General features: G+C 54.5%; 15 protein-coding genes across 15 annotated transcripts; 8 read left to right on the forward strand and 7 right to left on the reverse strand.

Annotated features, from left to right (window-relative positions):
• Positions 1–11,015: 11,015 nt before the first annotated feature.
• On the reverse strand, positions 11,016–12,279 carry HRG_02110 (uncharacterized protein; the record flags this gene model as incomplete). Its single annotated transcript, XM_044860581.1, has 3 exons — positions 11,016–11,100; positions 11,511–11,807; positions 11,831–12,279. 3 exons carry the CDS (start codon positions 12,277–12,279, stop codon positions 11,016–11,018), a joined length of 831 nt encoding a protein of 276 aa, XP_044724214.1.
• Positions 12,280–32,340: 20,061 nt separating this feature from the next.
• HRG_02111 (geminivirus rep catalytic domain-containing protein) lies at positions 32,341–32,856 on the reverse strand (the record flags this gene model as incomplete). Its single annotated transcript, XM_044860582.1, has 1 exon — positions 32,341–32,856. The coding sequence occupies one exon, from the start codon at positions 32,854–32,856 to the stop codon at positions 32,341–32,343; it is 516 nt and encodes a 171-aa protein (XP_044724215.1).
• Positions 32,857–34,259: 1,403 nt separating this feature from the next.
• HRG_02112 (uncharacterized protein) lies at positions 34,260–34,870 on the reverse strand (the record flags this gene model as incomplete). The annotated part of the gene is made up of 3 exons (XM_044860583.1): positions 34,260–34,372; positions 34,432–34,571; positions 34,638–34,870. The coding sequence occupies 3 exons, from the start codon at positions 34,868–34,870 to the stop codon at positions 34,260–34,262; spliced, it is 486 nt and encodes a 161-aa protein (XP_044724216.1).
• Positions 34,871–52,189: 17,319 nt separating this feature from the next.
• HRG_02113 (uncharacterized protein) lies at positions 52,190–52,650 on the reverse strand (the record flags this gene model as incomplete). The annotated part of the gene is made up of 3 exons (XM_044860584.1): positions 52,190–52,302; positions 52,355–52,494; positions 52,556–52,650. 3 exons carry the CDS (start codon positions 52,648–52,650, stop codon positions 52,190–52,192), a joined length of 348 nt encoding a protein of 115 aa, XP_044724217.1.
• Positions 52,651–57,852: 5,202 nt separating this feature from the next.
• HRG_02114 (uncharacterized protein) lies at positions 57,853–58,605 on the reverse strand (the record flags this gene model as incomplete). The annotated part of the gene is made up of 1 exon (XM_044860585.1): positions 57,853–58,605. One exon carries the CDS (start codon positions 58,603–58,605, stop codon positions 57,853–57,855), a length of 753 nt encoding a protein of 250 aa, XP_044724218.1.
• A 20,359-nt stretch (positions 58,606–78,964) lies between these two features.
• HRG_02115 (uncharacterized protein) lies at positions 78,965–79,438 on the forward strand (the record flags this gene model as incomplete). The annotated part of the gene is made up of 1 exon (XM_044860586.1): positions 78,965–79,438. The coding sequence occupies one exon, from the start codon at positions 78,965–78,967 to the stop codon at positions 79,436–79,438; it is 474 nt and encodes a 157-aa protein (XP_044724219.1).
• A 4,978-nt stretch (positions 79,439–84,416) lies between these two features.
• HRG_02116 (uncharacterized protein) lies at positions 84,417–85,104 on the forward strand (the record flags this gene model as incomplete). Its single annotated transcript, XM_044860587.1, has 2 exons — positions 84,417–84,944; positions 85,003–85,104. 2 exons carry the CDS (start codon positions 84,417–84,419, stop codon positions 85,102–85,104), a joined length of 630 nt encoding a protein of 209 aa, XP_044724220.1.
• Positions 85,105–86,654: 1,550 nt separating this feature from the next.
• Positions 86,655–87,787, forward strand: HRG_02117 (uncharacterized protein; the record flags this gene model as incomplete). The annotated part of the gene is made up of 3 exons (XM_044860588.1): positions 86,655–86,858; positions 86,954–87,259; positions 87,377–87,787. 3 exons carry the CDS (start codon positions 86,655–86,657, stop codon positions 87,785–87,787), a joined length of 921 nt encoding a protein of 306 aa, XP_044724221.1.
• Positions 87,788–88,854: 1,067 nt separating this feature from the next.
• On the forward strand, positions 88,855–89,697 carry HRG_02118 (geminivirus rep protein central domain-containing protein; the record flags this gene model as incomplete). Its single annotated transcript, XM_044860589.1, has 1 exon — positions 88,855–89,697. The coding sequence occupies one exon, from the start codon at positions 88,855–88,857 to the stop codon at positions 89,695–89,697; it is 843 nt and encodes a 280-aa protein (XP_044724222.1).
• An 8,755-nt stretch (positions 89,698–98,452) lies between these two features.
• Positions 98,453–99,016, forward strand: HRG_02119 (uncharacterized protein; the record flags this gene model as incomplete). Its single annotated transcript, XM_044860590.1, has 1 exon — positions 98,453–99,016. One exon carries the CDS (start codon positions 98,453–98,455, stop codon positions 99,014–99,016), a length of 564 nt encoding a protein of 187 aa, XP_044724223.1.
• A 3,040-nt stretch (positions 99,017–102,056) lies between these two features.
• HRG_02120 (uncharacterized protein) lies at positions 102,057–102,652 on the forward strand (the record flags this gene model as incomplete). Its single annotated transcript, XM_044860591.1, has 3 exons — positions 102,057–102,283; positions 102,341–102,480; positions 102,540–102,652. The coding sequence occupies 3 exons, from the start codon at positions 102,057–102,059 to the stop codon at positions 102,650–102,652; spliced, it is 480 nt and encodes a 159-aa protein (XP_044724224.1).
• A 4,824-nt stretch (positions 102,653–107,476) lies between these two features.
• On the reverse strand, positions 107,477–108,372 carry HRG_02121 (uncharacterized protein; the record flags this gene model as incomplete). Its single annotated transcript, XM_044860592.1, has 2 exons — positions 107,477–107,673; positions 107,832–108,372. 2 exons carry the CDS (start codon positions 108,370–108,372, stop codon positions 107,477–107,479), a joined length of 738 nt encoding a protein of 245 aa, XP_044724225.1.
• A 1,183-nt stretch (positions 108,373–109,555) lies between these two features.
• HRG_02122 (uncharacterized protein) lies at positions 109,556–110,129 on the reverse strand (the record flags this gene model as incomplete). Its single annotated transcript, XM_044860593.1, has 3 exons — positions 109,556–109,617; positions 109,713–109,831; positions 109,888–110,129. 3 exons carry the CDS (start codon positions 110,127–110,129, stop codon positions 109,556–109,558), a joined length of 423 nt encoding a protein of 140 aa, XP_044724226.1.
• Positions 110,130–117,235: 7,106 nt separating this feature from the next.
• On the forward strand, positions 117,236–117,775 carry HRG_02123 (rad52/22 family double-strand break repair protein; the record flags this gene model as incomplete). The annotated part of the gene is made up of 1 exon (XM_044860594.1): positions 117,236–117,775. One exon carries the CDS (start codon positions 117,236–117,238, stop codon positions 117,773–117,775), a length of 540 nt encoding a protein of 179 aa, XP_044724227.1.
• An 18,714-nt stretch (positions 117,776–136,489) lies between these two features.
• On the forward strand, positions 136,490–137,383 carry HRG_02124 (MULE transposase domain-containing protein; the record flags this gene model as incomplete). Its single annotated transcript, XM_044860595.1, has 3 exons — positions 136,490–136,977; positions 137,044–137,168; positions 137,229–137,383. The coding sequence occupies 3 exons, from the start codon at positions 136,490–136,492 to the stop codon at positions 137,381–137,383; spliced, it is 768 nt and encodes a 255-aa protein (XP_044724228.1).
• Positions 137,384–140,788: the final 3,405 nt, after the last annotated feature.

Genomic DNA, 140,788 nt, shown 5'->3' on the forward strand with positions numbered 1-140,788 from the left:
GCCCAACGGTGTAGCGTTTGGGTGTGTTGTGTATGGCGTGGTGACTTGTGTCTGGCGCGGTGACTTCGGTCTGTTGGGTGGATTTGTCTCGTCCGCTTGCTCGTTGCACTCGCGCGTCCTCCGTCCCGTCGGGTGTTAAGCTGTCTTGTAAACGATGTGATCGGTTGAAGATGTCGAGTGTGGCTCTTCACGTGTCGACCTTCGGCCTCCCCGCACCCCCTGCGGGGGATTGCCTCCATAGCTCTGAAGTGCCCTACGGGGTTTATCCTCGAGATGGTAGCCAGGGGAGTATCATGCTCTTGTAAACGGTGTATTCACTTGTAAACGTTGCTATGTCTACGATTGCATTCTGTCAGGGTCAACCGTCCGTCATGGTTAGACTACAATGACAATGAAAAAACGTCTTTCAGGACGACTGTCTGCAGTCACGAGAGGTCCCGAGGATCTGCCGCTCCACCTTTGATTGCGCGCTCCACAAGCTCCTGTCCGTCCAAACCCAGGAAGCAACGTGCCCGGCGTAGCCAGCCATGACCGCTAAAGTCTGTAGCGTGCACCAAAAAGCAAACGCCTGCAGCTGAGACTCGTTAAGGCCCTCGACGATGCCGAAGACACGCTTCTCTCCAATGGCGTCTAGACGGTCCAGGGCAGCGGGAAAGGAAGCGGCGAGATTCCCGCGTAACTCCGAACGGAGCTGACCCGACCTGCCAACCGTGCTCATCACAAGGGCCAAGTACATGATGTCTAAGAAGGCTGACTCCCCAGCCAACCACTCTGGGATCGACAGTAACGAGCCGGTACGCTGACGCAGGCACGACTCGAAGCCCAGCCAAACAAAGGGATACCGGTACACCTTGTCTCCGGCCATCTCTTGGCCGACAGCGCCTGCAATCCCGGAGAGCTCCCGCTCTCTGTCTCCAAGGGTCGGGAGGGCATCGAACGTATCAGTCTGCGGCCATGTCACGCCGCTCAAAAGTGCCCTAACGCCTTCTGGCGACACCACGAAACTGAGCAAGCTCACTACCGCACCTCTCGGGAGCCCTGTGTCGCAAGGTTTCTGAAATTTTCCTCCTCCAGGAAGATCATCGTGACCCGGATGGGACAGGATACACATGACAACAGGACCACCTGAAAGGTCAGGCTCGCCCTGCTCGCACACTGTCGGTTCCGGCTTCGCCATACTGTTCAGCCAGTGCTCACCTTGTGCCTTCTAGGCAATGGCCTTCTGTAATGTCCTTGGTAAGTGACAAACCCAATGCACTTCGTTTATCGCGTCGAGTGAAACCACTCGATGACAGCAAATGTTGCTGACAGAAATCCACTCCGAGTACTTGTTGGCCAATCAACCCCCAGTTGGATGAAGAGTCAATGGAACGACCCGCTCAGGTCCTGATCCTCAAAGGGTAGACAGAGCCCGCCACTTATATCTCTCTCGAGTGTTGTGCCAAAAAAGACGGTTTGTCCTCCCAAAACCGAACGTGTGGCTTCGTCGAAGGGTAAAACCCGCCTGGGTTATGAGAGAAGGAGGGGGACATCCCCCTCTATTTATATTCCTCCGGTACGGTACTCCTACCAACGTCCGGGTCTTCTCGCCCCTTCCAGATCTGAACCTGGATATGCAAGCTGTGCAGCAAGCTATCCAATCAAAACGGCCGGCTCCCCTCCAGTACGTCAGGCTCTTATGACTCACTTCTTCCCGTCCCGTCCATCCGTGCTAGTACCACACTCAATCACGTGCGTGAAAGGTGTCTATGGGCTGGGCCGTTGTGCCATGGCCCCCTATAAACCAAACTTAAGTAATAGGGGGCCGAAGCACAGAGTGACCTCCCGTCACATACAACCTTCGCCTCCTGCTCCGGTACCTCTTCACCTCCATCCTGTCGGTTTTCTCGCTCCGCTCAGACAAGGCTCCTTCCAGTCGCGGCCCAGCATGTACAGTTTGTATTGACAGTGTACGTGCCTGGTACATCGTGTTCTCTTCCTCGTTGCACTCGGTCGGTCAAGACTCTGTCTTGTTCATTCTATTGACTGCCCGTCGTATGCCCCTTCGGGACACTCACTCCTCCTGTTCCTGCGTGGAGTATCTTGTGAACGTGTTTACCCAATCGAAGATGTCAAGTGTGGCTCCTCACGCCCAAACCTTCGGCTTGGTCGCACCCCCCTACGGGGGGATTGCTTTCGTAGTGATGAAGGAGCCCTCCGGGGGTTATCCTCAGTGTAGTGTCTCTTAGAGTGAAGTGTTCTTGTAAACGGGTTGAAATGTCTGGTGCTGGTGGTTTTTATCCATAGCCGGGTGATTGGGAAGAATGCAGTTATGGTCACATCAGGTCATTAACAAGTGTCACAGTGTTTTAGTGCTCGTCAATTTGTTGTCACTCTCTGTGATTAAATACAATACACGAGGTGACGATGAAGGCATCACGATGTCTGGATGCGGTACTTCCCCCCTTAAACGCCGACGCCACGGCGAACCGGGATGACTGAGGCAACAGACAGGAAAGGAAGAAAGTGAGAATGGACTACACGATCCGTGTTGTTACACCGAAAGCTAATTTGAGGCGCCTCCTCCTGACGTCAACGCGACCATCGGACGGTTCGTCCAGGTGTCTCAACAGCCGGTCGACTTCTCCCGCTATCACCAGCCGTGGTCAGACCAAAGCCGCAGGAAATTCGGTCTAATGTGGTGCTTACCCTGTAGCGACTCCAGATCTTGGACAGTAGACGGACAACCCTGTAGCAACTCTCCCGTCTCGAAACTGAAAAGGGGCGCCAGTCGGCTATCCGGCTGCACAGCGGACTGGTTCAATGCGCGAACCCCCGCATTTCGATTCCTAGAGAGTAAAATGGTCAGTCACAACATTTTCCCAAACAGGGATCACGCCAAGTTGCCGCGACTCACGAGACCCTTAGGCGACGATCGAAGCCGTCCACTTTCCTCTCCAAGACGGCAAACCGATCAAGCAGCGTCTGCATCATGCCTACCAGACGATCACCGCCGTCCACTGCGGGGAGGTTCTCACACCTCTCCAACTGCTCTGCGACGTTCCTCAAGCTGTCCGCTGCAAGAGGAAATCGGGCTGAGCTCGCTGTAGCCGCGCTGGCTCCATCACTTAAAAAGAGATAGAAGGTCTCCGCCAAAGGTCTCCGAGGACGAATAATCGATCCAGAGATCAGATCAATCACTCTGTATGTCCGCAGGGGAAAAAGCAAACCCCACTTTGCCGAGGTGACGTCTCCCCTTGACGTGTACGTGTTGGCCAAACAACACAAAAGATGCGCGTGGTCAGCTGACCTGCTCCGTTGCTTTCGTAAGCACGCAAACATGGATGGATCCCTTGTGCAGGGTAGGTAAAAGTGTGAGGTGCCTCGCACGACGCGGCGATAAAATGTCCTCGTCCACTCGAGACCGTGCTTCCTGGCCTTCACTCCGCTGCATAAAGAAGATTCAAGTCTTCCCGACGGAACGCTCTGCTCGGGGGGGTGTCCTCCCCTTTATATGGCTTTGTCCCAAGCCGCGTGTGTTGGATCCGTCCGGGCTCTGCGCCCGTCCAGTTGTGGAGTCATGCAACCACTGCGTGGAAGCTGACTGTGAGGCGTGCCGTCTCCCCCCCCGGTCGCCAGGCTCTTAGTACTACCTTCTCTCCGTCCCGTCCCTTTCGGTCTAAAACTGCAGCGTATCTACTTTGTAGTAACACACTGCTCTAGTACGTTGGGCCATGGAGCAGAGGCCCCCTATAAACCAAACTTAAGTAATAGGGGGCCTGGGTGTCCGAGTGACTCCGTCCCTCTCACAATCCTCGCCTCCAGCTGCGGTACCTTTGACTCCCTCCAGTCGTGCAAAGACTCGCTCCGCTCAGACATGCTCCGTCCCGTCGCGGGCCCAGTGTGTGATTGGTTGTTGAGGTTGTATGGTGTTCACGTGCGCGGGTGTGACTGAGTGACTGGGTGGAGTTGTCTGTTGTGTGTCGTTCGTCATTCAGTGTGTTGTGCTTCGTGAACGTGGATGTGCTTGTAAACGGGCTGTGTTGGTTGGAGAGAGTCAGTGTGGCTTCTCACGCCCGAACCTTCGAGACGACCGGAGGGAGGAACTGCCCTTGAGTGGAACGAAAGGGTACACGCCTGGAGGGCGGGTGGACTGTGTGACGGGAGGTCACTTGTCAGAAAGGCCCCCTATTACTTAAGTTTGGTTTATAGGGGGCCATGGCACAACGGCCCAGCCCATAGAGCAGCTTGAACGCACGTGATTGCATGCAGTCATAGAGCGAAAGTGACCAGCGGGAGGGAAGCTAGTACTAAGAGGCAGGGGGAGGGGACCGACCACGCCGCGTCCAATCACAGACAGTTTGCTGGCACAGCTTACATGGATGGATCCACTACTGGCCGGGTTGAGCACCGGACACTCACACATACACGGAGTATAAAGAGGGTGGCGCCCCGTCCAAATGAGTCCAGTGGACTTCACCTTTTCTCTGCTTTATGCAGATGTGGAGCTCACCGCGAAGGGAGTTTGTCGTTACTTACTCAGACGCAGGAGCGTTGTCTATCAATTCGGTGGATATCTCTAGCCAAGTACGAAGTCGACGGCTTGGCCTTGGCACAGAGTACCTTGGCCCTTCTTCGCATCAAGTGGTGCACTCAACTCGATTCCAGCAGAACGAGAACCTTCTCTTCTTTCGAAAATCCTTGAAGCCTGCGCAGTCATGTCGCAGTCGGCAGGCCGCCTCTCAGATCAGAACGTGGACGTCATTCGGGGATGAAGACCGGTGGTCGTCTATGTGTTGTGGATGGACGTTTACCCCGAGCAGTGGGTACGCATCCAAGGTTGCCTCGACTTTACTAAAGCGGGGGCTGGAAGATGACCGGAACCGTTTAATGCTGTCGGATGACATGACCCGCCCGTTTGGCCAGCTCGAGAGAGAGCTGCACGAGGTACTGTGCACTGCCCTCTGTTGCTTTCCGGAGGAGGTACCCGTCTGGCCCTGGCTCATGGCATTACCGCACCAGCTGCGGCGGTTTTGTAGCCCCTACCCGAACGAGGCGGATCACAGCCTGGGCTGTTTGATTTCTGCGTACTGCCGGCATTACTCGAGTGACGCGGGGGAAGAGGGTCGAGAGCGTCGCCTCGTTGTCGACCAGGCCTTGAGTCGTGTCCGGGCGTGTCTTCTACAAGGCTATGCGCCGGAACAAGGAATTGTTCGTCGATGCTGTGATCATGCTCGGTGCATGAATCGTCTAGGGTTGACGAGTGTCACTGTTGAGCAGGCCGAGGGTTTATTGTGCGTGTATACCCACTGCACTTCTGCGGTCTTCGCCGCGGTGGTTGGTAGCACCGATGCACTGGAGTTGGTTCGAATTCGGTTTGACCGCCTTTGGGAGCGAGTGCACCATCTGCTGTTTACGGGGGAGGATGACCCTACTCTTGGTGCTGGCATCGCGACTAGACAATCTGCGTAGAGCACCACTTGACATCTTGTATCGCTGAGACGCTAGCCCTTTTGGGTGTTGGCGAAACCCTCATTCGTTTACGGAGACATTGGTATGGACTCAATAGACTCAATAGACTGAACGGGGTTTCATCTCTCTATACCACCGTGAATTGTTCCTGTACTCATACTTGTCCACGTAGGTTTCACCCACATAAAGCGTTTACAAGAACACCCAACACGTTCACAAGGCGATACCCCTTCCCGGCTACCACCCCTTTCTTCCAATCCCTTCATGGATACGAACACAACCCCGAAGAAGGTGCAGACGCGCCGAAGGGGCGGCTGTGGAAGCCACGCTCACATCTCTTCAACCGAGCACATCGTTTACAAGCACACATGCACAGTCACGGGACGGAGGACCTGCGACCGAAGGGAGCAAAGGGACGAGACACGCACGCACCAGAACAACCAAGTACCACTTCCACCCAACCCACATACAGACACTACCCGTTGGGCCACCCGACCGGAGGGAGGTGCTTGAGCGGAGCGAGATCTGACGACTGGAGGGAAGTCAGAGGTACCGAGCAGGCGGCGAGGGACTAGTAAAGGGACGGAGTCACTTCTACTCTTGGGCCCCCTATATCCTTAAGTTTGGTTTATAGGGGGCCATGGCACAACGGCCCAGCCCCAGTCCTAGAGAACGGATGTCCTGCAGAGGGCAAGAGTGATGTGATAGGCGGAAGTGGAGGGGAACGGAACGGAGCAGTGCTAGCAGCCAATGAGACGGAGGGGAATGGCGGGTTACAGGTGTGGGGCTTCCAATGTAGTGGTTGCCACACAACCAGAAAGGGAAGGGTCGAGAAGAACCCGGACGGCAGTGGGGACACACACACCAGAGGGCATATAAAGGTCCAGCGACCGCCCACACAGACAGACAGAACCTGTGGTGGTTCTCTTCTTTTTTTGCTTCACTCTTGAAGAAAACACGGAGTGGTGGAAACAGTTGACAGAGGGACGAAAGGACGGACTGACGGCATCCGGTAAGGACATGAGGACGAACTGATACAAGAGACAAAGAAGGTGAAGGGGACGAACAGACAGGAATAAACCCAGGAAGGAAATTACTCTGACGGAGCAAGAACTGCAAGGACGAGAGGACGATCTGACAAGAAGACAGAAAGCGCGAGTGAGACGAGCACGGACAGACTTGTACTTACTGTCCATCGTTTCCCCGGCCTGCCAGGGACAGGTTGTTCCTGCTGTCTATCCTCTGAACTGTGTTCACTGTTTCCTGTGAATCCCCTTGCCTGAGGCTCGCCTTAGCCAGAGAAGCACATCGAGAGGACAGACTTGTCCACTCGTTCCCGCTGCAGCCCTCGCCCGGGCTTGCTCTCCACTTGCTCCCGTCGAAGGGACTAAGTTGGTATCCGCATCCGTGAGGACAAAGGTTTGTATCCAGTGCGCTCGCCCCCACTGGCCTTACCTATAGCCCTTGACGGGTTTCAAAGGGATTATGATGCCGCGCTTGACGCGCTGCCTTGACACCGACGCGTGGCCAGCACAGACAGCACCGGGTAGGTGTGGACTCAACTCGTTTGATGAGGGAAAGGGAAACGGGAAAACCCGTTGCCGAGAGGCACTAAACAGACACGCACCGGAGAAATGGTAATCCCGGCTAGGGATACGCGCGACCCGACCAGCGGCAAACTGGAGGTGGTAGACACACCAAGCAGTCAGCCCCTCCTTCCTCAAAGGGTAGTCACGATGGCCTCCCACGGCACGTACACTGCAGGCCGCAGTTGCCGGTCGAGGGACCACGGAGGAGAGAGTGACCTGTTCCGTAGATGCCCACAGGAGAGGCGAGGAGACGAAGACGTACACACAGACTGGTCGAAAGACCTAAAGAAGCGCTGCACCCGAATAGCAGCCGTCGTAGGGGAGCGTCATCCCACCCTCAAAAGAACGGGGCGGGAGCGGGTAGATAGATTGAGTGACGGGAGGAGCAGCACAAATCAAGTGACTGCGTTCTCAAGACAGGACTTGCAAGCCTTGAGTGAGAGCATCCACTGCCCCGACCACTACTTGAGAATCACAAACGTCATAGGCTCGTCCCGTTTACAAGGTAGCCCATTCATTCACTCTGTACTGAATCATCACCTCCGGAGGACCATTCCATCACTTCGAAAGCAATCCCCCAAAGGGGGTGCGACCAGGCCGCAGGACTGGGCGTGGAGAGCCACGCTCACGACTCCTCGACCAAGTAATACGTTTACAAGAAATCACACACAAGCATAAGAGGAGCCAGTGTCCGAAGGGCATGCGACGGACTAAACACGATACACTACACAGTCCACGCACAAAGAACACTCACCCAAGTCACTCACCCATACAATCCACACCCAAACAATACCCGTTGGGCCATCCGCGGGCGGAATGTATGTTCAGGGTCAAGTGGACGGAATTTGCCATCTACGGTCTACATGCCAAGTGAGGGCATCGTCATGTCCGGGAAGGGAAGGCGGGGCTGTCCCCTTGGTGTCTCACTACTTGTCTTCTGACATTCCCAGTCTTGTTCCTCCCGTCATTGCTTCTCACGGATGTGTCTATCCTTGGCTTCCTGGCAAGGGGTCTTACGATTCGCTTCACTCACCCGATGAGCGGGAAGCCACCACTCTCACCATGTCGCTGAAGGCCTGGGCCGCGATGACGCTCGTGGTGAAACGCCCGTCAGGGCTGTTGAACGCAGTCTAAGTCCCATCACGGGAACAAGCGGCAGCGCGTGGACTAGTCAGTCGGGACCAGATGCTCTCACACAACCGAGTCCCGCAGCGGGAACAGAGCGGATCGGAGCCCGTCCAGGGCGCAGAGGGTGTTGTGGACCTGTCAGTCCACTCAGGGTGCTTCTCTTCTCATCGCTCCTCACGTCCTTTCAGTCTGTGTGTCCTCCGACCACTTCTTCTCGAAGACTGATCCTGTGTGTCGGTTTGTTCCTCTCGTCACTTACTCTGTTCCTTTTGCTCCACACGTGTCGCCTTTTTCTCTCCATGTCCCTTCGGTCCTGCTGTCAGCCCTCTTGTCCTTCTGTTCCCTGCTCAGGTAAAGAGGCAGAGTCAACCTGCTCCAGTCTCTCGACCAGTCAGTGTGTGAATTCGTCCTCTTGTCCTTACCATGCGTTGTTCGTGGTGCGTGCTCATCTCTTCGCTTGGGTGGCTGGTGTATTGTCGTGGCGCAGCCACTCCGTCCCCTCTTCAGAAATGAAAGAATGAGAAGAAGAGGAGAACCATCCTAGGTTCAGTGGTGTGTTGGAGGGGGGGCACCCCCCTCTATATATTCCTCTCGTATGTAAGTGTCCGGGTGCTGCCTGACCCGCCACTGTCCGGGTGCGTGCATGGAAACTGATCGTAACCTGCACTCTGTGTGACCGACCTGATCCCCCCCGGCTCATTGGTCGTTATGACCAAGTCACTTTCCTCCTAGTCAGTGCCTGCTAGTACATCACTTCTGCCCCTTGCGGGACTTTCCGTTCCTATGGGCTGGGCCGTTGTGCCATGGCCCCCTATAAACCAAACTTAAGGATATAGGGGGCCCGGGGGTGACAGTGACTTCCCGTCACCGTCTGCACACTCCTTCCAGTCGCGTACCTTTGACCTCCATCCTGTCGTTCAAAACTCCCTCCGGTCGCACAAAGCTCCTTCCAGTCGCGGGCCCAACGGTGTAGTGTCTGTAGTGTGTTTGTATGGCGGAGTGACTTGAATGGGGTTTGTGTGTGTGTCTTGTTAGTGTCCGTCGCCCTTCGGTTGCTCCTCCTGTGGTGTATCTACTGGCTTGTAAACGTGCTACTCAATCGAAGATGGTTGAGCGCGGCTCCTCACGCCTGAACCTTCGGCTCAGTCGCACCCCCTACGGGGGTAGATTCCATAGTCTAGATATGCCCTCCGGGGGTGATCATTCCGAGTAGAGTACTTGGGATCAAGTGTTCTTGTGAACGAGTGGGATCTACTTGTAAACGCGGGGTGGTGTATAAGAACCATCTTTCCGACATCAATCTGTAATTCATGTGACCATTACCATGTTAAAGAGAATCATGTTAACGCATTGAGACCGATGGGAAGTGGAGTAATTGATTCATTATCGCGAATTGTATTTAAGCACGGCCGGTTCCATTGATATTTCGGCGTGCCTGAGAGTCTAGTCTTGCTCAAGTACGCATCTAAGGCCTAAACCAAGCAGATCCAAAGTAAAAACGGTCCACCATATCAGCATTCCAAAGAAACAGTATGACGATCAATCTCCGCAGTGAAAGCAAAAAGATGCCAACGCCGCCACGGGCTCAGCCGCTTTGACAGCCGCAACCTATCGCGTGGGAAACAACTCACGTCTCCTTCATCTCCTCCTGTCCTGAAATGGAATACCCGTTAGCAGACAAAACTGAACAGTTCAAAAAACGAGGTTACTTGCATCGCCATCGTTGATGACAATCGCCATCCCCGACTCGGGGTCTATGCCCCAGCCACGTCCTCTCCGAAGCACCTCGAGAAAAAAAGGTCGATACCACGGATGATCGAGCATGGCAACTGGACACTGCGTTTTCCATGTCCAGATAAAACGGTTCTCACCATAGGCTTCAAGCCACGTGACGCAACAAAGACACCCTTCCGGCTTGTCTGAGGACTGAGAGGCCGTCCCTGGATCAGCTGCAGGTGCTAATGCACCCGTCGTCTCCGACATAGAGTCACAAAATGGAACCCTGTCCGCCGAGTCCTGCGTGTTAGAACGCACACCTGGCTGTGCAAGTGGTCAGCCACTGGCCGTTCGCAAAGACGGAAGACGAAGAGACTCGCGTACCCGGTCTCCAAAGCACTTGAGGTCTCCGAGACAGGGGTGAGCACCACCGCCCACTGCAACCACGAGCGGGATAGGGCGCAGCAAGGCCCCCGTGAACAGCCTCCAACTCTCAAGATGTAGGTGTAACCCCAGGCCACACTCTGCGTGAGTGAGAAGCGCCGCAGTGTTTGCAGTGACAAAAGCAAAGTTCTCTCAAACGCAAACGGAGTCCCTATTACCCTCACGGGAAAACGAGCAATGCTACAATGCTGCACGATATCGCAACCCGGCGAAAGCGAGTTGAGACAAAAAAGGCGAGGCCAACAAGCCACTACATGGCCTTCTTGTACGGCCGCCCAAGCGGGCCTAACACACCATAAAAGAATAGAAAAGAGGGGCACCGCCCTCCTAAGCTGCGCTTCCACCAATGGAAGGCTGTCTCCGATGGTGCTCCCCACTTGTGTCCGGGCTGCTACGCCCTCCCAATAAGGGCCGGTGTGCATGCAAACTACGTAAGCTGCATCTTGACCCGCCATTCCCCTCCGTGTCATTGGCTGCTATGACCCACTTCTTTCCTGCTTGTCAATTCGTGCTAAAAACTGCAGCGTATCTACTTTGTAGTAACACACTGCTCTAGAACGTTGGGCCATGGAGCAGAGGCCCCCTATAAACCAAACTTAAGTAATAGGGGGCCCAAGAGTAGAAGTGACTCCGTCCCTTTACTAGTCCCTCGCCGCCTGCTCGGTACCTCTGACTTCCCTCCAGTCGTCAGATCTCGCTCCGCTCAAGCACCTCCCTCCGGTCGGGGTGGCCCAACGGGTACTGTTTGTATGTGTTTCGGGTGTTGGCGTGACTTTGTTCAAGACTGTCAGTGTCTGGTGTGTTGTGTTTAGTCCGTCGCATGCCCTGTCGGACATTCGCTCCTCTTGTCGAGGTGGATTCCCTTGTGAACGCGTCACTCAATTGAAGATTGCAAGTGTGACTCTCCACGCCCAGTCCTACGGCCTGTCCGCACCCCTTCGGGGTATTTTCCATAGTCCTGCCTGGGTCCTCCGGAGGTGATCTTCGAGGCTGTCCCTTGTAAACGTTGTGGGTACGCCATCTTTTACAATATTCTTGTATACGCATCGTGATGGTCTACGTGGAGGGTGAGGCGGTGTCACGTTACGTGTGCATTCAATTGGACGAAGAAATAATACGTGCTCGTCTTGTACAGTGTCGCTACATGTTTACAAGTGAGGGCATCGTAACGGCTAAACAGACCCAAGCGAAGAATGATCTGATGTTGCCACGTAGATCGTCCCTCTTGTTCCATCCGAGTCTACAAGCATGGGGGCAAAGCCACCGCATATGATGCCATCCTCCTCGTCGGATATTTGTTTGGCAAGTGCCATCTCCGTTACCAGGGGCTCGGACGCGGAGCCGAACTGGAACCTCAAGACCGCCAAGATGCCGCCATAGCCGAAGACGCCTCGCTTCAGTCCATGCTCTGAAGCACCCTTCCCGGCGGCGTTGATGAATGCAATGCGGGCCTGCACCCACGAAGCTATCACCGAAAATCTCAAGCCTGTGTGCTCCGACACATGGGGGCAAGGGTGACGGTGGCTGCGTGCGCCATCTGCAGGCCGATCAGCTTCTGCACGCCGTTGCGAATGACTTCCACTCCGTGGGAGGCACAGCCAACAAGGATCACGAGGCAGGAGTGCACCATCTCACGGCCGTACTCTAGCACGCGGAGATGATCCTCGCGACAACCATAATACCACGAGTCAGGAGGAAAGGCCAGGCCGATATCGTCAATGACACGATCCGCCCGACGCAGATCCAAGTCTGCAAAGACGACGGTGAACCAGAGACTTCCAACAAGGCCGCGAGCATTCCCACCGGGAAAGGAAAGAGGAGAAGAGGGAGAGAAGCCCTCTAGGCCTGTCTCTAGGCCTGTCAAGAAAGCGGGGTTTCCACACCAGCATGCACTCGCTTCCACCTGCACATCTCGCAAGGAGAGGCTCTCGCCATCAACAGTATACGCCATGCTTGCACCATCCAAGCCAGGTGACTTGTCATTGTCGACCTTTCGAGCGAAACACCCGCAGGGGTTGTTGAACGCATCTGATTCCCTTCGACGGGAACAAGTGGAGCGTAGCCCGGCCAAGGGCTGCGGCGGGAACGCGTGGACTAGTCAGTCGGCACAGTCACTGTATCGAGCCGCAGGCGAGGGGTGAAAAGGGCCGTCCGCAGGACATTGTAGGTGCGCAGCACCATTTGAAGAAAGAAGAGAAGAAAAGAGAAGAACCATTCCCAGGTTCAGGAAGGTGGGCACCTTGCCCGCTTTATAGTCCTCCGTATGTTAAGGTCCCCCATTTCCGTCCGGGACTCTTGCCCGGCCAGTAGTGGATCCATCCATGTAAGCTGTGCCAGCAAACTGTCTGTGATTGGACGCGGCGTGTTCAGTCCCCTCCACTGCCTCTTAGTACTAGCTTCCCTCCCGCTGGTCACTTTCGCTCTATGACTGCATGCAATCACGTGCGTTCAAGCTGCTCTATGTGCTGGGCCGTTGTGCCATGGCCCCCTATAAACCAAACTTAAGTAATAGGGGGCCTTTGGGGTAAGTGACCTCCCGTCACATACAATCCTCGCCTCCAGCTCGGTTCCTTTGACTCGTTCCACTCGTGCAAAACTCCCTCCGGTCGATCAAGTCGCTCCGCTCCTGGGCCCAACGGGTACTGTTTGGGTGTGGGTTGTATGACCGAGTGACTTGGGGTGTTGTGTGCTTGTGTTGGTATGCGTCACTCGGTCAATATCCACGATTGTTCTTTGGTGTGACTGTGATGTGGTGTCCGTCGCACTTCGTTTTGCTCCTCCTGTTGTACGTTTACTCCTTGTAAACGTCGTGACTGAATCGAGGATTCTTGAGTGTGGCTTCCCACAGCCGAACCTCCGGCTCGTCTGCACCTCCTTCGGAGGTAATGACCGTAACGATGAAATGCCCTGCGGGGCTTATGCTCAGGGTGTTGTACTTGAAGCTCATGATCTTGTAAACGGACTTTAAGTACTTGTAAACGCTTTTGAGCCTACGATGCTTGTGGTTTTCATGTGGTGGCCGGGGCGGTGGGTGTTTCTATTCAGCGGCATAGGTTCAGTCTGTCCCTTGTGAACGTAGTCACTCTGTCTATTCTACTTCTCCCGTCACTTGGTCAGTCTACCCGCTCCCCCTGTCGCTCTTTCTGTTCTACCGGGCTGCTGTGAGGCTCCCGTGCGGTCGCTGCCCCTCGCATGTAATTCCTTTGCCTTCCTCCGAGTGCGTTCCTTGGTCACACGGTCTTCCGCGGGCGGAATGTATGTTCAGGGTCAAGTGGACGGAATTTGCCATCTACGGTCTACATGCCAAGTGAGGGCATCGTCATGTCCGGGAAGGGAAGGCGGGCTGTCCCCTTGGTGTCTCACTACTTGTCTTCTGACATTCCCAGTCTTGTTCCTCCCGTCATTGCTTCTCACGGATGTGTCTATCCTTGGCTTCCTGGCAAGGGGTCTTACGATTCGCTTCACTCACCCGATGAGCGGGAAGCCACCACTCTCACCATGTCGCTGAAGGCCTGGGCCGCGATGACGCTCGTGGTGAAACGCCCGTCAGGGCTGTTGAACGCAGTCTAAGTCCCATCACGGGAACAAGCGGCAGCGCGTGGACTAGTCAGTCGGGACCAGATGCTCTCACACAACCGAGTCCCGCAGCGGGAACAGAGCGGATCGGAGCCCGTCCAGGGCGCAGAGGGAGTGTTGTGGACCTGTCAGTCCACTCAGGGTGCTTCTCTTCTCATCGCTCCTCACGTCCTTTCAGTCTGTGTGTCCTCCGACCACTTCTTCTCGAAGACTGATCCTGTGTGTCGGTTTGTTCCTCTCGTCACTTACTCTGTTCCTTTTGCTCCACACGTGTCGCCTTTTTCTCTCCATGTCCCTTCGGTCCTGCTGTCAGCCCTCTTGTCCTTCTGTTCCCTGCTCAGGTAAAGAGGCAGAGTCAACCTGCTCCAGTCTCTCGACCAGTCAGTGTGTGAATTCGTCCTCTTGTCCTTACCATGCGTTGTTCGTGGTGCGTGCTCATCTCTTCGCTTGGGTGGCTGGTGTAAGTCCCTGCACATAGAAATGGGCACCCCCCTGTTTTGGGCACCCCAAAAAAATCACGACCATTTTCAACACCATTAATTCAATCCCTTCTCACTGCCCACCACCGTGCACTACGATACAATCGTCACCTATTTCTGAAACCTCAGCTTCGGTTTCATCAGATTCTTCATTCTCAGCTGCGTTCACCTCCTCCTGCGCCCGTCGTATTGCCTCAATATTGGCGAACCTCGAATTCGGGCTCGTGACCACCCTCTTCCTTTTTCGGCTTGACGGCCGCCAATTGTGTTTCCAGTGCCTGAATCTGCAATTGAGCTTTTGCTAAAGGCCATCCTTCTCGTCAAACCCTTTTGTGATCTTCCTGAACAGCAATCTCTTCGTGGGCACGTCGTCGTCTAGCTGGTTGAATTGAACTACCTGAACCTTCAGATCTTGCGAGCGCCTCGGGGTCGACCACGCAATCTGGGATGTGTCTGATTGCCAGTCACTGGTGGGTAAGTGGCTATTGAATGCATTGGCCACATTTTCGCGTTCTTTTGCGTCTGTTGCTGTTCTCCAGCAGAAGAGGGCTCAAAAGTGGCTTCGCCATCGACACCGGCCACAAACCCGTCGCTTTCCAGCCACCCTTGATGTTTGACACAGTGAGCGCTTGCTCGCGTGCTTTCTGGTAGCAGGAAAGAAAGTTTTGCTTGCCGACTGGGCTTGAATCGGTCAGGAGGCTGAGAAATCCGACCTGTTTGCGGTAGTAGTGCTTAAGATCGGAAGACAGACAAATCGAGCGGTTGCAGCACATGAGAGGTATGGGAGGTAAGAAAGAAGGTGAATCTGATGCTGGTAGCATAGATACATGAAGTCAACCGTCTCGTGACTTCCGTGGCCGTCCAATACTAGCAGTCTTCGCTCCGAAGGGTCGGGTGGCTGGGTTCTTGGAATGAACACCTTTTCGAGCCACTCCACCGCAGTTTGGTCCGAAGTCCAGCCGTTCTTTGTCGCAGTGAATTGCCAGTCACTAAAAGTACTGAGATCTTCTGGGAACCACTGTTGCTGGACCGATTTGCCCTTGAAAATGACGGGTGGAGGAGGAAGGTGCCGGCAGCGGACACGCACTCGATGAACGACGTCCAGACCCGAGAACCAGGCGTCTTCTTTTGTACAGATCGTTTTCAGCACTGCCAACGACCAGGCCATTCTCCCCAAGTCCTTCCATGATGCCTGCTTCATCCATGTTGTACCTGTTCTCCGGCTTAATAGCCAGAATCTCGGGAAGGAAGAAATTGTTGAACCAAGGCCGAATTACCTCGGTAGAAGCGCCGTTGACACGCGCAGAGTCTCTGTGATGGCACTTCTGGGTCCGAACTGCAGGATTTCGTCTTAAAAATGCTTGCATCCAGTGTTTTCCGAGCGGTGTGTGGTCTCCTTTGACGGCGAGCATGCGCTGCGCGAACTGCCTGATCTGCGAGTGAGTGGGAGGAAGGCCCAAGGCGTCCTGAATGAGAATCCATTCGGTAAGTTGCTTTTCCTGTGTCTGAGAAAGCCTCTGAAGAGCAGAAAATGCATCCTTTCTGCATTCGTGACCATGCATGCGATTGTAAAGAGTTGCCCTCGGACGCCCCAATCGCGAGCAGCCTTCTTGGCGGATCCGCCATTGGCGATTGCCTCAAGGGCGCTGTGAATGTCAGACTCTGTATATTTCATCAGTAGTGGCTTGAAGACACATGCGTCAATTTTTAGCAGATTGGATGCGTTTCCGCGGTGAAATTTGCTGTTGAAGTTGACGCAGCCGTTTAGGTTGGGCACCCATCTTGGGTGCCCAAAACAGGGGGGTGCCCATTTCTATGTGCAGGGACTTATTGTCGTGGCGCAGCCACTCCGTCCCCTCTTCAGAAATGAAAGAATGAGAAGAAGAGGAGAACCATCCTAGGTTCAGTGGTGTGTTGGAGGGGGGGCACCCCCCTCTATATATTCCTCTCGTATGTAAGTGTCCGGGTGCTGCCTGACCCGCCACTGTCCGGGTGCGTGCATGAAACTGATCGTAACCTGCACTCTGTGTGACCGACCTGATCCCCGGCTCATTGGTCGTTATGACCAAGTCACTTTCCTCCTAGTCAGTGCCTGCTAGTACATCACTTCTGCCCCTTGCGGGACTTTCCGTTCCTATGGGCTGGGCCGTTGTGCCATGGCCCCCTATAAACCAAACTTAAGTAATAGGGGGCCTGGGTGTCCGAGTGACTCCCTCACTCTACCGTCCCTCCGCCTCCAGCTGCGGTACCTTTGACTCCCTCCAGTCGTGCAAAGACTCGCTCCGCTCAGACAGGCTCCGTCCCGTCGCGGGCCCAGTGTGTATTTTGTCCGTGTGCTTGTGCGGTGAAGTGACTTGCGTTTGTGTCAGTGTCAGTTGTATGCCCGTCGCGTGCCCTCCCGGCCACTGGCTCCTCTTGTGGTGTTGAGCTGTCTTGTGAACGCGTTGACTCAATCGAAGAATCGTGAGCGTGGCTCTTCACACGTCGACCTTCGGCCTCCGTGCACCTCCTTCGGAGGTAACTTCCATAGTCGTGAAGGAGTCCTCCGGAGGTGATAATTACGATGTGGATTACTTGCAGTAGGTGTTCTTGTAAACGGGGTAGGGTATAGTATCTTGAGTGATGTTCTTGTAAACGCTTTGCGTATCTACGGTTTTGTTTCCTCCCTTGTCGACGTGGAGTGGCAATGAGCAGAAGAGCGTCAAATCATGCGTGCATTCATTTGGGTAAGAGGCGTGTCCTTGTTCTTGTTCTACAGCTGGGTGAAGCCCTCGGAACCAAGTTGAAACTTGTGTAGTGTAGTGCACGTCGGGGGGGTTGTGTTCGTATCTCGGAAGGGATTGTTGATGAGAGGTGGTAGCCCTTGCAGTAAATAACCTTGTAAACGAGTCGGGAATACTTGTAAACGCTTTAAAGCCTACGTATTGTGAGTCCTACGATCTGCCAGGTGTTTGTCTGTAGCCTGGCGGTATATCTACGCGCATGTGAAGACGACTTAAGTTCACTTTGCTAATACGGCGAGTCACCGATGCGTACGATCAGCGTGTTGCAAAGTGAGGCCATCGCGAGTCCTGAATAAAAGCATCCCGCACATCAAGGCTACACCAGGCAGTCCCCCGGCCACAAGGGCAAGACAACGGGACAAACTACAAAACTGGATGCGTGACGCCACAAGCGAGCAATAACCTACGCCTTCGCCGCTTCAGACTCCCATCTGTGTCGAGCTTCAACTCCACCAGGATACGATTGACTTGGGCAGCTGCACCGTGCACATCAGTATGTATGTCAGGACTACCCTCGCGTCCCTTGGTAAACACCAGTGAGGACTCACACGAGAGACTGGCCACATCCTCCGCCCGGGACGGGAAATGCTCGATCACCTCGCCCGTGGAAAGGCTCAGCAAGGGCCTGAGATAGCCGTCACCCTGGGCAAGAAGGCTGTTCTCCGAGGAAGTCTGCTTGTTCCGATCCCTGTCTCCCCGTCAGGATCAGCAAAAAAAGGTCGAGAGGACACATTCTCAATAGAGCGCTTCGCTTGCCTCGCGTCGGTCTCCCGGAGAAGGACATCGAGTGCCGACCGAAACGGTGCAGAGCCCTGTGGATTCTCCCGCTGGGCCTTATCCAATCGCGTCATGGCGCGCTCTGAAGCCTGTAAAAGACGGCAGCGTCCAGATTCCTGTGCGGACAGGCAATACACGAAGCGTCAGACCCCGCAGGTGTGACATTGACGATTGGGGTGGAGGAACAGAAAGTCTGATTCATCGCTGCCAGCGACGAGGAAAGGCGTCCAATCCCGTGAGACAAGCCGCGTCACCCATCACTGGTTGGGGCTTTCCGGCTGACGCCAAATCACCTGACAACGCGACCCCAGATCCACCTTCGGTGACCTCAACGGAAAGAATCCTATTACCCTGCAGACCACTCACTCAGTGGCTGCACTCTGTACGGAGAACCGCCCGGTGTCAATGTGGAAAAGAGCCATTCTCTCAAGCGAAGAGATCAACATGATGCTTCCCCGTGGAACCATGAACCCCAAAAGAAAGACCAGGTCTGGGTGATCCCCCGACCATCGCTCCGCTGCAGGAATCCTCAAGAACTCTGTCCCAGGTTTGAAAGGGAGCGGGCATCAAGCCCTTCTTATAACTCCGTTGTGATGGATGTGTCCGGGTGCACCACCCGGTCAGTAGTGGGGTCAGTGAAACTGTACGTAACCTGACCAATGGACGTAGCCACCTCCCTCCGTCGGTACCTTCTTATGACGCAGTCTCTTCCGTCCCGTGTGAAACTGTTATGAACTACACTCTGATGCTCGAGTGTCTAGAGCTGGGCCATGGAGCAGAGGCCCCCTATAAACCAAACTTAAGTAATAGGGGGCACATGCAGTGAGTGACCTCCCGTCACCCACAACCTTCGCCGCCTGCTCAGGTACCTTTTCCCTCCGGTCAAGGTCAGTTCCTCCCTCCGGTCGTCTCGGCTCCTTCCAGTCGCGGCCCAGCATGTACAGTTTGTATTGACAGTGTACGTGCCTGGTACATCGTGTTCTCTTCCTCGTTGCACTCGGTCGGTCAAGACTCTGTCTTGTTCTGTGTTCATTCTATTGACTGCCCGTCGTATGCCCCTTCGGGACATTCACTCCTCCTGTTCTGTGTGGTCATCTTGTAACGGTGTGTTCGATTGAAGAGTCGTGAGTGTGGCTTCTCACACCCGCACCTACGGCGCGTGCGCACCCCCCTTCGGGGGGGTTGTGTTCGTATCTCGGAAGGGATTGTTGATGAGAGGTGGTAGCCCTTGCAGTAAATAACCTTGTAAACGAGTCGGGAATACTTGTAAACGCTTTAAAGCCTACGTATTGTGAGTCCTACGATCTGCCAGGTGTTTGTCTGTAGCCTGGCGGTATATCTACGCGCATGTGAAGACGACTTAAGTTCACTTTGCTAATACGGCGAGTCACCGATGCGTACGATCAGCGTGTTGCAAAGTGAGGCCATCGCGAGTCCTGAATAAAAGCATCCCGCACATCAAGGCTACACCAGGCAGTCCCCCGGCCACAAGGGCAAGACAACGGGACAAACTACAAAACTGGATGCGTGACGCCACAAGCGAGCAATAACCTACGCCTTCGCCGCTTCAGACTCCCATCTGTGTCGAGCTTCAACTCCACCAGGATACGATTGACTTGGGCAGCTGCACCGTGCACATCAGTATGTATGTCAGGACTACCCTCGCGTCCCTTGGTAAACACCAGTGAGGGGACTCACACGAGAGACTGGCCACATCCTCCGCCCGGGACGGGAAATGCTCGATCACCTCGCCCGTGGAAAGGCTCAGCAAGGGCCTGAGATAGCCGTCACCCTGGGCAAGAAGGCTGTTCTCCGAGGAAGTCTGCTTGTTCCGATCCCTCTCCCCGTCAGGATCAGCAAAAAGGTCGAGAGGACACATTCTCAATAGAGCGCTTCGCTTGCCTCGCGTCGGTCTCCCGGAGAAGGACATCGAGTGCCGACCGAAACGGTGCAGAGCCCTGTGGATTCTCCCGCTGGGCCTTATCCAATCGCGTCATGGCGCGCTCTGAAGCCTGTAAAAGACGGCAGCGTCCAGATTCCTGTGCGGACAGGCAATACACGAAGCGTCAGACCCCGCAGGTGTGACATTGACGATTGGGGTGGAGGAACAGAGAAAGTCTGATTCATCGCTGCCAGCGACGAGGAAAGGCGTCCAATCCCGTGAGACAAGCCGCGTCACCCATCACTGGTTGGGGCTTTCCGGCTGACGCCAAATCACCTGACAACGCGACCCCAGATCCACCTTCGGTGACCTCAACGGAAAGAATCCTATTACCCTGCAGACCACTCACTCAGTGGCTGCACTCTGTACGGAGAACCGCCCGGTGTCAATGTGGAAAAGAGCCATTCTCTCAAGCGAAGCCCTCCGTCGGTACCTTCTTATGACGCAGTCTCTTCCGTCCCGTGTGAAACTGTTATGAACTACACTCTGATGCTCGAGTGTCTAGAGCTGGGCCATGGAGCAGAGGCCCCCTATAAACCGGTTTATAGGGGGCCTCTGCTCCATGGCCCAACGTACTAGAGCAGTGTGTTACTACAAAGTAGATACGCTGCAGTTTTAGACCGAAAGGGACGGGACGGAGAGAAGGTAGTACTAAGAGCCTGGCGACCGGGGGGGGAGACGGCACGCCTCACAGTCAGCTTCCACGCAGTGGTTGCATGACTCCACAACTGGACGGGCGCAGAGCCCGGACGGATCCAACACACGCGGCTTGGACAAAGCCATATAAAGGGAGGACACCCCGAGCAGAGCGTTCCGTCGGGAAGACTTGAATCTTCTTTATGCAGCGGAGTGAAGGCCAGGAAGCACGGTCTCGAGTGGACGAGGACATTTTATCGCCGCGTCGTGCGAGGCACCCTCACACTTTACCTACCCTGCACAAGGGATCCATCCATGTTTGCGTGCTTACGAAAGCAACGGAGCAGGTCAGCTGACCACGCGCATCTTTTGTGTTGTTTGGCCAACACGTACACGTCAAGGGGAGACGTCACCTCGGCAAAGTGGGGTTTGCTTTTTCCCCTGCGGACATACAGAGTGATTGATCTGATCTCTGGATCGATTATTCGTCCTCGGAGACCTTTGGCGGAGACCTTCTATCTCTTTTTAAGTGATGGAGCCAGCGCGGCTACAGCGAGCTCAGCCCGATTTCCCTCTTGCAGCGGACAGCTTGAGGAACGTCGCAGAGCAGTTGGAGAGGTGTGAGAACCTCCCCGCAGTGGACGGCGGTGATCGTCTGGTAGGCATGATGCAGACGCTGCTTGATCGGTTTGCCGTCTTGGAGAGGAAAGTGGACGGCTTCGATCGTCGCCTAAGGGTCTCGTGAGTCGCGGCAACTTGGCGTGATCCCTGTTTGGGAAAATGTTGTGACTGACCATTTTACTCTCTAGGAATCGAAATGCGGGGGTTCGCGCATTGAACCAGTCCGCTGTGCAGCCGGATAGCCGACTGGCGCCCCTTTTCAGTTTCGAGACGGGAGAGTTGCTACAGGGTTGTCCGTCTACTGTCCAAGATCTGGAGTCGCTACAGGGTAAGGGATTTTCCGGTGATCTGCCGGATCTGGCGATTTGCCGGATTGCGGCGACTTCGCACGCTCAACATCAATCGACGATAGCTCAACATCCACGGTGCCAATTGACGTATCCTTTGAGTGCCTGAATTGTCAGAAGCAGTGAAAGTCTAGGATATATTTAGAAGTTTTATCTAGGGGGCAATGCGCTGCGGTGCTGACATCAAACGAAGCAACGGCCAAAATAGGATTCCGACAGATTGTGTAAGTCATTTCGGCCAACACAGCAAAAACAGAACATTATTGACTTTCATCGTGGGCTTTAATCATGTGGGATTCTCCTATTATATCCATAGCGCAGAAATTGGCTCAGGATACTGCCAAAAATGGGGTTGGAAGGGCGACCTAGATAACCTCATTCTACGCACCCGTAATGAGCCAGATTGAACGTGATTCGACGCTACGAGCATCTTCTGAAAAGAACCTACATATGCATCTGAATGTAAGGTTTATTTTTAGCTTGAACTTCAGTGCGCGAGGCTCCTCTTTCACACCTGACAAGGAAAGATGCGCACGAAAATTGAGAAACTCGACACCCTGCCCTAAAACACGTATAACATGGATGAAAAGGGATTTCTATTCCTTACGAGCATTTGAACGAACATTTTATTCCTCTTATTAGAAGAAAACAAGGCAAAATTGCTCGGCGTATTAATAAATGGCAACCCATCCTCCATTACGTTCAAGATGTGCGTCAGTCAAGAGATGGCATCGCTGCCCCCATTTCTCATCCACCAAGACAAGCCAGCACAAACCCTGGACTTTTGGTTGGTGAAACGTGAATCAAGTCGTCAATAAATATTTTTTAACACGTCAAAAACGAGGTGGATGAATCACAATATTGGAAAAGAGCAGCTCGTCAGTACGTTGGACCGGTTTACTAAGGCGAAGCTCGAAACGGTCGTGCTTTTCGCCTTTTGGTTACCGATGGCCACTTAAACATTTTAGTATGGATTTTATGGAGTGGTGTGACGGGCACCAGATGATCGTTGTGGTGTTTCCTCCTCATTCCACTCATCGGCTGCAACCCTTGATGTATCGTTATTCAGCCTCTCTCAGCAGCGTATATGTATAATCTTCTTCATTGTACAGACAAATAAAAAAGGTTAATTAAATCGTTGAAAATGAAGCTCTAGACTGTGTTTTGGAAGGCATTTCAGGAAGTAGTCGAGAAGACCTCTGTTGATGCTGGCCGCAACAGCCGAAGGCTGAGTAGCACCCTCGAAAGCCCTCAATGTGCGTTTTAAGTGATTTATATGAGAGCTTAAGTTAGAAGAGAACAGGTAGTCACAAGCACCAGCGCAGGCAGGGCGGTAAGGCTCCAAAAGATGATCTCTTCTGCTGTACAGATTGGAATGCAGACGAGGTGTTTAGCTCTGCAAAAGTGGCTCAAACTCGCTAAAGAAATACAGCTTAAGGACCCCAACAAAAAGAAGAGGCTCTGAAGAAGGAGACCTGAAAGTTTCAGCAACAGAAGAAGGCGGCGGAGCAAAAGCTTTCGCTCTACAGAAGAGGAAGCAATGAGAGGCGGAAATTGGGAGAAAACGACGGATGACGGAGGCCGTGAAGCAAAATATGGAGATAAATTGGCACTATTAACAAGAGCTGAAGATTTTGACTATGGAAAAGCCCCAGAAAATGCAGAATGAGCGACGGGTGGCCCCTGAGGGTCGCGTGAGGAGTCAGGATGCTCACGCCGCAGAAATTGTCACTCTTCCGTTCACACCAGAGCGGACCATAGCATTGCAGGTACCAAACCCACTATATAATAACGCAAACAACAAGGCAATGATAACCTCAACCCACATATCCTGTCCTCAAAGGCCCTCTTTAGCTGTTGATAGTGATCGGGAGGTAGTGGGTGCATTTCGGGACTTGCGCGATCGGAGTAACAGAAGACGACCTCGATGACTGGATGACTTCAAAAAATATTGAGTGAAATCTTTGAGCATTATTAATTTCTCTTATGAGATTTTAGAATAATTCAAATAGTATTCGTGGAGTTATTCTCAGTTCTTTACTGGAATGCAAGGGAGAAAAAAACCGGCGAATCACCCGATCCGGCAGATCATCGGAAAATCCCTTAAGCACCACATTAGACCGAATTTCCTGCGGCTTTGGTCTGACCACGGCTGGTGATAGCGGGAGAAGTCGACCGGCTGTTGAGACACCTGGACGAACCGTCCGATGGTCGCGTTGACGTCAGGAGGAGGCGCCTCAAATTAGCTTTCGGTGTAACAACACGGATCGTGTAGTCCATTCTCACTTTCTTCCTTTCCTGTCTGTTGCCTCAGTCATCCCGGTTCGCCGTGGCGTCGGCGTTTAAGGGGAAGTACCGCATCCAGACATCGTGATGCCTTCATCGTCACCTCGTGTATTGTATTTAATCACAGAGAGTGACAACAAATTGACGAGCACTAAAACACTGTGACACTTGTTAATGACCTGATGTGACCATAACTGCATTCTTCCCAATCACCCGGCTATGGATAAAACCACCAGCACCAGACATTTCAACCCGTTTACAAGAACACTTCACTCTAAGAGACACTACACTGAGGATAACCCCGGATCCTTCATCACTACGAAAGCAATCCCCCCGTAGGGGGGTGCGACCAAGCCGAAGGTTTGGGCGTGAGGAGCCACACTTGACATCTTCGATTGGGTAAACACGTTCACAAGATACTCCACGCAGGAACAGGAGGAGTGAGTGTCCCGAAGGGCATACGACGGGCAGTCAATAGAATGAACAAGACAGAGTCTTGACCGACCGAGTGCAACGAGGAAGAGAACACGATGTACCAGGCACGTACACTGTCAATACAAACTGTACATGCTGGGCCGCGACTGGAAGGAGCCTTGTCTGAGCGGAGCGAGAAAACCGACAGGATGGAGGTGAAGAGGTACCGGAGCAGGAGGCGAAGGTTGTATGTGACGGGAGGTCACTCTGTGCTTCGGCCCCCTATTACTTAAGTTTGGTTTATAGGGGGCCATGGCACAACGGCCCAGCCCCAGTCATTAGTCACCTTTCCCGCTTAGGGATTGAGTGAGGTCCTAAATGGAAGAGACCGGGGGGAGCGACATAGTACTAGCAGCAGCTGATCGGAGAGGAAGATGCGGGCCAATGGATAGCTTCCACGCCGTGGTTGCATATCCCCCACTCATGACCGGGTGCAGAAGCCCGGACATTCCTTCAACACGGAGGGTATAAAGGCACGGGCTGCCGCCCACTTTCAACGAGGATGGCTTTCCTCTTCAATCCGTCAGGTCTCTTGCTGGGAAGCACGGGATAAGATCCCCTCCTCTCTTTCCGGGAGCAAGCCCAGGAAGGTGGTCCGTTCTTCCACTACGTGCACGGTGCTCGCTGCACTCGTTCCCTCACTCCCGTTGGGCGGGACTTCGATCGGTAGCCGGGACGCATACGGAGTGCCTTCTTTGCCACCGCCCGCTTCAGTCATGTCCGCCGGGCCATAGTAACCCTTTGGGTGAGGCACCCCATCGGGGATGCTGAACGCAGTGAGTATGTGCGAAAACGGGAACAAGCGGCAGCGCGTGCACAAGGTTCCAACCTTTCTCACCGAGATGCAGATACCAATCATTCCCTTCAGCGGGAACAGAACGGGAACGGAGCCCGTCCAGGGCGCAGAGCGAGTGTCGTGGACACCAGTCCTACCTTGATCTTTTGCCGAACATGACAAGGTATCGGGAGTCGGCAGGGTTCTCCTGCTCGAGGGCGTGAGTGCCCCGACACTGCTTCCCGGGTGTCTTTCCACATGTTCGTCCCCTCACTTCGTCTGTCTCCTGTGTCAAGTCGTCCTCTCGTACAGCCGTCCTGCGACGGAGAGGGAAAGGACAGAACGAGTCTGTCGAATGTCTTCACAGCCACTTCGCAGGTTGCCCCTCCGGTGTCAATTCATCCTTACCGTCCGCTGTCTTGTCGTGGCGCAGCCACCATGTAGTCTCCTGTGACTTGACTGTTCTCGCCAGTGAGCCATCCTGTTGCGCCGTAGGCGCCATTGCCCTCTCCAAGAAACAAGAAGAGAGGAAGAACCGTCTGGGTTCCTTGTGTGTGTCGAGGGGGGGCACCCCCCTCTATATATACCTCTCGGTTGTGTGGTTCTCCACCACTGTCCGGGTTCTTCCATCCCCTTCCATGCTGCAGGTGTGGCAACCACTACGTAGGAAGCCACCCTGTTGACGCGCCATCTGCCCTCCGTTCGATTGGCTCTTATGACTGCTCCACTCCTTCCATCCGTTTCCGCCTAGTACTACACTCTTCGTTGCACTCGGTGTCTATGTGCTGGGCCGTTGTGCCATGGCCCCCTATAAACCAAACTTAAGTAATAGGGGGCACATGGGTCAAAGTGACTTCCCGTCCCTTTGTGTCCCTCACCTCCGGCTCGGTACTGTTGACTCCCTCCAGTCGTCATTCTCGCCTCCGGCTCAGACAGAACTCGCTCCGCTCGTGGCCCAACGGGTAGTGTTTGTATGTGGGTTGTGTGGTGGAGTGACCTGGGTGTGTGTGAGCAGGTGTAGATGTGTGGTGTGTATTGTTCCATCGCGCGCCCGGTGGACGCTTGCTCCGTCAAGAGTGCTCGTCTTGTGTCGATGTTCTTGTAAACGTCTCACTCAAGTGAAGATTCGTGAGTAACTCATCCACACCCGCCCCTACGGCGCGTGCGCACCCCCCTTCGGGGGGGTTGTGTTCGTATCTCGGAAGGGATTGGAGATATCAGTCTGTTCCTTGTAAACGCGGAGGAGAACTTGTGAACGGGGCTTGGGTCTACGATGTTTGGGCGACTCCCTTGTAAACGGTGTCGAAAGGGCACTACGTCGGGTCTACAGGTACGGTCACGGTGATGTCTGCAGGTGCTGCGTGAGCCCAATGAGGGCTTCGTCAAAGCCTGAGAAGAAAGCCTTCCACCCGAACCATTCATCACCTGAACGGCTTTTCCCACGACGTTGAAATGTGGAACAGAACTCTGCACACAAATAGAATATATCAAGAACCTGCCAGCACATGCCCTGTCCACTCCTGCCAGGTCGACCTTATACCCCGTCTCCTGTACTTACGACGGCGGGTTCGGCTCGTAGTGTGCACCAGCCGGTGTTTGGGACTTGGAATATCCTTTCCAGACAAGGTAATCACTCATGTCCATATAGGCCTGAGGGAACACCTCGTCTTCCCTCTGACTGCCGACGAAGTTGAGTCTCACCCAATCTCTTCCGCGGTTTCCCACCTCGTACTGGTTCAGCACACGCAAGAGGCCTAGCCAGTCTCGCAACTGCGTAGTGAGATCGTCGACGTCCTGCCCCGGCCGGCAGACGACCATCATGCCACACTCGTGCATGATCACCCGGCTCGTACGAGAGCCAGAAGACGTTGGCTTTTCACAAGAGGACTGCGGGTGTTTCACCGACAGCCACGGGTCAGCAAGAAGATTGGATGTGCTTCATCCAGAAGACGTAACGCCTAAAAGTCGCCTAGACGTACAAACCTCGCTCATATTCATTCGCTTGTTGATGGTGAAAGCGAGAGGAGCAAAGGCTGCTACTCTGAGCCAACTGTCACCAGTGAAGTGAAAACGATACACACCTCTACACCTCGCCTCCTCTGTTGCTGCCTGCATACTCTGTCGAGGGTTGAATGCGGACCCCGGTCCACTCTTTTGCGCTCGGGTGCGAGTTACAGTTCCCAGTCCAACACTTGTCGTGTATTATTGTGTCCCAACAAAACCAACCGTCTTCCACAAAGGCCGCTTCCGAGCGAGGCGCAGCCGAGGATCCAAAGAAGTGAACGCAGTTCATAAGAGAAAGTAAGAGGACAAAACCCGAGTCTGTCCGTGTGTCTCTCGACCGTCACTGCCTGTGAGATGGACGTCGGGATCGTCAAGCCTGTGCCGGGGGAATAGGAGAAAGACCTACCGTATGCTTTCAGCAGCGAACCCGCTTGGTTGTGCAACAGAATGAGAGAACGGTCCCTGTTCTATCCAAGTGGGCGGCACGCCCTTTAAATGCTCTCTCCGTTGTGTGGGTGTCCCATTTGTGTCCGGGACTCTTGCCCGGTCAATTACGGATATGTATGCAACCACTTCGTTGGAAGCTATCCAATCACGACCAGCGTCCTCCCTCCCGTCGTCTTCGCTGCTATGACTCACTACTTGTCTGCCGGTCAATCCGTGCTATGTACTGCAGTGAATCACGTGCGTTCATCCTGCTCTATGGGCTGGGCCGTTGTGCCATGGCCCCCTATAAACCAAACTTAAGTAATAGGGGGCGCGGCAGTCAGAGTGACCTCCCGTCCCTCTGTGTCCCTCACCTCCGGATCGGTACCTTTGACCTCGTTCCACTCGTTCAAAACTCCCTCCGGTCGAAGGGCTCCCTCCAGTCGCGGGCCCAACGGGTTGTGCGTGGGTGTGGGTTGTACGGGAGAGTGACTTCATCTGGGTTGGTGTATTGGTTCCTGTCTGTGTCTGTCTTTGCACTGTTGTTCCCTTGCTCGTGTTCACTCGCGTGGTCAAGAGTGTTCCTCTTGTGTGCTCCACTTGTAAACGGACTTCCTCAGTCTCTGTGCTTGAGCGTGGCTCTTCACACCCGCACCTTCGGCGCGTGCACCCCTGCGGGGGTTGATTCCGTAGCTCTGAAATGCCCTGCGGGGCTTATGCTCAGGGTGTTGTACTTGAAGCTCATGATCTTGTAAACGCTTAGGCTGTCTACGTGAGGGTTTGGGTCTACGTTCTTGGTGATGTTTATCTGTAGCCAAGTGGATGCGGTGACCAGGACAGTTCAATCTACTATCTGCGATTGATATGTTCGGGGTTTAGTGTAGATTCCTCCCGTCATCCCGTCCCTTAGTGTGTCTCTACCGTCTATCCTTGCATGGTTGAGTCTACATGTTTACGAGGAAGTGAGGCCATTCCCAAGTCTGTTTTGGGCAGGTGGGGGTGTGTACGGGGCGATTGTGTGGCCGGACCAATGCGCTGCTGCGTGTGTACTGTGTCCCCAGCGGAGTGTGGGCCCTCGTCTCCCCCCGGGTCTCTGTCGGGTGGGCTACGGTCGATGAACGATCCGAGTCTGCTGCTCGATGACTGCTCAGAGCAGTGCAATCAATCTCCGGGCACGTCAACAAGATCACCTCCTGCCCGTCGGAGCGACTACTCTCCAGCCGTTGCACATAGCCAAGGAAGTAGTCAAGATGCAGCCCCCTTCACTGCATGAAGGAACAGGCTCTCGCCCTTGCCCTGGTTTCAGGTCAAGTCAAGGGAAAGACTCACCGTCACCACCACCCTTTGCCAATTGGATGGGGGGGAAGAGAGCAGCTCCCCGCCACGGTATCTGTCCGTATCGTTTGGCAAGCAAAACGAAGAGGAAATCTCTCAGCACTGCGTAAAAGAGAAGAAGTCTCGTCAACTTGCTTCCTGCTCCTCCCGTGACGCTTTACTCTATTTGTCCCTTGGTGTTCCCACGGGGACGGAGGGGTTCCTCTGCTTCAATGCTTTCTGTCACACAGAGTACCTTCCTGGGTACATAAAACAAAAATCAATCCTGCTCGGATGTGTTGGGTTGAGAGGGGCGCAGCCCTCCTTATCCTCTGTCTGTTTGTCTCCGACCGTTGCTTCCATGCACGTGAAGGGTAGTCTCCTACAACGATAAAAGGAAGAACTTATCCTTCTGTCCCAAAGACAGCAGAAAGCGCAAGTACGCGCTGAGGGGGTCGAGCCCCCGGCGATCCCTCCGTGTCTGTGGCCTTACCTTGCTGGGTGCAGTCTCTTGACCGAGATTCGATTCCCCTAGACTTCTCCGGGATATTGACGTGTACCCTCCGGTTGCTGTGTTCTCCAAGAAACACCCACTCGGGTGAAAGATGGAAGAGTCAAATCAAACCACCTGGGTTCATTGAGATGGGCGAACTCCCGTTCTTATACTCCGTGTATGTGTGAGTGTCCGGGTTCTGAACCCGTCCATAAGTGGAGTGATGGATATGTAAGCTGTGCCAGCAAACTATCCAATGAGTGCGTGGCGTCACCCTCCCTGTGTGGCTGCCTCTTAGTACGATTGAGCTCCCGCCGGTCACTTCAATTTAGTACCACACTCAAGCTGCGCAAGGTGTCTAGGACTGGGGCTGGGCCGTTGTGCCATGGCCCCCTATAAACCAAACTTAAGCATATAGGGGGCCCGGGGGTAGAAGGGACTCCGCCCTTCCTCCTGTCCCTCGCCTCCTGCTCGGTACTGGTGACCTCCATCCTGTCGTTCAAAACCTCCTCCTGTCGGTTTTCTCGCTCCGCTCAAGCACCTCCCTCCGGTCGGGGTGGCCCAACGGGTACTGTTTGTATGTGTCTCGGGTGGTGAAGTGACTTAAGTAGGGACTGAGCGGGTGTTGGAGTGGTTGTATGTCCGTCGTGCGCCTTTCAGACGCCTACTCCTCTCCACTGGGTAATGATACCTTGTAAACGATTGACACGATTGAAGATGAGTTGACGTGACGCTTCGCTGCTGTTCACGTCCAGTCCTTCGGCCTGTCCGCACTCCTTCGGAGTAAATTCCATAGTGATGGAATGGCCCTCCGGGGGTGATCATTCGAGTAATGTCTCTTGAAACAGTGTTCTTGTAAACGTTGAAGGTGTCCTTGTAAACGCCTCAAGTGACTTGGAGCGTGGAATACGTATAAACAAGGGTTAATCTACGTCTTGTGTGCATTCTCGTAAACGCTTAGGAAAAGAAGAATATCTCCTGTATGCGTGATGGGTGATGTTCGTCTACAACACAACATCTTAGGCCGAATGACTGGAAATGTCTATAAACGAGGCCAACACCCGAAAAGGGAAAGTGCCCACGAAGGGACCGAAAGCCAATCGCATTTGCTCATCCATACCCAATGAGATGCCAATTTCGTCACGTAAAGAAGACAAGCCTAAGCCAAATTGCCGACGCATCATACCGAAACTGCGCCTAATCATCCGTCACTGCCACTGCCGGAACATGGCAGACTCTTCGATAACCAGCGAGGAAACCCTTCCGGTGTTCAATCCAGGAGTCATGTGCGTCTAGGGACACGACCTCAAAGAAGGACGAGTCGGCCACCCGTAGTACCGGAGATAGCCTGCCGCCCCTGCTACGGGGACAGCCCAGGTATTTCTCCACCGCCCGTTCCAACTGAAGACCCGTCCAAGCGCCTGAGAGGGGACAGGCCATGTCGAGCAGAAGCACGATGCAACATGCATCGCTCCCCCGTGTGCCGGCGGAGCTCGAACTGTCTGATGCCGACGAAGGAGAAGGTGAACGGGGACTTTGCGCCCCGGGGAACCAAACATCAGCTCTCACCTTGAGTCGAGTCTCCAACAAAGACCAACACTGGTCCCTCCGACTCCCGTCTGGAAAGAGCAAATGAACCGCGAGGGTCGACCCCCCCGCTTGAACGGGCGTCATAGCATCCGCGTGTCGAAAGCAGCGCAGGCATCGCCCGCGAGCTTCCGCAAGTTCATGTATATGTCCGCTCCCGCGTCACCAAAAGATTCCACGATCTCATCTCCATCGCTCGACCCTCCCGGGGCTGTGAGACTCCTGAACCGTGCTACTCGAATCCGAGCCAGAACCACTGTGGTAATGGACAAGAGGACGACGCCCGTCCTCATCGCTGACGTAGTCTGTCATGGCAGCCTGCTTGGCGGGTAGGGGACAGCACGAGAGCTAGAGAAATGTGCACTTGCACTAGAATCCTCAAGAACTTCCACGAGGTTTACCAAAGAAACCTGTGAGAAGATGCAGGCTTTCACTCCCGTTCAACTGAACTCCGTCAATCTGGCGGCGCATCCAACAGAAGCCAGTCAGAAGAACTTCTCTCGAGTTGGACTGGGCGAGACGTTGCTCTTATACCTCCCGCATCTAGCTTGTCCGGGTTGCACCAACCCGGCCATGTGTGGAGCAGTCGTGGAAGCTGCGCAACCCGACCAAGTGTGACGTACCATGTTCTCTCCGCTCCATTGGTTCTTATGACTCACTTCTTTCCCCCCTGTCAATCCGTGCTAGTACTGCAGTGAATCACGTGCGTTCATCCTGCTCTATGGGCTGGGCCGTTGTGCCATGGCCCCCTATAAACCAAACTTAAGTAATAGGGGGCCCAAGAGTAGCAGTGACTCCCTCACTCTACTGTCCCTTCGCCTCCAGCTCCGGTACCTTTGACCTCCCTCCAGTCGTGCAAAGACTCGCTCCGCTCAGACATGCTCCGTCCCGTCGCGGGCCCAACGGTGAAAGTGGGTTGTAGCGACTCACTGTGTTTGTGCGTGGGAGTACCTGTGTGGATCGTGTGTGCTGTGTTCTCAGTCCGTCGCCCTTCGGTTGCTCCTCCTTCCTGGGTACTACTCCCTTGTAAACGGTGTGTTCAATCGAAGAGTCGTGAGCGTGGCTCTCCACAGTCGAACCTTCGGCTCGCCTGCACCCCCCTTGCGGGGGGGTTGATTCCGTAGTCCTGAGTGGATTGGAGATTTAGGGTTGGTAGCCGGGGCAGTGAATGATCTTGTAAACGGTTTCAGGTACAGTATCTGGGTTGGTCTACATGTAAACGTATGAAGAAGAGTCCGAAAAGTCTACGGCGTTGTTACAGGCGGATTGCTCAGAGTAAGTGCTCCTGTAAACGGATGAAGTGTCCTTGTAAACGGGGTTGAGTTTACGATCTACGTGGTGTTCGGTGGTAGCCCGGAGCAATGTCTACTACTTGTACTTGTAGTGCCGGTTTACACAATCACTTGCGGTCGTCACGGTGACTCCCCAGGTCGTGTATAGATGCACTTCTCGGAGCCGTGGACTCGTCTACCAAGCAGAATACAATCATGGCTCATTGCCCACCCATTCCCCCCCCGGAGACAAGTGCAGGGCCCGGACCGAAGCCGGAAGCCAATACTGTCCGTCCACCGATCCAGTTGCCAAAGACATCGCCACCCTTGGCGACATATGTCTGCACACTGTAGAGGAACTCGGCGACCGACTCGCCGTGCCGCTTCTTCTTGATGTTGATTGAGTGCGTATCAACGACCCTCTTGTCACCGACAAGAATCCAGACGGAGAGACTAAGCCTTGCCCTCGGCCAGTAGACCCTCTTCGAGAACCTCAAGACCACGTGGTAGTGAGGCGTGCCGTCCTCGTGCAGCTCCCTGCTGCCAAAGACGTCGACCGTTACCTTGCTCGTAGCCTTCACACGAGACAGGCTGTCGGCTACGGAGTGCCTCAGACATCGATGGAACTCCTCCTTGTCGTGGACCCGACTGCGGGTGTAGGTGACGAAAACGACATCGGCATACATAACAAAGTCAGTGCGGCCCCCGGGGGCCTTCCTGCCGACCGTGGACTGCATCTCCAGTCGAGCGCCGTCTCCGTCGATCACCCTGTTGCGAGTGCGGGCGCAGTGCAAAGAAAAGAAAAAGAGTGAGACGTGTGAACTACCCGGTTCCCAGAAAAGGTGGGCGGTCCATGACCTTTATACCCGCCATGGGCACAGCAGGCAACAGACGGGGACGTCCCCAGGGCCGTCTAGCAGGGTCCGACATGTTGAATAAGCACCCTTCCCAAGAGTGCGTGCCACCCTCTGTGAGCGGTGTCCGTCCTCCCGGCCACAGAAATCTTCCCGGCAAACGAGCCCCCGTGGGAGCGCATCAAGCGCACGTTCTCCTTCCAGTCGCTCCATCCCAGCCTCCGTCGTCTGCCCGTGTGTTTGTGCGCGGCGCACGGCATCGTCCCATGCCTCTTGAAAGGAAACAAGAGAAAAGAAGAACAGCCCGGTGTTCTCTGTTGTGTGGGCGGGCATCCAGCCCTCTTTATACCTTCCAGTGTCTGAGTTGTTGTCCGGGTGCTCCCCCCGGACGGAAGTGGAGTTGAGAAAAGCTGCGCAATCCAACCATTAACGCGCCATCTTCCGTCCCGTTGATTGGCTCTTAGTACCCGCTCCGTTCCCCCCTTGTCACTCCCGCGCTATGCACTGCAGCGTATCTACTTTGTAGTAACACACTGCTCTAGTACGTTGGGCCATGGAGCAGAGGCCCCCTATAAACCAAACTTAAGTAATAGGGGGCCCAAGAGTAGAAGTGACTCCCTCACTCTACTGTCTTCTCCCGCCAGTCGAAGTCCCTTTGACTCCCTCCAGTCGTGCAAAGACTCGCTCCGCTCAAGCACCTCCTCCGGTCGGGGCCCAGGATGTAGCTTTTGTACTGTCAGTGCATGTGCCAGTGACTTTGAATTGCATTCGGTCGGTCAGTCTCCCGGGACTGTGTTCTTGTGTATGGTCCGTCGCATGCCCCTGGGACAATTGCTCCTCCTGTCGCGTGAAGACCGGCTTGTAAACGGGTTTACTCGATTGAAGAGATGTGAGCGTGGCTTCCACACCCAGTCCTTCGGCCTGTCTGCACCCCCTTTGGGGATTGCTTTCGAAGTGATGAAGAGTCCTCCGGAGGTGATAATTCAGTACAGAGTGAATGAATGGGCTACCTTGTAAACGTGGGTTACTCTACTCTCTTTGGGTGGTGTTCTTGTAAACGCTTGAGGAATACTTGTCAACGTTGTGGATGTCTACTCAGTGTGCGTCACGTGTGCATGTGCATGTTCCTGTTCAAGTCACGCGGCTTCTTCATTGGCCTCCCAAGAGTAGACACTATTGCTATGTGAGGGCATCGTGACACGCCGATGCGGTAAGTGTTCCCCCAACGCCTACGCTCCGAAGTACAAGGGACAAACTCCATCCATCATCAATCTGTTTTGAAAACGTCACAGCTCCCGTGTGACCAGCCCGGTGGCAAACTTCAGGTTCTTCTTCTTCTCCGCTGCGGAGCCCACGACGGATTCTCCCACGTGGAGCAATAGCTGGTCCACATCTCGTGCTGTCACCCCGGGCGACTTTGTCAGCTCTGGACGATTCAACATTGACAGGGCCGCCTACCGTGCAGCCTTTCCATCTGATTCACGTTCCTAGGAAAGCCGTCAATCACTTCGCCCGTGAGAACGCTGTGCAGGGGCACCAGATCCATGTCTCCGCGGACAACCGTGCCATTCCGAGCCCGCACCACTGCGTTCCGGTTCCTACCGAACGGGGAAGAAGTAGGGTCAGCAGCTCAAGCTGAGAAGCACTACGGAGGGTCAACCCACGAAACGATGACCTTGCGGTCTAAGCCATCCATTCGGCGGTCCACTTGGTCAAAGCGACGATTCATCGTCTGCTCCAAGGCGGTAAAACGCTCCATCATGAGCTCCATCCTCTCGAGAAGACGAGCCCCGCCGTCCACTGCCGGCAGGTTTTCGCACCGCTCAAAGTGTTCGGCTGCATCCCTGAAGTTGTGCGCCACCTGGCTGAAGTCCGGCTGCTGTCGTGCCCGCTCCATAGCTCGGAACGAAAAAGAGTCCCGACAGGTAATCGATCCCGAATCGACGGAAATCACTCCGTGGTTCCAAAAGAACAGTGCACCTATTCCAATGGTGCGATGACGTGGGGTGGTCGCGTCACCCCAGTGACCCAGAGACGATAGATACACAGCACGCGGGCTTCCCGCGTAGTCACCTGACTCTATGCCTGAGTAAGCGATATCCTCCGGGCCGCCATTTCCCCCGTAGTCGGAAAAAACAGGGATGGCCTACCCTGGATCGAGTCGTCTCCTTGGCCGACCAAAACAGTGTTCTCTCTCGTGTCCCACCTGTTGTGAAGATGCAAGGAAAGAGAGTGTCCCACAGTCGCTCTACTTGTTGGGGGCGAGCCTGCCCTTTATACGGCTTTGTCCCCAGCCGCGTGTGCTGTATCCGTCCGGGCTCCCAACCCGTCCTGTAGTGGGGTCATGCAACTGCGAAGCTGACCAATGACGTAGTACCCTCCGCCGGGTGTACCTTCCTATGACTCAGTGTCTCCTCCGGTACAAAACTGTTATAAACTACATCCAAGCTAAAGCAAGGTGTCTAGAGCTGGGCCATGGAGCAGAGGCCCCCTATAAACCAAACTTAAGGATATAGGGGGCGCGGGGGTATGCGTGACCTCCCGTCACACACCGACTTCGCCCTCCAGGCTCGTACCAGTGTCCTCCCTCCAGTCGTCCAGTTCCTCGTTCCACTCGTCAGATCTCGCCCGCTCATACAAAACTCTCCGGTCGTGGCCCAGGCTGTGATTGGCGGTTGTGTGTGCGGGTGTGTTCACGTGGTTGTGTGTGACTGAGTGACTTGGGGTGGTGTGTTTGTGTGTTGGTATCCGTCACTTAGTCCGTACCGGTATGCACGATTGTTCTTTGGTGCGACTGTGTAGTGTTTAGTCCGTCGCGCGCCTTTCAGACGCTCGCTCCTCGTGTCCTGTGTAGATTCCCTAGTGAACGGGTTGAGTCGATTTGAAGATTCTTGCAGCGTGGCTCTCCACAGTCAGTCCTTCGGCCTGCCTGCCCCCTTCGGGGATTGCCTTCATAGCTCTGAAGGAGTCCTCCGGAGGTGATCACTCCAGTCTGTCTCTTGTAAACGCTGTCAGGTGCTTGCAAAGGGGTTCAAGGTGTAGTCGGGGCAGCGGAATCTGGATTCATTCCGTCAGTCTCTTCTAGACGAGGAGGGCTGAGTCTACTATCTGTTCCGTTCCCTTGTTAAACGGCTCATGGAGAAAGGTCTACGCGGAGGAAGAAAAGACCGTGTGCGATGTGTTGCGTCCAGTAGAGGCCGGGGATGCATTGGGGTGAAGTCTACATGTGTGTTGGAAGGGGGGGGGCGGCAGCGGGTGCCTTTATACCCTGGATGTGACCCATTTGCGTCCGGGTCTCACGCCCGGTCAATTGTGTGGGTGCATGGAAGCTTGCAGAACCTGGCCGAAGCTGCCTCTGACTAGCCATGTTCCCTCGCGGTAACTATCTCTATTTTCCCCTCCGTGTGTCTGTCTACGAGTGAGGGCATCGTGAGTGCTCTTGGGTGTGTGCGGGCCGTCCCTTCTCTCCGAGTGTTCCTTCGCAGTCACTTGACTCTCACCAAGTCCCTCAAGGCCCGGGGCACGAAAACGGCTTTGGTGAAACGCCCGCCAGGGCTGTTGAACGCAGTGGATAAGTGTAGAAACGGAAGCAAGCGGGAGCGCAGCCCGCATGGGCGGAGTGGGAGCGAGTGAACAATGTCCAACCTGTTCTCACCCGATGCCTTCTGGCAATTGAGTCACGGTGTTCGCAAGGGAGTCTTACCCAGATGCGGATACCAACCGAGTCCCCATGGCGGGGACAGTGTAGAAGAAAGAGAGTGCCGTGGACAAGTGAGTCCACTCAGAGTGCTTCTCTTTCTTTGTTCCCCGTTCGTTTCTTCTTGATCACTGATCCTCTGTGTCTGTCCGTTCCTCTCGTCACCTTTCTCACCTTGTTTCTTCGCAGTCACTTGACTCTGATTGTTCCTCTCGTCACTTTCTTCTCCTTGTGTCCCCCGGGCCACGTTGTATGTGTGCGTCCATCCCTCCGGTCCTCTGTCTGCTGTCTCAGTCAGTCAAGGCTGGTGTGAAAGAACTGCAGCGTTCTGTGTAGTCGAGGGGCGGTAGCGCCTCCGTCCCCTTGCCTCCTCTTCAAAATGAAAGAGGAGAGTAGAACCGTCTTAGGTTCCAGTGTCAAAGAGGCGGGCACCCCCCTTCTTATAGCTCACTCCGTGGGTGTGTTCTCCACCTGTGTCCGGGTGGTCTCCCACCCCGTCATATGACTTGGACGTGCATGGAAGCTACGCAACCTGCATCCTCTGCACCGACCTGATCCCTCTCGTCTCATTGGTCGTTATGACTGCATGCACTCCCCCCCGTCGTTTCTGCTTAGTACCACACTCAAGCTGCGCAAGGTGTCTAGAGCTGGGCCGTTGTGCCATGGCCCCCTATAAACCAAACTTAAGGATATAGGGGGCGCGGGGGTATGCGTGACCTCCCGTCACACACCGACTTCGCCCTCCAGGCTCGTACCAGTGTCCTCCCTCCAGTCGTCCAGTTCCTCGTTCCACTCGTCAGATCTCGCTCCGCTCATACAAAACCTCCGGTCGTGGCCCAGGCTGTGATTGGCGGTTGTGTGTGCGGGTGTGTTCACGTGGTTGTGTGTGACTGAGTGACTTGGGGTGGTGTGTTTGTGTGTTGGTATCCGTCACTTAGTCCGTACCGGTATGCACGATTGTTCTTTGGTGCGACTGTGTAGTGTTTAGTCCGTCGCGCGCCTTTCAGACGCTCGCTCCTCGTGTCCTGTGTAGATTCCCTAGTGAACGGGTTGAGTCGATTTGAAGATTCTTGCAGCGTGGCTCTCCACAGTCAGTCCTTCGGCCTGCCTGCACCCCCCTTCGGGGGGATTGCCTTCATAGCTCTGAAGGAGTCCTCCGGAGGTGATCACTCCAGTCTGTCTCTTGTAAACGCTGTCAGGTGCTTGCAAAGGGGTTCAAGGTGTAGTCGGGGCAGCGGAATCTGGATTCATTCCGTCAGTCTCTTCTAGACGAGGAGGGCTGAGTCTACTATCTGTTCCGTTCCCTTGTTAAACGGCTCATGGAGAAAGGTCTACGCGGAGGAAGAAAAGACCGTGTGCGATGTGTTGCGTCCAGTAGAGGCCGGGGATGCATTGGGGTGAAGTCTACATGTGTGTTGGAAGGGGGGGGGCGGCAGCGGGTGCCTTTATACCCTGGATGTGACCCATTTGCGTCCGGGTCTCACGCCCGGTCAATTGTGTGGGTGCATGGAAGCTTGCAGAACCTGGCCGAAGCTGCCTCTGACTAGCCATGTTCCCTCGCGGTAACTATCTCTATTTTCCTCCGTGTGTCTGTCTACGAGTGAGGGCATCGTGAGTGCCGTCTTGGGTGTGTGCGGGCCGTCCCTTCTCTCCGAGTGTTCCTTCGCAGTCACTTGACTCTCACCAAGTCCCTCAAGGCCCGGGGCACGAAAACGGCTTTGGTGAAACGCCCGCCAGGGCTGTTGAACGCAGTGGATAAGTGTAGAAACGGAAGCAAGCGGGAGCGCAGCCCGCATGGGCGGAGTGGGAGCGAGTGAACAATGTCCAACCTGTTCTCACCCGATGCCTTCTGGCAATTGAGTCACGGTGTTCGCAAGGGAGTCTTACCCAGATGCGGATACCAACCGAGTCCCCATGGCGGGGACAGTGTAGAAGAAAGAGAGTGCCGTGGACAAGTGAGTCCACTCAGAGTGCTTCTCTTCTCTTTGTTCCCCCCGTTCGTTTCTTCTTGATCACTGATCCTCTGTGTCTGTCCGTTCCTCTCGTCACCTTTCTCACCTTGTTTCTTCGCAGTCACTTGACTCTGATTGTTCCTCTCGTCACTTTCTTCTCCTTGTGTCCCCCAGGCCACGTTGTATGTGTGCGTCCATCCCTCCGGTCCTCTGTCTGCTGTCTCAGTCAGTCAAGGCTGGTGTGAAAGAACTGCAGCGTTCTGTGTAGTCGAGGGGCGGTAGCGCCTCCGTCCCCTTGGCTCCACAAAGATCGAGTACGTGTCTCCCCGACCAGAGTCTCGCCCGCTAGGTCGCTAGAACGAACACCTCATTTACTACTTCATAAAGGAATGGACAGGAGTCCGCGTGCTGTTCAGCAGAGTTGCAAGGGACGGTTTCACTCGTGCAAACGCCCCACCGAGTGGTGACGAAAAGAAGCCCAGCTCCGGGAATACGATGGCGACAGGCAATGGTCCTTGTGCATACTTCCAATGAATGGCCACCTAGCCTGGATGGGGACTCACGGCGCCGTGCCTCGGGTTCCAACATTGTGCGTAGCACAAGTAACCTGTCCCAGTTGGCAAAGAGCGGTAGAATAGACCCCTGTCCGAATGCCTCCGGGGTGTAGGAGAGGGAAACACACCACTTGGTGTCGCGTGTCAGTGCGAGTGTCTGTTTGCTGCTGCGCAAACCTTTGCAATGACTTTCGCCGGACTCCAGGAGCCAGACTCCGTGTTCTCTGACGACAGAAGATCAACCGGCCTCGGTTGGATGAATAAAGAAGAAAACAGAACCGGGCATGGTTCCGTGTGTGTTGGAGGGGGCCTGCCCTCTTATATTCCTCTCGGTTGCTGATCCCCAGCAGGGGTGTGTTCTGCCTGAACCCATCCAGTTGTGGAGTCGTGGAAGCTGTGCAACCCGACCAGTGGCGCGCCATCTTCCGTCCCGTTGATTGGCTCTTAGAACTAAGTCACTTCCCCCCTGTCCGTTGACTTCTAGTACTACACTCAATCACGTGCGTGAAAGGTGTCTAAAGACTGGGCCATGGAGCAGAGGCCCCCTATAAACCAAACTTAAGTAATAGGGGGCACAGGCGACAGAGTGACTCCGTCCCTCACCGTGTCTTCGCTGCCGGCTCAGGTCACTCCTCGCCTCCAGCTCGTCTCCTTCCAGTCGATCAACTCACTCCGTTCGTGGCCCAGAGGTAGCTTTTGTATTGTCATTCTGCGTGACAGATACTTGATCTGTCAGTGTGTCCTCCACACCCTTCCCTTGCTCGTTACACTCGCTTAGTCAAGAGCCCTGTCTCTTGTAGTGTATGTTGCTGTCCGTCGTGCGCCTTTCAGACGCTCACTCCTCCTATGGTACGTTTACTCCCTTGTAAACGTGTGACTCGATTGAACATCGTGAGCGTGGCTCTTCACGTGTCGACCTTCGGCCTCCCCGCACCCCTTCGGGGTAGATTCCATAGCTCTGAAGGAGTCCTCCGGAGGTGAACAAGGAGTCTATCCCTTGTAAACGGGGTTACTCTGCGATGTTGGTCGGCTCTCTTGTAAACGCTTTGATTTCTACGTGGATGGTTTGGTCTTCGGTCTTACATGTCTTTCTTGCGAACGGTCAAAAGAAGTAAAGTCCTTAGAGCATGATGTCTACGTCAAGGGTCATTCCCTTATAAACGCATCGTCTACCGTCTCATGAGGCTTGCTTGTAAACGCTTCGGTGGAGGCATGTCTACGGGTGGCCGTATCAAATGAAGCCGTCGTGACTACTGCATTGGGCAAGTGGGGTGTCCACACCGATGTCTCCATGAGCGAACGAAACCCTTCTCATCCACCACCAGTCTACGTGTCCTCGGCCATAGACTAGATCTACCATGGGCTGAAGTGTGCATTCACATGAGAAAGAAACTCTTGCAGCCACGTGAACGAGAATGCTGAGCACCGTGCCGCCCCAGATACCGGTGTGCTCTCGCGGACATGCATCGTAGTCCACCTCCGAGTCGTCCCTTCTCACTGTCCATGTCTCTCAACAAATGGTCCAAACCAAGACCCTCGCGGCAAAGGTCATGGGATAAGCAGAGGACAAAGCCGCCGAGCCAGACTGCTTGTCGGCCCTCATAGGATCATCGGGTCTACCGGCTTAGTGGTCGCACAACCGAGGGGAACTCCGTCCTTGTTCTTCCAGAAGATGTAACAGTCGGTGTAACAAATATCCAATGGCAAGGAATCCGGTCCTTGAGAGTGGCCTGTGCCTCGTGTCGGGACTGCGTGTACATGATCTGCTTGATCATTCCGAGAAGAGCATTGGCTTCTGAGAATCCAACGCTGCCACAGCTGACAACCTACCTAACGTCGCAGGTAGAACACAGTCGAGACCACTGCCCAGGTGACGGGTCTCCGCCCCCATTATATGTCTGATAAAACTGAACAACGTCTTTCTGCCGGAAAGATAAAGTCATTCCTGTCTCTTTTCACTCCGTGACTCCCTCTCGGTCAAACAGAACTACCGGTACTCGGTGAAGAGATCGTTCCATCGGATGAGGCGTGTTTGCCAACCGCATCTGTGCCGCGTGGCCCAAGAATGTGAAAGTCGTAACCCACAACGAACCTTTTCCGCTGTGAAAAGAGACGGAAATGACTCCGTCGCCTGTTTTCTTTCGAGATCCACCTGGCTGGGTGGAAGATGGAAGAGGTAAACCTTCCCAGGTCATGATCGAGGGGGGCGCAACCCCCTTCTTATAGCTCACTCCGGTGTGTGTGTCCCCACTGCCGTCCGGGTTCTTCCATCCCCCCTCCATGCTGCAGGTGTGGCAACCACTACGTAGGAAGCCACCCTGTTGACGCGCCATCTGCCCTCCGTTCGATTGGCTCTTATGACTGCTCCACTCCTTCCATCCGTTTCCGCCTAGTACCACACTCAAGCTGCGCAAGGTGTCTAGAGCTGGGCCGTTGTGCCATGGCCCCCTATAAACCAAACTTAAGTAATAGGGGGCCTGGGTGTCCGACAGCACCATGACGTCCCGTAAATGGAAAAAGGAAAGAGAACCGTGCTGGGTTCTGATGAGCGTTGGAGGAGGCGCCGTCCCCCTCTATATACCCTCTCGGTACCAGGTGGTCCCCACCAGCGTCCGGGTCGCCCACCCGTCCATACTTGCCCTGGCTATGCAACCACTACGTGGAAGCTATCCAATGAGAACCAGCATCCTCCCTCCATTCGGATAGGCTGTTATGACTCACTGCTGTCCGTCCCGTCCTTCCGTGCTATGTACTGTAGTCAATCCCTGGGCGGGAAAGCTACCTATGAACTGGGGCTGGGCCGTTGTGCCATGGCCCCCTATAAACCAAACTTAAGTAATAGGGGGCCCAAGAGTAGAAGTGACTCCCTCACTCTACTGTCTTCTCCCGCCAGTCGAAGTCCCTTTGACTCCCTCCAGTCGTGCAAAGACTCGCTCCGCTCAGACATGCTCCGTCCCGTCGCGGGCCCAACGGTGTAGCGTTTGGGTGTGTTGTGTATGGCGTGGTGACTTGTGTCTGGCGCGGTGACTTCGGTCTGTTGGGTGGATTTGTCTCGTCCGCTTGCTCGTTGCACTCGCGCGTCCTCCGTCCCGTCGGGTGTTAAGCTGTCTTGTAAACGATGTGATCGGTTGAAGATGTCGAGTGTGGCTCTTCACGTGTCGACCTTCGGCCTCCCCGCACCCCCTGCGGGGATTGCCTCCATAGCTCTGAAGTGCCCTACGGGTTTATCCTCGAGATGGTAGCCAGGGAGTATCATGCTCTTGTAAACGGTGTATTCACTTGTAAACGTTGCTATGTCTACGATTGCATTCTGTCAGGGTCAACCGTCCGTCATGGTTAGACTACAATGACAATGAAAAACGTCTTTCAGGACGACTGTCTGCAGTCACGAGAGGTCCCGAGGATCTGCCGCTCCACCTTTGATTGCGCGCTCCACAAGCTCCTGTCCGTCCAAACCCAGGAAGCAACGTGCCCGGCGTAGCCAGCCATGACCGCTAAAGTCTGTAGCGTGCACCAAAAAGCAAACGCCTGCAGCTGAGACTCGTTAAGGCCCTCGACGATGCCGAAGACACGCTTCTCTCCAATGGCGTCTAGACGGTCCAGGGCAGCGGGAAAGGAAGCGGCGAGATTCCCGCGTAACTCCGAACGGAGCTGACCCGACCTGCCAACCGTGCTCATCACAAGGGCCAAGTACATGATGTCTAAGAAGGCTGACTCCCCAGCCAACCACTCTGGGATCGACAGTAACGAGCCGGTACGCTGACGCAGGCACGACTCGAAGCCCAGCCAAACAAAGGGATACCGGTACACCTTGTCTCCGGCCATCTCTTGGCCGACAGCGCCTGCAATCCCGGAGAGCTCCCGCTCTCTGTCTCCAAGGGTCGGGAGGGCATCGAACGTATCAGTCTGCGGCCATGTCACGCCGCTCAAAAGTGCCCTAACGCCTTCTGGCGACACCACGAAACTGAGCAAGCTCACTACCGCACCTCTCGGGAGCCCTGTGTCGCAAGGTTTCTGAAATTTTCCTCCTCCAGGAAGATCATCGTGACCCGGATGGGACAGGATACACATGACAACGGGACCACCTGAAAGGTCAGGCTCGCCCTGCTCGCACACTGTCGGTTCCGGCTTCGCCATACTGTTCAGCCAGTGCTCACCTTGTGCCTTCTAGGCAATGGCCTTCTGTAATGTCCTTGGTAAGTGACAAACCCAATGCACTTCGTTTATCGCGTCGAGTGAAACCACTCGATGACAGCAAATGTTGCTGACAGAAATCCACTCCGAGTACTTGTTGGCCAATCAACCCCCAGTTGGATGAAGAGTCAATGGAACGACCCGCTCAGGTCCTGATCCTCAAAGGGTAGACAGAGCCCGCCACTTATATCTCTCTCGAGTGTTGTGCCAAAAGACGGTTTGTCCTCCCAAAACCGAACGTGTGGCTTCGTCGAAGGTAAAACCCGCCTGGGTTATGAGAGAAGGAGGGGACATCCCCTCTATTTATATTCCTCCGGTACGGTACTCCTACCAACGTCCGGGTCTTCTCGCCCTTCCAGATCTGAACCTGGATATGCAAGCTGTGCAGCAAGCTATCCAATCAAAACGGCCGGCCCTCCAGTACGTCAGGCTCTTATGACTCACTTCTTCCCGTCCCGTCCATCCGTGCTAGTACCACACTCAATCACGTGCGTGAAAGGTGTCTATGGGCTGGGCCGTTGTGCCATGGCCCCCTATAAACCAAACTTAAGTAATAGGGGGCCTGGGGGTGACAGTGACTTCCCGTCACCGTCTGCACACTCCTTCCAGTCGCGTACCTTTGACCTCGTTCCACTCGTTCAAAAACTCCCTCCGGTCGCACAAAGCTCCTTCCAGTCGCGGCCCAACGGTATTGTTTGGGTGTAGAGTGTATGGTGGAGTGACTTCATCTGGGCTGTGTGTCTGTTTGGTGCGTCTGTGTGGTGGATGTTGCTGTCCGTCGTGTGCCCCTGCGGGACACTTACTCCTCCTGTAGTGTGTCGACTTTCTTGTAAACGCGTTACTCAATTGAAGTCTCGTCAACGTGACTCTCCACGTCCGAACCTACGGCTCGTCCGCACCCCCCTTCGGGGGGATTGCCTCCATAGTGATGAAATGCCCTGCGGGGCTTATGCTCAGCTCGTCTCTTGTAAACGGTTTGACGACCTTGTAAACGAGGATTGGCCTACTATCCTAGCCTGGCCTCTTGTAAACGCGGCGGAGGGGGATAGATGTACTCGGTGTCTACCGGTGGTGGTCGCGGGCAACAAGTCAGGTCTAGTTGGAAAGAGGGAAAGATCGTTGTTTACGGTGGCTACTACAAGTGGTGGGTGAAATCTCTGTTTTAAGAAATGAGGCCATCGTGGCTATCCAAAACAGGCAAGTGCTCCTCAACGGCGCCAGTCATCAAACACATAACAAAACCGGGAATGCCGTCCCTCTATTGCTCGACCCATGTGATCAACCCTGCTGTAAGGCGCAAATTCCGCCTCCTGTCCTCAACAGAACCCACCACGGGCTCGTCGAGGTGCCACAAGAAATAGTCAACGCTCAACGCTGTGATCTGGTCAGTCAACTCGGCACTTGACGGTGGGGTTGGCGCACATTGCACTTACCGTCTAATCCTTCGAGCCTCGCCACGTTCGGGGGAAAATGATTCAACCGCTCTCCCGTGACAACACTGTAGAGAGGCACCAAGTCCCCGTTTCCATGCATCGCCGTGCTGTTCTGCGCCCTGGCCACTGAGTTCCGGTTTCTACAGAGTACGAGAAGGTAGGAGAGTCAGCAATCCCGAGCTGAATGGAGAGAAATGGGCTCGACTTACGCGACCGTGACCTTGCGGTCCAAATTCTTCATCCTCACATCGAGGTCGTCGACCTTTCTGTTCAACGTGCCGAGTTGTTGCAGCACAGCCTGCATAGCCTCGGTCAAGCGAGCAACACCGTCGAGGACGGCCAAATTGGTGCACAACGCAACCTGTTCCGACTGAGCTTTCATGCTGCCAGAAATCGTCCCGAGACTGGGCACACGAGAGGATAGCTCTGACGACGGAGACGAGGCCAAACCATGAGCGATCCAGAATCTAGGGATTTGTCCCGTGGCCTCCAAGAGGTGGAATTAAGGCTACAGAAGCCCCACCTACTCCTTCAGAGGAATGCAAACAGATTGTTGGCGTCACCGCCAGTGACCGAACCCGGCCACAAACACGCCGACGTGTCGACAGCTCTCTGCTTTCATAAGCACGTCTTGCAAGACATGGGGACCGTTCTGGACCGCGTCGCGGATGAGACAGGCCTTGACTACACAGTAAGGCATCTTTGCGTCCAAGCTAAGGAAAGGGATGTAACCCACGATTCTCCGAAGAAGTAAAGGCCTCGTTGCATCGAGGAAGAAAGAAGGATTCCTCAAGGAATTGAAGAGGGGAGGCGGGCACCCTTGCCCTTTTAATACTCCGTGTGTGTGAGTTGTCCGGGTGCTGCCCCGGACAGTTGTGGGTGCATGGAAACTGATCGTAACCTGCACTCTGTGTGACGCGCCGTCTTCCCTCCAGTCGCCAGGCTCTTATGACTACCTTCACTCCATCCTGTCCCTTTCGGTCTAGTACCACAGTCATACTAACGTAAGCTGTCTAGAACGTTGGGCCGTTGTGCCATGGCCCCCTATAAACCAAACTTAAGCATATAGGGGGCCCGGGGGTAGAAGGGACTCCGCCCTTCCTCCTGTCCCTCGCCTCCTGCTCGGTACTGGTGACCTTGTTCCACTCGCTCAAACCCTCCATCCTGTCGGTTTTTCTCGCTCCGCTCAGTCACCTCTCTCCGGTCGGGGTGGCCCAACGGGTAGTGTTTGGGTGTGGGTTGTATGGGAGTGGTACTTTGTTGAAGTGTGTTGGATGGCCAGTTTCGGTACAAGAGTACCTTTCGCGCCGTGACTCCCTCTCAGTCATACAGAGTCGCCTCCTGCTCCAACAGGTACACTCCTTCCAGTCGCTGCGACGGCCGTAGAACGTATCTTGTGTGGGTTTGTCTGGATTGTTTGTTCTTGTGGGGTGTTCTGTGTGTTGTCCGTCGCCCTTCGGTTGCTCCTCTCGACCGGGTACTACTTCCTTGTGAACGGCTTACTGAATCGAAGATGTTCAGTGTGGCTCTTCACAGCCAGTCCTACGGCCTGCCTGCACCCCCCTTTGGGGGGATTGTTTCCGTAGTGATGGAATGGTCCTCCGGAGGTGATCATTGAGAGTGGTCTCTTGTAAACGGGGTTACTTAGGTGACTGGGCGGTTCACTTGTAAACGTATTGGGAATACTTGTAAACGATTTGGGTACACCAGGTGGGCGGTGTCCTTGTCTACGTGCTGGGGTACATGTTCCACTACTCTACTTGTCCACAGGTGATGAAGGCATCGTGTCATCCCGATGGCCCTGTACGACTACTTTCCTCGCTGCTGCTCCAGGACGTGACAAAGTCTCCGACAATCACTCAACAAACGACTACGCTGTGCAGCCCAAGACTCGCGATGGGCGAGAGGGACCACCTCAAAAGAGGCGGATTCCACCTTCCGCAGCACCGGACATAGCCGGCCGCCCCTGCTACGGGGACAGCCCAAGCTTTTTTCCACCACCCGCTCCAGTGCCGGGTGGGACCAAGGGCCGATCAGAGGACGGCGCATGTCAAGCAGAAACACGATGCAGCACGTGTTACTCTCCTTCGTGCGGGCCGGGCCCAACTCATCTGTGTCCTCCGGGATGCCTTGTCGACCAAGGTGATGTGGGCGCGAGAACCAAATCTCGGCGCTTACCGTGAGTCTCCTTCGAGAGACTGCCAGCACCGATCCTCCCGGTCTCATTTCCAAAGAGAAGACGGACTGCCAGCGTAGAGCCCCCGGCATGTGCAGAAGCCATGTCGTCCACAAGACGAAAAGCAACCGATGCAGAATCCGCGAGCTCCCCCAGCGCGGAATACAAGGACGCTCCCGCGTCAGGCACAGATCCACTTGCCTCCTCACCGTCGCTCATCCCCTCCCGGGGACTGTAATACTCCTGTATTGTGCTGCTGGAATCCGATCCAGAGTCACTCTCGTACTGCACAAGACGACGCCCCGCGTCCTTTTCCTCGCCATGATGCATCATGTCAACCTTGCTGGGTTGTCGGCTGTCGCCCGGTCCGATGTGCACTTGCACTGAGCTGTCCCACCTCTGTAAACGAGTGCGGGAGAGTCACCTCTCCCTTGTCCTTTCACTCCGTGTGTCTTACTAGACCTTTGCCTCAGCAGTTCCTCCGGAGACAATACCACTTCTCAAGGAGTGAAGAAAGAGGAAGAGAACCATCTCCGGTTCCAGTCTGAAAGTGGGCGAAGTCCTCTTCTTATACCTCTGGTCTACCGTAAGTGTCCGGGTTCTAACCCGTCCGTAAGTGGATCCGATCAAGCAACCACTACGTTGGAAGCTGACGAATAGAAACGCGGCTCATCCCTCCCGTCTGATTGCCTCTTATGACTCAGTATCTCCCCTCCAGTCCAACACTGCTAGGACCACAGTCAATCACGTGCGTTCATGCTGTCTATGGGCTGGGCCGTTGTGCCATGGCCCCCTATAAACCAAACTTAAGTAATAGGGGGCCTGGGTGTCCGAGTGACTCCGTCCCTCTCACAATCCTCGCCTCCAGCTGCGGTACCTTTGACTCCCTCCAGTCGTGCAAAGACTCGCTCCGCTCAGACATGCTCCGTCCCGTCGCGGGCCCAGTGTGTGATTGGTTGTTGAGGGTTGTATGGTGTTCACGTGCGCGGGTGTGACTGAGTGACTGGGTGGAGTTGTCTGTTGTGTGTCGTTCGTCATTCAGTGTGTTGTGCTTCGTGAACGTGGATGTGCTTGTAAACGGGCTGTGTTGGTTGGAGAGTCAGTGTGGCTTCTCACGCCCGAACCTTCGGCTCGGTCGCACCCCCTTTGGGGGATTGTTTCCATAGTCCTGCCTGGGCCTACGGGGTTGATCATACCAGGTGGATTACGCGAAGGGTTTCCCTTGTAAACGTCTACGGAATACTTGTAAACGCATGTGTGATTATAATCCTCGGTGTGAAGTCTATGATTCTACCATGTTCGTGGATACAGTCAATTGACCGTGCTGCCGCTATTCTGGATCGGTCTTTTCATCTACGTTAAAACGAAGCCATCGTGATATCCGAAAAAGGAAAACCGTTGAACACCAACGTCATGCAAAATGAATATAACGATGACCAAAGTCATCTATCAGTCTCACTCTCGCCCCGTATCTCATCCAAGAGCTTGTTCAAAAGCCCATCACAACCAAAGGTGACAGTTCCTTCCGTGGTCATGTGAAAAATCCAAAGGCAAATGCGCCTTCATCTGCTCCATACAGCATGATAGTGGCACAGCAATACAGTCCGAACCGGCCGACTCATTGTCAGCAACTGGAGGAAGTGAAGGTCCAAGCCGAGTCTGCAGCGTGCAGCAATCCTCGCGACTGAACCTCCGGCGTTCGGGCCAGCCCACAGTAGAACCCTGTGGATGAAGAGGCCATCCTGCGCACGCTGCGCCACCGAGTAGAAAAGTCCCTGGGACCCAGACAGTCCCTTAGAGTCTCCGAAAAAGAAGAAGCCGAGCGCTTGTGTGTTGTCACCAACAGGAGAAAAAGCCACCGCTCGCAGAAGCGCTGAATCCGTAGAGAACAACAAAACGGATGGCTGCAGCAGCATCCGCGGTCTCGTGTCCTTGCCGTGGGCAGAGAAGGGCGGGCAAAAATTGTCTCGCAGGAAGCTGGCAGATCCATGCTGCCCAAAATTGACGAACCGAAGAGACTCTGGCCCAGGCTCCGCTCCGGGAACGTACGTACGTAGAGTTGGGAGGCCAGATCAAGGCTGCCCGGCCGCTAGGTGAAGTGAAAGGAGAAGATTTGTGTCCAGCACAAATGTAAACAATATATGGGCACCTCGGCCCCTAACTTACTCCGTAGCGCGTCTCTAGAGAGACAAAGGACGCGTTCGGGCTGGTAGACCAGTCAATCCATCTTGACTCACGCGAGTGAAGGAGGCCTGTGCAGAGTGAGTACACAAAAAGAAAAACAGTTCCACCGGGAATTTCCCGCTCCTGATGCCGAGAGCCGACAGCTTCCATATGGAAGGTGGATGAAGGAATGAACCATCCAAGGTTCAAGTGAGTGGGCGAATCCTCTTCTTATGTCTCCGACGCGTACAGTGTCCGGGCTCTGCGCCCGTCCAGTAGTGGGGTATGCAGTGAAACTACGTAACCTGCATGTGTGACGCGCCATCTGCCCTCCGTTCGATTGGCTCTTATGACTGCATGCACTCCCCCCCGTCGTTTCTGCTTAGTACTACACTCAATCACGTGCGTGAAAGGTGTCTAAAGACTGGGCCATGGAGCAGAGGCCCCCTATAAACCAAACTTAAGTAATAGGGGGCCTGGCAGTCAAAGCGACCTCCCGTCTCTTTGTGTCCCTCACCTCCGGCTCGGTACTGTTGACCTCCCTCTGGTCGTCCAAATCTCCCTCCGGTCGTCTTCCTCCTCCAGTCGGATGGCCCAGTGTGTGATTGGTCTGTGTGCTTGTAGGGACGAGTGACTTTCACGTGTGGTGTTGTTGACTTTGAGTCTGCCGGCACGCGTGTCTGTGTCCGTCGCACTCCGTTTGCTCCTCTTGTGGTGTCTCTACTGTCATGTAAACGTCATACTCGATTGAAGAGTCGTGAGCGTGGCTCTCCACATCTCGACCTCCGGCTCGATGCACCTCCTTCGGAGGTAATGTCCATAGTGGTGAAGGATTCCGGGGTGATCATCAAAGTGGTAGCCGGGAAGGGTTTGACCTTGTAAACGGTCGAGAGTCTACGATCTTTGTGACATTTGTCTGTCCTGGAGGGATTGAATGAACGCTCTTGTAAAAGACTACGCATGTCTGGAATGACCATCTGTAGCCGTGTATTGTCTAGCCAGATGCACGAGTGGAGTGCAGGGTCGGGTGAAGTGTATCTCTACTACAGGCCTTACTCTGTGTGAGTGCATGCCTAAGTGAAGCCATCGTGACATCCAAAATAGGAAAGGTCTCCGCAGCGCCGACGCTCCCAACACACAAATGAAAATCCCCAATGAAAGCCACACATTATAGACAAACTATGCCTTCGAGGCACCAGCCTTCTGTATATCATGCAAGAGAATAGGGAGGAGCCCTTCACAGCCAGAGCTGACCGTACCGTCCCTGACCATGTGAGAAGCCCAGAAAAGGACTTGCACCCTCCTCTGCTCCGCGCAGCAAGACAGCCGCGCAACAATGGCCTCCGAGAAATCCGAGTCCGCAGCAATACCGGCATCTGGCGCTGACCCCATATGATGCTGCAAGGCACCACTCTCTTCGTAGCTGAGCCCTGCGTCATCCGAACCGAGATGCAACAACACTCTGTGGAAAAAGAGGCCGTCCTGTGCACGCTGTGCCGCCCAGTAGACGAAGCTCCTGGGACCGAGGAGTCCTCAGTCTCGCGAACAGACAGAGGGTTGAAAGATTCTGTCTCGTCACTGACAGAATAAAAACCCATCGCTCGCACCAGCGCTGAGCCTCGGGCGCCAACAAAACGAGTGATCGCAACAGTCGCAGTCCCCCGTCCATGAGGTGAGAAGTGGAGGACAGTAGGCAGAAACTGTCCCATGAAAAGGTGGCAGACCCATGCTGCCCACTATACACCAACAGGAAGAGGAAGACTCCTGTCGAAGCTCCGCTGGAGAAAAGTGCGTGAAGTTGTAGGCCAAGCCAGCTCTGCTCGGTCGCCGGGTGTGGTGAAATGGCAAGAGTCAAGACTGTGCCCAGCACAGATGACAGCAAGCGGGCACCTAACCCGATAAATAGTGCGTAGCGCGTCTCTAGAGAGACAAAGGACGCGTTCGGGCTGGTAGACCAGTCAATCCATCTTGACTCACGCGAGTGAAGGAGGCCTGTGCAGAGTGAGTACACAAAAAGAAAAACAGTTCCACCGGGAATTTCCCGCTCCCCTGATGCCGAGAGCCGACAGCTTCCATATGGAAGGTGGATGAAGGAATGAACCATCCAAGGTTCAAGTGAGTGGGCGAATCCTCTTCTTATGTCTCCGACGCGTACAGTGTCCGGGCTCTGCGCCCGTCCAGTAGTGGGGTATGCAGTGAAACTACGTAACCTGCATGTGTGACGCGCCATCTGCCCTCCGTTCGATTGGCTCTTATGACTGCATGCACTCCCCCCCGTCGTTTCTGCTTAGTACTACACTCAATCACGTGCGTGAAAGGTGTCTAAAGACTGGGCCATGGAGCAGAGGCCCCCTATAAACCAAACTTAAGTAATAGGGGGCCTGGCAGTCAAAGCGACCTCCCGTCTCTTTGTGTCCACTCCTTCCTGTCGTGTACTGGTGACCTCGTTCCACTCGCTCAAAACTCCCTCCGGTCGAAGGGCTCCTTCCAGTCGTGGGCCCAGTGTGTGATTGGCTGGTGCGGGTTGTATGGTGTTCACGTGTGCGGGTGTGATTGAGTGACTGGGTGAGGTTGTGTTGTGGGTGGTTCGTCACTCAGTGTTGTGTGCTTCGTGAACGTGGATGTGCTTGTAAACGTGTTGACTGGATCTGAGTCTCTTGCAGCGCGGCTCTCCACGCCCAGTACTGCGTCCTGGTCGCACCCCCTTCGGGGGGTTGATTCCGTAGTCATGAGTGGGATTGGAAACGATTGTCTGTAGCCCTTGCAGCGTAGTGTTCTTGTAAACGCTTAAGAAAAGAAAAGAATCTATGGTCAAGCGGTTATTAAAAGGCTACAGTATTGTTTACTCCCTTGTAACAGAGTAATGTCTCTTGCAAAATATCCTCTTGCAAACGGTTGCAGGCATGCTATCTTTTCGGCTCTACTTATAAACGTTGTTTGGTCACCAAGTGAGGGGATCGTCAAGTCCCCATCCGGTTAAAGTTCCTAAACGCCAACGCTATCGGAAAGAAGCCCTCGGGCATACAAGAAAAGACAAAGAAGAAGCATCACAGCTCCCGTGTCACTAGCCCTGTCGCAAACTTCAGATTCCTCTTCTTCTCCGCTGCCGAGCCTGTCACAGGTTCCCCTAGGTGGCGCAGCAACTGATCTACGTCTCGCGCTATCATGAAAACGATGAGTATAGCACCTGAAGACCGGGGACGTCAACTCACCATGCAGTCGCTCCAGTTGATCCACGTTGTCGGGAAAATCATCGATCACTTCGCCCGTGAGAACGCTGTGCAGGGGCACCAGGTCCATGTCTCCGCGGACAACCGTGCCATTCCGAGCTCGCACCACTGCGTTCCGGTTCCTACCGAACGGGGAAGAAGTCAGCAACCGATGCTGAGAAGAAAACTCACGGCTCGACTTACGAGACCGTTACCTTCCGATCCAAACCATCTACTTTGTGGTCCAAGCCGTCCAGCTTCCTGCTGATTGTCTGCATCTCATTCCGCATTATGCGCATCTCAGACCGCAAGTCATTTCGTATCGCTTCAAGCGCTTGTGTGAGTCGAAGACCACCATCGACCGCCGGCAGGTTCTGACACCGCGAGAACTCCTCGGACAAAGCCGATAAACTGTCCGCCACCCGCGGAAAAGAGGGCTGTGGAAGGGCTGGTGCTGCCTCCATCGCTGATTGAAGAGATGTGAAAGAAAAAGCACTGCCGGTGCTAACTAGATCTGCTTGATCAGTAGGAGACGACAGTAATGGCGATGACCACCATGAGTGAAGCCAGCCCCGCAGGATCTCCCAAAACATGCGTGTCACCCTAGGAACGACGCGCGGTCACGTGACTATCTGCTTACAGAAGCAGGTTCCTCCGGACTATTATTCGTCCCTTCCGTTCCCTGGGAAGAGGGCTAGACCTACCCTGGATTGTCTCTCTTTCCGCTGGGAAAGAATGGTGCAGTTCCGTGATGCTGACTGAGAATTCCAAAAAAGAAAAACAGGTGCGAGTCCTCCTGATGGTCGCTCTGCTCGGGGGGGTGTCCTCCCCTTTATATGGCTTTGTCCCAAGCCGCGTGTGTTGTGTCTGTCCGGGTTCCAACCCGGCCAAGTGTGGGGGCAAGGAAACTGGCGTAACCTGCCCTCATTGGACCCGCGACCTCCCCCCTGTCGGATGCGCTGCTATGACTACCTGTGCTCTCCCCTGTCGCTCCGGTCTACTACTGCAGTGAATCACGTGCGTTCATCCTGCTCTATGGGCTGGGCCGTTGTGCCATGGCCCCCTATAAACCAAACTTAAGCATATAGGGGGCGCGGCAGTCAGAGTGACCTCCCGTCCCTCTGTGTCCCTCACCTCCGGATCGGTACCTTTGACCTCGTTCCACTCGTTCAAAACTCCCTCCGGTCGAAGGGCTCCCTCCAGTCGCGGGCCCAACGGGTTGTGCGTGGGTGTGGGTTGTACGGGAGAGTGACTTCATCTGGGTTGGTGTATTGGTTCCTGTCTGTGTCTGTCTTTGCACTGTTGTTCCCTTGCTCGTGTTCACTCGCGTGGTCAAGAGTGTTCCTCTTGTGTGCTCCACTTGTAAACGGACTTCCTCAGTCTCTGTGCTTGAGCGTGGCTCTTCACACCCGCACCTTCGGCGCGTGCGCACCCCCTGCGGGGGGTTGATTCCGTAGCTCTGAAATGCCCTGCGGGGCTTATGCTCAGGGTGTTGTACTTGAAGCTCATGATCTTGTAAACGCTTAGGCTGTCTACGTGAGGGTTTGGGTCTACGTTCTTGGTGATGTTTATCTGTAGCCAAGTGGATGCGGTGACCAGGACAGTTCAATCTACTATCTGCGATTGATATGTTCGGGGTTTAGTGTAGATTCCTCCCGTCATCCCGTCCCTTAGTGTGTCTCTACCCGTCTATCCTTGCATGGTTGAGTCTACATGTTTACGAGGAAGTGAGGCCATTCCCAAGTCTGTTTTGGGCAGGTGGGGGTGTGTACGGGGCGATTGTGTGGCCGGACCAATGCGCTGCTGCGTGTGTACTGTGTCCCCAGCGGAGTGTGGGCCACTCGTCTCCCCCCGGGTCTCTGTCGGGTGGGCTACGGTCGATGAACGATCCGAGTCTGCTGCTCGATGACTGCTCAGAGCAGTGCAATCAATCTCCGGGCACGTCAACAAGATCACCTCCTGCCCGTCGGAGCGACTACTCTCAGCCGTTGCACATAGCCAAGGAAGTAGTCAAGATGCAGCCCTTCACTGCATGAAGGAACAGGCTCTCGCCCTTGCCCTGGTTTCAGGTCAAGTCAGGGAAAGACTCACCGTCACCACCACCCTTTGCCAATTGGATGGGGAAGAGCAGCTCCCGCCACGGTATCTGTCCGTATCGTTTGGCAAGCAAAACGAAGAGGAAATCTCTCAGCACTGCGTAAAAGAGAAGAAGTCTCGTCAACTTGCTTCCTGCTCCTCCCGTGACGCTTTACTCTATTTGTCCCTTGGTGTTCCCACGGGGACGGGAGGGGTTCCTCTGCTTCAATGCTTTCTGTCACACAGAGTACCTTCCTGGGTACATAAAACAAAAATCAATCCTGCTCGGATGTGTTGGGTTGAGAGGGGCGCAGCCCTCCTTATCCTCTGTCTGTTTGTCTCCGACCGTTGCTTCCATGCACGTGAAGGGTAGTCTCCTACAACGATAAAAGGAAGAACTTATCCTTCTGTCCCAAAGACAGCAGAAAGCGCAAGTACGCGCTGAGGGGGTCGAGCCCCCGGCGATCCCTCCGTGTCTGTGGCCTTACCTTGCTGGGTGCAGTCTCTTGACCGAGATTCGATTCCCCTAGACTTCCCTCCGGGGATATTGACGTGTACCCTCCGGTTGCTGTGTTCTCCAAGAAACACCCACTCGGGTGAAAGATGGAAGAGTCAAATCAAACCACCTGGGTTCATTGAGATGGGCGAACTCCCGTTCTTATACTCCGTGTATGTGTGAGTGTCCGGGTTCTGAACCCGTCCATAAGTGGAGTGATGGATATGTAAGCTGTGCCAGCAAACTATCCAATGAGTGCGTGGCGTCACCCTCCCTGTGTGGCTGCCTCTTAGTACGATTGAGCTCCCGCCGGTCACTTCAATTTAGTACCACACTCAAGCTGCGCAAGGTGTCTAGGACTGGGGCTGGGCCGTTGTGCCATGGCCCCCTATAAACCAAACTTAAGCATATAGGGGGCGCGGCAGTCAGAGTGACCTCCCGTCACACACAATCTCACCCTCCGGGCTCGGTCACAGTGTCCTCGTTCCTCTCGTCCAGTTCCTCGTTCCACTCGTCAGATCTCGCTCCGCTCATACAAAACTCCCTCCGGTCGTGGGCCCAGGCTGTGATTGGTTGGGGGTTGGTCATGTGTAGTGTGTGGTTCACGTACGCGGATTGACTGAGTGCGTGAGTGGGTCTGTTGTGTGGCGTTGCACTCAGTCTTGTGTGCTTCGTGAACGTGAGTGATGTTGTGAACGGGTTGTGTTCGATTGAAGATGGTATGAAGGTTGACGCTCATTCTGTTCGGTGCTCTCGTGCTTGTGGTTGCCAACAATTGTTCCCGTGCTCCCATACGGTCGCGGTCACCAGTCCCGTGTCTTGTGTCGACTTCCTTGTAAACGAGTTGATTCCATTGAATATCGTGAGTGTGACTCTTCACAGCCAGTCCTACGGCCTGTCTGCACCCCCCTTCGGGGGGGTTGATTCCATAGTCGTGAATGGGCCCTCCGGGGGTGATAATTCAGTACAGAGTGAAGGAAGTGGATGATCTTGTAAACGAGGGTGGGTACACTATCTACGTGATCTACTTGTAAACGGATGCGAGGCCTACTCCAATCTACAGTCAGACGATTCATCAAGGCATTCAGAATGCAACCCGGCTTCCTCCTTTGCAAGTCAAAGAGAACAAGTCGAGATCGTGCCAGCACCGCGTTCCTTTCCCCGTCCGTGCTCACGATGCACTCCAGACAACAAACTATCGAGTCAAAGTAGGCAAACGAGGACAGAGATCATCCTGTCCGGCAAGCAGGAGATGATGCACCCGCTTCCAGAGACGGTCAAAGCGGGCCTTCAACGTCTCCACCGCATCAGTGCTATCGGCCATCACGGCGAAAGCAAGAGCCGTCAAGTGGGTGTACACACAAAGAAGACCTTGAGCCTGCTCAAGAGTCACACTGGTCAAACCTAGGCGATTGACGCAGCGGGCGTGGTCGCAACATGCACGAATGATGCCCTCTTCGGGTCCATAGCCCTGCAAAAGACACGCCCGTACACTGCCCAGAACGTGTCCAGCAAAGAGACCACTCTCTCGGTCGTCTTCCCGCAAACCAGCCAAGTGGCACCGGCGAAATGCAAAGACAAGACAGCCCAGGCTGTGATCCGCCTCGTTTGGGTAGGGCTGCAAAACCCTGCAGCTGATGCGGCAAAGCCATACGACATGGCCAAACCGGGATGTCCCGGAGAAACGATGCAGCACGGAACATAATACCTCGTGCAGCTCTCTCGAGCTGGCCAAACGGGCGGGTCATATCATCCGACAAAGCAGACCAGGCGCGGCTCTCCTCCAGCTCCCGCCGCAAGAGCGTAGAGGCATCCAGGATGTGCTGCCACTGGGCGATGGTAAAAACCCATCCGCAACAAGTGGACGACGGTCCGTCTACATCTCCACGATGAAAAGCGCCGCCTGCGTCCACGACTTTATGGACTGTACCGATTCCCATCGCTTCTGCTTGTCCGTCCGTGTATGTGGTGGCGTCTCCCGACCGTCAGTTTACCCTTTCTCCGAGCGGGTTGTGTCTCTCTCTGCCTGAGTGGAAAGAGAAAGCGTGAACCTTCTCGGGTTCAGGAAAGTGGGCGACCACCTGGTCTTATACTCCGTATGCTGGATGTGTCCGGGTTGCACCAACCCGACCGTAAGTGGGGTGGATATGCAAGTTGCACAAGCTATCCAATCGACGTGGTCCTTTCTCTCCGTCAAGTCCCTTCCTATGACTCAGTGTCTCCCCTCCGGTACAAAACTGTTATAAACTACATCCAAGCTAAAGCAAGGTGTCTAGAGCTGGGCCATGGAGCAGAGGCCCCCTATAAACCAAACTTAAGTAATAGGGGGCCCGGGGGTGACAGTGACTTCCCGTCCCTTTGTGTCCCTCACCTCCGGCTCGGTACTGTTGACTCCGTCAAAGGGCTCCCTCCAGTCGTCCAACTCGCTCCGCTCATACAAAACTCCCTCCGGTCGTGGCCCAACGGGTACTGTTTGGGTGTGGAGTGTATGACCGAGTGACTTGGGGTGGTGTGTTCGTGTTGGTATTCGTCACTCGGTCCGTATTCACGATTGTTCTTTGGTGTGACTGTGTTGTTGGGAGTCCGTCGCGCACCCTGACGGATGCTCGCTCCTCTTCTCTGTGTAGATTCCCTTGTAAACGCGTTACTCAATTGAAGATTCTTGAGCGTGGCTTCCACAGTTCGACCTTCGGCTCACTGCACCCCCTTCGGGGGTTGATTCCATAGTCGTGATGTGCCCTACGGGGTTTATCCTCAGAGTGGAATTCTCGGAGTCAATTCACTTGTAAACGCGTGTCATGCACTTGTAAACGGTCTGAGGCCGCTTTAGGAGGACATTGAATGTCCTGGTATTGTCATAACCATTCAGTATAAATACACGCTTCTTGTTCCATTGAGTGATCTATAACACCACGATCAAGCAGGGTGGTTACTTCTTCGCAAGGCCGGGCGCATCTTCTCCCGTCTCCAAGGCGTGCAGCACGCGAGCCCACAAACGCCGAAACTGATCCACAAACAGTTTGTACATGCTGACGCTGTGCACATGTCTCGCTAGAATAGCCAAGGTAAAGTAGCTGTGAGCGCACCATAGCGCGTCCACCTGCTCGTCATTCATCGCGATTTGTTCTTGAGGATTCTCCCGGCGAAGGAGCAGATTGCAACAAGGTCTGTCCTGCAGAGAGCAGTGTGCGAGGTCCCGGAAAACCCCGTAGACGAGTCCGCGGAGAACCGAAACCCGATCGTCCGGGATTGGATTCGCCGGCATGCGCGAGTTCGTGGCGTTCTGCAAGAAGAGATGGACAAACGAGTCCACGCCGTGTTCCAAGCACACGCGCTCACAGCAATCATAGGGGTCGTCACGGTCGCTAGCCACCCACAAGCCGCCAGCTTGCACCTGGGGCTGAGTGTCGTACTTAGACGTCGGCAGGACGTGTCGGGTCGCGAAGCGCGCAATCGCCCAAGCTTCCGTCTGCAGGACGGTAAACGAACGAGTCATGTCGTCATCCTTGACCTCAAGGACGTCGTGCGCCCGGTCAAGCTCTCGCTTCACCTTCGGACGTTCTCGGGCAATGCTGCCCAAGAACCAACAGTCAAAGCCAAACCCCTCCTTCACCGGCAACGTTGACTCGGTCCACAGAGAATCAGGGTACAAAACCCCCCACAGGGCCTCCGTGCCCAGCATCGTGATCTGACGAGGAAGAAGTGTCCGACACAGTGCGTTCCTTGACCGGGAAGACAACTGTCCCAGCAGCGGTATTTGCCGTGACGCACAAGCGAACCTCGGGAGGTCTACTCGACTCCCCTTTTAGCATAGTCCCGTCCTCCGGGGTGGGAGGGGTTGGCTGCCCACGAACCAAACGATGGGCAACGTAGAGAAGAGTCTTCGTGCTCCTTGACGGAAAAGGCAGTATGGGCATCAAGCCAAAGAGCAGCCTGCTCGAGATGGGAGAGAACGGACCGTCTGAGGTCGGAAGGAAGTGGGCGGCACGCCCTCTTTATGTACTTCTGCGGAAGTGTGTTCCCCCCTCGTGCCCGGGTTCCGCCCCGCACAGCATGTGATGTGTATGCAAGCCAAGGCAAGCTACACTCTGTGACGTACCATCCTTCGTCCCTCTGATTGGTTCTTATGACCAAGTATTTCCCCGCCTGTTCAATACTGCTATGTACATCACTTCTGCCCCTTGCGGGACTTTCCGTTCCTATGGGCTGGGCCGTTGTGCCATGGCCCCCTATAAACCAAACTTAAGTAATAGGGGGCCCAAGAGTAAAAGTGACTCCGTCCCTTTACTAGTCCCTCGCCGCCTGCTCGGTACCTCTGACTTCCCTCCAGTCGTCAATCTCGCCTCCGGCTCAGACAGAACTCGCTCCGCTCGTGGCCCAGGCTGTGATTGGTGGTCGAGGGTTGTAGTTGTTCACGTGCGCGGTTGGGACTGAGTGACTGGGCGAGGTTGTTTGTGCTGTTTGTTTGTCACTCAGTCGTGTGTGTACCGTTCGGTGTGTGTGAGTTGTTGTACTGTGTGGTGTCCGTCGCGTGCCCTCACGGACATTGGCTCCTCCCGTCGCGTGAAGACCGGCTTGTAAACGATTTACACAATCGAGGAATCGTCAACGTGACTCTTCACATCCGGTCCTTCGGCCCGTATGCACACCCTTCGGGTGTAATGTCCGTAGTCATGAAGTGCCCTCCGGGGGTGATCCTCAGAGTAGATTACGTGCAATGTGTCACCTTGTAAACGCATTCGGATCACTTGTCAACGGTTTGGGTCTACGGTGCTGGTAGATTGCCATGTGTAGCCGGGTGGAGGAGAGTTCGCAAATTCAGGTTCTCTCTATACTCTTCCGCATGCGTACTCCTCCTGGGAATGATTCATCACTTGAAGCCTTTGTCCTTGCCATTCACCCTGAGCAGTTCATGGTTCCTCGGGACTGTCCACCACAGCCCGTCTCCTCAGACCACGGGAAAGGGAAACATCCTCACCCATATCGGGAAGGTGAGATGACCCAGTGGAAAGTGATTCTCTATATTTCACTTTCGCCCTCTCTGTCATACGTCGGATTTCATCCCACAGGCTCGTCAACAAGCACTGGTCTCCGAGCAAGACGCGGTCGCCCGTCTCCTAAAGCACGCCAACCAAACCGGCACGTTGCACTGCACAGCGTCCCAGCAGCAAGGTAAGTGCCATGCACGACTTCTCTCCGCGTCGAATCGGAAAGACACCGGGAGCGGACAGACCAAAGGTGCATCGCCCGGCTCACCATCCGGTTCGAGCCTCAACAAGGCCTCGAAGATTCCCGTCCTGGAGACGGCAGCATAGCGAAAGGTCCGCTTGCCCAGTCGCTCTCGCAGCTCGTAGGACATGTCCAGGGGCCTAACGGCTGGCGACGATATCCACCGTAGAAAGTACCACCTGCGACACCATTGACGCTCTTTCAGCCGAGCGCAATCCGAGTGGGCACAGCATGTCATTCCAGAACACGCCGACTCCTTCTGAGGAAGCCGAAGAAATTCAGGCGGGACTCTCGCGACGGCACTGTTCCGTCAGCATCACGGGCAAAGACCACTCCGCACCGCTCTCCAAGAGCCGAGACCCGAACCAACGGCTCCGATGGGGCGACAGACAGGTTTAGTACCCCGCCAGGGTGGATATGCTCCCAAGGGGCCACGCCACTAAGTGCGAGGGAGTTTGTTCGTCCCGTTCAACGAGCTCTCTGCTCCTCAAAAGAAAGCACTCACTCCCGTTCGCTGTGCCACGTCTCCAGCTCGGTCTCATGACCGCCAGTTCCCCGTCGCGGAAAGCTTTTGCTTCTCCGGAAGTGTTGACGGGAAGGATGAGACTCCGTCATTGTCTCCGAATAAAATAAAAAAGTCTTGAGTTTGCCCAACTCAAGGAAAGTGCGCGGGCGTCCCCTCTTATACCTCCCGTATGATGCATGAATGTCCGGGTGCCTGCCCCGGCCAGTTGTGGAGTGGCTATGTAATCCCTGCGGGCAAACTAGCCAATTGAAACGCGGCGTGCTCCCTCCGTCACACAAGCCTTCAGCACTGCTCCGTTCCCGCCTGTCTCTGTCGCTTTAGTACTGCAGTGAATCACGTGCGTTCATCCTGCTCTATGGGCTGGGCCGTTGTGCCATGGCCCCCTATAAACCAAACTTAAGTAATAGGGGGCACATGCAGTGAGTGACTCCGTCACCCACAGTAACTTCGCCCTCCAGGCTCGTACCTTTTCCTCCGTCCCGTCGTCCAAGGGCTCCCTCCGGTCGACCAGCTCCTTCCAGTCGCGGGCCCAACGGAGAGTGTTGGATGTAGCTGCTCGGTCTGTTTGTGTGCAATAGTGACCTTCCGGTTCTTTTGTGTGTTTGGTCTCGTCCCTTGCTCCCCTTCGGTCGCGGTCCTCCATCCCGTGGTAGGTTGGACTCGCGTGTAAACGTATTGCTCGGTCGAGGATTGTGAATGTGACGCTTCGCTGCTGTCCACGCCTGAACCTTCGGCTCAGTCGCACCCCCTGCGGGGGATTGCTATCGTAGTCATGATATGCCCTCCGGGGGTGATCATAAGAAGTGTAGTGTTTGCAAGGAGTGTTCTTGTAAACGGTTCAGGTACACTATCTTTTCAGGCTCTCTTGTAAACGTTTGAGTGAGGCCATCGTGACTTTGTGGGGACTAGATTACGTCAAGGGTCATTCCCTCGTTAATGCTTTACTTATTGCTCCTTCCCTGGTCGCATTCATTCAGTGAGGCCATTGTGACTCTCTTTTTTAAAACTACATGTAGGTCTCTTCTAAAGACCCTTTGGGTCGAGTGTAGATAGTCTACTAGTAAAGGCTTTACGTGTCGCTCCCCTGGGTCGCGAAGCCATCGTCAAGAAGAAAAACAAATAGGGTTTCGATACGAATTAAGAATATAGCACCGTCACGGGCACTACACCATTTACGTACGTTATATCGTCACACTCTACTTTGAGCGATGAACACGGTCTTTTGAGCATCTACAAGTGAAGCCATTCCCAAGTCCCGTTGGGGCAAGTGGGGTTACTACAATGAATGCACTGCTGGGTGCATGTTTGCTAACAAAGAGATGGTACTATACAGTCCCGTGTCTCTGTCTACGATGTGCTACGATCGATAAACGATTCAAGTGTGCTGCCCTATGACTGCTCAGAGCGGCCACTCTCCATCCGTGTCCCCAAGTGCCAGGTGGATGTTCAGAAGGCTCCTCCCATGTCGCATTTCCCGTCGGCTCCTCTCGTCACCGGGTTGTGCATGTACGCCGTATGATTCGACAATCTCGCCAAGGTCTTAGACCATGCAAAAGCCTGTGGTGAGACACCTCCCGGGTTGTCGAACACATGTTCAATATATGTCCCCGGAACAAACGAATCGGAGCCCGTCAAGGGCGTAGAGGAAGTGGAGTGGACACCCGTCCAACCAAGCCACCACAAGACTCTTGTCCGATCCGCTTGGATCCTAAAGAAAGATTCCTTCCTCGTTCCAACTTACTGTCTTCTCGACCAAACCCTCCCGGGCTACATGAAAAAGTTTATCGTCTGCTGTACGAGAGGGGCGGTGGCTCCTCTTATCCCCTCTCCTATCGTCGAGTCGTGCCGCAGGCAGCATCAGTAAAGCCTCCCCGGCTCAGGAAAAGAGTCAACCATCCCGTCGTCAGGTAGTAACCCTCCGGGAACACACACAATCGATTGTGAACGGAAACGTGAACTTACTCTGGTAAGTGAGAGGTCTCCGTATGCTCAAACCATATCAACCAGCCCGGTGTATAAGAAGAGATCAGAACCTTGCCAGGTTTTGTCGAAAGAAAGTGGGCGGGCATCAAGCCCTTTAAACACTCCGTTCTCTGTGGGGTCCCCACCCATGTCCGGGTTGCCACCCCGTCCATCTCTGCAACTGGCTATGCAACCACTACGTGGAAGCTATCCAATCGAAACGTGACCCTCTCCCCCCTGTCGAGCTGTCTCTTATGACTCACTTCTTCCCGTCCCGTCCATCCGTGCTAGTACCACACTCAATCACGTGCGTGAAAGGTGTCTATGGGCTGGGCCGTTGTGCCATGGCCCCCTACGTTGAGTGTACTTGTAAACGGTTTCTATCTAGGATGCTTATAGGTTTCATGTGGTAGCCGGGGCGGTGGGTGCTTCTATTCAGCAGCATAGGTTCAGTCTGCCCCTTGTGAACGTGGTCACTCTATCTGTACTTCTACTTCCGTGCCACATTTTCTGCCCGCTCCCCCTGTCGCTTCCTCTGCTGTCCTGGGTTGCTGTGGCGCTTTCCCCACGGTCACTGTTCCTCCTTCCGATTCTTCTCCCGAGGGCTGGGTCTACGGTCCTTGAGGTCTGCCGTCCAACTGTCTGCGCGGAGATAGTCTGAAGGTCAGGGTGCTTCTTGGCCTATACGTTCACAGGGGCTGCCGTCTGCCGTCTACGTGCCATGTGAGGGCATCGTGACGACTCGAAAAGGAAGGCGGGGTTGCCCCCTCAGCGTCCGACTGCTTGTCTTCCGACGTTTCAGTCTTTTCCCTCTCGTCACTGCTTCTCCCACGGGCGTGTTTCTGCCGTGCTTCTCGGCAAGGGCTTTGGCGGTTCGCTTCTCTCACCCAACGAGTCCACACCGACTCTTGTCCTGTCCAATTGGCCGCGGGATGGTGGTCGACGGAGCGCCCGGGCGCGCGGAGTGCATTCCCTTTTCCTCGAGAACGGAAACAAGCGGGAGCGTAGCCCGCAGGGCGCAGTGGAAGCGCGTGCACAGGATACAGATCGAGTCTCCCAAGATGCGGATACCGACCGAAATCCTCCAAGGGGAACAAGTGGAGCGCAAGCCCGGCCGAGGGCTGCGGCGGGAACGCGTGCACCAGTCAGTCGGCACCTGATGCTTTCTCCTTCCACGGGAAGAAAGAAACAAGGAAAAAAACAGAACAGGCCTGTGCGTGTCTCTTGACCACCGGTATCCCGGTGATTTCAGTTCAAACGATGCTTTCTGCTCGACGAAAGTAAGAGGACAAAACCCGAGTCTGTCCATGTCTCTAGACCGTCACTGCTCGTGCTCCGGGTAGGTTCTCACCCAGAGTGTCCTTCTTGTCCCTGTCTGTGTTTGTCAATAGTCCTTACCGTCCGGTGTCTTGTCGTGGCGCAGCCACCATGTAGTCTCCCGTGACTAGACTGTTCTCACCAGGCGGTCCTCTGGTCGCGCCGTAGACGCCATTGCCCTCTTCGCCAAGGAAAATGAAGAGGAGAGGAACCGTGCTGGGTTCAGTGGTGTGTTGGAGGGCTCCGTCCCCTCTTATAATCTTTCAATGTTTGCGCTCCCGCATATGTCCGGGTCTCCCCGTCCATACTTGCCTGGCTATGCAACCACTACGTGGAAGCTATCCAATGAGAACCAGCATCCTCCCTCCATTCAGATAGGCTGTTATGACTCACTGCTGTCCGTCCCGTCCTTCCGTGCTATGTACTGTAGTCAATCCCTGGGCGGGAAAGCTACCTATGAACTGGGGCTGGGCCGTTGTGCCATGGCCCCCTATAAACCAAACTTAAGTATTCGGGGGCAAAGGCACAGAGTGACCTCCCGTCACACCCATCACTCCCCTCCAGGTCGTGTACCTTCTCCTCCGTCGAACTCTCCCTCCGGTCGATCAACTCACTCCGTTCGTGGCCCAGAGGTACTGTTTGTATGTGTTTCGTACGTGCCCGGTACTTTTCAATTGTGTTCGCCTGGCTCACTCGTTCCCTTGCTCTCTACGATCGCTCGGTCAAGCCTCTCGTCTTATGTCGTCCAGTGTAGTGTCCGTCGCGCGCCTTTCAGACGCTTGCTCCTCCCGTCGCGTGAAGACCGGCTTGTAAACGTCGTACTCAATCGAATATCGTGAGTGTGACTCTTCACAGCCAGCCCTTCGGCCTGTCTGCACCCCTTTGGGGATTGCCTCCATAGTCGTGAATGAGTCCTCCGGAGGTGATCTTCAAGTCTGTCCCTTGTAAACGGGATTGGGTGAGCTTGTAAACGGGTTAGGTCTACGATATGGGTGGTGTTTATCTGTAGCGGGGTGGGTGTGATCATAGAAGGAGAGAGCATGTGACGAAGAAAAGTCAAGTTCACTTCAATATTAAGAGATCCATGTGCGCATACTATCTGCACTTCGAGAGGTGAAGCTATCGTGACATCCGAAAACGGAAACTACTCAATCTCAATCGAGCAAGTCGGCCCTCTACAAGCCGAGTACACCCGCAGCGCCGACGCTGTGTTCGAAAAGGACCACCAAACGAAAGAAAAAGCTGCACGACTGCATCAAGCCCGTCATACCTCCCATATGCCCGTGTCAACCATGTCGTCCCAAAAATGGTCCAACAACTGACGAGAACCCGAGTGGACGACATCCTCCTCATCATGTCCCGGAGCCAAAGGGACACTTGCGTCTGCATCTTTCCGACGCAGCAAGAAAGCGGTGCAAGGATGAACCTCGAGAGTCCCGCATTCTCCGAGGCGACCATAGAGGGGCTGCCGCCAGAAGTGTCTCCAGTCTATCGCCATCCTTGGAGCCGAGCCTCCGTTGTCCGGGTCTAGGTAGAGCAACACTCTGTGATGGAAAAGGCCGCCCCGTGCAGACTGTGCCGCCGAGTAACAGAAGTCTCTGGGACCTAGGCATCCGCTGAGTTTCTCCGAAAGCGAAGAAGTCGACAGACTGTGTCTCGTGACCGAGTGGATGAAGACCCAACGTTTGCACCAGCGCTGGGCTCGGGAGGCAGAGCAAGACCGGTGACTGCAGCAGTAACAAAGCCAGGGCCTCGGCATGAAGCCAGAAAGATCGTCCGCAGGACATGTCGCGTGCAAAGGTGGCAGTTCCATGCTGCCTCCCCCCACTGACCAAGGGGAGGAAAGACTCCCGTCCAAAGCGAGACTCCGTGGGTGCGATGTCAGACCTAGCCGGCGCTACTCGATCGCTGGATAAGAAGTAACAAGAGCTGTGCTCCAGCACAAGTGAAAACCCATGGCGAAAAACCTCCACCGGTTGCACAATCCTGTGTGACGTGTCTCTCCCCCGCTTGGGCTCGGATGCCGGGTGGGCAGAGCGTTGCGTGTGGACTCCTTCAAAGAGTCGGGAACAGGCAAAGGTGATTCCGCAAGAATCAAATCACTCCGCTGACTGCCCTCCGGGAAAATGAGAAAACGAAAAACCATCCTCGGTTCCTGGAAGTGGGCGAAGCCCTCTTCATTTGTCTCCGACGCGTACAGTGTCCGGGTTCTCAACCCATCCAAGAGTGGAGTGGCGTAAGCCCTGCGGGCAAACTACCCAATAGCAACGTGCCGTCTTCCCTCCAGTCGCCAGGCTCTTATGACTACCTTCACTCCATCCTGTCCCTTTCGGTCTAGTACCACAGTCATACTAACGTAAGCTGTCTAGAACGTTGGGCCGTTGTGCCATGGCCCCCTATAAACCAAACTTAAGTAATAGGGGGCGCATGGGTCAAAGTGACTTCCCGTCACCGTCTGCACACTCCTTCCAGTCGCGTACCTTTGACCTCCATCCTGTCGTTCAAAACTCCCTCCGGTCGAAGGGCTCCCTCCAGTCGCGGGCCCAACGGTATTGTTTGTAGTGTATTTGTATGGGAGAGTGACTTGGAGTGGTGTGTCCGTGTGGGTATTCGTCACTCAGTCCGTATTCATGATTGTGTATTGTCGTGTTTAGTCCGTCGCGCGCCCTTACGGACACTTGCTCCTCCTCCTGGAGTCGACCAGCTTGTAAACGCCTTGCTCAGTTGAAGAGTGTCAACGTGGCTCTCCACAGCCAGTCCTACGGCCTGTCTGCACCCCCTGCGGGGGGTTGCCTCCATAGTCATGAGTGGATTGGAGGTTCAGTGTGGTAGCCCTTGCAATGTGTTATCTTGTAAACGGGTTTAGGTACACTATCTTGGCTGGTCTGCTTGTAAACGCTTCTTCAGAGATGTCTACGCCTTCTGTGGTCATGTCTGTGGTCGAGCGAGGGCATCATGGGTGCTGCATTGGGCAAGTGTAGTCGTGTCCCTCGAGGTCTACTGTCCTACTGCTCTACGCATGGCTTGAATGGTGAAGATGGCCGAGTGAGGCTATTCCCAAGCCTGGAAAGGGAAAGTGAGGTGATCCCCTCCCGTGTCTACACGTCCAAGTCTCCATCCTTTCCGTCACTTGCAATCCCATCCTGGTCCGTTTGCGTGAAACGTGCAAGCCGTTTATTTGCATTCAGGCTGTCCAGGTCCACGGATTGAGAAGTCGCCTACCTTGTCCAAATGTGGGGAGTGCCGTGACCACGGTCTCAGTCCGTGCAAAACCACAGATTACCTGGGCAGTAGTCGTCACTCTCCGCCCGGCTGCACACCGTACGTCACCTTCGGAAGCAATGACGAGGGCGGGTAAGATGAAGCGATCAACGCAATAAGACGAGAAACAAGAAACGAGGCACTAGCCGACAGATGAACTCTCCTCTTACTCTTGTCATGTCCGCCGGGCCATCGATGGACTCCAACCAAGACGATTTCCTCTGGAACCCCGACAGAGCCTCACGTTTCGCATGGGTAACCACCGCATGTGCCTAGCCATGCTTCTTCAGCAAGGCCTCGACATCCTCCCGGGTCTCCGTATGCTCCTCGCGACCGGCTCCGGAAAAGAGTCGAACGACGACGACGACCGTAGCGCTGCCAACACTGCTTTCTCCAAGAACCCTGCTGGGGGCAGAAAGGAAACAAGAACCTACAAACTCGGGACACGGCCCTTTCGTGTCTGGAGGAAGTGAAAGACTCACGCTTTCTTCCTGAAAAAACCCCGAGGTGACTGCTCTGCGTCTTCCAAAGGAGAAGGGCTCTAGCCCAAATACTTACCACATCCACACATGAAGAATACGGGATCACTCGCGTGATCAGCGACTCCGTCACCACTTCGTGGATAATATTCCCTTCGTTGCCACTTGCAACTGTGTAAGGTGGAGGAAGAAAACTCTGTCAGGCAATCACTGGCGAATCAATCTTTTCCGCCGGGAAAAAGAAGTTAACTCCGTGGGTGCTTTGTCTGCAAAGTGAACCTGCCTGGGTAAATGAAGAAGATCAGTCCTCCCCGGATCTGTTGTGTCGAGCGGTGCCCTCCTTTATGTCTCTCGACGGTTTTGAAAATGTCCGGCCCTGCGCCCGTCCAGATGTGGAGTGTCTATGTAAGCTAAAGCAAACAGACATGTGACGCGCCATCTTCCCTCCGTTCGATTGGCCCTTAGTACCCGCTTCGTTCCTTCCTGTCACTTTCGTGCTAAAGACTGCAGCGTATCTACTTTGTAGTAACACACTGCTCTAGAACGTTGGGCCGTTGTGCCATGGCCCCCTATAAACCAAACTTAAGGATATAGGGGGCGCGGGGGTATGCGTGACCTCCCGTCACACACCGACTTCGCCCTCCAGGCTCGTACCAGTGTCCTCCCTCCAGTCGTCCAGTTCCTCGTTCCACTCGTCAGATCTCGCCCGCTCATACAAAACCCTCCGGTCGTGGCCCAGGCTGTGATTGGCGGTTGTGTGTGCGGGTGTTCACGTGGTTGTGTGTGACTGAGTGACTTGGGGTGGTGTGTTTGTGTGTTGGTATCCGTCACTTAGTCCGTACCGGTATGCACGATTGTTCTTTGGTGCGACTGTGTAGTGTTTAGTCCGTCGCGCGCCTTTCAGACGCTCGCCCTCGTGTCCTGTGTAGATTCCTAGTGAACGGGTTGAGTCGATTTGAAGATTCTTGCAGCGTGGCTCTCCACAGTCAGTCCTTCGGCCTGCCTGCACCCCCTTCGGGGATTGCCTTCATAGCTCTGAAGGATCCTCCGGAGGTGATCACTCCAGTCTGTCTCTTGTAAACGCTGTCAGGTGCTTGCAAAGGGGTTCAAGGTGTAGTCGGGCAGCGGAATCTGGATTCATTCCGTCAGTCTCTTCTAGACGAGGAGGGCTGAGTCTACTATCTGTTCCGTTCCTTGTTAAACGGCTCATGGAGAAAGGTCTACGCGGAGGAAGAAAAGACCGTGTGCGATGTGTTGCGTCCAGTAGAGGCCGGGGATGCATTGGGGTGAAGTCTACATGTGTGTTGGAAGGGGGGGGGCGGCAGCGGGTGCCTTTATACCCTGGATGTGACCCATTTGCGTCCGGGTCTCACGCCCGGTCAATTGTGTGGGTGCATGGAAGCTTGCAGAACCTGGCCGAAGCTGCCTCTGACTAGCCATGTTCCCTCGCGGTAACTATCTCTATTTTCCTCCGTGTGTCTGTCTACGAGTGAGGGCATCGTGAGTGCCGTCTTGGGTGTGTGGGGCCGTCCCCTTCTCTCCGAGTGTTCCTTCGCAGTCACTTGACTCTCACCAAGTCCCTCAAGGCCCGGGGCACGAAAACGGCTTTGGTGAAACGCCCGCCAGGGCTGTTGAACGCAGTGGATAAGTGTAGAAACGGAAGCAAGCGGAGCGCAGCCCGCATGGGCGGAGGGGAGCGAGTGAACAATGTCCAACCTGTTCTCACCCGATGCCTTCTGGCAATTGAGTCACGGTGTTCGCAAGGGAGTCTTACCCAGATGCGGATACCAACCGAGTCCCCATGGCGGGGACAGTGTAGAAGAAAGAGAGTGCCGTGGACAAGTGAGTCCACTCAGAGTGCTTCTCTTCTCTTTGTTCCCCCCGTTCGTTTCTTCTTGATCACTGATCCTCTGTGTCTGTCCGTTCCTCTCGTCACCTTTCTCACCTTGTTTCTTCGCAGTCACTTGACTCTGATTGTTCCTCTCGTCACTTTCTTCTCCTTGTGTCCCCCAGGCCACGTTGTATGTGTGCGTCCATCCCTCCGGTCCTCTGTCTGCTGTCTCAGTCAGTCAAGGCTGGTGTGAAAGAACTGCAGCGTTCTGTGTAGTCGAGGGGCGGTAGCGCCTCCGTCCCCTTGCCTCCTCTTCAAAATGAAAGAGGAGAGTAGAACCGTCTTAGGTTCCAGTGTCAAAGAGGCGGGCACCCCCCTTCTTATAGCTCACCTCGTGGGTGTGTTCTCCACCTGTGTCCGGGTGGTCTCCCACCCCGTCATATGACTTGGACGTGCATGGAAGCTACGCAACCTGCATCCTCTGCACCGACCTGATCCTCTCGTCTCATTGGTCGTTATGACTGCATGCACTCCCCCCCGTCGTTTCTGCTTAGTACCACACCAAGCTGCGCAAGGTGTCTAGAGCTGGGCCGTTGTGCCATGGCCCCTATAAACCAAACTTAAGTAATAGGGGCCTGGGTGTCCGAGTGACTCTGTCCTCTCACAATCCTCGCCTCCAGCTGCGGTACCTTGACTCCTCCAGTCGTGCAAAGACTCCTCCGGTCGAACAGCTCCTTCCAGTCGCGGGCCCAACGGGTACTGTTTGTACGTGTTTGACGCGTGGGAGTGACTTGAGTCTGGCTTGAGCTGGTGTCGGTGCATTGTGTGGTCAAGTGGGTGGGTGACTGAGTGAGCAGTAGAGCAGAGTAGAGTGTTGTGTGTGTGTGTCGTTGAACTCACTCAGTCCGTGTTTCCGTCTGTTGTGTTTTGATCTCGTCCCTTTGCTCGTTGCACTCGCAGGTCCTCCGTCCCGTGACTGTGTAGTTGTTCTTGTGAACGTGTTGACTCGGTCGAAGAGTTGTGAGTGTGGCTCTTCACAGTCGAACCTTCGGCTCGCCTGCACACCCTTCGGGCGTGGGTTCCGTAGTCATGAATGATTCCGGGGTGATCAGAGGAGTGGATTACTTGAAGGGTTTCACCTTGTAAACGTGTGTGGTCCACCATCTTGTATCTACACCTTGTAAACGTATCGCTCTACTCTATCTATGTGTTCCTTCCCGTCACTCATCCTGTCTTGCTCCGGCCTTAAGCCTGCCGTCTTTGTTTCCCTTGTGAACGATGTACTCAATTGATGAAGTCTAGTGTACGTGTCGGATGAAGCCATCACGATTGCCGTATCGGGCAAGTGGGGTGTCTACGGTGCGATGTGTGACCAGGCCAGTGCACTCCCGCGTGCATCCTCTGTCTTTATCCTCCGTCTGTCTCTCGACCATACGAGTCCTCAGCTCCGCGCAATGCAATCTCCGGGCACGTCAACAAGGTCAACCTCCTGCCCTTCCGGGTGACTACTCCATCCCCCGCGGAGTATGATAGATACCATGCCTCTCGGCAAGGGTTCCACCGGCTCGTTGCACTCACCAAAAGTGTATACAGCCACTTCCCATCCTGTTCGTGTTGGCCGGGGTACGGGACTCGACGGAGCGCCGGAGCGCATAGTGCATTTCCCTTCTTTTCAAAGAGGGGAAACAAGCGGGAGCGCAGCCCGCAGGGCGTAGTGGGAGCGCGTGAACAAGATACCGACTTGAGCTTCACGAGCGGGAACAGAACGGGATCGGAGCCCGTCCAGGGCGGAGAGGGAGTGCTGTGCACCAACCAGTGCTCACATTGTCCTGCTTTGTTCTCTTTTAACGAAAAGAGGAAGTAGATGAAGAGAACAGTCTTCCGTTCTTTCGAGTCGAGGGGCGGTAGCGCCTCCATCTCCTTGTCGGGTCGTGGACACCAGTCTAGTATTCTTCTCCCGTGAAGAAGGGAACGGGACACAGAACGAGCCTGCCCCATCAGTCCTCACGTCCTTTCCGTCCTTGACCTGTTTCCGTTTGTCAGGCCTCTCGTCCTTTCTCTTTCCTCCGTCAGTGCTTGTCGTCCACTGTCCGTGTGTCCTTTGAGCGTCACTTCCCGTGTCTGTCTGTTCCCGAGTCCCCCCCGGTCCACAGTCTGTCAACTGTTCTTACCATTTGCTCTTTGCGAGCCGCAGGCGAGGTCAGCGGAGCGCTTGCGCGGAGTGTGAACGCAGTTCAGAAGAAGGAAGAGAGGAAGAGAACCATCTGGGTTCAAGAAAGTGGGCGAACCCTGGGTTCTTATACCTTCCAGTGTCTGTATCCGTCCGGGCTCCCAACCCGTCCTGTAGTGGGGTCATGCAACTGCGAAGCTGACCAATGACGTAGTACCCCTCCGCCGGGGTGTACCTTCCTATGACTCAGTGTCTCCCCTCCGGTACAAAACTGTTATAAACTACATCCAAGCTAAAGCAAGGTGTCTAGAGCTGGGCCATGGAGCAGAGGCCCCCTATAAACCAAACTTAAGTAATAGGGGGCCTGGGTGTCCGAGTGACTCCGTCCCTCTCACAATCCTCGCCTCCAGCTGCGGTACCTTTGACTCCCTCCAGTCGTGCAAAGACTCGCTCCGCTCAGACATGCTCCGTCCCGTCGCGGGCCCAGTGTGTATTTTGTCCGTGTGCTTGTATGGCGGAGTGACCTGGGTGTGTGTGAGCAGGTGTAGATGTGTGGTGTGTCTTGTTCCATCGCGCGCCCGGTGGACGCTTGCTCCGTCAAGAGTGCTCGTCTTGTGTCGATGTTCTTGTAAACGTCTCACCAATTGAAGAGTCGTGAGTATCTCATCCACACCCGCCCCTACGGCGCGTGCGCACCCCCTTCGGGGTTGTGTTCGTATCTCGGAAGGGATTGGCGATGGTTGTCTGTAGCCGGGGCAGTGACTACTACTTGTAAACGTATTGGGAATACTTGTAAACGAGGGTGGGAGTCTACGATGTTTGTCCGTGGGTGTTGATGCGTAGCCGGGTGAGTGGGATACAGTACGTGGGGTGGCTCTCTTGTCAACGCATGGAGAAGTTCACCACATCACTTCACCGTGAGGGATCAGTCGGTAGCCTGGTGACCTCATCCAGGTCAAATCAATTATCTTCGTGCACTGCTACTATACTCCTTGCGTTCTTGCCGTCACTTGCTTGGTCTACAATGTATGTCCAAGGGCTTGTTGCTCATCCTGCACGGTTGAGTCTACCTGTGCACAAGGAAGTGAAGCTATCCCAGCACTGGTTTAGGCAGGCGGGGTGTCAAAGATGCGATGTGGCCGGACCAATGCGCTGCTGCATGTATCTGTTGCGTGGTGGGTGTCTCCCGTGCTTGGGTGGGAGGGTTGTACAAACAATGACCGAGTACTTCGTAAGAGTACGCCCCAAGGCAATCCAGTCCTCCGCGGCTTTGACTCGTGCCCTCCGGGCGTCCAAGCGGTCATTGACCAGAGCCTCCGCTGCTTCGCGCTTCACCGTTCCGCGGAACATAGACAAAGCATATCGAATGTAAGTCGAGCAAGGAAGCCTTTTACCGCCTCGTAAAAGAGAAGTGCGACAAGGGCCGTTGCCTTGAAACCCTCACGGGTCAAAAGAATATCCGTCATGAGATCGACTCCATGGTCTCTGTCCGTGGTGACGCCGTCAGTGAGACACCCTTGCGGTGTTGAACGCATGTTCAAGAATTTTCCCCGGGAGCAAACGGTAAACGGAGCCCGTGCAGGGCGCAGTGGGAGTGCAGTGGACACTTGTCCAGCCCTTTCTCACGAGAAGGCTTCCGAGCGAGGCGCAGCCGAGGACCCAAAGGCCGCCGGCAGGGTATCACCTCCCCTGTTTCCCGTCTCCTTTTCCCTTTTTGCTTCTCCTGTCGCTTCATTCCGACTGTTCCTTCCCAGTCACGTACTGCTTTGCTTTGCCGTTTGACGAACACGGTTCGCCTGAAAAGGACAGAACCAATCTGTCCATATCCAGCCTGGATACCAATACATACCCTCTCCGGGAATGACAGAGCGAGTGCAGCGCAGCGTGCACGTAGTGGAGGAGTGGACCACTCTCCTAGATCCGTGGGTGCTATTCCATCGTGTCCGTGCTTAGACAAGCGAATGTCAACCGCTGGGTTGAGTGTGTAGGTGGAAAGCAGAACAATCCAGTGTCCTGTGTGGGCGAGGCCCCTCTTTATACCTCTGGTGTCTGTTGTGTCCGGGTGCAGCACCCGTCCAAGTGTGGGGTGCAAGGAAACTACGTAACCAGCACTTTGTGACGTACCATCCTTCGTCCCTCTGATTGGTGCTTATGACGATTGAGCTTCCCCCGGTCGCTTCAATTTAGTACTACACTCAATCACGTGCGTGAAAGGTGTCTAAAGACTGGGCCATGGAGCAGAGGCCCCCTATAAACCAAACTTAAGTAATAGGGGGCCGAAGCACAGAGTGACCTCCCGTCACATACAATCCTCGCGTCCAGCTGCGGTACCTTTTCCCTCCGGTCAAGGTCAGTTCCTCCCTCCGGTCGTGGCCCATGTGTACAGTTTGTACTGGCAATGTACGTGCCAGTGACTCCCGTCTGTGTGTCCTCCACACTCTTCCTTTGCTCGTTGCACTTGCTCAGTCAAGAGTACTGTCTTGCACATTCTGTGTAGTGTCCGTCGCGCACCCTTCCGGATGCTCGCTCCTCTCCTCGTGTTTACCTCTTGTAAACGCTTTACTCGATTGAAGAACGTCAACGTGGCTCTTCACAGTCGAACCTTCGGCTCGCCTGCACCCCCCTTCGGGGGGATTGATTCCATAGTCATCAGGGAGTCCTCCGGAGGTGAACAAGGAGTCTATCTCTTATAAACGGGGTTGGCTAGGTATCTTGTGTGGTTCACTTGTAAACGCTGTGGAGAAAAGGGGCGTGAAGGGTGTATGTCTACTGTCACGATTATTTCTGGTGTTTATCGAGGCGCGTGGGCAGGATCGAATTGAGTTGCCGTGTCAAGGCTAAATGTTCTACTTCACATGCGCTGTTTGCTCCGACGACGAAGTTGGAACGGTGTCCGTGGCCACCGGAGTAGGGAAAGAGTCCTGCCTGTCATGACTGCGGCCCTTGTATTCACTTCCGCGAACCACCTACAGTGGCTAAAGCCAACGCCAAGACCCACCGGGAATCTACCTCAGACATTACGAGAATCCATCGTCTTCTTCCGCACGGACTGTCAAGGCGGAACGGTCAACTCCAGGCGATAAAAGATCTCTGACCGAGTAGCCGGACAAGGCCTCCACATGACTTCGCAAGACCTCACCTTGCGCCCACGAGAAAACTCGCGCTCATCCTCAGGTCCGATGGGCTGAATGACGTTTACCCACTCGGGAAACTTGACCAGGGCCACGTCCCCCCGTCTGGGAGTGACTGCAACGACACCGTACATGACACAGTCATTGACCCTCGCAAGACGTGTGAGCCGAAACATGCCCGGAAGGGGCTAAAGAGGTGGCGAAAGGACTGCTCCCAGCACTCGTACTGGGTCGTGTCGAACCAGCAGCAACACATGTTGTACCACAGCCGTAGCAAGGCCGGGTTGATGCACGGGGGACCGACAGCCCCCTCGCTCACTCGAGAGTCCATGTCCGATGCGCTAGAAGATGGGGAAGAGCCGGCCGGGCTCTCGTCAAACGACAGAAAGACCATGATGAGAACAGATCCGCCCACTGGGGCTGATACTTCACGGCGTATGATCTCGTCGCGGAAGAGACACAACCCTGTCTCCAAGATTCCTCCGGTCCAACAGCAACAGCAACAGCAAGGCTCACGCCCTCTTACCAAGCTGTATCTGCACACCCAAGTGGCAGAGAGGACCTCCGCCCGCCTGAGCCCGGTTGCATCAATAACGTGTTCCCGTTCCACTCAAACTTCCAACGAGGTAGAGTGGCTCCCGAGCCAAGAGGACGAAGAAACCCGCCTCGTGTCAAAGCCCCCACACCGCCTGATGTGGGAAGGGCAAACCGTCTCTCGGCCGGTTGTCGAAGAGTGGCGAACGTGTCTCTTAGATTTACTTCCGTAAAACTCACTGCCTGGAGTGTGAAACGATCAAGCCCGTTTGGGCCTACGTGGGTGGGCGCCCCGGGTTTTATACTTCGTATCTCATGTGTCCGGTGTCTGTCCCGGACGTTGGTGGAGTCAAGTAAGCCGTGCCGGCAACTGTCTCGTTGGACCCGCGCCCTCCCCGGTCGGTCAGCTGCTATGACTCGCTCCGTTCCCCCCTTGTCACTCCCGCGCTATGCACTGCAGCGTATCTACTTTGTAGTAACACACTGCTCTAGAACGTTGGGCCGTTGTGCCATGGCCCCCTATAAACCAAACTTAAGTAATAGGGGGCCTTTGGGGTAAGTGACCTCCCGTCACATACAATCCTCGCCTCCAGCCCAACACGTTTACAAGTCGTAGTCATTCCCCCGGCTACCAACCCTCGTCAACAATCCCCTTCCGAGATACGAACAGAACACCCGAAGGGTGTGCGCCGAGGCCGAAGGTCGAGGTGTGGATGAGATACTCACGAGAATTCAATCGAGTCACATCGTTTACAAGAAAACACAACCCAGTCAGGAGGAGCAAGCGTCTGAAAGGCGCGCGACGGACTCCCAACAAACATCCACACACCACAAACCTGAACAAGGTCACTCCACCACGCAAACACACTAAAACAATACCCGTTGGGCCCGCGACTGGAAGGAGTTTTGTATGAGCGGAGCGAGTTGGACGACCGGAGGGAGCCCTTTGACGGAGTCAATGGTACACGACAGGAAGGAGTGGACTGTAGGGGAGACGGATGTCGACTCTACCCCCGGGCCCCCTATCACTTAAGTTTGGTTTATAGGGGGCCATGGCACAACGGCCCAACGTTCTAGACAGCTTACGTTAGTATGACTGTGGTACTAGACCGAAAGGGACAGGATGGAGTGAAGGTAGTCATAAGAGCCTGGCGACTGGAGGGAAGACGGCACGTTGCTATTGGGTAGTTTGCCCGCAGGGCTTACATAGCCACTCCACTCTTGGATGGGTTGAGAACCCGGACACTGTACGCGTCGGAGACAAATAAGAAGAGGGCTTCGCCCACTTCCAGGAACCGAGGATGGTTTTTTTCGTTTTCTACTCATTTTCCCGGAGGGCAGTCAGCGGAGTGATTTGATTCCCTGCGGAATCACCTTTGCCTGTTCCCGACTCTTTGAAGGAGTCCACACGCAACGCTCTGCCCACCCGGCATCCGAGCCCAAGCGGGGAGACACGTCACACAGGATTGTGCAACCGGTGGAGGTTTTTCGCCATGGGTTTTCACTTGTGCTGGAGCACAGCTCTTGTTACTTCTTATCCAGCGATCGAGTAGCGCCGGCTAGGTCTGACATCGCACCCACGGAGTCTCGCTTTGACGGGAGTCTTTCCTCCTTGGTCAGTGGGGAGGCAGCATGGAACTGCCACCTTTGCACGCGACATGTCCTGCGGACGATCTTTCTGGCTTCATGCCGAGGCCCTGGCTTTGTTACTGCTGCAGTCACCGGTCTTGCTCTGCCTCCCGAGCCCAGCGCTGGTGCAAACGTTGGGTCTTCATCCACTCGGTCACGAGACACAGTCTGTCGACTTCTTCGCTTTCGGAGAAACTCAGCGGATGCCTAGGTCCCAGAGACTTCTGTTACTCGGCGGCACAGTCTGCACGGGGCGGCCTTTTCCATCACAGAGTGTTGCTCTACCTAGACCCGGACAACGGAGGGCTCGGCTCCAAGGATGGCGATAGACTGGAGACACTTCTGGCGGCAGCCCCTCCTATGGTCGCCTCGGAGAATGCGGGACTCTCGAGGTTCATCCTTGCACCGCTTTCTTGCTGCGTCGGAAAGATGCAGACGCAAGTGTCCCTTTGGCTCCGGGACATGATGAGGGAGGATGTCGTCCACTCGGGTTCTCGTCAGTTGTTGGACCATTTTTGGGACGACATGGTTGACACGGGCATATGGGAGGTATGACGGGCTTGATGCAGTCGTGCAGCTTTTTCTTTCGTTTGGTGGTCCTTTTCGAACACAGCGTCGGCGCTGCGGGTGTACTCGGCTTGTAGAGGGCCGACTTGCTCGATTGAGATTGAGTAGTTTCCGTTTTCGGATGTCACGATAGCTTCACCTCTCGAAGTGCAGATAGTATGCGCACATGGATCTCTTAATATTGAAGTGAACTTGACTTTTCTTCGTCACATGCTCTCTCCTTCTATGATCACACCCACCCGCTACAGATCAACACCACCCATATCGTAGACCTAACCCGTTTACAAGCTCACCCAATCCCGTTTACAAGGGACAGACTTGAAGATCACCTCCGGAGGACTCCTTCACGACTATGGAGGCAATCCCCCCAAAGGGGGGTGCAGACAGGCCGAAGGGCTGGCTGTGAAGAGTCACACTCACGATATTCGATTGAGTACGACGTTTACAAGCCGGTCTTCACGCGACGGGAGGAGCAAGCGTCTGAAAGGCGCGCGACGGACACTACACTGGACGACATAAGACGAGAGGCTTGACCGAGCGATCGTAGAGAGCAAGGGAACGAGTGAGCCAGGCGAACACAATTGAAAAGTACCGGGCACGTACGAAACACATACAAACAGTACCTCTGGGCCACGAACGGAGTGAGTTGATCGACCGGAGGGAGAGTTCGACGGAGGAGAAGGTACACGACCTGGAGGGGAGTGATGGGTGTGACGGGAGGTCACTCTGTGCCTTTGCCCCCGAATACTTAAGTTTGGTTTATAGGGGGCCATGGCACAACGGCCCAGCCCCAGTCCTAGGCAGCTTGAACGGCACGTGATTGCATGCGGTACTAGACGTATCGGACAGGCAGGGAGATACGTAGTCGTAAGGACCAATCAACCGGAGGGAAGAGGGTACGTCACAAGGTGTGGGTTGCGCAGCTTCCACACACCCACCCAGAATCGGAAGGGGGGGGGGAACCCGGACGCAGGTGGGGACCACAGACGGGACGGAGTATAAAGGTCGTGGACCGCCCACCACCAGTTCCATCATGTTCCTGGGTTGCCGACGCCACCCACACCGCACGTGACAGCGTCACCGCCTGAGGGCATGGAGACGAGGGGTTTCTTTCCTTTGCTCAGAGCAAACTTGCACTTGTGCCTTTCGCGGCCGCGTCGAAAGACGTATAGGACGCCGACCACTCCACGCGTTGATCGCAACTTCTAGCCCTTGGGGCGACTTTATACGTGCCTTGCACGGGTGGTGTCACCTCCCTCGTTTCCTTCCCCACGTCCCGTCGGGACCTGCTGAGAAGCCTTGGCCACAGCTGCTCGTTCAACCGGGTTGGTTGATTTTGTACGCCATAAGGAAGTCGAAGACGGATCAACAGTCCGAAGGATAACCTGTCGGAAGACACACAGGCATGGCCCTGAGCGCTGAACGGATCTTTGCGGCAACTTCTCGCAAGTCCCTTCGCGTACACTGCCCCATGAAACTGGCCGCCAGTGGCATTTACGGTTACTTACGAAGCCGAGCGTGTGACTCGGAAGAGAATCCCGTCTTCGACGTGGACAGGCTCTGGTCCGTCGATGCTCTTTGCATCAAGGCAGGAAGCCCTTGTATGGTGGTTGTCTACTTCCTTCATGACACCGCCGAGCACATGGACAGCTGTTGGAAACAGTTGGAGGCGTCTCTGGCCGTCGACGCCGACGTTTACCGCTTTGCCCCCGGTGACGCAGGCGGGGCTGGTCATTCCGCTGCATTCTTGTTCAGCCACCTCTCACCATTGGTGGGACCTATGACCTACCGAGAGGTTCAATTGGCTGTCGAGCATTACCTTGGCTGGTGCTCCAAGTTGGACAGGAACATTCCCGCTGGAAGAGTGCGCAGCGGATGACGGTGGAGCTTATTCCCCCGTCGAAGAGGACTGGGTGGTTCAAGGCCAGGGAAAAAGGGTTTTCAGACCGTGTTGACAAAGGTTTCGGCATCGGATGGGGGTTTCCCTGCATCCCTCCTTGCAAAGGAGAAGTGATGGACTTGATAACGGACACAGTTCCGGACGTGATGGACCTGCTGACGGACACATCGACTGACGTGGCATCGAACCCCCTCATCGGCGAAGAGCAGGGTGAGAGTAAAGGACGCACTCCACTTAATAATGTGTCCAGTCACAGTGAGGATATACCGATAGAGTATGAATAATGACTGGGATCAAACAGTCAACCGTTGACAAGTATGCAAAACAGCCTTAGTATTTGTCTTCATACGTTTACAAGAGAATCCATTGCAAGTACTCCACTCTGCGCATAAACCCCGTAGGGCCCTTCATCGTTATGGTCAATACCTCCGAAGGAGGTGCGGACAGGCCGCAGGACTGGACGTGGAGAGCCACGCTCAAGAGACTTCAACTGAGTACATCGTTTACAAGAAAGTCCACTCGGCACAGGAGGAGTGGGCGTCTGAAAGGCGCACGACGGACATACAACCACTCCAACACCCGCTCAGTCCCTACTTAAGTCACTTCACCACCCGAGACACATACAAACAGTACCCGTTGGGCCACCCCGACCGGAGGGAGGTGCTTGAGCGGAGCGAGTCTTTGCACGACTGGAGGAGTCAAAGGTACACGACAGGAGGAGTGGACAGGTGAGCGGGACGCGAGCATGGTAGGAGTGCCGGAGGTCACTGCTACTCTGAGGCCCCCTATTACTTAAGTTTGGTTTATAGGGGGCCTCTGCTCCATGGCCCAGTCTTTAGACACCTTTCACGCACGTGATTGAGTGTAGTACTAAATTGAAGCGACCGGGGGAAGCTCAATCGTCATAAGCACCAATCAGAGGGACGAAGGATGGTACGTCACAAAGTGCTGGTTACGTAGTTTCCTTGCACCCCACACTTGGACGGGTGCTGCACCCGGACACAACAGACACCAGAGGTATAAAGAGGGGGGCCTCGCCCACACACAGGACACTGGATTGTTCTGCTTTCCACCTACACACTCAACCCAGCGGTTGACATTCGCTTGTCTAAGCACGGACACGATGGAATAGCACCCACGGATCTAGGAGAGTGGTCCACTCCTCCACTACGTGCACGCTGCGCGCTGCACTCGCTCTGTCATTCCCGGAGAGGGTATGTATTGGTATCCAGGCTGGATATGGACAGATTGGTTCTGTCCTTTTCAGGCGAACCGTGTTCGTCAAACGGCAAAGCAAAGCAGTACGTGACTGGGAAGGAACAGTCGGAATGAAGCGACAGGAGAAGCAAAAAGGGAAAAGGAGACGGGAAACAGGGGAGGTGATACCCTGCCGGCGGCCCTTTGGGTCCTCGGCTGCGCCTCGCTCGGAAGCCTTCTCGTGAGAAAAGGGCTGGACAAGTGTCCACTGCACTCCCACTGCGCCCTGCACGGGCTCCGTTTACCGTTTGCTCCCGGGGAAAATTCTTGAACATGCGTTCAACACCGCAAGGGTGTCTCACTGACGGCGTCACCACGGACAGAGACCATGGAGTCGATCTCATGACGGATATTCTTTGACCCGTGAGGGTTTCAAGGCAACGGCCCTTGTCGCACTTCTCTTTACGAGGCGGTAAAGGCTTCCTTGCTCGACTTACATTCGATATGCTTTGTCTATGTTCCGCGGAACGGTGAAGCGCGAAGCAGCGGAGGCTCTGGTCAATGACCGCTTGGACGCCCGGAGGGGCACGAGAGTCAAAGCCGCGGAGGACTGGATTGCCTTGGGGCGTACTCTTACGAAGTACTCGGTCATTGTTTGTACAACCCTCCCACCCAAGCACGGGAGACACCCACCACGCAACAGATACATGCAGCAGCGCATTGGTCCGGCCACATCGCATCTTTGACACCCCGCCTGCCTAAACCAGTGCTGGGATAGCTTCACTTCCTTGTGCACAGGTAGACTCAACCGTGCAGGATGAGCAACAAGCCCTTGGACATACATTGTAGACCAAGCAAGTGACGGCAAGAACGCAAGGAGTATAGTAGCAGTGCACGAAGATAATTGATTTGACCTGGATGAGGTCACCAGGCTACCGACTGATCCTCACGGTGAAGTGATGTGGTGAACTTCTCCATGCGTTGACAAGAGAGCCACCCCACGTACTGTATCCCACTCACCCGGCTACGCATCAACACCCACGGACAAACATCGTAGACTCCCACCCTCGTTTACAAGTATTCCCAATACGTTTACAAGTAGTAGTCACTGCCCCGGCTACAGACAACCATCTCCAATCCCTTCCGAGATACGAACACAACCCCCGAAGGGGTGCACGCGCCGTAGGGGCGGGTGTGGATGAGATACTCACGACTCTTCAATTGAGTGAGACGTTTACAAGAACATCGACACAAGACGAGCACTCTTGACGGAGCAAGCGTCCACCGGGCGCGCGATGGAACAAGACACACCACACATCTACACCTGCTCACACACACCCAGGTCACTCCGCCATACAAGCACACGGACAAAATACACACTGGGCCCGCGACGGGACGGAGCATGTCTGAGCGGAGCGAGTCTTTGCACGACTGGAGGGAGTCAAAGGTACCGCAGCTGGAGGCGAGGATTGTGAGAGGGACGGAGTCACTCGGACACCCAGGCCCCCTATTACTTAAGTTTGGTTTATAGGGGGCCATGGCACAACGGCCCAGCCCCAGTCCTAGGTAGCTTTCCCGCTCAGGGATTGACTACAGTACTAGAAGGCTCGGACAGGCAGGAAGAGTCTTAGTCATAGGAACCAATGGAACGGAGAGAACAGGGTACGTCACTTGTGCAGTTTGCACAGCTTACATGCACATATCCACTATTGACCGGGCGGGAGACCCGGACACATCCAGCATACGGGAAGTATATATAGAGGGGGGTGCCCCCCCTCCAACACACACCAGAACCTGGCACGGTTCTCTTCTCCTTCTTCATTTTGAAGAGGAGGCAAGGGGATGGAGGCGCTACCGCCCCTCGACTGGAAGCGATAGGTAAGAGCAATTCACAATACCGGGAGGGTTGACTCGGAAAAGACACAGAGTGGGTCAGTCGCTGGAAGACATCCAAAAGGTGAGTGATCCGGAGCCGGGCGACGAAACATTTGTTCTTTGGCCGTGAGACTTTTGCTTACGTATGCACACAGCTGTGGGACACGACAGGTCCGGGCAGGACTGATCTTCTTCTTTTTGAAGAATCCCGGGAAGGGCATGGAGGCGCTACCGCCCCTCGACTAGACAAGTCGACGGATTGAATCTGATCGACAATCCCGAGAGGGTTGACTCGAAGAAGGCACAGAGTGGGAATGGCTACTCACGGGTCCACAGCACTCCCACTGCGCCCTGCACGGGCTCCGTTCACCGTTTGTTCCCGGTAACATATCTTGAACATGCGTTCAACACCGCAAGGGTGTCTCACTGACGGCGTCACCACGGACAGAGACCATGGAGTCGATCTCATGATGGATATTCTTTTGACCCGTGAGGGTTTCAAGGCAACGGCCCTTGTCGCACTTCTCTTTTACGAGGCGGTAAAAGGTTTCCTCCCCGACCCACATGGGACGTGCTTGTCTCTATCGCGGGGAGGCATCATCACTTTACCTAGATGTCCGGAGGGGCGCAAGAGTAAAAGCCGCGGAGGACTGGATTGCCTTGAGGGGCATTTTTAGGAAGTTACTCGGTCATCGATCGCAGAACTCCCCACGGGAGACGAGTGGTCCACACACCGCTGGGGACACACGCAGCAACGCATCGATCGGTCCGGAGGGGATCATCACCCCACCCGCCTCGACCAGGCCTGGGAATGGCTTCACCTTGGATGATGAATGGGCTGTGCCCGCCACGCTAGATGTGGAACTCCATCCCCGCCTGCCCAATACAGTAGTCGTCTGTCGTCATGGCCTCACAAAACACGTAGACTCCAAAGCGTTTACAAGATGCAAGATGTAGAAATGGAATGAGTAGTACACATAACTAGTAACCGTCCTATCTAAGAGACTCTGGTCGAGTGACGAGAGGAACCGTAGGGGCGACGGGAGGAGCGACACTCGATATGTTGACAAGACGGCTTCGAATGATGGCAGAGGAAACCTTTTGAGTAATCTACTACCTGACACCGTTTACAAGGTGACCCAAACACGTTCACAAGAGAAAACCCTTCAAGTAAACTACTCTGAGTGATCACCTCCGGAGGACTCCTTCACGACTACGGAATCCACGCCCGAAGGGGGTGCGACCAGGCCGTAGGACTGGGCGTGGAGAGTCACACTTGCAATCTTCAATTGAGTGACGCGTTCACAAGGGAATCCACCTCGACAAGAGGAGCGAATGTCCGACAGGGCATGCGACGGACTAACCACAACACACCAGACACTGACAGTCTTGAACAAAGTCACGCCAACACCCGAAACACATACAAACAGTACCCGTTGGGCCACCCCGACCGGAGGGAGGTGCTTGAGCGGAGCGAGTTTGGGACGACTGGAGGGAAGTCAGAGGTACCGAGCAGGCGGCGAGGGACTAGTAAAGGGACGGAGTCACTTCTACTCTTGGGCCCCCTATATCCTTAAGTTTGGTTTATAGGGGGCCATGGCACAACGGCCCAGCTCTAGGAACGGATGTCTTGACAAAGGCAGAAAGTGATGTACTAACAGTTCCGGAGAGGATTGGAGGGACTGAGTGCTAAGAGGCTACTGCACGGAGGGAGGGGGCCGCGTCACATGTCAGCTTCCCAAAGGGTTGCATGACTCCACTACCGGTCGGGTTGAGAACCCGGACAAACAGAGACTAGAAGGTATAAAGGTCGAGGACCGCCCACATTTTTTATCCATGGAATGGAATTCCTCTCGTCTTTCCTTGCGTCACAAGAAAGCAAGCTATGGAGCCCACGGCAGAGCACCTTTACGCGCTTAGCGACAGCGGCCAGGAGTCCGCGATCAGCAAGGAGGCACCTGGAGGCTGCACAGACTTTGCACTGCATGCAAATACGATGTTTGTCACGTACACGGGCAGTCGTATCCACGACAAGGAGGAGTTTCACCAGTTGTTGAGGGAGTCGCTCACACCGGGTTTGCCCCGGATCAGTGGCACCAATGGAAAGGTGGGAACCGTGAAGATATTTGGCAGCAGGCAGCTGCACGACGACGGTACTCGTCAATACCATGTGTTGCTTATGTTTCACCCGCGAGTACATTGGAACAGCGCCCGCGACAAACTCTCCGTCTGGATGGACGTGGACGGTAATCGTGAGGTGGACACGACGGACGTCGAAATCCGCAAGAAACCTTTCGGAGAGACCGCTGCCCAGTTCTTGCAGAGCGTGCAGGATTACATCGCCAGGGGCGGTGATGTCTTCGGCGAACGGATGAGTGTCCAGTCGTCGCCTGATGGGGCAGGCTCGTTCTGTGTCCCGTTCCCTTCTTCACGGGAGAAGAATACTAGACTGGTGTCCACGACCCGACAAGGAGATGGAGGCGCTACCGCCCCTCGACTCGAAAGAACGGAAGACTGTTCTCTTCATCTACTTCCTCTTTTTCGTTAAAAGAGAACAAAGCAGGACAATGTGAGCACTGGTTGGTGCACAGCACTCCCTCTCCGCCCTGGACGGGCTCCGATCCCGTTCTGTTCCCGCTCGTGAAGCTCAAGTCGGTATCTTGTTCACGCGCTCCCACTACGCCCTGCGGGCTGCGCTCCCTTGTTTCCCCTCTTTGAAAAGAAGGAAATGCACTATGCGCTCCGGCGCTCCGTCGAGTCCCGTACCCGGCCAACACGAACAGGATGGGAAGTGGCTGTATACACTTTTGGTGAGTGCAACGAGCCGGTGGAACCCTGCCGAGAGGCATGGTATCTATCATACTCCGCGGGGGATGGAGTAGTCACCCGGAAGGGCAGGAGGTTGACCTTGTTGACGTGCCCGGAGATTGCATTGCGCGGAGCTGAGGACTCGTATGGTCGAGAGACAGACGGAGGATAAAGACAGAGGATGCACGCGGGAGTGCACTGGCCTGGTCACACATCGCACCGTAGACACCCCACTTGCCCGATACGGCAATCGTGATGGCTTCATCCGACACGTACACTAGACTTCATCAATTGAGTACATCGTTCACAAGGGAAACAAAGACGGCAGGCTTAAGGCCGGAGCAAGACAGGATGAGTGACGGGAAGGAACACATAGATAGAGTAGAGCGATACGTTTACAAGGTGTAGATACAAGATGGTGGACCCACACACGTTTACAAGGTGAAACCCTTCAAGTAATCCACTCCTCTGATCACCCCCGGAGGGCTCATTCATGACTACGGAACCCACGCCCGAAGGGTGTGCAGGCGAGCCGAAGGTTCGACTGTGAAGAGCCACACTCACAACTCTTCGACCGAGTCAACACGTTCACAAGAACAACTACACAGTCACGGGACGGAGGACCTGCGAGTGCAACGAGCAAAGGGACGAGATCAAAACACAACAGACGGAAACACGGACTGAGTGAGTTCAACGACACACACACACAACACTCTACTCTGCTCTACTGCTCACTCAGTCACCCACCCACTTGACCACACAATGCACCGACACCAGCTCAAGCCAGACTCAAGTCACTCCCACGCGTCAAACACGTACAAACAGTACCCGTTGGGCCCGCGACTGGAAGGAGCTGGTCGACCGGAGGGAGCCCTTGGACGACGGGACGGAGGAAAAGGTACGAGCCTGGAGGGCGAAGTTACTGTGGGTGACGGAGTCACTCACTGCATGTGCCCCCTATTACTTAAGTTTGGTTTATAGGGGGCCATGGCACAACGGCCCAGTCACTAGGCAGATTGAACGCACGTGATTTACTGCAGTCATAGGCGGAAGCGACGGGGGGAGCGACGCAGTGCTAAGAGCGAATGAGCCTAGAGGGATCACGCCGTCCATGGAAAGACAGCTTGTGTAGCTTGCGTAACTTGCATGTATCCACTACTGGCCGGGGCAGACGCCCGGACAGAATGACACCGGAGGGTATAAAGCGGGCAAGGTGCCCCAATGTTGAACTCGGATGAGTTGTCTCCCTTGAGTCTCGTTTCCTGCGTGGCAAAAGAGAGCGAGAGAGATAGAGAGAGGAACGATGTCTTCCACCATGGAGGTTGATCCTCCTGCTAGTGATAGCGGTTATGAGTCTGTCGAGAGGGATGCTCGCGAGATCCCCGGAGTGACCGAGAAGCATCAAGACTTTGTGTTCCATGCAAACATGGCGTTTGTCACCTACACCCGCAGCCGGGTCGAAGACCCAGAGGAGTTCCACAGGTATCTACGAGAGTCGCTGGCGCCGAGCCTGCCACGGGTTAACCGCAGGACTGGACAGGCAGGAACAGTACAGGTCTACGGCTGCAAGGAACTGCATGAGGATGGCACTCCCACTATCATGTGATGCTCAAGTTCGAGCCCCGCGTGCACTGGAGGAACGCCCGTGAAAAGTTCAGGGTCTGGATTGATGTAAAGGATGGTCGTGAGGTGGACACGACGTCGATCAACATTCACAAGAAGCCGGAGAACGAGACGCCTGCGTACTTCCTGCAGTGCGTGCAGGCTTATATCGCCAAGGGTGGCGACGTCTTTGGCGAGTGGATCGGTCCCAAGACGACGACGGCGTCGGAAAAAGACAAGTACTTGGAGCAGGCGGTTGAGACGGAGTCCCGCGAGGAGGCGGAGACGCTGCTCAAGACGCATTTCAAGTCCTGGTGGGTACGTAACCATGCGAATTGCCAGGCTTTCTTGAGGACCAAGAAGGGTCCTTCTGCCAAACCCCATGCGCCTTCCTTTCCTCCCTTACCCTGGAAGGTGCCGAGAAGGTTGCTTCAGTGGCGGCAAAAGAACTTTGACGTGGCCCGGCTTGGTCGTCCGACATGTCTCGTCATCGTCGGTCGGCCCCGCTCTGGCAAGACCGAGTGGGCTCTTTCCTTTGGTCGTCCAGCTCACATGACGGGTGAGTGGAATATGGATGAACTCATGAAGCCGGACATTACACATGTTGTCCTCAACGATATCAAGTTGAGGGCTTTTCCCTACAAGCGTGACCTTGCTGGCTGTCAGGAGTACATCACCGCCACAGGCAAGTACCGCGAGCAGCGGACCATTCGCATGGGTATACCAGTCATCTGGACTTGTAATGAGGACAATGATGTTACCAAGGACAAGGATATTGGTCAGTATTTGCTTGAGACAGCCGTGATTTATCGTGTGCCAAAGGGGAAGATGTTGTATGGGAAGTAGATACAAATCGAGAAGATGCATTGTTGTGACACCGCCAGCATCGTAGATCAAAATCGTTTACAAGCTCACCACATTGCCCCGGCTACCACCCTTCATCTCCAACCCACTCATGACTATGGAATCAATCCCCCGCAGGGGGTGCGACCGAGCCGAAGGTTCGGGCGTGGAGAGCCACGCTCAACCATCTTCGATTCAGTAGACACGTTTACAAGCCGGTCTTCACGCGACAGGAGGAGCAACCGAAGGGCGACGGACACAAACACGACAACTTGCACACACACAAACCCCAAACACATGCTGGGCCCACGAGCGGAGCGAGTTGAGACGACCGGAGGGAGGAACTGCCCTTGAGTGGAACGAAAGGGTACACGCCTGGAGGGCGGGTGGACTGTGTGACGGGAGGTCACTTGTCAGAAAGGCCCCCTATTACTTAAGTTTGGTTTATAGGGGGCCATGGCACAACGGCCCAGCCCATAGAGCAGCTTGAACGCACGTGATTGCATGCAGTCATAGGCGGAAGCGACGGGGGGAGCGACGCAGTGCTAAGAGCGAATGAGCCTAGAGGGATCACGCCGTCCATGGAAAGACAGCTTGTGTAGCTTGCGTAACTTGCATGTATCCACTACTGGCCGGGGCAGACGCCCGGACAGAATGACACCGGAGGGTATAAAGCGGGCAAGGTGCCCCAATGTTGAACTCGGATGAGTTGTCTCCCTTGAGTCTCGTTTCCTGCGTGGCAAAAGAGCGAGAGAGATAGAGAGAGAGGAACGATGTCTTCCACCATGGAGGTTGATCCTCCTGCTAGTGATAGCGGTTATGAGTCTGTCGAGAGGATGCTCGCGAGATCCCCGGTGACCGAGAAGCATCAAGACTTTGTGTTCCATGCAAACATGGCGTTTGTCACCTACACCCGCAGCCGGGTCGAAGACCCAGAGGAGTTCCACAGGTATCTACGAGTCGCTGGCGCCGAGCCTGCCACGGGTTAACCGCAGGACTGGACAGGCAGGAACAGTACAGGTCTACGGCTGCAAGGAACTGCATGAGGATGGCACTCCCACTATCATGTGATGCTCAAGTTCGAGCCCCGCGTGCACTGGAGGAACGCCCGTGAAAAGTTCAGGGTCTGGATTGATGTAAAGGATGGTCGTGAGGTGGACACGACGTCGATCAACATTCACAAGAAGCCGGAGAACGAGACGCCTGCGTACTTCCTGCAGTGCGTGCAGGCTTATATCGCCAAGGGTGGCGACGTCTTTGGCGAGTGGATCGGTCCCAAGACGACGACGGCGTCGGAAAAAGACAAGTACTTGGAGCAGGCGGTTGAGACGGAGTCCCGCGAGGAGGCGGAGACGCTGCTCAAGACGCATTTCAAGTCCTGGTGGGTACGTAACCATGCGAATTGCCAGGCTTTCTTGAGGACCAAGAAGGGTCCTTCTGCCAAACCCCATGCGCCTTCCTTTCCTCCCTTACCCTGGAAGGTGCCGAGAAGGTTGCTTCAGTGGCGGCAAAAGAACTTTGACGTGGCCCGGCTTGGTCGTCCGACATGTCTCGTCATCGTCGGTCGGCCCCGCTCTGGCAAGACCGAGTGGGCTCTTTCCTTTGGTCGTCCAGCTCACATGACGGGTGAGTGGAATATGGATGAACTCATGAAGCCGGACATTACACATGTTGTCCTCAACGATATCAAGTTGAGGGCTTTTCCCTACAAGCGTGACCTTGCTGGCTGTCAGGAGTACATCACCGCCACAGGCAAGTACCGCGAGCAGCGGACCATTCGCATGGGTATACCAGTCATCTGGACTTGTAATGAGGACAATGATGTTACCAAGGACAAGGATATTGGTCAGTATTTGCTTGAGACAGCCGTGATTTATCGTGTGCCAAAGGGGAAGATGTTGTATGGGAAGTAGATACAAATCGAGAAGATGCATTGTTGTGACACCGCCAGCATCGTAGATCAAAATCGTTTACAAGCTCACCACATTGCCCCGGCTACCACCCTTCATCTCTAACCCACTCATGACTATGGAATCAATCCCCCGCAGGGGGTGCGACCGAGCCGAAGGTTCGGGCGTGGAGAGCCACGCTCAACCATCTTCAATTGAGTAGACCCGTTCACAAGCCAGTAGATACACCACAGGAGGAGCAACCGAAGGGCGACGGACCATACACAACAACTTGCACACACACAAACCCCAGTTCAAGTCACTCCGCCATACAAGCACACTGCAAACAATACCGTTGGGCCACCCCGACCGGAGGGAGGTGCTTGAGCGGAGCGAGAACGGACGACTGGATGGAGGACACTGGTACGAGCAGGCAGCGAGGACCTTGTAGGAGTGAGGGAGTCACTGCTACTCTTGGGCCCCCTATTACTTAAGTTTGGTTTATAGGGGGCCTCTGCTCCATGGCCCAGTCACTAGGAACGGAATGTCTTGACAAAGGCAGAGAGTGATGTACTAGCAGTTTTGTACTGGAAGGAAAGACTGAGTGCTAAGAAGGTACCTGACGGATGGAAGGTGGCCGCGCTATTGGTCCAGCTTCCAACGCAGTGGTTGCGTGACTCCACTCTTGGACGGGTAGACACCCGGACGGTATCACCTCGATACGGAAGGAGAGGAACATAGAAAGGGCGAGAACGCCCACGAGTAGAGCGACTGTCGGGGAGACGTCAAATCTCTTCTTTACCTTTTCAACGGAGTATAAAGACCATGGGTCGCCCAACCCAGAACTGTGGACGGTTCACTTTTGATATATTTTCCTTGCGGAAATCAATCGGCTCGCAGAACGACGGAGTGGGATATTGCCTGGTGCAATTGTTTTCCCGCTGGTTCTTCATTGGGCTCTTGGGCAGAGTCGCCCCGCAATGGCGTGAGACAAGATGGATTGACTGGTCTACCAGCCCGAACGCGTCCTTTGTCTCTCTAGAGACGCGCTACGGAGTAAGTTAGGGGCCGAGGTGCCCATATATTGTTTACATTTGTGCTGGACACAAATCTTCTCCTTTCACTTCACCTAGCGGCCGGGCAGCCTTGATCTGGCCTCCCAACTCTACGTACGTACGTTCCCGGAGCGGAGCCTGGGCCAGAGTCTCTCTTCGGTTCGTCAATTTTGGGCAGCATGGATCTGCCAGCTTCCTGCGAGACAATTTTTGCCCGCCCTTCTCTGCCCACGGCAAGGACACGAGACCGCGGATGCTGCTGCAGCCATCCGTTTTGTTGTTCTCTACGGATTCAGCGCTTCTGCGAGCGGTGGCTTTTTCTCCTGTTGGTGACAACACACAAGCGCTCGGCTTCTTCTTTTTCGGAGACTCTAAGGGACTGTCTGGGTCCCAGGGACTTTTTCTACTCGGTGGCGCAGCGTGCGCAGGATGGCCTCTTCATCCACAGGGTTCTACTGTGGGCTGGCCCGAACGCCGGAGGGTTCAGTCGCGAGGATTGCTGCACGCTGCAGACTCGGCTTGGACCTTCACTTCCTCCAGTTGCTGACAATGAGTCGGCCGGTTCGGACTGTATTGCTGTGCCACTATCATGCTGTATGGAGCAGATGAAGGCGCATTTGCCTTTTTGGATTTTTCACATGACCACGGAAGGAACTGTCACCTTTGGTTGTGATGGGCTTTTGAACAAGCTCTTGGATGAGATACGGGGCGAGAGTGAGACTGATAGATGACTTTGGTCATCGTTATATTCATTTTGCATGACGTTGGTGTTCAACGGTTTTCCTTTTTCGGATATCACGATGGCTTCGTTTTAACGTAGATGAAAAGACCGATCCAGAATAGCGGCAGCACGGTCAATTGACTGTATCCACGAACATGGTAGAATCATAGACTTCACACCGAGGATTATAATCACACATGCGTTTACAAGTATTCCGTAGACGTTTACAAGGGGAAACCCTTCGCGTAATCCACCTGGTATGATCAACCCCGTAGGGCCCAGGCAGGACTATGGAAAACAATCCCCCCAAAGGGGGGTGCGACCGAGCCGAAGGTTCGGGCGTGAGAAGCCACACTGACTCTCTCCAACCAACACAGCCCGTTTACAAGCACATCCACGTTCACGAAGCACAACACACTGAATGACGAACGACACACAACAGACAACTCCACCCAGTCACTCAGTCACACCCGCGCACGTGAACACCATACAACCCTCAACAACCAATCACACACTGGGCCCGCGACGGGACGGAGCATGTCTGAGCGGAGCGAGTCTTTGCACGAGTGGAACGAGGTCAAAGGGACTTCGACTGGAGGGCGAAGACAGGAGAGTGAGGGAGTCACTCGGACACCCAGGCCCCCTATTACTTAAGTTTGGTTTATAGGGGGCCATGGCACAACGGCCCAGTCACTAGGCAGATTGAACGCACGTGATTTACTGCAGTACTAGGTGGAAGAGACCGGGGGGAGCGACACTGTCATAGCAGCCAATCAGACCGGAGGGAAGAGGCGGGTCGGGGAGACAGGTTACGTAGTTTCCATGTTCACCGCCTTAGTCAGTTGGAGGGGTGACGTGAGAAACCCGGACGCTGGTGGAGCCACTGCTGGAGCATCAATCCTATTGGTTGAAACTCTCAGGACCCTTGACATTGGGTTCTGCAAGGTGGAGTCAGGCCGTCGAGAGCGGCCCTACAAGAAGGCCCTCGGGGAACTAGGAAGAGCCCTTGTTCTAGTTCTTCCATGCGAAACGGTGAAGTGAGTCTTGGGATTTTCCAAATCTCCCCACTTTCTCGTCTCAGTAGACGTTTTGTTTTCTGGCGTGGAAAGCCTGACGCTGTGTCTGCGACTAGTTGCAAGTGACGGGGGACTCGTCAGACCAGTTTCCTTCGTGGGTGTACACCTTTCTTGGAGAGAGAGTTCGTGTTGGCAGATGTAGGACTGCCGCATGAGCGAGTAGGCTAACGGTTTACGCTTGTCTTTCTTCGGATTGACAGCCAGGTGAGCTGGCCTAGTTCTCTGAAGATCTGGATCTTGTTGCTGACACGGCTGCAGCGGCTTTGAACCGCGCTCACTCTTCTATAGCACCCGGTGATAAGGGTGTCCTACTACGATCTCTACTAGTGAGAACACCGTCCGGCGTCCTTGTTCCCCCTCGACCGATGCGCCATGCCGGAGACCATGGCCGAAGAGACAGACAAACCGGAGGGCTGCGTTTGCTGGGTCAAGCGGCGGGAGCCATACGGTACCGAAGACTTCACGTGGCATTACAGGACCGACTGTCCTGTTCCACCCAATCAACATCCCTGGTGGAGAGACTGGTTCCAGGGTGTACTCGATGGAGGGTACAGCTGGGGTGAAGATCCTGAAGGCGGGAGGATGATTGTCGAGGTCGCAGAGGTGAGATATTTTCTTTCACCCGTGTTCTATTCAACCCTTCGGATGCATACGCTGACGATGGTGGGGCGTTGAAGAGACGGCCTAAGTAGTGGCTCCGGCAGACATTCGGCTGCTACTTTATCGAGCCTTCGCACAGTTGTTCTTGAACGCTACTGGATGCATGCTCGTGCTTGTTCGAGGGTTTAAAAACGTTTCTATCAAGTATACAGGATCCTACAGAAGATGAAAAATGTCCAGGTGGAGAATGTTGAATTTTCCTATTGTAAGGGCTGTCACGTAGCGTAGGCGCGCCGGAGCAAGCTTCTTCTTTTAAGGCATCGCGATAGCTTCAATCGGGTCGTAATCCACCCAGTCTTAGACGGAGAATGGTAGACATGTGTTTGTTTCTCGTGTCAATGAGCACATGACTTTACACTGCTTTGACTGTCCACACCTACAAGTCTACAGATAAACACTTTCCAGATTGTAGACCTCACAACGTTCACAAGGGAAAACCCCTCACGTGGACATCACACTCCCAGTAAACCACCGCTCACTTGCACCCCCGGAGGGCCCAGGCATGACTATGGAATCAATCCCCCGCAGGGGGTGCGACCGAGCCGAAGGTTCGGGCGTGGAGAGCCACGCTCAACCATCTTCGATTCAGTAGACACGTTTACAAGCCGGTCTTCACGCGACAGGAGGAGCAACCGAAGGGCGACGGACACAAACACGACAACTTGCACACACACAAACCCCAAACACATGCTGGGCCCACGAGCGGAGCGAGTTGAGACGACCGGAGGGAGGAACTGCCCTTGAGTGGAACGAAAGGGTACACGCCTGGAGGGCGGGTGGACTGTGTGACGGGAGGTCACTTGTCAGAAAGGCCCCCTATTACTTAAGTTTGGTTTATAGGGGGCCCATTGCCCACGGCCCAGGCCCAGCTCTAGACAGGTTGCGCAGCTTCCATGTAGTCACTAGCAGTATTGTACCGGAGGGGAGACACTGAGTCATAAGAAGGTACCGACGGAGGGAGGTTGCCGCGCTATTGGTCAGGTTACGCAGTTTCACTGACCCACACATGGACGGGACAGAACCCGGACACTTTCAAAACCGGGAGGGTATAAGGGGAGGACACCCTCGACACAACACATCCAGGCTGGATTCCTCTTTCCTTTACACACCCGAGAGGGAAATGGTGCCTACGGCACAACTGGAGACAACATGGCAGGTGATTGTCAGAGCCCTGGAGGATCACACACGGTGCCTGCGGCACGACTCGACAAGAGACCCTTCATTGAGCCCGGGACGGTGGTTATACACCTATCGGACAGGGGACGCGAGGACCTGGTGGCTACGCCACGACTAGATGGAAAGCGACGGCAGACGGAGTCAGTGGACGGTAAGGACATGAAGTGATATGATCGAGAGAGAATGGACGGACTTGTTCTGTCCCTCTTCCCTTCTTTCTCTTGAAAGCATCTTCGCGAGAACGGGTTTGGACAAGGTGTGCACTGCACTCCCACTTCGCCCTAGACGGGCTCCGTTCACCGTTTGTTCCCGGGTGAGGGACAAGTCGAATGCGTTCGCGGCGCAGGCTAGCTCACTGACGGCGCCATTGTGGCCGACGACATTGGAGTCCATGACGGGAGTATTTTTCTCTTTTACCGCTCGGTGAGCATGCACACACGGAGGCGATGTGTTGAGAATGTCCATTCAAGCCGGTGACGACGACGACGACGACGACGAGAGTCTCTTCTTGTGTCACAGTACTCAGGCAAGTGATTGACTCGGTGTCGAAGCGTAGCGGATGGGATTGACACACGGAATGGAGTCACTCGGGGTAGTGATTGCCTGGTTGAGATTAAACAGAGCCCGGGCGAGGCATTGACCGGAGACGAACCGGCCACGGTCGAGAGACCGCAGCAAGGTAAGCATACGTGCGGGGAGCATTGCACGGGCAGATCGGATTGTAGACACCCCACTTGCCCGAACGGGACTACACGATGCCCTCGCTTCGTCGTACACATGTAGAGTTCACCCTGGCAGAACAGATACATCGACACACACTCGGTGACGGTCGCATCTTCGAGCAAGGCGGAAGGGGAAGCATGGATGGGCAGGAGGTCGTCTTTTCGGCTCTCTCTGGAGTAGCTAGTTCGCGGAAAGGGGGGATCATGATGCCCTCACCTTGATATGTGACAGCACCGAAGTAGAATATGAGCATGCACTGGCTCGCTGTCTAATGGAATTATGGAATGCACAATTGCACACATGACTTGACACCGATTCACTGCCCACATCCACTTGGCTGCACGTAAACATACAGCAGATCGTGGACCCCAAAGCGTTTACAAGAACACTGGAAAAGATAGTCTACCTCAACGCGTTTACAAGATAATGCACTTCAAGTAAACTACTCTGAGCATCAGCCCGCAGGGCATTTCACCACTACGGAATCAACCCCTGCAGTGCGGACAGGACGCAGGACTGGACGTGGAGAGCCACGCTCAAACAATCTTCAATTGAGTAAGCCCGTTCACAAGACAGTTGACACAGTACAGGAGGAGCAGCCGAAGGGCGACGGACACACAACACTTGCACACACACAAACCCCAGTTCAAGTCACTCCACCACACAGATACACTACAAGCAATACCCCAAACACAACCCGTGGGCCACGACCGGAGGGAGTTTTGTCTGAGCGGAGCGAGTTGGACGACCGGAGGGAGCCCTTTGACGGAGTCAATAGTACGAGCCTGGAGGGCGAAGTCAGTGAGAGGGACGGAGTCACTCGGACACCCAGGCCCCCTATTACTTAAGTTTGGTTTATAGGGGGCCATGGCACAACGGCCCAGCTCTAGACACTCGAGCATCAGAGTGTAGTACTAGCAGTCTCGCACGGGAAGGAAGAGGCTGAGTGCTAAGAAGGTACTCGCCGGAGGGCGGGTGCCGCGCTACTTGTCTGTTTGCTTTAGCTTACTTAGACACTCCACATCTGGACGGGCGCAGGGCCCGGACAACTACAGACACTGGAAGGTATAAGACCGCGTGGTCGCCCACTCTCGATTCAGGCAGAATCCTTCTTCCTCTTTTTCTTCTCTGCTTATTCACCCGGCAGGTGATCCTGTGCAACGGGAACGAGGTGAGGTTGGTTGACTTATGGAGCGAGGCGACAGACGACAGACTGCTAGTCTTTGAATCCAATGGATTGAACTCCTTGTATTGTCTTCATCACCAGGCAGGGTTAATCAGCCTTGGACAGGCGCCAGTTTTCCCGACACATCACGAGAAGTGTTTTTATTGGAACGATAACTGGAAGACAGAAGCCTGTCGTGCGACACTTCGCATCCGAGCCAGTTAGGCTAGACTACTTTGACCTGCGGTCGGTTTACCCTTTGTCTTCTGCCCGGGCATCGCTTGCTTGGAAAGCGAAGAAAGAGACGGAGCGGTCGACGAGAATGCGCCTCGCTGAAGCATATCTTGCTTCTTTCCTCTAGGGAGTCGGTATGGGAAGACCCTTGGCAGCCTCGAAACTGCGGGCGGATCGTCAGTCTTCGCCGGGAAATGTAGCCAGCGGCGTTGCTCTCCGAACAGCTGAGAAGCTCGAGTGGTCTTGTGTTTGTCACCCTTGGTGTCCGCATTCCGCCTGCACACCTCTGCGTGAGCAGTCATGGTGTCGAAACTGGATCTGCTTGGAGTGGACCTCTGAAACGCAGTTTTCCTCTCGCTCTGTGAGTAACAGGCTAGAAGACGTGCTCGACGACTTGCATGTCGGCGTCTGGGGCTCTTGGTTCGAGATGGAGGAAGACTTCTTCCACTACTGCCTTTTGTTGAAGGCAAACAACACATTTGGTGGAAATGGGTTTAGCAGCGCGCACTTCCAGAGGCTCTATGATCTCGTGACCGGAGAAGGTCCGGTCAGTTTCCTCGGGGAAAGTGATGGGAATGCTTTCCGCTTGAGTTGTTGTGCTGTGTACCATTGTAAGACTCTGTCAATTCTCGTCGACAATATTCGGAGGCCAGGTAAGACAGAGATCGGGCATCGTCCTTTGCGTGACAAACTAGAGAACCACTTGCTTGGGGGAGGCGGTCCGTTCTTGCGCCTCAACCCACTGGAAGGGTCGCTTCCGATTGTAGGGACATAATGAAACGTTTTTCCTTATCGCCTGTACAACACCATGCAGGTATTCACAGGTGCACACGTAGACACAACCATGAGATACAAGTCTTCGTCAAAGCGTTGACAAGAGCACCTACTCCGAGTATTGCCTCACACCGTTTACAAGGGGATACCCTTCATTCACTTCACTGCAAATGATCACCTCCGGAGGACTCCTTCATCACTATGGAGGCAATCCCCCCGAAGGGGGGTGCGGACGAGCCGTAGGTTCGGACGTGGAGAGCCACGTTGACGATGTTCAACCGAGTGAATTCGTTTACACGAGAGTAGTACACCGTGAGGAGGAGCAAGTGTCCGTAAGGGCGCGCGACGGACAGAGAACAAACACACACGTGGAGACGGACTGAGTGACGAATACCCACACAAGCACACAACACACCAAGTCACTCAGTCATACAACCCACACCAAAACACTACACCGTTGGGCCGCGACTGGAAGGAGCCCTTCGACCGGAGGGAGTTTTGAACGAGTGGAACGAGGACACTGTGACCGACCGGCGGGAGGGCAACTGTATGGGGGACGGAGTCACTCATACCCATAGGCCCCCTATTACTTAAGTTTGGTTTATAGGGGGCCTCTGCTCCATGGCCCAGTCACTAGAGAATGGATGACCGCACGGGCAGGAATGAAGTACTAGAGGTCCTTGACAGGCGGGAAAGTGACCTAGTCCTAACGACCAATCAGACCGGCGGGAGGAGGTCGGCCACAGAGTGTGGGTTGCATCGCTTCACACACCCACCCAACTGCCTTGGCTGGTGGGGAAAAGTGGAGGGGGTCCCGGACAGAGGTGGAGAGCACCGGTCGGGAAGACGGCAGACGGAGTATATAGAGGAGGCTGTCCCCTCCCCCTCGAAACAGATCTCAGAGATCGTCTCTCTCTTCTTTCTACTTCTTCTGGAGGAGACACCAGCAGCGCTTCTCTTCATTTGAATCTGCTTGGATGCAAGCGGGCAGCCCTAGTCTGCCTGTCCTACGCAGCAAGGAGTAGCCATTCTGGAAAAGCTAGACAGCGGCCCTTTCTCTCACAACCCGGCGGGTTCCGCTCAGATCTCCGGGAGTATCGCCTCGAGTACGACTTGCGGAGTGGGTAAGATTCCATCCCCTGTTACACCAGGGACAGTACCTCCGTGTCGAGAGACACAACTATATACGCTGGTCATGGCGACATACCAGCAGGAGCGCCCATCCAAGTCTGAGGAACAGAAGCGGGACGATTTGCTTTGGGGCAATCGCTTCGTGCCCAAGAGTCACGGAGCAGGTCGTTTGGTCGAACATCTCGTCTGGCTTGCTAACAAGCTGCCGGGGAGCCAGACACTTCACCTTGAGCAGTCGGAAAGGACGCTTTGGAAACCGCTCCCCCCCCTCTTAGCCGCAGGCAATGTCGTTGCCGTGGCTGTTTACTTTACATTCCGAGACCTCGTGGCGATGGATTTGTGCCGGAAGGAGTTGCAGGACTCTCTGGCGGTGACGGCGGACGTCTGGATCAAGTTGTCTGATGACTCCTCTGGGGAAGGAGCCCGGGACTGCTCCATGGTTCTACTCTTTGATCCCGCCTCGCCTCTCGTCGGCCCCATGCAGACGCGAGAAGTCATTTATGCGGTGCAGCATTATTTAGGTTACTGTCAGGCAGCGACCGACGAACAGGAGAGATGCTCCAGAGCCCGAGGATCGAAAGGCAAGGGTACTATTGTCCATGTTGGAACAGCGCGTACGTCGCTGTGATTGAGCTCGTCTCGGAAGGAGAAAGGGACACGTGGTTGGCGTCAAGACAGTCCCTGATCTCGACCCCGGAAACGGTGGATCGTTGGCGTGGGGAAGGGTTTTGCGGACGAGCATTTTGCAGGTAAGGGGTACCAATTAGTAAATATGAACTTTCTCGTACACATTGTTTTCGTGGAGGTCGCAGTCTGAACGTACTTTGGCCCACTCGGCTATCGAAAAGCATGAGAGCATGATATAGACGCGACCCTTCACCGAGGACTGCACACTCCTTTAGTCGCTTTCAATCATCTTCGAGACCCAAACAGATCGTAGACTTCATTCGAGAACCCTGAACCGTTTACAAGAAAGCTTCATTGCCCCGGCTACCACCCCACATCTACAATCCACTCATGACTATGGAGGCAACCCCCCGCAGGGGGTGCACACAGGCCGCAGGACTGGGTGTGAAGAGCCACGCTCACGAGACTTCGATTGTGTAACACATTTACAAGAACACATGCACAGTCACGGGACGGAGGACCGCGACCGAAGGGGAGCAAGGGACGAGACCCAACACACAAAAGGACACGGAAGTTACTCTTGCGCGTAGACAGACGGGACAGCTACATCCAAACACAACCCGTTGGGCCACGACCGGAGGGAGTTTTGTCTGAGCGGAGCGAGTTGGATGACCGGAGGGAGCCCTTTGACGGAGTCAATGGTACGAGCCTGGAGGGCGAAGTCAGTGAGAGGGACGGAGTCACTCGGACACCCAGGCCCCCTATTACTGGGCAGGTTGGATGATGAGTGATAGCATGGCGTTTCCGGGACAGAGAACGCAGCCTGGCGACTTTGGCCAGCCGGGACCGAGAGGTTTCGGTCAGCCCGCACCGAGAGTCTTTGGTGGTGAGAACTGCCTCTTATTCAGGCATGGTCCTGACTAACTCTGTGTGAACAGGTGGAGGAACGGGTCCGTTTCCCGCGCAAGGATTTTCTCTGGCCGCTGCGCGTACCGAATCTCCCGAGAGGGAGCCTGACAAGTGTCAGACCACCGAAGCAATAGTGGACTCGTACGCATCAGACGCATCGGAGCAGGGCGAAGAGGATGGCGTATCGCGGCATTCGAGCCAGGTGGCGGAATCTCCCGTGGAACCCGTACGGCCAGCGTCCCCTGGCAGTATCACTTCGGACAGCGACCACGAGGTCTCGGCTGACGGGTTGGATCTTGAGGAGTTGGCTGCGTCCATGCGGGAAGCCGTCTTAGAAGTTGTAGACAAACGAGTCGTGGCCATCGTGGAAGGTGCTTTGCAGCCACTACAGAAGAGGCTTTCGGACCTTCACGTCGCTGTGAAGGAATATGGAGATCGAGTCAATTCATTGGCCACTCGGAGCAACGAGGGCGGCGGAGAGGCTCGAAGCTGTCCCGCGACATTCAGTCGTTGAGTCGGCAGACAGAGAGTGGGTCCCTCTGTTGTCAAAATGCAGGAGGATCTGCACAGCATCCTTGCCAAGGTGCGTACTTTGGAGAACCATCATGCGGAGACATCTTCGTTGCTCAAGAAGGTGACGCGAGAGAAATCCAGCCGGTCTGCAGACGTGGAGCTCCCGGCCAGTCGGCAGAGTGATAGACACCGGGGCCGTTCTCATCCTCAACCCAGCGGTAGCGGTAGCGGTAGTAGCAGACATCGCCGTGGAGCGGGCTCCAGTCACGGCGGGGAAGATGCGGCTAGACAGGAGCAGAGGCGGAAGAGAGAAAAAGAGCGGGATCGCGAGCGTGACGAGCGGTCAAAAGGAAGAAAGACTTCGACCCGCGACAAACACGGCAAGTTTAGTTGGTGGAGCGGCGTAGTCCCGAAATAGATCTTGGCAGAGACAACACCCTCACTTGTAGATATTTGAACCAAGAATTGGCCCGAACCTCACTTTGGCGTTTGTCAAACAAATGAACGAGAATAAAGGTTATCAGCCGCAATACCCCAACATCGTAGCCCTCAAATTCCGCGTAGACCTCAATCCGTTTACAAGAAAGCTTTATTGCCCCGGCTACCAACCCTCACCAACAATCCCTTCTGAACTACGGAATCAACCCCCCGCAGGGGGTGCAGACGTGCCGAAGGTACGGCTGTGGAGAGCCACGCTCAAGAATCTTCAATTGAGTAACGCGTTTACAAGACAGCTCAGCACCCGACGGGACGGAGGACGTGCGAGTGCAACGAGCAAGCGGACGAGAAAAATCCACCCAACAGACCGAAGTCACCGCGCCAGACACAAGTCACCACGCCATACACAACACACCCAAACGCTACACCGTTGGGCCCGCGACTGGAAGGAGCATTGTCTGAGCCGGAGGCGAGTTGACGACCGGAGGGAAGTCAGAGGTACACGACGGGAGGGAGTGTTCAGTACGAAGGGCGGAGTCCCTTCTACCCCGGCGCCCCCTATTACTTAAGTTTGGTTTATAGGGGGCCTCTGCTCCATGGCCCAGTCTTTAGACACCTTTCACGCACGTGATTGAGTGTGGTACTAAATTGAAGCGACCGGGGGAAGCTCAATCGTACTAAGAGGCAGCCACACAGGGAGGGTGACGCCACGCACTCATTGGATAGTTTGCTGGCACAGCTTACATAGCCACTCCACTACTGGATGGGTTAGAAACCCGGACAGATGCTACAGACACTCGGAGAGGGATGGATAAAAAGGGAAGACCCCCCAGCGGAGCGACTGTCGGGCAGACTTGCTCTTCTTTTTCCACTTTTCCGGCAGCATCACGGAAGTGCATCGTTTTGTTTTTCGAAGAGGAAAGGGACTTGATCCAGGGTAGGTATCCACCCCGGCACGGGACGAATAATACTCCGGAGGAACTTGCTTAGGAAAGCAATAGCGTCAGTCAGCTGACTACGCGCACTCGTTACCGCGGAGACGCGGCGCAGACACAGCGACCACGCTTGGGGACAACGCCACCCGGGCAAGTGGATCTTGCTTTTTCCTCGTGGGACAGACGAAGTGACCGCCATCGATCCGGGAGCGACTCTTCGGACAGCGCGCATCACTCTTGGCAATCATGGAGCATGACGCAGGACTTCGTCAGCCTGATTTCTCCACCGCGGCAGGTGCCCTGAGGCTGGCAGCAGAACATCTGGAGCTCTGCGACAATCTTCCCGCGGTGGACGGCGGTGCTCGTCTGGCGCAAAGGATGGATGCTGTTTTGGAACAGCTCACCATGCTAAACCGGAAGGTCGACGGCATAGATCGCCGGATGGACGTCTTGGATCGCAAGGTCACGGTGTCGTCAGTTGAGCCGTGTTTCCTCTCTTTCGGCATCGGTTGCTGACAACTCCTTTACAGAAACCGCAACGCGGTGGTGCGGGCGCGGAATGCCACAGTCGTGCGCGGAGATATGGACCTGGTGCCTTTGCACAGCGTCCTGACGGGCGAAGTGATTGAGGGTTTCCCTGACAATGTCAACCAGTTGGAGAGATTGCATGGTGGGTGATCTCCCGAACCTGGAACTCCTTACGCTGACACGTCTATTCCTCGACGATAGTACGGGACGTCGATCAACTGTTACGCCACATGGGGGAATCCACCGCCGGCTCGGCAGCGGAGAAGAAGAGGAACCTGAAGTTTGCCACCGGGCTGGTCACACGGGAGCTGTGACGGCTTTCCTTCCCTTTTCGTGCATCCCTTCCTTTTCTCAGCAGCGTCGGCGTTCAGGAGGACTTACTGTATCGGTATATCGCGATACCTTCATATTGCCAAATTGTTTGTATGGGACAAAACGAGCATCTTTTAACCGCATGGAGCTTAACCCCGAGCGAGGGTACCGTGACTGTAATCACCCGGCTACCAATAGACATAATGCAAGCACTTGTCCCTTTACCGCCCATTTAAACCGTTTACAAAGTAGACCCCAATCCGTTTACAAGTATTCCCAACCCGTTTACAAGATCATCACCTTCAAGCAATCCACCCTGAGCATCAGCCCCGCAGGGCATTTCACGACTACGGAATCAACCCCCCCGAAGGGGGGTGCGGACACGCCGAAGGTGTGGACGTGAGGAGCCGCACTTACGACTCTTCAACTGAGTACAGCGTTCACAAGGGAGTAGTACCCAGGAAGGAGGAGCAATTGTCCCCGAAGGGGCACGCGACGGACACACAATACACGCACACAGCAACAGACACCAGTCACTCGCACACAGACGGAAGGTACACTCCACCACACAAACAGACCGAGCAGCTACATCCAACACTCTCCGTTGGGCCCGCGACTGGAAGGAGCCCTTCGACCGGAGGGAGCCCTTGGACGACGGGACGGAGGAAAAGGTACGAGCCTGGAGGGCGAAGTTACTGTGGGTGACGGAGTCACTCACTGCATGTGCCCCCTATTACTTAAGTTTGGTTTATAGGGGGCCATGGCACAACGGCCCAGCCCATAGAGCAGGATGAACGCACGTGATTCACTGCAGTACTAGCACGGATTGACAGGGGGGAAAGAAGTGAGTCATAAGAACCAATGGAGCGGAGAGAACATGGTACGTCACACTTGGTCGGGTTGCGCAGCTTCCACGACTGCTCCACACATGGCCGGGTTGGTGCAACCCGGACAAGCTAGATGCGGAGGTATAAGAGCAACGTCTCGCCCAGTCCAACTCGAGAGAAGTTCTTCTGACTGGCTTCTGCTGGATGCGCCGCCAGATTGACGGAGTTCAGTTGAACGGGAGTGAAAGCCTGCATCTTCTCACAGGTTTCTTTGGTAAACCTCGTGGAAGTTCTTGAGGATTCTAGTGCAAGTGCACATTTCTCTAGCTCTCGTGCTGTCCCCTACCCGCCAAGCAGGCTGCCATGACAGACTACGTCAGCGATGAGGACGGGCGTCGTCCTCTTGTCCATTACCACAGTGGTTCTGGCTCGGATTCGAGTAGCACGGTTCAGGAGTCTCACAGCCCCGGGAGGTCGAGCGATGGAGATGAGATCGTGGAATCTTTTGGTGACGCGGGAGCGGACATATACATGAACTTGCGGAAGCTCGCGGGCGATGCCTGCGCTGCTTTTCGACACGCGGATGCTATGACGCCCGTTCAAGCGGGGGGGTCGACCCTCGCGGTTCATTTGCTCTTTCCAGACGGGAGTCGGAGGGACCAGTGTTGGTCTTTGTTGGAGACTCGACTCAAGGTGAGAGCTGATGTTTGGTTCCCGGGCGCAAAGTCCCGTTCACCTTCTCCTTCGTCGGCATCAGACAGTTCGAGCTCCGCCGGCACACGGGGAGCGATGCATGTTGCATCGTGCTTCTGCTCGACATGGCCTGTCCTCTCAGGCGCTTGGACGGGTCTTCAGTTGGAACGGGCGGTGGAGAAATACCTGGGCTGTCCCGTAGCAGGGGCGGCAGGCTATCTCCGGTACTACGGGTGGCCGACTCGTCCTTCTTTGAGGTCGTGTCCCTAGACGCACATGACTCCTGGATTGAACACCGGAAGGGTTTCTCGCTGGTTGTCGAAGAGTCTGCCATGTTCCGGCAGTGGCAGTGACGGATGATTAGGCGCAGTTTCGGTATGATGCGTCGGCAATTTGGCTTAGGCTTGTCTTCTTTACGTGACGAAATTGGCATCTCATTGGGTATGGATGAGCAAATGCGATTGGCTTTCGGTCCCTTCGTGGGCACTTTCCCTTTTCGGGTGTTGGCCTCGTTTATAGACATTTCCAGTCATTCGGCCTAAGATGTTGTGTTGTAGACGAACATCACCCATCACGCATACAGGAGATATTCTTCTTTCCTAAGCGTTTACGAGAATGCACACAAGACGTAGATTAACCCTTGTTTATACGTATTCCACGCTCCAAGTCACTTGAGGCGTTTACAAGGACACCTTCAACGTTTACAAGAACACTGTTTCAAGAGACATTACTCCGAATGATCACCCCGGAGGGCCATTCCATCACTATGGAATTTACTCCGAAGGAGTGCGGACAGGCCGAAGGACTGACGTGAACAGCAGCGAAGCGTCACGTCAACTCATCTTCAATCGTGTCAATCGTTTACAAGGTATCATTACCCAGTGGAGAGGAGTAGGCGTCTGAAAGGCGCACGACGGACATACAACCACTCCAACACCCGCTCAGTCCCTACTTAAGTCACTTCACCACCCGAGACACATACAAACAGTACCCGTTGGGCCACCCTGACCGGAGGGAGGTGCTTGAGCGGAGCGAGAAAACCGACAGGAGGGAGGTTTTGAACGACAGGATGGAGGCCACCAGTACGGAGCAGGAGGCGAGGGACAGGAGGAAGGGCGGGGTCCCTTCACCCCGGGCCCCTATATGCTTAAGTTTGGTTTATAGGGGGCCTCTGCTCCATGGCCCAGTCTTTAGACACCTTTCACGCACGTGATTGAGTGTAGTACTAAGCAGAAACGACGGGGGGGAGTGCATGCAGTCATAAGAGCCAATCGAACGGAGGGCAGATGGCGCGTCACACATGCAGGTTACGTAGTTTCACTGCATACCCCACTACTGGACGGGCGCAGAGCCCGGACACTGTACGCGTCGGAGACATAAGAAGAGGATTCGCCCACTCACTTGAACCTTGGATGGTTCATTCCTTCATCCACCTTCCATATGGAAGCTGTCGGCTCGGCATCAGGGGCGGGAAATTCCCGGTGGAACTGTTTTTCTTTTGTGTACTCACTCTGCACAGGCCTCCTTCACTCGCGTGAGTCAAGATGGATTGACTGGTCTACCAGCCCGAACGCGTCCTTTGTCTCTCTAGAGACGCGCTACGCACTATTTATCGGGTTAGGTGCCCGCTTGCTGTCATCTGTGCTGGGCACAGTCTTGACTCTTGCCATTTTCACCACACCCGGCGACCGAGCAGAGCTGGCTTGGCCTACAACTTCACGCACTTTTCTCCAGCGGAGCTTCGACAGGAGTCTTCCTCTTCCTGTTGGTGTATAGTGGGCAGCATGGGTCTGCCACCTTTCATGGGACAGTTTCTGCCTACTGTCCTCCACTTCTCACCTCATGGACGGGGACTGCGACTGTTGCGATCACTCGTTTTGTTGGCGCCCTGAGGCTCAGCGCTGGTGCGAGCGATGGGTTTTATTCTGTCAGTGACGAGACAGAATCTTTCAACCCTCTGTCTGTTCGCGAGACTGAGGGACTCCCTCGGTCCCAGGAGCTTCGTCTACTGGGCGGCACAGCGTGCACAGGACGGCCTCTTTTTCCACAGAGTGTTGTTGCATCTCGGTTCGGATGACGCAGGGCTCAGCTACGAAGAGAGTGGTGCCTTGCAGCATCATATGGGGTCAGCGCCAGATGCCGGTATTGCTGCGGACTCGGATTTCTCGGAGGCCATTGTTGCGCGGCTGTCTTGCTGCGCGGAGCAGAGGAGGGTGCAAGTCCTTTCTGGGCTTCTCACATGGTCAGGGACGGTACGGTCAGCTCTGGCTGTGAAGGGCTCCTCCTATTCTCTTGCATGATATACAGAAGGCTGGTGCCTGAAGGCATAGTTTGTCTATAATGTGTGGCTTTCATTGGGGATTTTCATTTGTGTGTTGGGAGCGTCGGCGCTGCGGAGACCTTTCCTATTTTGGATGTCACGATGGCTTCACTTAGGCATGCACTCACACAGAGTAAGGCCTGTAGTAGAGATACACTTCACCCGACCCTGCACTCCACTCGTGCATCTGGCTAGACAATACACGGCTACAGATGGTCATTCCAGACATGCGTAGTCTTTTACAAGAGCGTTCATTCAATCCCTCCAGGACAGACAAATGTCACAAAGATCGTAGACTCTCGACCGTTTACAAGGTCAAACCCCTTCCCGGCTACCACTTTGATGATCACCCCCGGAGGGCTCCTTCACCACTATGGACATTACCTCCGAAGGAGGTGCATCGAGGCCGGAGGTCGAGATGTGGAGAGCCACGCTCACGACTCTTCAATCGAGTATGACGTTTACATGACAGTAGAGACACCACAAGAGGAGCAAACGGAGTGCGACGGACACAGACACGCGTGCCGGCAGACTCAAAGTCAACAACACCACACGTGAAAGTCACTCGTCCCTACAAGCACACAGACCAATCACACACTGGGCCATCCGACTGGAGGGAGGAAGACGACCGGAGGGAGATTTGGACGACCAGAGGGAGGTCAACAGTACCGAGCCGGAGGTGAGGGACACAAAGAGACGGGAGGTCGCTTTGACTGCCAGGCCCCCTATTACTTAAGTTTGGTTTATAGGGGGCCATGGCACAACGGCCCAGCTCTAGACACCTTGAACGCACGTGATTGAGTGTGGTACTAGCACGGATGGACGGGACGGGAAGAAGTGAGTCATAAGAGACGAAACGAATGGTTGCAGGTCTATTCAGTCCAGGGCGCATCTAAAAGTGAGGGTATCGCGAACACCCAAAAGAGTAGGTCCACACAAAACTCCGCTGACGCCGTCGCTCCCGTCTGCCAAAGCAAAAGATTCCATCACACAAGTTGTTCAAGGATGGAGAAGCCGGTGGTCCAATTCATGTCGATGCTGATGTCCTCCACGTTTATGTCTCCAAACAAGGTCGAGTCGCAGTCCAGACTCCACGAGCGGGTCTCGGGAGGTAGGGAAGTATATCGGTTGAGGAATGTGTCGAGATCGTCGGCGGACGGGATCTCCGCAACAGGACAAGAAGCTAGGAAGGAACAGACAGTTAGCCTTACCAATGCTCTCGCAGCTCATGAAAGAGTGTGCAAACGAATCGATGGAGCCACCCTGGGGAATACCAACATGGCTCGGACAGCCCAAAGCCAGTGTCTGCACAGCCATACGGCAAGCAGATCAAGGGATCACTCCCGTCGTCCACTTGGACGGAATAGGTGCCAAAATCCAACACTTGGCTTTCCGCCGTGGGTGCAGTACTGACCCCGACGATGCCTTCTGGAGATGATGAGCGGCCGGGCCGATCGCGTGCGCGCTTCCTCCGTCGGTTTTTGTCTCGCTCCCGCTCCCTCTCGTAAGAGGAGTCGAGTACGCGAAAAAGCTGGCTCTCCGAGCCAAATTGGTCTGACTGTCTACCGACAACCGCTACCCACTTCCGCATGAAGTTGCGGGGGGATTCCCCAGCCTCTGGCCACTTCGCATCTTGTATCTTTCCGCGCGCGCCCTTGCGCTTCCACTTTCTTTCGTTGAAGAAACTGGCGACCCTCTGTCTTGCCGGGGTACAGGCAACAATGTCCAGTACTCCCTGTCCATCGCGGACTGTCCTTCCTCCGAGGACAGCGGTCTTCCTTGGTAGAATCTTCATCAGGAATTGAAGCACGTCCTTCACGGACTCGAGCTCTGCGGGTTCATAAGAAAGCCAAAAGGCCTGGCTCCGCGCGTGTGCAGCCATGACCACATGGCCATGACAAGAAAATAAGAAAGAGTTGATCGTGGGGTCAACCCCACTGAAGAAAAAGTGGGCGGTCTCACGCCCTTATATACCCGAGGGTGGTCTCCAAGACGGGCCGCTCCGCCCCCCTCCATCCGTCCCTTCGTGCACTGCCTGTGAAGAGTGTCCGGGCTTCTTCCCCGGACAGGTGTGGGGTCAAGTAAGCTGCGCAAACTGACCGGTGACGTACCATCCTCCATCCGTCTGATTGGTTCTTAGTACTGCTTGTCTCCCCCCCGTCGTCTTCGCCTATGGACCGCAGTGAAACTACTTTGTAGTAACCTGCCTAGGACTGGGGCTGGGCCGTTGTGCCATGGCCCCCTATAAACCAAACTTAAGTAATAGGGGGCCTGGGTGTCCGAGTGACTCCCTCACTCTACTGTCCCTTCGCCTCCAGCTCCGGTACCTTTGACTCCCTCCAGTCGTGCAAAGACTCGCTCCGCTCAGACAGTGCTCCTTCCAGTCGCGGGCCCAGCATGTAGCTTTTGTACTGTGTGTCTGCGTGACAGTGACTCGATCTGTCAGTGTGTTCGCCTGGCTCACAGTTCCCTTGCTCTCTACGATCGCTCGGTCAAAACTGCTTGTTTTGTATGACTGTCTCTGCCCGTCGTGTGCCCCCTTCGGGACACTTACTCCTCTTGTAGTGTTTACTGCCTAGTAAACGACGAGCTCAGTTGAAGACCCGTAAGTGCGGCTCTCCACATCTCGACCTTCGGCCTCGATGCACCCCTTCGGGGTAATGTCCATAGTCATCAGGGAGTCCTCCGGAGGTGATCAAGAAGTCTATCTCTTGTAAACGCCAAATGACCTTGTAAACGTGTATGGTGTATGAGGCTTACGATGTTTTGCCGTGTCTGTTGGTAGCCAAGGTCTGGGTGATTTACGTCTAGGCCAGGCAAAGCAAAGGTGAACCACAGTCAAGCAAAGTGGAGACTACTACGAAGGCATTATTCAAGACTGCATGTCATTGTGTGCTAAAATGTGCGTGCATGTGCAGGTGAAGCCATCGTCATATCCTACTCCGGTAAATGCCTACTCCACAACGCCGACGCTCCACGACGCAAAGCGAAGTTCAAAAAAACAAGAGCAATGAGTGATAGCTCCATCAATCAGACCTGCCGTGTCACCACACCCACAAGATGCTTCAGTTGTCTCCGTTTCTCTTCCAATCGACCTTCCACTGGCTCGCCCAGCTGCTCCAGTAAGCTGTTCACGTCTCGTGCTGATATTCCCACACAGTCAGCCAAAAAACACCAGGCGCAACCCGGGCGAAAGACTACCTTCCAATCGTTCCAACTGACCCAGAGTTCCTGGGAAGCGTTCCAACCGCTCGCCCGTGATGACGCTGCACAAGGGCTCCAACTCCATGTTCGAACGCACCACCACGGCGTTCTGGGCTCGAGCCACTGCGTTCCGTCTTCTTCAAGTCCAGGGTTAGCACTCCATGCCAGACAAGGGAGAAGGCGGCTGGCTTACTCTGCAGTCACCTTGCGGTCCAAACCGTCCACCTTGCGGTCCAAGTCGTCCAACTTCCTATTGACTGTGCGAATCTCATTCCGCATGTCCCGCAAGTCGTTGCGCATAGCGTCAAGCGCCTCCGCGAGTCGAAGGCCGCCATCTACGGCGGGTAGATTTTGACAGCGAGCGACCTGCTCCGTCAAGGTCTCTAGGCTGCGAACAGCCAAAGGAAAGTCGGGTTGCTGCAACGCCTGGTCCATGGTCGCATCAAATTGGGCTCTCTCGAGCAATCGATTCAGTGAAGGTATCACAACGGCTCTGCCTGACGGAAGGGCGCCTCATGCAATGATGTCGTCGCAAAGACGTGGTCGCGTCTCCTCAGTAACCAAGTCACGTAGTCACCTGACCCTGTGTGCTTTCATAAGCAGAATCCTCCGGAAGTTTACTTGTCCCGTTGTCCGGTTCGGGTGCCTACCCTCCACAATCGAGTCGTTTCCTCCGTCCACGATGTTCTTATCAGCTTCACTCCGTTTAATATAGAAAGAAAAAAAAGTCTTCCTGACGGTCGCTCCTGCTGGAAGGGGAACCATCCCCTTTTATCTATACCTCTCTCTGTAAAGTGTCCGGGACTCTTGCCCGTCCAGTTGTGGAGTCATGCAACCACTACGTGCAAGCTGACTTGTTGACGTGGTACAGTCCCTCCGTCCCGTACCTTCTTAACACCTCGTCCCGTCTATCCTTTCCGAGACTGCTAATAACTACATGGAAGCTAAAGCAACCTGTCTATGGGCTGGGCCGTTGTGCCATGGCCCCCTATAAACCAAACTTAAGTAATAGGGGGCCTGGGTGTCCGAGTGACTCCGTCCCTCTCACAATCCTCGCCTCCAGCTGCGGTACCTTTGACTCCCTCCAGTCGTGCAAAGACTCCCTCCGGTCGAACAGCTCCTTCCAGTCGCGGGCCCAACGGGTACTGTTTGTACGTGTTTGACGCGTGGGAGTGACTTGAGTCTGGCTTGAGCTGGTGTCGGTGCATTGTGTGGTCAAGTGGGTGGGTGACTGAGTGAGCAGTAGAGCAGAGTAGAGTGTTGTGTGTGTGTGTCGTTGAACTCACTCAGTCCGTGTTTCCGTCTGTTGTGTTTTGATCTCGTCCCTTTGCTCGTTGCACTCGCAGGTCCTCCGTCCCGTGACTGTGTAGTTGTTCTTGTGAACGTGTTGACTCGGTCGAAGAGTTGTGAGTGTGGCTCTTCACAGTCGAACCTTCGGCTCGCCTGCACACCCTTCGGGCGTGGGTTCCGTAGTCATGAATGATTCCGGGGTGATCAGAGGAGTGGATTACTTGAAGGGTTTCACCTTGTAAACGTGTGTGGGTCCACCATCTTGTATCTACACCTTGTAAACGTATCGCTCTACTCTATCTATGTGTTCCTTCCCGTCACTCATCCTGTCTTGCTCCGGCCTTAAGCCTGCCGTCTTTGTTTCTTGTGAACGATGTACTCAATTGATGAAGTCTAGTGTACGTGTCGGATGAAGCCATCACGATTGCCGTATCGGGCAAGTGGGGTGTCTACGGTGCGATGTGTGACCAGGCCAGTGCACTCCGCGTGCATCCTCTGTCTTTATCCTCCGTCTGTCTCTCGACCATACGAGTCCTCAGCTCCGCGCAATGCAATCTCCGGGCACGTCAACAAGGTCAACCTCCTGCCCTTCCGGGTGACTACTCCATCCCCCGCGGAGTATGATAGATACCATGCCTCTCGGCAAGGGTTCCACCGGCTCGTTGCACTCACCAAAAGTGTATACAGCCACTTCCCATCCTGTTCGTGTTGGCCGGGGTACGGGACTCGACGGAGCGCCGGAGCGCATAGTGCATTTCCCTTCTTTTCAAAGAGGGGAAACAAGCGGGAGCGCAGCCCGCAGGGCGTAGTGGGAGCGCGTGAACAAGATACCGACTTGAGCTTCACGAGCGGGAACAGAACGGGATCGGAGCCCGTCCAGGGCGGAGAGGGAGTGCTGTGCACCAACCAGTGCTCACATTGTCCTGCTTTGTTCTCTTTTAACGAAAAAGAGGAAGTAGATGAAGAGAACAGTCTTCCGTTCTTTCGAGTCGAGGGGCGGTAGCGCCTCCATCTCCTTGTCGGGTCGTGGACACCAGTCTAGTATTCTTCTCCCGTGAAGAAGGGAACGGGACACAGAACGAGCCTGCCCCATCAGTCCTCACGTCCTTTCCGTCCTTGACCTGTTTCCGTTTGTCAGGCCTCTCGTCCTTTTCTCTTTCCTCCGTCAGTGCTTGTCGTCCACTGTCCGTGTGTCCTTTGAGCGTCACTTCCCGTGTCTGTCTGTTCCCGAGTCCCCCCCGGTCCACAGTCTGTCAACTGTTCTTACCATTTGCTCTTTGCGAGCCGCAGGCGAGGTCAGCGGAGCGCTTGCGCGGAGTGTGAACGCAGTTCAGAAGAAGGAAGAGAGGAAGAGAACCATCTGGGTTCAAGAAAGTGGGCGAACCCTGGGTTCTTATACCTTCCAGTGTCTGTATCCGTCCGGGCTCCCAACCCGTCCTGTAGTGGGGTCATGCAACTGCGAAGCTGACCAAGGACGTAGTACCCCTCCGCCGGGGTGTACCTTCCTATGACTCAGTGTCTCCCCTCCGGTACAAAACTGTTATAAACTACATCCAAGCTAAAGCAAGGTGTCTAGAGCTGGGCCATGGAGCAGAGGCCCCCTATAAACTTAAGGATATAGGGGGCGCGGGGGTATGCGTGACCTCCCGTCACACACAATCTCACCCTCCGGGCTCGGTCACAGTGTCCTCGTTCCTCTCGTCCAGTTCCTCGTTCCACTCGTCAGATCTCGCTCCGCTCATACAAAACTCCCTCCGGTCGTGGCCCAGGCTGTGATTGGTTGTTGTTGTCGTGTGGTGAACAGTACGTGTTGGGACTGAGTGACTGGGTTGTGTTGTGTCTGTCGTGTGTTTGTCACTCAGTCTCTGGTAACTAACTGTTCAGTGGGTGAGTTGTTGTATTGTGATGGTGCGTCGCGTGCCCTTACGGACACTGGCTCCTCCCGTCGCGTGAAGACTTTCTTGTGAACGTGTTTACTCGGTCGAAGAGTCGTAAGTGCGGCTCTCCACAGTCAGTCCTTCGGCCTGCCTGCACCCCCCTTTGGGGGGATTGTTTTCGAAGTCATGGATGGGCCCTCCGGGGGTGATCAGAGGAGTGGTAGGCCGGGAAGGGGTTTCCGCTTGTAAACGTGTTTGGGTACACTATCTTTGCTAGTCCCCTTGTAAACGCGTTGGATGAAATGAAGGCATCGTGCCACGGCGATGCATCCAGTGCGCGTGCATGACGAGTGGTAGCCAGGGATGCATTACGATTCAGTCTACGTGTGTGTATGTAGGCGGCAGCGGGTGCCTTTATACCCTGGATGTGACCCATTTGCGTCCGGGTCTCACGCCCGGTGAGTAGTGGATATGTGCATGGAAGCTGATGGAAGGTGCCTGTCATTGGCAGTGTTCCCTCGCGGTCACAATGTTCTAGATGTTTCCCTCACAGTCACTTTGTTCTACATTGTCTCTTCCAGGCACGTTCGTATTACCATTGAGCTCCGTCCCGTCACATTGTTCTGGATTGTTCCCTCCAGTCACTTGTCAAGATGAGGCCATCGTCACCACTGGTGTTGCGTGTGCGGGGCGGTCCCCTTGGTGTTCTACAATCACTTTCGTGATACCTCGTGTGTGTTCATGTCCAACACTCCGTTCCAGTAAGGACCACAGGCCATGATGGCGCTGTCAGTGAAACACCCTCGGGGTTGTTGAACGCATGTTCAAGATATGTTACCGGGAGCAAACGGTAAACGAAGCCCGTGCAGGGCGCAGTGGGAGTGCCGTGGACACCAGTGCAGATGATTCACCTGACGGGAACAAGTGGAGCGGCCCGCCAGGGGCTGTTGCGGGAACGAGTGCACTCGGGAGTCGACTCCAGTCATCCACTTTGACAACCGATTCCGTTGCACGGGAGCAAGTGGAGCGAAGCCCCGCCAGGGGCTGTTGCGGGAACGCGTGGACTAGTCAGTCGGTACCAGTCGCTTATTGCGAGCCGCAGGCGAGGCCAGCGGAGCGCTTGCGCGGAGTGTGAACGTAGTTCAAAAGAAAGGAACAATCCTGTTCCAGTTCGGTTCTCTCGAGTCAAGAGACGACAGAATCAATCTGTGCCGTGTGTCTCTAGTGGTGCCGCCGGCACCATGTGTGATCCCTCGGGGAAATGTCCATGAGCTACTCACTTTTCGTCTCGAGTCGAGGGGCGGTAGCGCCTCCATGCCCTTCCCGGGATTTTGAAAGAGGAAGAGAGGAAGAGAACCAGCTGGGTTCCGTGAGGTGGGCGACCCCTCGGTCTTATATGCCCTCTGGTGTGTGTGAGTCCCCACTAGCGTCCGGGTGCTGCCTGCCCCGTCACTGTCCGGGTGCGTGTATGGAAACCGGTGGTAACCTACACGATGACGTGGCACTCTTCCTCCGTCAAGTAGCCTCTTATGACGCAGTCTCTTCCGTCCCGTGCGAAACTGTTATGAACTACACTCTGATGCTCGAGTGTCTAGAGCTGGGCCATGGAGCAGAGGCCCCCTATAAACCAAACTTAAGGATATAGGGGGCGCGGGGGTATGCGTGACCTCCCGTCACACACCGACTTCGCCCTCCAGGCTCGTACCAGTGTCCTCCCTCCAGTCGTCCAGTTCCTCGTTCCACTCGTCAGATCTCGCTCCGCTCATACAAAACTCCCTCCGGTCGTGGCCCAGGCTGTGATTGGTTGTTGTTGTCGTGTGGTGAACAGTACGTGTTGGGACTGAGTGGCTGGGTGAGGTTGTGTTGTGTGTCTATGCCACTCAATCCGTCTGTGTACTTTGTCTGTCGGTGAGTTGCTGCATTGTGTTGATTGTCCGTCGCGTGCCCGTTGGACACGTGCTCCTCTTCACTTTGTCGAGTGCTCTTGTGAACGTAGTTGCTCGATTGAAGAGTCGTAAGTGTGACATCCACGCCTCGACCTTCGGCCTCGTCGCACCCCCCTTCGGGGGGGTTGTTTTCCGTAGTCCTGCTTGGGTCCTCCGGAGGTGATCACTCAGAGTTGGTAGCGCTTGAAGTATATTATCTTGTAAACGCTTTGCCCAGTCTGTAGCCAGGGCAGTGCAATGTTCTTGTAAACAGTTCATGTGCATAAACTTGTGGCTAGTCCTTGTGAACGTAGTCACTCTATCTGTTCTACTCAATTATAACGCTCCCGCGCGGTCACTGCCGCTCACAGCGAGTCCTCCAGAAGTAGTGCCGGCCAAAGAAGTGAAGCCATCACGACTACTGTATTGGGCAGGTGGGGTGTCTACGGGTGGGACGCGTGGTCGAGCCAACGCACGCCTGCATGCCTGTATCCTTACCAAGACATTGTCCTCCGGTCTACCGGGTCTGTCTTCAATGGGTCGGAGGTGCCAACTTGCCAGGGGCATTCATACTCCAAGTCTCTCCTGTGTGGGATCGCGGAAGAGGTTAGGGCGCAGTCATAATCGCTGAACATGACATCAAAGTCAATCCCTTGTTTTGCGTCCTACGGTCCAAGTCAGGCGAGAACACAAAAGACTCTCGTCATCATCATCACCACCACCAACTCGGGGGAGTATTCCAAAGCAGTGTCCACATGGCAATCCTTCCGAGCGCTCGTCCGCAGCAGTTGCGGGGATTGAACCAGGTTCTTTACCTTCGTCGCAGAAGAAGGGAGACTCCGTGGGCTCGCTAAGTGCAGGTGAGAAAGCCGATTTCTGCCTGAAAAGCGGGTAGACTCGTGGAAGCTTCCCGACAGCCGCCTGTATCAACTCGGGACGCTCATTGCTGGGCTTCGTCCGGGGTAGGTCGGAGACACATGTCTCACTAACCAAGCTAGATGGCCTCTCGGCCGAGTAGGCGAGACAAACAAGCCCCCGTCGCCTTCTCTGAAAAGGCAAGACATCAAGTATGCACTCCCTTCTTCCGTCCCGGGTCATTGAATGAAGAAACGGGGAAAGCCATCCGGCCCTTACACTGTCCCTAGGAGAGACTTCCCGTCTGCTTGCTTTCGGCATTCAATCATCTTCGATTCAGGTTGCGTCGACTGGCGAGGCTTCCTCCTCGGTGTGTCCCGGACCAAGGTGTATTCGTATAGTTGCGAGGGATTCACATCCCCGCCACCCGTGGCTTTCTCTCGAACATGACCTGCCTGGGTGAAAGATGGAAAGAGTCAAACCTGCTGGGTTCGGTTTGAGAGGGTGGGCTACCCCCCTTCTTATAGATCACTCCGTTGATGTGTGCTCCCCATTTCCGTCCGGGCTTCTCACCCGTCCACCTGCATGGATGTGTATGGAACCTAAAGGAACCTACACTTTTGTGACGTGGCACTGTCCCTCCGTCCAGTAACCTCTTAGCACCCAGTCTTGTCTGTCCCGTCCAACACTGCTAGGACCACAGTCAATCACGTGCGTTCATGCTGTCTATGGGCTGGGCCGTTGTGCCATGGCCCCCTATAAACCAAACTTAAGTATATAGGGGGCGCGGCAGTCAAAGCGACCTCCCGTCTCTTTGTGTCCACTCCTTCCTGTCGTGTACTGTTGACCTCCCTCTGGTCGTCCAAATCTCCCTCCGGTCGTCTTCCTCCCTCCAGTCGGATCCTCACTGCATGTGCCCCCTATTACTTAAGTTTGGTTTATAGGGGGCCTCTGCTCCATGGCCCAACGTACTAGGTCGCTTACGTAGTTTGCAGACAGTCCATAGCGCGGATGTGATTGGAGAGAACGGAGCCGGTCATAACAGGGAGTGAGACGGGATGGATCACCCTGGTCAATCAGACAGGTTGCAACGCTTCCTTGACTGCATCCACTACTGGCCGGGCGCAGAGCCCGGACACTTTCGCCGCTACGGAGTATTTAGAGGGGGGCAGCCCCCCGTCTCTTTTGATCCAGGCATCCTCTTTTCTTTCTCTTCTTCGTACTGTCGGGACGACACTGCCAGAAGCCAAGTTGCTGTACACGTTGCACCTTACCATCTTGCTTTCTTGAAGCAAGTCCTACTTGTGCCACTTCCACTTTCCAGTGACGGAGTCTTGTACTGCCAGGATGTCGCCCGTGGTGAAGCGCGGCCGCAAGGCTGATGAGGTAAATGACCCGTCGGAAGGAACGACGCAGCCCAGGGCAAGACTCGAGTGATGTCTTTGACAGACGCAGACGTGGCGTCGGGGAGCAGCAGCTCCTTGGCTGTCCTCGGAGGCCGCTTGGTCCAGAGTATGTGCAGCGGAGACCGGGGCCCGGAGGGTCGAAGCTTTCCTATCTCAGCAGCGCGGATGCAATCTCGTTGGCGAATGACATGTTTGGCCATGACGGATGGAGTTCGGAGGTCATCGAGCAGTCTTGCGAATCCCGCACAGAAGGCAACCCCGCGAAGTGGATGACGGAAGCCGTGTGCAGGGTGCGTGTCACCGTCTTTTGGGTGACCAGCGGAGCCCCAACTTCCCACGATGGAACCGGCTTTGGCGGGGGCGACAAGCGCAACACGAGGGCGGAAGCCATGGAAAAGGCCGTCAAGGAGGCCGAGACGGATGCTCTCAAAAGGGCCCTCCGCATCTTTGGCGAGGCATTGGGAAACTGTCTCTACAGCAAGCCGTATCTCTCCTGGATCGAGAAGGTCCGGGCCCGAGAGGGCAAGCAGGATGAGACGAAGCACTACACCGCGGATATATTGGTCCGGAAGCCTCGGAGTGGTGGTCTCCCGAGCAGTCAATCCACTCTTTCCTTTCCACGGCAGGGCAGTCTCCCCCGTCCGGGCAGACAATCAGTGCGTGCATTGCCCACGAATGATTACTACGACGATGAAGAGCTGTTTGAGGATGTTGGCTTTGAACCGTAGTCCAGTGGTGCTGCGTTAGCAATTGTGACTGGATTTGCGCGGGTGCTGTCGATGACTCGTTGAAGGAGGACTTCACGACAGCCTCACGCCGGGGGGCTGGATGGCAGCTTCACCTTGATCCAAGGGGTATCACCCACACTTGACTGTAGGACAATAAAATGGAATAGTCACGCTCTGTCCCAATGAATGTGCCCTTGACTCCTCACACGTTACCCTTCCACGTAGACTGCTCCTTCATAAAGCGTTTACAAGGTGATCCACCAAGATAGTATGCCAACTCTCGTTTACAAGGACACTCGACTCCAAACACTACAACCCTGAGCATCACCCCCGGAGGGCACTTCAGAGCTATGGAAATTACACCCGAAGGGTGTGCACGGAGGCCGAAGGTCGACGTGTGAGAAGCCACGCTCAAGAGACTTCAACTGAGCACTGCGTTCACAAGACGGTTCAACACCACAGGAGGAGCACGCGTCTGAAAGGCGCGCGACGGACACAAACATACACACACACTGACCTCCAACAAGGTCACTCACCCACCGGACCCACACGCAACAGCTACACCCCACGCACTCACCGTTGGGCCCGCGACTGGAAGGAGCATGTCTGAGCGGAGCGAGTCTTTGCACGACTGGAGGGAGTCAAAGGTACCGCAGCTGGAGGCGAGGATTGTGAGAGGGACGGAGTCACTCATACTCTTGGGCCCCCTATTACTTAAGTTTGGTTTATAGGGGGCCATGGCACAACGGCCCAGCCCATAGAGCAGCTTTCACGGCACGTGATTGCATGCAGTCCTACACTCATCGGACGGGACGGGAGTGGGTGCGTCATAAGAGGCTGGGGGAGGGGACCGACCACGCGCGTCAAAGAGGCAGCTTCCGCACAGGTTGCATGCCGGGGTCGGGTTACGTACAGTTTCCATGACCTTCCACACTGGTAGGGGTCGGAACCCGGACAGATTTGGTACGGAGTATATAGAGGGGGGCGCCCCCCCTCACACACTCGACAGAACCCAGCACGGTTCTCGTCTTCCCTTCTTTCTTTCTTCACCCAAGCGGGTGTTTCTTGGAGAATACAGCAGCCGGAGAGGACCGGATCTACGTTCATTGTCGGCATAAGACAGGCCACTTAGTCGGGAGATCGCATCAAGGTAGGCGTATGGACACGGAGGGATAGACTGGACGAAGGGAAGAACGGAGTGCATCCAGGGACAGGACAGTGGAGAACATCAGTTCTTTCTTGATCGTCTTGGCGGACGCATTCTCACATGCATGGGAGCAATGGTCGGAGACGCACACCGTGAGGACTGTCAGAACCCGCACAGGATCCTGTGTCTACTTACCGGGGCAGCTATTCTGTTTGGACAGAAAATCAAAGGAGTGAGCTCCTTAGGATCCCTTGGTGGAGGCCCGAGCAAGGGCGACGGGAACCCACGACCTGGAAAGTGGCTCCAGGGAGACATGCAACGGGGGACAGAGGAACGGTTGTCGGTAGTCAGTGACGGGAAGGAAACGGTCGGATCAGCACGTCTATAGAGACATGCACTGAACATACAGGCATGTGCACGGTTTCTGAGTATTATCCCGGGCGGGATTCATTCTCCACTTACCCGAGACGGACTCGAACTCGGACTTGGACTCTGATTTGGATCCTGACTCACAGCAGAGTCTAGATCTTCCGTGTCAGCCACGAACTGCACACTTACTTCTTTTCCGGGCACGGAGAAAAGGGTAAAGAGTCGAGCCGGAGTAGGTACTCGCACCGGCAGTGACTGCTTGATGGGACACGGTAGAACGATACGGCGGACTGGAGGACTATCTATGCTGAGGATACACACGCGCAGGCGTGCGTTGGCTCGACCACGCGTCCCACCCGTAGAGACCCCACCTGCCCAATACAGTAGTCGTGATGGCTTCAATCAACACGTACTCTAGAGCCCAAAAGCGTTTACAAGTGCTCCTTAAGCGTTCACAAGGGAACAGAAGACGCGAGGCTTTGGTCCGAGCAAGTCAGGATGAGTGACGGGACGAGCAATACTGAAATCGTTTACAAGAAAGCTTCATTGCCCCGGCTACCAACTCCTCAACCCCAATCCCCTTCCGAGATACGAACAGAACACCCGAAGGGTGTGCGCCGAGGCCGAAGGTCGAGGTGTGGATGAGATACTCACGAGAATTCAATCGAGCAACACCGTTTACAAGACAGTAGTACCCCGTCAAGAGGAGCAATTGTCCCCTTGGGGGCAAGCGACGGACACTGACAAAACACACGAGAAGAAACATCACACACTAAACCCACGCAACCCGGCACGAGCCGTGGCCCGGAACGGAGTGAGGATCCTAGAGCGGGACGCGACTGTGTTGAATCGAGAGGGAGTCTTGTGGAGCTGGAGGCGACATGGATGAACGGAGTGAGCAATGGAATAAAAGTGCTTTACAGACAGTCCACACACAAAAAACAACAGCTCATCCTCACCAGCTACATACAAACACTACACCGTTGGGCCCGCGACTGGAAGGAGCTGTTCGACCGGAGGGAGTCTTTGCACGACTGGAGGGAGTCAAAGGTACCGCAGCTGGAGGCGAAGGGACAGTAGAGGGACGGAGTCACTGCTACTCTTGGGCCCCCTATTACTTAAGTTTGGTTTATAGGGGGCCTCTGCTCCATGGCCCAGTCTTTAGACACCTTTCACGCACGTGATTGAGTGTAGTACTAGCAGTTTTGGAGGGGACAGACAAGACTGAGTCATAGGAAGGTACACCCCGGAGGAGGAGTGCCACGCGATTGGTCAGGTTACGCAGTTTCACTGACATCCACTTTGGGCCGGGCTGGAGACCCGGACACAGGTGGGGACTCACACCAGCCGAGAGGCTATAAGAAGCAGGCTTCGCCCATTTCCAGACAGACCTGGGGAGGTTCTCCTCTTCTTCCCTTTTGTTTTGCTTGTCAAATCATCCGGAGTAGTAGACTACTGTCAAAGGTGAAATGTCCAGACACGGAGCCACGCGAAGGCGACCGACCCTAACCCCACTCACATCGCACAGGCAGTGACGACAGACTCGTTCTGTCCCTCTTCTTTTTCTTTCAGAAGACTCTGGACGAGAGTACCTGGTGGCTGTGCCACGAATCGGGAGACAAGAAAGTGATTGTCAGCAAGCTTCAGACTGGAGGCTGGACAAGTGTCCACGGCACTCCCACTGCGCCCTAGACGGGCTCCGTTCACCGTTTGTTCCCCGGTTGATGAGAGATCACATGCGTTCAACAACCCCTGAGGGGGGTGTCTCACTGATAAGGGTTCAATGGCCCAGCGGACATGGCTAGAGCAAGAGGAGCGTGCACCAAGAGTGAAGACTACGATGTGGGTTGATCATCGTGTACAAAGTTGTACAAGATCCGCTTCATTCAGCCACCCGGTGGGGAAGACTTCGTCTGGAGACGGTCGTAGACGATGCTTTGAGAGCTACATGCATCTGAAGAGACTGAGAACCAGGATGAGAGCCACTTCCCCTATAGGACCTGGAGACACGGCAGCAAGGGACGGGATTACCTTTGCTTGCAACTTGGCACTGCCTCTTTACTTTTGCTTCTTCGACCGCGCGTGGAGCAAAACCGGAGTATATATCACTTGGTGAAGTGATGAACTTTAACCTAGGATTGTCCACCCTGACGGCCCCAAAAGGATTGATCCCGAGTCGAGGGCAACGTGGCCACGCAAAGCAGGCGGTGTGACGCTTGGCATAGCCCAGTCGAACCAATATGGCTTCTTATGAGGATCATGAATAAAAGATTGCAAGGGTAACAGACACGTGCTGCCCGTCAGGGCCACATCGCACCGTAGACACCTGACCTGCCTAAAACGGGGCTCCGAATAGCATCACCTCTCGATGCTCGACAGACTGCATTGCCACGTAAGAGATGGAATGGGATGTCCTTCATGGACCGGGAATGGCTTCACCCTTTTACCCGTCTAATCAACCGGACGCACTCGAGAAGAGACCGTGACTGTGACTGTATCGTACATGACCCACCCACGTAGACCAGACTCTCCAAGCACTCCGCTCTTGGCTTTCAACTAGACCCTACACGTTTACAAGGAAGCGACTCCAGATGGTAGAGTAACCCCGTTTACAAGTGAATGATACTCCAAGCGCTACCAACCTTCATCTCCAGTCCCTTCCGAGATACGAACAGAACCCCCGCAGGGGGTGCGACGAGGCCGAAGGTCGAGGCGTGGAAGCAGCGAAGCGTCACATCAACACTCTTCAATTGAGTAACCCGTTTACAAGACAGCTCAACACTACAAGAGGAGTAAGTGTCCCGTAGGGGCACACGACGGACTGAACACTACACCTCACAAACCGACACACTCATTCACAGAACACGTCCAAGTCACTCTCCCATACAGACACACTACAAACACTACACCGTTGGGCCCGCGACTGGAAGGAGCATTGTCTGAGCCGGAGGCGAGTTGACGACCGGAGGGAAGTCACCAGTACACGACGGGAGGGAGTGGACACAAAGAGACGGGAGGTCGCTTTGACTGCCGCGCCCCCTATTACTTAAGTTTGGTTTATAGGGGGCCTCTGCTCCATGGCCCAACGTACTAGAGCAGTGTGTTACTACAAAGTAGATACACTGCAGTTTTTAGCACGAATTGACAAGCAGGAAAGAAGTGGGTCGTAAGAGCCAATGGAGGGGACTGAACATCGCGCGTCAATTGCTCAGTTTGCTGCACAGCTTACTTGACAATATCCACTTATGGACGGGCTGAGAGCCCGGACACTTTCGCCGCTACGGAGTATTTAAAGAGGGCTGGGTCCCTCGCCGACTGATCTCGGGATCTCTCTTGTCATACCCTGGTCCGCCGCCAAGTCAGAGATTGACTTCTGAACACCTGTTGCTGGGTAGCTTTGTCTGGAGACCAAGAGAATGGCTTATTATCGACGAAAGTCGGGCTCCCGCTACTCAGGTGGTTCGTATCGTCGGAGGGGAGGACGACGTGGATACTCCCGCTACGGGAAGAAGCGCTTCTCGAGAAAGAAGAAGACGGCATCGGCTTCCTCGCGCATATCGATGCGCAAGATGCGGAGCAGATCCAGCGCATGTCGCTGGCACAGCACGGTGAGCCACGTAAGTATGCGTTGAGGGGGCCCCGACGACCTTCGGGTCCGTCCTTCGGAGGCAACGCGCAGAGGTATTACTTGCCGCACCCGTGTCGGAGATCTTGCAGAAGGCCGCGTTGACCTTGGGCAATCGAACTTCGGTGTATGTGACGGGCGTCGCTCTCGAATTTGATCTTATTCACGCTTGTCCGGTGGACTTTTTCGCGCTTTGTCTTCCCATTGCAGGTGCTGGGGGGGCCCAGTTGATTCCTCTGGATGAGAAGAGGAGTGAGTTCCCCTTGGCAGCCAGCCCGAAGGGTGAGCGCAGTGTGTCTCCAGTCCTTCGTGACAGGACGGATGAATTGGTGGATCTTATTTCACGAGCGGCTTTCTCCGACAACGCGCGAGATGGCACCCTCTTCAACGCGCCCCTGCACAGCGGAACCTCCCTGAAGGGCCAGCTGACGCTCAATGGGAAGAGCAAGGCTGCTCATACCGGCAGGGCAAGTGTTTCTCTGTCACGCAAGGGAGACAACAGCGCTGGATCGATTGCCAGTCATGTTCGAGACTCGATTCGTGTCTGGTGGGACATAAGTAAGGTGGTTCGGGTCTTCCAAGACCAGCTCAAGCCTCTTGATGGCCATTATTCCATCCTCTGTGGAGTGCGGCCGCAAGTCGAGCCCAGCAAAGTCCTGAAGACGGAGGACGACGGGTTGCCCGAGGACATTGGATGCTTGCAGAGTGTGCGCGTGACGGTTCATGTTAGACAGTAGTCAAGTCAGATTTTCCTTCTCGGTGGTCGCGATGGCTTCCTCCTTTTTGTAGTTGCATACGGAAACAAATGACGCACTATCTATCTCCGCAAGGCATTTCCAATGTTCTGTGACTGTCACCCTGCTCCTCACTCATCGGGTTCGACGTTAAAGCGTTTACAAGAATTCTCCCAAGCGTTTACAAGACAATCTACTTCAAGCGCTACCAACCCTAAATCTCCAATCCCTTCCGAGATACGAACACAACCCCCCCGAAGGGGGGTGCAGACAGGCCGTAGGACTGGCTGTGAAGAGTGGCGCTCACCATCTTCGATTGAGGGTGCCGTTTACAAGAACACCCGGCGACAGGAGGAGCAAGTGTCTGGAAGGCACGCGACGGACGGGAAACAGAATACAGTCCCAGCAGGACTGACCGCGCGAGGCACGAGCAAGGGAATAAGGGATTTTCCGATGATCTGCCGGATCGGGTGATTCGCCGGTTTTTTTCTCCCTTGCATTCCAGTAAAGAACTGAGAATAACTCCACGAATACTATTTGAATTATTCTAAAATCTCATAAGAGAAATTAATAATGCTCAAAGATTTCACTCAATATTTTTTGAAGTCATCCAGTCATCGAGGTCGTCTTCTGTTACTCTCCGATCGCGCAAGTCCCCGAAATGCACCCACTACCTCCCGATCACTATCAACAGCTAAAGAGGGCCTTTGAGGACAGGATATGTGGGTTGAGGTTATCATTGCCTTGTTGTTTGCGTTATTATATAGTGGGTTTGGTACCTGCAATGCTATGGTCCGCTCTGGTGTGAACGGAAGAGTGACAATTTCTGCGGCGTGAGCATCCTGACTCCTCACGCGACCCTCAGGGGCCACCCGTCGCTCATTCTGCATTTTCTGGGGCTTTTCCATAGTCAAAATCTTCAGCTCTTGTTAATAGTGCCAATTTATCTCCATATTTTGCTTCACGGCCTCCGTCATCCGTCGTTTTCTCCCAATTTCCGCCTCTCATTGCTTCCTCTTCTGTAGAGCGAAAGCTTTTGCTCCGCCGCCTTCTTCTGTTGCTGAAACTTTCAGGTCTCCTTCTTCAGAGCCTCTTCTTTTTGTTGGGGTCCTGCTGTATTTCTTTAGCGAGGTTGAGGCACCTTTGCAGAGCTAAACACCTCGCCTGCATTCCCATCTGTACAGCAGAAGAGGTCATCTTTTGGGGCCTTACCCCCCTGCCTGCGCTGGTGCTTGTGACTACCTGTTCTCTTCTAACTTAAGCTCTCATATAAATCACTTAAAACGCACATTGAGGGCTTTCGAGGGTGCTACTCAGCCTTCGGCTGTTGCGGCCAGCATCAACAGAGGTCTTCTCGACTACTTCCTGAAATGCCTTCCAAAACACAGTCTAGAGCTTCATTTTCAACGATTTAATTAACCTTTTTTATTTGTCTGTACAATGAAGAAGATTATACATATACGCTGCTGAGAGAGGCTGAATAACGATACATCAAGGGTTGCAGCCGATGAGTGGAATGAGGAGGAAACACCACAACGATCATCTGGTGCCCGTCACACCACTCCATAAAATCCATACTAAAATGTTTAAGTGGCCATCGGTAACCAAAGGCGAAAAGCACGACCGTTTCGAGCTTCGCCTTAGTAAACCGGTCCAACGTACTGACGAGCTGCTCTTTTCCAATATTGTGATTCATCCACCTCGTTTTTGACGTGTTAAAAAATATTTATTGACGACTTGATTCACGTTTCACCAACCAAAAGTCCAGGGTTTGTGCTGGCTTGTCTTGGTGGATGAGAAATGGGGGCAGCGATGCCATCTCTTGACTGACGCACATCTTGAACGTAATGGAGGATGGGTTGCCATTTATTAATACGCCGAGCAATTTTGCCTTGTTTTCTTCTAATAAGAGGAATAAAATGTTCGTTCAAATGCTCGTAAGGAATAGAAATCCTTTTCATCCATGTTATACGTGTTTTAGGGCAGGGTGTCGAGTTTCTCAATTTTCGTGCGCATCTTTCCTTGTCAGGTGTGAAAGAGGAGCCTCGCGCACTGAAGTTCAAGCTAAAAATAAACCTTACATTCAGATGCATATGTAGGTTCTTTTCAGAAGATGCTCGTAGCGTCGAATCACGTTCAATCTGGCTCATTACGGGTGCGTAGAATGAGGTTATCTAGGTCGCCCTTCCAACCCCCATTTTTGGCAGTATCCTGAGCCAATTTCTGCGCTATGGATATAATAGGAGAATCCCACATGATTAAAGCCCACGATGAAAGTCAATAATGTTCTGTTTTTGCTGTGTTGGCCGAAATGACTTACACAATCTGTCGGAATCCTATTTTGGCCGTTGCTTCGTTTGATGTCAGCACCGCAGCGCATTGCCCCCTAGATAAAACTTCTAAATATATCCTAGACTTTCACTGCTTCTGACAATTCAGGCACTCAAAGGATACGTCAATTGGCACCGTGGATGTTGAGCTATCGTCGATTGATGTTGAGCGTGCGAAGTCGCCGCAATCCGGCAAATCGCCAGATCCGGCAGATCACCGGAAAATCCCTTAAGTGAGACGGGCGAACCAAGAAAATCAAATGTACCAGGCACGTACATTGTCAATACAAACAGTACACGTGGGCCGCGACTGGAAGGAGCTGACGACTGGAAGGAGCTCTTTGACGGAGGAAAAGGTACCGCAGCGGGACGCGAGGATTGTATGTGACGGGAGGTCACTCTGTGCTTCGGCCCCCTATTACTTAAGTTTGGTTTATAGGGGGCCATGGCACAACGGCCCAACGTTCTAGAGCAGTGTGTTACTACAAAGTAGATACGCTGCAGTCTTTAGCACGAAAGTGACAGGAAGGAACGAAGCGGGTACTAAGGGCCAATCGAACGGAGGGAAGATGGCGCGTCACATGTCTGTTTGCTTTAGCTTACATAGACACTCCACATCTGGACGGGCGCAGGGCCCGGACATTTTCAAAAACCGTCGAGAGACATAAAAGGGGAGGGCACCCGCTCGACACAACAGATCCGGGGAGGACTGATCTTCTTCATTTACCCAGGCAGGTTCACTTTGCAGACAAAGCACCCACGGAGTTAACTTCTTTTTCCCGGCGGAAAAGATTGATTCGCCAGTGATTGCCTGACAGAGTTTTCTTCCTCCACCTTACACAGTTGCAAGTGGCAACGAAGGGAATATTATCCACGAAGTGGTGACGGAGTCGCTGATCACGCGAGTGATCCCGTATTCTTCATGTGTGGATGTGGTAAGTATTTGGGCTAGAGCCCTTCTCCTTTGGAAGACGCAGAGCAGTCACCTCGGGGGGGTTTTTTTTTTCAGGAAGAAAGCGTGAGTCTTTCACTTCCTCCAGACACGAAAGGGCCGTGTCCCGAGTTTGTCCACCCTTAGGTTCTTGTTTCCTTTCTGCCCCCAGCAGGGTTCTTGGAGAAAGCAGTGTTGGCAGCGCTACGGTCGTCGTCGTCGTTCGACTCTTTTCCGGAGCCGGTCGCGAGGAGCATACGGAGACCCGGGAGGATGTCGAGGCCTTGCTGAAGAAGCATGGCTAGGCACATGCGGTGGTTACCCATGCGAAACGTGAGGCTCTGTCGGGGTTCCAGAGGAAATCGTCTTGGTTGGAGTCCATCGATGGCCCGGCGGACATGACAAGAGTAAGAGGAGAGTTCATCTGTCGGCTAGTGCCTCGTTTCTTGTTTCTCGTCTTATTGCGTTGATCGCTTCATCTTACCCGCCCTCGTCATTGCTTCCGAAGGTGACGTACGGTGTGCAGCCGGGCGGAGAGTGACGACTACTGCCCAGGTAATCTGTGGTTTTGCACGGACTGAGACCGTGGTCACGGCACTCCCCACATTTGGACAAGGTAGGCGACTTCTCAATCCGTGGACCTGGACAGCCTGAATGCAAATAAACGGCTTGCACGTTTCACGCAAACGGACCAGGATGGGATTGCAAGTGACGGAAAGGATGGAGACTTGGACGTGTAGACACGGGAGGGGATCACCTCACTTTCCCTTTCCAGGCTTGGGAATAGCCTCACTCGGCCATCTTCACCATTCAAGCCATGCGTAGAGCAGTAGGACAGTAGACCTCGAGGGACACGACTACACTTGCCCAATGCAGCACCCATGATGCCCTCGCTCGACCACAGACATGACCACAGAAGGCGTAGACATCTCTGAAGAAGCGTTTACAAGCAGACCAGCCAAGATAGTGTACCTAAACCCGTTTACAAGATAACACATTGCAAGGGCTACCACACTGAACCTCCAATCCACTCATGACTATGGAGGCAACCCCCCCCGCAGGGGGTGCAGACAGGCCGTAGGACTGGCTGTGGAGAGCCACGTTGACACTCTTCAACTGAGCAAGGCGTTTACAAGCTGGTCGACTCCAGGAGGAGGAGCAAGTGTCCGTAAGGGCGCGCGACGGACTAAACACGACAATACACAATCATGAATACGGACTGAGTGACGAATACCCACACGGACACACCACTCCAAGTCACTCTCCCATACAAATACACTACAAACAATACCGTTGGGCCCGCGACTGGAGGGAGCCCTTCGACCGGAGGGAGTTTTGAACGACAGGATGGAGGTCAAAGGTACGCGACTGGAAGGAGTGTGCAGACGGTGACGGGAAGTCACTGTCACCCCCGGGCCCCCTATTACTTAAGTTTGGTTTATAGGGGGCCATGGCACAACGGCCCAGTCACTAGGCAGATTGAACGCACGTGATTTACTGCAGTACTAGGTGGAAGAGACCGGGGGGAGCGACACTGTCATAAGAGCCAATGAGACGGAGGAGCATCGCGCGTCACATGTCTGTTTGCGTAGCTTACATAGACACTCCACACTTGGACGGGCGCAGAGCCCGGACACAACTCAGAGACCAGAGGTATAAAGACCCGGGGGCGCCCACTCTTCTCTTCAATTCCTTGAGGAATCCTTTCACCTCTTCGATGCACGAGGTGCTGTCTCCCCAGAGTCATGACCAAGATGTCCTTTTTTGCCTGGGCGCAAAGATGCCTGACAGGAGACTCGAGCGCTGTCTCATCCACATTCACGGAAGGGTTCAGAACCCCGTGGCTTAGCTTAGGAAAGCAGAAAGCTGTTCGTCCGCATCTGTGTTTGTGTCCGCGTTCGGTCACTGGCGGTGACGCCAACAATCCGGTTGCATTTTTGAGAGCAAGTAGAGCTTGCATGCCCTTCTTCTGCCTCTAACTGGTCACTGGATGAGTCCCTCGATTCTGAATCGTCGATAGGTTGGAATTACCATCTTCTGATCTGCACCATGAGTGTGAAAACACCTTGCCAGCAGCTGCCCAATGTCGGGACGATACTGCGTAGCCTTCAAGTGTTGTCGCAATGCGCAAGTAACCTACCCGTCGTTGACGATGGTCTCTATCTTTCTCGGACCCTCGAGAGTGTCATGGCGCGTTTGGATGACATCCAGCGGGAGAACGCCGCTAGGTGAGTTTTTTTCTTCGGAGTATGCGAGGTGTTCTGTCAGGACTAATGCGTGAGCTGATGTGTGGAGACAGAGATCGGAACCTTCACATTCGCCTGGAGAACGGTGGTCGGGCTTTATGCACGACCGGGCCGTTGAAGCCCTTGTATAGCCTCGCCACGGGTGAGCCGATTGAAGGTTTCCCACCTTGGGTACATGACGTGGATAGTCTTTCTCGTGAGTGTTCCTCTTTCAAGTCTGGGGAATGCCAGATGTGTGCTGACATTGGTCCTCGTTATATAGCTGGCGAGGTCAATCGCATCTTGACAGAGTTGAAGCTCAACCTTGATGGGAGTCTTACGCAACGAAAAGAAAGAATACTAATCGCTTCTGGAGTGGAGCGACGGAGGACGACGTTCTTGGCAGAGGAATTGGGGTGTGCTAAGTCGCCTTGGGTTTGGCGGCGCAGGCGGTGATCTCCCTGCCGTATCTCTGCCTCGAAGGCACTTTTGCCGGATTGGGACATGACGATGGCTTCATCTGTTTCTCTACATGCACCGCCGTGCTTCTCTATACGCGACAGTTAAAAGATGTAATGATACTAGACTCGTTTTTTCCCTCTTAACTTTAGCTCCATGCAACTTTGTGTTCATGGATATCCCCCTTGTTACCAATCAACACCGTAAAGATCGAGGCCTTACATCTCCACGTAGACCAACCCTTCACATAGATCTCATTTCGGTGAGTTTACAAGTACTCCGACGCGTTTACAAGATTACTTACTGCAAGGGCTACCACCCTGAACCTCCAATCCATTCCGAGATACGAACACAACCCCCCCGAAGGGGGGTGCAGACGCGCCGAAGGGGCGGCTGTGGAGAGCCACGCTCACATCTCTTCAACCGAGCACATCGTTTACAAGCACACATGCACAGTCACGGGACGGAGGACCTGCGACCGAAGGGAGCAAAGGGACGAGATGAAAGCACACACAAAAGAACCGGAAGGTCACTATTGCACACAAACAGACCGAGCAGCTACATCCAACACTCTCCGTTGGGCCCGCGACTGGAAGGAGCCCTTCGACCGGAGGGAGTTTCGACGAGTGGAACGAGGACACTGTGACCGACCGGCGGGAGGGCAACTGTATGGGGGACGGAGTCACTCATACCCATAGGCCCCCTATTACTTAAGTTTGGTTTATAGGGGGCCATGGCACAACGGCCCAGCCCATAGGAACGGAAAGTCCCGCAAGGGGCAGAAGTGATGTACTAGCAGGCACTGACTAGGAGGAAAGTGACTTGGTCATAACGACCAATGAGCCGGGGGGGATCAGGTCGGTCACACAGAGTGCAGGTTACGATCAGTTTCCATGCACGCACCCGGACAGTGGCGGGTCAGGCAGCACCCGGACACTTACATACGAGAGGAATATATAGAGGGGGGTGCCCCCCCTCCAACACACCACTGAACCTAGGATGGTTCTCCTCTTCTTCTCATTCTTTCATTTCTGAAGAGGGGACGGAGTGGCTGCGCCACGACAATACACCAGCCACCCAAGCGAAGAGATGAGCACGCACCACGAACAACGCATGGTAAGGACAAGAGGACGAATTCACACACTGACTGGTCGAGAGACTGGAGCAGGTTGACTCTGCCTCTTTACCTGAGCAGGGAACAGAAGGACAAGAGGGCTGACAGCAGGACCGAAGGGACATGGAGAGAAAAAGGCGACACGTGTGGAGCAAAGGAACAGAGTAAGTGACGAGAGGAACAAACCGACACACAGGATCAGTCTTCGAGAAGAAGTGGTCGGAGGACACACAGACTGAAAGGACGTGAGGAGCGATGAGAAGAGAAGCACCCTGAGTGGACTGACAGGTCCACAACACTCCCTCTGCGCCCTGGACGGGCTCCGATCCGCTCTGTTCCCGCTGCGGGACTCGGTTGTGTGAGAGCATCTGGTCCCGACTGACTAGTCCACGCGCTGCCGCTTGTTCCCGTGATGGGACTTAGACTGCGTTCAACAGCCCTGACGGGCGTTTCACCACGAGCGTCATCGCGGCCCAGGCCTTCAGCGACATGGTGAGAGTGGTGGCTTCCCGCTCATCGGGTGAGTGAAGCGAATCGTAAGACCCCTTGCCAGGAAGCCAAGGATAGACACATCCGTGAGAAGCAATGACGGGAGGAACAAGACTGGGAATGTCAGAAGACAAGTAGTGAGACACCAAGGGGACAGCCCCGCCTTCCCTTCCCGGACATGACGATGCCCTCACTTGGCATGTAGACCGTAGATGGCAAATTCCGTCCACTTGACCCTGAACATACATTCCGCCCGCGGAAGACCGTGTGACCAAGGAACGCACTCGGAGGAAGGCAAAGGAATTACATGCGAGGGCAGCGACCGCACGGGAGCCTCACAGCAGCCCGGTAGAACAGAAAGAGCGACAGGGGGAGCGGGTAGACTGACCAAGTGACGGGAGAAGTAGAATAGACAGAGTGACTACGTTCACAAGGGACAGACTGAACCTATGCCGCTGAATAGAAACACCCACCGCCCCGGCCACCACATGAAAACCACAAGCATCGTAGGCTCAAAAGCGTTTACAAGTACTTAAAGTCCGTTTACAAGATCATGAGCTTCAAGTACAACACCCTGAGCATAAGCCCAAGGGCATTTCATCGTTACGGTCATTACCTCCGAAGGAGGTGCAGACGAGCCGGAGGTTCGGCTGTGGGAAGCCACACTCAAGAATCCTCGATTCAGTCACGACGTTTACAAGGAGTAAACGTACAACAGGAGGAGCAAAACGAAGTGCGACGGACACCACATCACAGTCACACCAAAGAACAATCGTGGATATTGACCGAGTGACGCATACCAACACAAGCACACAACACCCCAAGTCACTCGGTCATACAACCCACACCCAAACAGTACCCGTTGGGCCCAGGAGCGGAGCGACTTGATCGACCGGAGGGAGTTTTGCACGAGTGGAACGAGTCAAAGGAACCGAGCTGGAGGCGAGGATTGTATGTGACGGGAGGTCACTTACCCCAAAGGCCCCCTATTACTTAAGTTTGGTTTATAGGGGGCCATGGCACAACGGCCCAACGTTCTAGAGCAGTGTGTTACTACAAAGTAGATACGCTGCAGTCTTTAGCACGAAAGTGACAGGAAGGAACGAAGTGGGTACTAAGAGCCAATCGAACGGAGGCAGATGGCGCGTCACATGTCTGTTTGCGTAGCTTACATAGACACTCCACACTTGGACGGGCAAGAGTCCCGGACACAACTCATCATACGGGAGGTATAAGAAGGGCTGCGATGCCCGCTCCCTTTTTTTCCCCATCCCGCGAGGGATCTCCTTTTCCCTTCATTTTGTGCCGGCAGGGCGGATCACACGTGACCCAACCGGAGTATAAGAGGGGACCCCCTCGCACTTTTCCTGAGTGAGCAAACTCAGGCTTCCCTTTTTCACCTTTGTGTGCAAACAGGACGGAGCCCGCTTTCGAACCGCGAAAGTGCATAGAACCAAGAGTCCAAGTACGAGAGGACGCTTCCCGGGAGGACACAATACCAACAGAGTTCTACTCACGAGAGTAAGTGGAGTGCATGACGGACAGACTCGTTCCCGTCTTTTCTTCCCTGATTCGAACGGCCGGAGACAGATTCTTGATTGCGGGAGCCACAATGGGTTAACCCTTTCTACACATGGCCCGTGGGTGCGAGCTCACGGCCGGGGACTTCGTCCGTTGGACAATGGACTGATTTCGTCCCTTCGTCTGTGAGACATCCGCTTATCCTTTTGGACTGAATAGCGGTGGAACGGAGTGTTCTGCCTTGGACTTTGTGTTGGCATGGAGCCTACACTCTCTTCTTCACCTGTCGAAGCTGCGTTGACAACTTGTTCATGCTGCACGCATGCATCACGCGCCCCGTTGAGAGACCTTGAATGGTGCCATCGGGGTTTTTTCTTCGATGGAAGACATCAAACTCTGCTATGTCTTTGGACATGATACGAGAGCTGTGGGAGAATTTGGGCGAACGAGGGTTCCTCATCCAACCGGCGGTTGTCTGGAATACTGGTGCGTATGAGGCGCTTGCCAAGGTCGAGCCTAGCGCCAGTGCTCCGGCCATGACATCTTTGCTTTACCCTTCTGCGGAAAGCGCCTTCTTCGACCGTGCAAAGAGCAGAGTGTGGCGTTTGCGATGTTGCTGGGACGCTGTGCAGTGGGACGTGCCGTTCTGGTTAGAAGGCTGTCGGTCGTGTGACGAGAGTGTGGTCCTGGGGGAAACAGATTTGGGAAAGCTTTTGCTTGACGAGATCCGAGAGGCTGCTGAAAGAGGCAAACGAAGTGTGGACGAGCCACCGGGGGAACCATCGTACTTTCCGTTTTAGGTATTCATGACGGCCTCATCCGACTTGATCGCCTTGACGTGGCAACAACGCTAGAATGAGATGATATATGAGAACAGATGATAGTTGACTTGACCTGATCCTCTCCATCAGGAATTCCCGACTACAGACAGATAAAGGGACCTCTGGCTACAGACGAGTGGACTAGAGTGAAGTGATAGCCACACAAACACCGTAGACCTAAGCCCGTTTACAAGTGAATGATACTCCAAGCGCTACCAACCCGAACCTCCAATCCCACTCATGACTACGGAATCCACGCCCGAAGGGTGTGCGCACGGGCCGAAGGACCGGGTGCGAACAGCAGCGAAGCGTCATACTCACAATCATCGATCGAACAAGGCGTTTACAAGATGCTTCACCCAGGAACAAGAGGAGTAGGCGTCCGTGAGGGCGCACGACGGACACTGACATCCACATGCACACACACGAGCGGAAGTCACCACCTCACACAAACACCGTTGGGCCACCCCGACCGGAGGGAGGTGCTTGAGCGGAGCGAGAACGGACGACAGGATGGAGGACACTGGTACGAGCAGGCAGCGAGGACCTTGTAGGAGTGAGGGAGTCACTGCTACTCTTGGGCCCCCTATTACTTAAGTTTGGTTTATAGGGGGCCATGGCACAACGGCCCAGCCCATAGGTCGCTTGCGTCAGCTTGCAGACAGTTCTAGGCCGAAAGGAGAGGAGCGGATGCAGGCAGTCATAAGAGCCAATCAACCGGAGGAAAGATGGTACGTTCAGATGCAGGTTCCGCCAGGTTCCATGCACTCCTTCGTTAAGTGGAAGGGGCAACCCGGACAGCAGTGGGGACTCACGCCCAACGGAGTACTTAAAGGCAGAGGCTGCCGCCCATATCGAGCTGAACCGGAGTGGGTTCTTTTCTTTTTCCTTTACCTTTGCTTAGACAATCAACGGAGTGATCACCTTCTCCAGTGGAATGACCTCAGGGTATTCCTTTTTTTGACTCTTCTGGAGAGTCTTCATTTGTTGAGAGAGCATGCATCACCCTAGAAAGGGTTCTGTCATCGGGACGATTCCATTCGTCGAGTTGGAGACGCACGATGGAGCATTTAAAGGGTGTATATGCCCGTTCGTGGTTGATTTTGTTGGGCACAATCTTTCCCTCCTCTCTTTGTACCCAAGCAGCGATTGCTTGGTTGGCCCTGTGAAGGGCTCGTTGTTCTTTGATCCAGCGGAGTCCGGACGTGAGTCTTTTGCTCTTGACAGCAGCTATATGCAGAGCAGCATGGCTTTGGACGCTTGCCCATCTCCATCCACGGCAAGGCCGGGTCACTGGTGTTGCAGGCATCGGTTCTGTTCTTATCTCCGGATGAAGCGCTTTTGTGAGCGCTGGGTCTTCATCCTCTCGATCACGAGACACAGCCTTTCGGCTACCTCGCTTTTGGAGAAACTGAGGGACTGTCTGGGTCCCAGGGACTTTTTCTACTTGGTGGCGCAGCGTGCGCAGGATGGCCTCTTTTCCCACAGGATTTTATTGCATGCTGGGCCGAATGACCGAGGGTTTAGTCGTGAAGACTGCTCCAGACTGGAGACTTGGCTCGGACCTTCTCTTGTTCGGACTGGTGTTTTCGAGTTGGCTGAATCCGACCCGATTGTCGCCCCTGTATCTTGCTGCGCGGAGAGGATGTTGACTCAAGTGCCATTGTGGACTTCTTTTATGGCCAAGGACGACCTGGATACTTTTGGCGACGAAGGGCTTCTGAATATGCTTCTCACTGAGATACAGGATGGTGGTGTTTTCGATGGATAGTTTGGTCGCTGGAGTTGTATGCATGGATTCGACTGTAGTCGATGCAACGCCCCGGTTGAGGTTGACTTACCGGATTGGGACATTACCAGGGTGGTTTTCCATATATGGAAAGGTGTGCAATCCATACTGGAGTATCGCCCCACATTTATTGCAAGTATTGCAATACACCTTTCCATTCTTGGAGTAATCAAACATACACTCCTGATTTTCAAACATACACTCCCGACCTAAGCCCCATTTGGAAGAAGACCCCGCCACCAAAATTTGGCGCGCGCTTTCCCAACGCCCTGGCTTGCCGTGACCATCGCCGCCGCCCACCCGCCCAGCCACCTGCCCTTTTGGCCGCCATCTGCATTTTCGCAATCATCAACAATTGAAGCTATCACCACTTGACTCAACACAACAGCAACGCCGCCGCCGCCTACCGCAATAGTCACGTCTAGTCAATCGTCCCGATGAATTCGACCGAAAGCAATACCAACAGTAGCACCGAGGCTATCACGGAGATGTCTTTCGATACGTATGATGAGGCGCTTGAAACACTCAAAGCTACGCAAGAGCTCCTTGGCTACGTCGTAGTCGTTGCAAATAGCAAGAATACCGGCAAGCCTAGGCGCAAGGAAGCCAATATCCGCTGTGAATACAGTGGTCAGTATAGGCCCTGGGACGAGGCAGAGGGTATATACAAGACGTCATCCAAGAAGTCGGGATGTGACTTTCGCTGTTACATCCGCTTCTACCGACGTTGCAATGCATTCAAAGTCACCATCAAGCACGGCTCTCATAACCACGAACCTCTATTTGAGCCAATTGCTAACCCCATCGTCCGTCAACGAAGCCAACGCAAATTCGGCATCGAGCGTCTTCATAGCCTCGTCGAGGGCTTAGCAAGAACGTCAATAACAAGAGCAGGGATATCGTGGATGCTATCCGACAGGAATATCCTGAGCTCCTTATTACCGATTCTGATATACACTTCATCCAGCTGCAACTTCGTGCCTTCCGTTACGGCGCCTCTACATCTACACAAGCCTTCCTCGATGTACTCAAAGATGCTAAAGCAAAGGGGAAATCAGCTACTATGCAGTTGACCGTGGCCCTAATGGGAAGGTTTGGAGGTTTTTCTGGACATACGATGACTGTATTGCTGACTGGAAGCGTAACCCGAGCTCCTTATCATGGATAATACGTATAAGGTCAACCGCTTTAACATGCCGCTTCTACAGATCATTGGCACAACAGGGCTACACAAGAGCTTCAGTGTAGGCTTTGGCCTCACTGCCAAGGAAGACGAAGGCGCGTTCCAATGGATCCTCTCACAGTTGCGTGAGGCTGGTCGGCAGGCTGATATTCCGGACCCGGGCGTTGTGATTACCGACTTTGATACCGCCCTGAAGAACGCCCTTGACTCTATCTTCCCATCAACGCAACAACAAGTGTGCGTTTGGCATATGATGAAGAACGTGATCCTTCACATCAAGAAGAAGTGGGAAGGATCCCTCGATGGCACCGAGATTGGCGGAGATAGGCCAGAACAGGAGACTCGCCTCGCTGCAGCAGCCGCTCTCGACGACCCTATACAGGCAGATAATGCCATTGACGAGGACCGACCTATCGACCGTGCCACTGATTACCAGATTCAACATGCCTCACAACTGGCAGATCAGTGCGTTGAGCAACAAGATGATCGTGAAGATGACGATGGAAACCCAATACTACCCCCGGCTCCAAGGCGGACTTTTGAGCACACAGCTGACGGTATCCGTGATGCCTGGGTTTCAGTCTTTAGGGCTCGCACGGCTGAGGAGTGCAGAGATCAGTGGGATCTACTCTGTATAGAGTTTTCGGATCAGCCAGGTAACCCTAGCCCTAACTACCCTCCTACTCTAACCTTTTACTAAATAGCTCCTCTTATAGCTCTCGTTAATTACCTCCGTACAACCTACTGGCCATGGCGTGCCCAGTTTTCCACCTACGCTATCCAACAGTACCGAAATTATAACATTACGGTAACTTCCCGTGTGGAGCACACATCACGAGTTGAAGTCACGATTACGCAACCGCTTCATTGACCTCCATCAGCTACAAGAGCACATCAGAGGGCTCGTTACCCATCGGCAAAAGAAGCATCGCGAGAAGCTTCAATCCGAGTTTGCAAGAGCTAGAGTTGAATGGGCCAAGCAGACGATTATGAAGTCACTGCACCGAAAAATTGGCTGGCAGCCGATGAAACAGATCTTCAGGCAAGTTAGGCTAGCCCGGGCTGAGCTTGCCGATAATCGAGGCATGCCTACGATTTGTACGGGTGCTTTCACGATGCAATGGGGGCTGCCCTGCCGGCATACAATCCGCGATTTGATCCAGGCTGACGCGGCCGCCCTTATACCATTGCATCTTATTGATAACCACTGGCGGGTTTACGGCGTGACTGTAAGTATCTTGCTCCAGCCATAAGTACTATACTAATTTACTAGCAGCCTGAACAACAGCAATATATCGATGCAGACCACGAAGCCGATCCTGACGTTGTCCAGCCTCGCCGGCGTGGAAACAGTAGACGCGAGGTATCCTCCACTAGAGGCATCTACGGGCCGGATCCTTAGTGCTTGGGAGCAAGAGGAGCATAGAGCCAACCCAGAGCTCGTATCACGGCCACCAGAGACGCAAAAGAAGAAGAGGAAGGGCACAGGCACCACTATCATGAACAAGAGGTCGAATACACTTGCTTCCGTGAGCAGCCGGGTTGACGATCTTGCCCAGCAGATCGGTGATTTCATCAAGTCACAAGCAGCAGCAACGCCGGTGCTGTTATCACAGGTGCCCTCACTTCCACAGGTGCCGCTGGTGTCACAGGGATACCAAACGACGATGCCCTCACTTCCACAGCCGGCGCCGCCGTCACAGGATACTATGTGATGCCACCGCCTACACCAATTGTGCCTGTATACGTACAGGCGCCGGCGCCGTCACAGTGGCAAGAACCGCCTCCCTCGTCACAGGCACATCACGACGGCTTCATGTGGGCACAGCCGCCGGCACAGTCTCACGAGACGGCTACGGAGCATTTCCAGCAGCTAGGGGATCAGAGGGACACGGCACCATACAAAACTAGCAGGCAGGCCGGTCACAAATTCGTTCCTTACGTGCCTCGCCCTCCGCCGCGTCGGACGGATCCTTCCTCACAGTCACAGTCACAGTCACAGAGGTAGGCAAAGACCTTCCGCCATTATATGCATATTGTATATATATCGGAAGATCGATCGGGCCGGGCTTATTGATAGCTTCAATTGAATGACTCTAAGGGATGCATCTTCCGGCGTTGGTAATAATTGCAGATAGAATCCATATATGTCAGACAATAGTGTCCCACACCTCGCACGTGACAGCGGTTGATCTTTGTGGCATCAGTCAATTGATGAGAATTATCTAAAGAACAAAGGAAAGGAAAAGAATTGGATGCACACATTCGTGCAACAATATATACCCCGATCATTGCGGCGAAGCCGCGGCGCAGCAGTGGCAGTGATCGAGCATAAGGTTTCAGGAACTGACACGGGCGTGATATGCGACAATATATCTAGGCAGGCAGCCGCGGCAGCGGCGTTGGGAAAGCGCGCGCCAAATTTTGGTGGCGGGGTCTTCTTCCAAATGGGGCTTAGGTCGGGAGTGTATGTTTGAAAATCTGGAGTGTATGTTTGATTACTCCCATTCTTGGTCCGTGCGCATCCCGCAACAGCTCACCTATATGGTCTCGGCAAAACGTGCCAAACACGACATGAATCAATGAAAAATCAAGGAACAGTTAACGTGAACGTAATGACAGACGACCGGTCAAGGGGATGCCAAGCAGAAATTTGCTCCTTTGCAGGAAACAGGCGTAGAAGTTGAGCCAGGATTTTACCCAAAATCTGGGGACCCGCCACCACCCTCGGCCCCTTGCAAGATATCGTTCTTGAGCCAATGCTTTAAACATTCTCCCTTTTCGACTTGTTTCGCGTCCAATTGGGCTCTTTCCCATGAGATTGTGCGACGCGCCCCTGAGAACACCCGCTCAGGTTCATCACTCATCGCCGGCATTGATAGGATGTCTATGGCCATTTGTGATAGCTTGGGCCATCGTTTTCTCTGTTGCTCTTGAAGCCACCATGACAAGGCCGTCGTCGGCGTAATGTCGTACGGATCACATGAAATGTAATCTTCGTACTCGTCCTGGCTTGACGGTCGAGTGCAATTCTGCAGGTTCCTTGAAATGCGATCAAACGCGTCAAGGTCCTCGTCATCATCGTCATCTAGTAAATGTTGCGAGAGGAGCCATCCACAGTGTCTCGGTATGTGAGCCAAAGGTCTTTGACCTGTTTGAACGCAGGTTTTGCCACTTCTTCTTCCAATTTGCCTGGATGTATGTTGTGCGATAGCTGGGATGAAGGATCAAGGCAGCTGCATAATAGGGCGATGCTTCTGTCTTGCTATAATATTTGTCAAAGACTTCCCACCCTCGTTTGATCCTAAAGGACAGCTCGGTGTCTGATTTGTACGTGACCTATTGCACCATCTCAGCGCTTGCACAAGGAGATCAGAGGAATGGAAGGCATGGTACCAGGGCTTCATCAAAGCATCGGATCAAGACGTCCATCGTGAAGAGCACTTTGTCCAGGGTCGCATGATCCCCTTGTGTTGCTAATGTCGCTCGGGCGAACGGTTGAAGGATCTTCTCAATTATTCGGAGCCGGGCCCAATCTTCCGGCAATAGAAAATCCGCAGAAAGATCTTCGAAATGATTCTTGGTGTAGGTGTCCAGAGCGCTGGCAGTTTCCTGCTGAGTGGCAACATGCAGCATCTGATACCAGCTATTCCACCTCGTACGATTGTCAAGTGGAATGCCCTCTCAGCGAGTTCCATAAACTCTCCACTGCGTCCTGATGAACTCCGGATGTTGACAACCAGGTTGTGGAGCTTACCAAGTGGTCCAAGGCGGCGAAATTCGGTGCGCTGCCTTTGAACTTTGCCAGGTCATCTGCGTCTTCGCATATTTCGCCCTCTTTCAAGTCAATAGAATTCTGGAACAGGAAAGCTTGAACTGCCAAGTTGATAACGTGGCCTAGGCATCGGAGGCGGTGAACTTCAGGATCCCATTTGACGCCCTCTTCCTTGAGATACGTGCTCACTGCCCGGCAGAGGGTGTCATTCGTGCTCGAATTATCCCCAACGATGCTTCCAAGGCGTCGCAGAATACCAAAGTCCCGCAAGATGGGAAGAAGTGTAACGAATTGCTCCTCCCCGGAATGGTTCGCCACAGGCCGAAGTGCAAGGAGAGCTTTCCGTCGTGCTTCTTGTGCGTGGTCAACAAAGTGGGAGCAAACTCCGAGAAGAAGGAGCCGATTGGGGGACGTCCAAATGTCAAGCGAGAGGTGAACCTTGGATTTTGCTGACTGGAGCTTCATTCGCACGATATCCTTGGCCGACTGGAAATGATTGTC

Source organism: Hirsutella rhossiliensis (genome assembly GCF_020360975.1).
Source record: "Hirsutella rhossiliensis strain HR02 chromosome Unknown scaffold00002, whole genome shotgun sequence".
NCBI classification, from domain to species: domain Eukaryota; kingdom Fungi; phylum Ascomycota; class Sordariomycetes; order Hypocreales; family Ophiocordycipitaceae; genus Hirsutella; species Hirsutella rhossiliensis.